A 141313-nucleotide genomic window follows, 5' to 3' on the forward strand; every position below is an offset into this window, starting at 1 on the left:
AAATCCTTGCAATTGATATCGCGCCTTCTCAAAGCGCTTCACAGAATGTATTGTAAAGTGTTGTGACAGTATATTTTGTAGGCGAAATGCGGCAGCCAATTGAGCATAGGAGTGTCCCACAAACAGTGGTGGATTGAGTGACCAAATTATTATCATTTTTTTGAAAGGATTGATATCCCCGGGAAAAAAAGCGATCTGCCAATCGACTCACAACCGGTTCCTACTTTCTACAGGAGTCCACAAGCTCCAGAATCAGAGATGGGAGAGTTAGTGATGAAGCCAGGCCGACGAATGACTTTTATAAATGACAGAGCCGAGCGGAGGTTGAGCTTTCTGAATAAACTTTTCTACTTCTTTTCTTACGATCTCGAGAGCTAATCTGATGAAGTGACTTCAAAGTTCTCGATAAACGGCACTTAAAAAATCCCAGCGTAACAGATGCACGAACACGCATCTATTTCTGGAGACAAAGCGTGAGACACGGGGAAATCTGAGAAAATTCCATTGGAAATCAGATTAACATTTTTAGCATTCAGAGACAGATGGAAAAAAATATATAACGTGACACAAATCTTCCCTTGTTAATAGGTTGGAAGGCGAGAGTTTAAAATGAAACCCGTTTTGCAATTGGTACTCTACGTTTCTCACAATTCTCCAGTTTTTAATTTGCAACTGGAAGGTTATTTTTATTACTTATTATTTTTATTATTCTGGCATTCTGGCAAGCCAACGCCCTCAACGGGTAGGGTGGCGCTAGCTAGACAGGCAGCAGGAAACCTTGCTAGATGGCAATATCAATGGCAATCCATGCTGTTTCAGCGGGTTAGAATCAAAACAGTTAGCCCAAGCCTTTCCTCTTGCCAACCCGCACCCTCGTAAAGTAAGCTCCTCCTGATAGCTTGTCACTCCACAGGAAAAGGTCTCAGTGACGAGTGCGGCAAGCGAGGACGTATGCGTAATACCATAAATCAATGCAGCCGGGATATTGAGTGTATGATGACTTGAGTGGTCGTGACGAGTTATGCCAGGGTCGAGTTGTCAGGAGTTGACTGTAATAGGGATCTTATGTAGATAAGATTTATCTCCCTGTGCCTGTTATGTTCTTTTCCCCCCCACCTTTGTTTTGCATCATTAAAGCCACTTTAACTCATCATCCCCTGTCCTTTACCCCATTTTTTCCTTTGCCTTCCTTGCCTTGTTCCCCCCCACCCGTCCGCCCCCTCTCTGTTAGCCCTTGAAAGCCTCTCCCTCTCAACATGGCCCAGTTCTGACTCACTTTCTTTTCTCCGTAGATGCTGCCGGACCCGCTGAGCGTTCCCAGCTCTCTCTGTTTTTGTTTACAGATTTCCAGCATCTGCGGCATCTTGTGTTTTGTTCTTATTTCGATGTGTCCGGTCTAACTTCAAATGAATCAGGTAGGTGCGGAGCTCTCTGGGGGAGAGAGAGTGCAAATTGTGTCACAAACACGGGGAAAATTCCCACACCGAAACTGGTGCTGCACAAATTGGTGTGTTATTATAATAATAATAATAATCCTTGCATTTGATACAGCACCTTATCACGTCGTTGCGAGCTCGCAAAGCGCCTTGCAGAATATACAGTAAAGTGACTGTACATTTTGTAGTGCGGTTTGGAAAAACACAAGGGATGTGATTTCCACGCGTGGGTCAGAGCAACGAAAACGCCTCCCGCCCCGGAAATGTCTGAGAGCACTTTACAGCAGTTACCGTGAAGTGTAGTGACTGCGTTCTCTGCAGCCTTAAATCTACAGGATATCGATAGAGCCTTCGGAGAGCCTGAAAGGCTAAAAAAAAGGTAAAAAAAATAAAATAAAATGAAAAGAATTCCGGCTTTTTATCTTTGTGGTGTTAGTTATTGTGCACAACTAAACATGAGAGGTGGATTTCCAAGGTTAGACGCTGACTTGAAAAGGGATGAGGGGGCGGGTGGGGGCTGGGGAGCAATGGTAAGTTTGCTTTTTACAGTTTGTGTGGTCGAGTTGACAGCATTTCCTAGAAATCGCATTAACTTCAGTCTTGACAAGGCTTCCGCTTTGATGATATCAGTTCCGAGCCTCTGGGTTTGAAGAGTGCAGACATAATGGTATCACGCCCTTCATCAGAGGGCTTTGTCAGATGGATGATTGAACCATCGATCGGGGTGAAACTTACTACGAACGAAGGGGAGGGGGAGGACATGCATTCCAGGTACCAAGAATAAAAGACCTTCCAGCAACTCCGATTGACACGTTATTGCTGTCCAGGTACTTTCCACCCCCGACCCCGTCGCCTTTGTCAATTCAAACGTACATTCCACATGAGCTCACGGCTTGAAACCCACCCGTCCGTCCATCATCTGTATTTTAAGAACGTTTCCATCTCGTGGGATCACAGATTACAGATCATCGAATAAAATGACTGTCTCTCCATTCCCTGACGTAATTCCCCAAACAGTCACGTTGACTCCAGGCGCTTTATTTCGGGGACATTTTTGTTCGCGGGTGATTGTAACGGAGTCAGACATCTCAACAAACCGACGGGGAAAATAACTTGTATCCTTCTGTTCCCTTTCCTTAACAACTTTCACTATGACGCTGCAGATTGAAGCCTGATCTTTCAATCACTAATCTGTAGAGCTGCAAAGTGATAGATTTAAGCACTAATCCCTCCCCCACCACCCCCCTCCCCACCCGCCCAGCACATTATTGTGAAGTCCTGTAACTCAATGGTTAGATCGCTCGCCTCGCAAGCGAGAGGACTTGGGTTCAATTCCCAGGCTGGGCAAAACATTGGGCAAGTTTCCTTACTCCATGCACACACCTCTGTTTACCCAGCAGTGGGTAGGAACCCGATTGTTAGTCGATTGGCGGACTCAGGGGGTAATAATCTATTCCAAAAAATAATAATAATTATTTGGTTACATGATCCACGGCTGCTGTGCACAACTGGCTGCTGCATTTCGCCCACAAAGTATACGGTCAATTCACTTTGCAGTATATTCCATGAAACGTGTGAATAAGGCCCTATATCAAATGCGAGGATTATTATTATTATTATGATTATTATTATTTTATTGGAGAGTGTAAACTCAAGCCCTGTATTCAAAGTCCTGACACAGGGTTTGAACCCACAGCAACAATACACAGCACCTTTCACTCGGGAGGACGTCCCAAGGCGTTGGACAGTCAGGGATTTGGGGATCAGGAGGGGTGGAGGGCAGGGAAGGTGGCGGAAGGAGAGTGACCAAAGGCACGGTCGAAGAGGAGGGTCTTGAGACTAGCTTTGAAAGAGGCGAGGGAGCAAGCGAGGCGAAGGGACTGTGGGATGGAGCTCCAAAGAGTGAATGAAAACGAGAATGATTTGAATGAAGAAGCCCCTTTGGGTCATTGGATCTCATCCCTTACCATACACTCACTCCGTCATCTTCCTGTCACGGCTCAGTACTGTTTCTGGCTCAGAGGCGATAGGGCTATCAACTGAGCCAGGCAGGTACTCAGTGACGGAGGAGGTTGGGTAGAGATTGGAGGACATCAGAAAGCACAGAATTTAACGCAACCCACAGTCTCTGATCTGTTCCTCAACTCACACCAACACCGCCCAATGTTAGGGTATCTCTCTCTCTCTTAGGGTATCATCCCTCTCTCCTCTGCATTTCCTTGCATGTATCTTGTGCCTTGGTTAAATGCCACCCTTACTCCCCCGTACCACATTTCCTAGCTATCTGCTACCGGCAGAATTAGCATTTTACAATTTCGCATCTGGTGTTCATCAATGATCCATTGTGGGAGATCCAGGAGACATGACCCATTGAATACACATTTTATAATAAATAATAACAATCGTTGCATTTGACACAGCGCCTTATCACGTCGTTGAGACATCTCAAATCCCTTCACAGAATATCTTGCCAGAATACAATTGGCTGCTGAGTTTCGCCCACAAAACGTGGATTCCTGTAGCTCAGTGGTTAGAGCACTCGCTTTGCAAGTGAGAGGCCTGAGTTCAATTCCAGGCAGAGGGCGAAACCTTGGGCAAGTTTCCTTACTCCACACAGAGCCTAATAATAATCCCTCCAAAACCAAAAACAATAATAAATTGGTCATTTTCAATCTACGACTGTTTGTGGGACATTGCTGTGCGCAATTGGCTGCCGCGTTCGCCCACAAATATACAATCAATTTACTTTACAGTGTGTTCTGTGAAGTGCTTTGGGACGTCCTCCCGACGTGAGAAGCGCTATATCAAACGCAAGGATAAAAAAAACACACACAGCCAATCCACTTAACAACATGTGGTGTGAAGGACTTTTGAGATGTCTCGACGACTTGATAAGGCGCTATATCAAAAGCAAGAATTATTATTATTATTATTATTATGCAACGACTGGGATTTATATAACGCCCTTCACCCAGGACAGAGTCTCGGAGTGCTAGAATAATTCTAAACTGGTGTAGAGCTCAGTTTGCCCTGGACGATGGGAAATCCTAATGGGGAAACCCACGAGGAAATTCCTCGTTTCGAACCCACAGACTCGATGGTGACATTGCTGTCGTAGAGAGACACGTACACAGACTCTTCCCAGAGTAAGCTCTGACCATTGACGTTCAGTGATTCTCCGAGGAGCAGTGGTCAGACACAGCACTGCTGAATGGTAGTCACACTATCTGTAGGGATATCATTAATTCAGAGTGTCACCACCTGCAATCTGATAACCAAACTCTTGCCCTTTTTAACAGAGTTTTGCTTTATTGCACAATTTCATCATGTGCTCAAGCAGCTATTTGTTATCAAGGTTCATCAAATTTGTGGCCATTTTAGTCGCAGAGGAAGGTTTAATTTATCACTTGAATTCAAGATCCTCTCGGTGAGCTTTTAAACTCCGCACAATATTTCTGCTCCCATCCTTTTGCGATCTTCACAATCATAAAAAGAGTCATTAGATTTGATGCAGCGCCTTAGCAAGTCATTGAGACGTCTCAAAGCGCTTCACAGGACACAATGTCAAGTGGAGTGACTGTGGATTTTTTTTTTTGCGCGTGGGCAAACGCGGCAGCCAGTTGCACGCAGCAACGTCCTACAAACAGCCATGGAGTGAGTGACTGATTTCACTTTATCTTCTCCACTCAATCCTCCAGTCTTCCTGCTCTGTCCTCCCGCTCATTCCTCCCTCCCTCTCACCCGACATCGGTGATTAGGCCTTCAGCCACTGTGACCTTTGGCTCTGTGAAATTCAACCTCCAAACCCCTTCGCCTTGCTCCTTCTCTCCCTCCCTACAAATCCCTCTTAAAAAGGTAGCACATGGCTATTTTCTAGATCAATGCCCTCCTTTCTCTCGGGAATCACTGCTTTCTTTGGAAAGCGCAATAACATAAGAACGTAAGAATTTCCCAGGCGAAGGAAGACCAAGGTCCATCCAACTCGCCCTCCTCCATCGTTTGATGTCCCAACCTGAATACTACATCCCGAGATATTATCTCCCAACAGAAATCTATTTAGTTTGTTCTTGAATAAATCAACACTTTCTATTTGCACTCCTCGGGGATCCTGTTCCTCTGATTCTAATGTTCAGTACAAGATAAAACAGCTTATCGAGCACTTTCAGACATTCATCTTACGTGAAATCTGCCATGAAAGCACAGGATTTATAATATAATAATCTCCACATTTGTTATATCGCCTTCTCACACCGTCAAAACGTCTCAATGCACTTCACAGGATTCATACTGCAAAGTGTGGTGACTGTGTATTTGCAGGAGACTGTGGCAGTCAATTTTTGCGCACAGCAGTGTCCCACAAACAGCCACAAGGTGAGTGACCAATTTTATTTGGGGGATTGTTGGCCGGGAGACTGGGAGAGAGAGAGAGAAACTCCCTTCTCTTTACAAATAGTGCCAAGGGATGGTTAACATCCACCTGAACAGGGGGACAGGACCTCGGCTTCACGTCTTATTCAAAGGACGGCACCTCGGACGATGCTAACCTCACGTGAAGTTGGATCCCAAAACCTTCTGCCTCACGTAAAGTGCAAATCATATAACAATATAACAATCTCTGCATTTGATAAAGCGCCTTTTCACGTTGCTGAAACATCTGGAATCTGTCCACCCCTCTCTCTCCCCCTCCGCCCGTCCCTTAAAGCCTCCCTTACGACCAACCTTTTTGACTTTGAGTTACCTTAGCGCCAACCCACCCACCCCCCACCCACCGCCCCCACCACCTCCTCGGCTTCATCCCCCCCCAAGTCAAGCTGTGTGAAAGCTCTTTGAGACGTTCTCTTGACGTGAAAGGCACTGCGCGAAGCTAAATTGAGAAATCGCTGTGGTTTGGTTTCATGCTGTCATTTTTGGAGAGGCCAGAAGAGGTCAGTTTGCTACAAAAAAAGGAAGCATTTGTTGCCAGTCAATACAGTGGTTGGCATTAAATCTTTGATAATAATAATAATCCTTGCATTTGAATACAGCGCCTTATCACGTCGTTGAGACGTCTCAAAGCGCTTCACAGGATACACTGTAAAGTGGAGGTATTTTTAAAGGATTATTACCCCCAGAAGGCCAATCCACTAGCAACCGGGTTCCTAATTATTGCTGGGTAAACAGAAGCGGGTGGAGTAAGGATCAAGGAAACTTGCCGAAGGTTTCGCCCGGCCCAGGAATCGAACCCGGGTCCTCTCGCTTGCGAGGCGAGCTCTCTAACCAATACGCTCTGCGGACTCCACTGTAAGGAAATCGTGGTGAGCGAAATGGCTGCAAATGCAAAGTCACTACACCCTGCAGTTAAAAAAAAATCCCTTGAAAAAATCCCGCGGGCAGCCATGGAGTGCGCGACGAATTTTTTTTGGGGGGCCGGGAATTGTCCGCCAGGAGAGAGAAAAATAAACTCCTTACTCTTTTCGGATTTTTAACGTCCGCCTGAAAGCCATTCAGAGGCTCGAACTTAGTCTGACATCTCTTCTGAAGGACAGAATCTTGATCATGCAATGTTGCCTCTCACACCCCCCCACCTCTGCACCGGAGGGTCAGCCCGTGAGCTCAAAGTCTCCGACACGATCGGTGGGTGTGCTGTCAATGGATTGATAACCCCCCACCCCCACTCCCTCGCTCAGCTTTTGGTGACTAACAACAAGAGCTTCTGTAGAAAGGTGCTGTGTGCGTGCATTTATTCCTTGAACAGCTTTGCCACACACATTCTGGCCCGCTTGCTGTTCTCGCTTTCAGTTGCAGCTCAAAAAACACACGGCTTATCTGCCTTCTTTCCACTTCTATGAAATCACTCGATTGCAAAGGAAACGTTTGCAGGCTCTGGGTTCTGTGCACAACCTAGTCGGACAAGGTGCGGGCGGAATCCATTATTTCGCGCCGACTTGCATTTAAATAGCGGCGCTTCACCCGGATAGCGTCTCGGAGCGCTTTATGGCGGTGTGGTTCGACTCTGAGCCGGAAAGAGAGGAGGGGTGGGGGGGGGTGATCGAAGGCACGGTCAAAGAGACATGCCGCTTCAGTGGTCAGGAACTCACGTTAGTAAAAGACCTTTGGAGTCATGATGATAGTCTTATTTGTTCACACCTTTATTTGCTTTAAGAATCATAAGAATTTTCAGGCGAAAGAAGACCGAGGTCCATCCAGTTCGCCTCCCAGCAGCCTGGCCCTCGCGTGACATGTCGTGTCCCAAACCACCGTATACACCGTACCCCGAGATGTTACTTCCTTACAAGAATCTATCTAATTTGTTCTTGAAAGAATCGACCCTTTTCTGCTTCCACCGTCTCCCTTGGGAGCCCGTACTATACGTTTTACTACATAGAAACAGGAGGAGGCCATTCAGCCCCTCGAGCCTGTTCCGCCATTCTATAAGGTCATGGCTAATCTGCAGCTCAACCCCTTTACCCGCCCTTGCCCCGTATACTACTCGCTCACTGAAGTAGCGTTTCCGCAGATTAGTTCTGAATTTTCCCCCATTGAATAGCAGGCCGTGTCCTCTGGTTCTGCTATTCAGTACAAAGTAATACAGCTTATAATCTATAATAAATTATCCAGTAGTCCCTTTAAGTGATCTAGCCACTACAAAGAGCCAAGGAGACAGATACAGTTGAAGGCTTGCAGACACAGTTGTATGACAAGTATTGTATCCTCGGGGACACCAAAGAAGCCTGTTTCCTGGATGTAAGCGCTGTCGAAATTCACAAACTGAATGTCCTTCTGCAGGTAGAGTTTGTTGGTTTTCTTTAAGCTTCGAACGAAGGTGTACTTAGCGGCTGTACTGGAGGCTTCCCAGGTGCAGAGAGTCTGAAAGTGCATGTCAAGGTGAGGGTTGTCCTGGAGCAAAGAGAAAGACACCAATTGTATCAATAATAATCTTTGCATTCGATGCAACGCCTTATCACATCGTCGCGACGTCTCAAAGCGCTTCTGCCGAGACTGCGCGAGTTCGAAGTGAGCAATCAATTTGTCTGGTGGATTGTTGGCTGGGAAATCCCTTCTCTTCAATCCATAACGCGTGATATTTTTATAGTTCCATCAACTAAAGGAAAAGCGGTATCTTAAACACAATGAATAAAACTAGCCTCATCTTTCCAATGATCTCATTGCGCCTGAGGATTTCTCGATATTACGTCCCTGCACTAAACGTTCGCTAAGAATCAAGTGCAGATTAATTCCAAAAGCCAAGTAAGTGAAGAATATTAATGGAGTATTGATTAAATGCTCCTTTACGTTACTGAAGCCAGGAGCTGATGATCATTGATTCATTTAAATCCACACCGATAATTAATCATGATGGTTCATAGTACTTTTGGAAAGATATTTCAATCCATTGCACTTGATACAGAGCCTTATCACACCGCCAGACAGCTTCGCAGTATTTTTTGCATGGAAGAGTGTCGGACTTTGTGTCTGCAGCCGATGCGCGCATCACAACACAGTGTGAATCCCGTCACGTATTGATTAGAGAGCTCGCCTTGCAAGCGAGGGGACCCGGGTTCGATTCCTGGGCCGAGCGAAACCTTAGGCTACTTTCCTTGCTCCTTACTCCACACTCCTCTGTTTACAAAGCAGTAAGTAGGAACCCGGTTGCTAGTAGATCTTCTGGGGTTAATAAACCCTTCTAAAAAACAATTGGGTCACTCAATCCACGACTGTTTGTGGGGACGGTGCTGTGCCGCGTTTCGCCCACAAAGCACACAGTCGATTCACTTTACAGTATGTCCTGTGAAGCGCTTTGAGACGTCTCGAAGACGTGATAAGGCGCTATGTTAAATGCAAGGATTATTATCTTTTCTGACTATTACAAACAAAAGTGAGTGACCAATTTTATCTGGGGGATTGTTGGCCCTGGAAACTGGGAGAGAGAGCGAGAGAGACCGAGATCATTTCCAATGACTTCAGCTAGAAAGGGTATAACCTGTTAAATGGATGACTTCGGAAAGAAAGGTGACTTTGGTAAAAAAAAATTCTCTCCGACCTCTTTCGAGAGTGGTCAAGTGGTCGGAGGGACAGGGGTGGTAAGGGGGGGGGGATAAAAAAAAAGAGATTAATTAGCGTTTTCTCTGCTATCGAGTGCAATGCATAAGCAAAGCATCTGCTAATTATTTCATCTGAAACAGAGATGGGACGATAAGGTGAGGTTTCAGGGCTGTAGACTGTTGGGTTTTGAATGAGCAATTGAATCCCACTCATTAATTGGAGACATCTGATGCATTCAAAGAAAACTGCATGCAGTAATTGTGATGTCAAGGACTTCTGAGGATATTACCATTGACAATTATTAGAATACATTTCTCCACAATCAGCAGGGTATTTTGTTGCTTAACAGGGCAGCCTATTTTTTTTTCCCTGAGCGGATTTGTGCATTGAACTCAGAGACACGATCAATAATATGTTCAATAAACGTTATAATGCATCAATAACATAACATAATACATCAACTATAATATAATATATCAGTATAATATATTAAGATGTAATATAATATCAATGCTGAGATAGTATGCCAGTGATAAATAATGACAATAATAATTTGGTCACTCAATCCACCGCTGTTTGGGGGACACTGCTGTGTGCAATTGGCTGCCGTGTCTCGCCCACCAAATACACAGTCACTCCACTTCACCGTACATTCGGTGCAGCGCTTCGAGACATCTCAACAACGTGATAAGGTGATAGATCAAAGGATTATTATTATTATTATAACCAATCGGGCGATTTTGTGAATAAGAGTTCAGCGTTTCAGATTAAATACTTCCAGTCTGGAACTGCCTTCCTCACTCCCTTCGTCTCGTTCCCTCCCTTCCCATTTTCAGAAGACCCTTCTTTTCGACGGCGCCTTTGGTCACCTTCCCACCCCCCCCCCACCACCTCCCACTCCCCATGGCTCGGCCCCGGGATCTGTTACTGTAAAGCGCTCTGAGACGCCGTCCGGCTTGGAGGGCGCTATATGAATCCAAGTTGTTGTTGATGTGAGCTGCTGTAAAGTGGAGTGACTGTATCATTTGTCGGTGAAAACAGTGGCCAAGTCATGCACAGAAATGTCCTGCTATGAATTGAGTATCCAATTTTAACAGGGGATTGGGGTTGGGGTGGGGGTGGTGTGGGGGTGGGGGTGGGTGGGGAAGAGGGGGATTGTAGGCCAAGACACCAGGAGAGAGAAACTCCCTTTACTTGATAACAGCTTCTGACCTTAGCTCAGTCAATTCCATCCGCACAGACTACAAAATTCCCTTGACATAGCTTCGAATAAAATCATTGACTCAAAAGCAATTAAGAGACTCCGTAAGCTTTTATTTTTTTCCGACTGATGACATTTGGATGTGCTCGTTTCTCCACAGCCAACCCCCCACCCCCACACTCCCATCACAACCCCGCTGGTACTTGATTCCATCTCATCACTTCGCTCTTGACGTTATTTTAGTTTGTGAGGCTGAACGTGAAAGGATTGCAAACTGCGGTGTCTGTCTATCTGATGCACACATCAAGACTGTAGCAAACACTGACTGCAATTGATGAAATCAACTCCTAATACTTTGAGTTGATGAACACGGTGAGAGGGACACCCAATACAAATGCAATCACCTTCCACCATCCTGACAGTCGCCTTCACAAGTCACACGCCAAACTATACACTGTGTCCCGAGATATTATTTCCCAACAGAAATCTATCTAAATTGTTCTTAAAGGAATTGGCACTTTCTGCTTCAACCGTCGCCCGAGGGAACCTGTTCCATAAATTTACAATTACTATTTGCTCACCAAAGCAGCGTTTCCAACTTGGTCCATCAACATGTCCCAACTGTGTGACCCAGAAAACTAAGAGCTAGGAAGGTCCCAATTGGGTTATAAGGTTGACTTTATAGTTTTCCGTAGAAAGATTAAACTTGACCCCAATCGCAGTAACTTTTAAAAAGAGTTCTGTCAGTCATTTTATATCTGCTGTTGCTCATTAATTTGCGATCACTTTTGATACGGGTTGAGATTAACAACATCTGTGATGCAAATCAAGAGTTTCATTTCACAGCTATTTTCAGCTGAAAGTTGGTCCAACTGCTGATGGGTAGAAAAGTACCTGTCTTGGTCATTAACTGAGAATTGCAAGGAACGCTTTGATGAATAGAGATTCTTTAACAGCAGCTAACGCACAAAAACGAATGCGGATGATCAAAGGAACGTGCGATCTTACTTTCGTTGCATCTCTTCCGTCCACCAATACCAGGTCTTCCAAGTACCAAACCTCCTGCCTTCGGCATTTTTCCCTCAGTCCATTTGCGGGGACTTTCAGATACACAATCATCACCTCCTCATCCCTGGTGACTGATTTGGAGAGAGATGCCACAATAATGAAAAGCAGTTTGTAAAACAATTGCAAAATGCAGTTTTATTCTAAAAATAAAAACACATAATATTAAGCGTGTAAGGAGAAGATTTCTTAGACGAAAAATCCCGTGGCAAATCCTGCGGTTAGAGCTCTCGCCTCGCAAGCGAGAGGACCTGGATTCGATTCCCGGGTGGGGCGAAATGTCCGGCAAGTTTCCTTACTCCACTCGCCTGCTTACCGAGCAGTTAAATAGGAACCCGGTTGCTAGTGGATTGGCAGATCGCTTTCCGGGGGTAATAATCCTTTCCAAAAAAAATAAATAAATGAATAAAAATGGCAATAATGACTCGTTCACTCAATCCACGACTGTTTGTGGGGACGCTGCTGTGCGCAATTGGCTGCCGCATTTCGCCCACAACATACACAGTCAATTCGCTTCACAGTGTTTCCTGCGAAGCGCTTTGAGACGTCTCAAAGACTTGCTGAGACGTCACATCAAATGCAAGGGTTGTTATTAAATGATTATAAAAGATGCTGGCTTATTTTGCTGTATCATCGATTACCTGCGATGCACAGGCAGTGTTCTTCATTCTCTTCGGAAGTCCTCACTTGCATGACGTGAACTAGCTTCTCCCCCTTCGGAGCGAAGACTTTCTCTTGCAACATTGCCTTCCGTACGGATGCCATAGTCGCCGCGAACGAGTGCCTCGACACCCGCCCCGCCCTGCGCTCCACACGTCCACAAGAAGAATTATTTCGCCATTTTCGCCCAGAGTCCGAGCTTAGACGCTGTATTTACTGCAACCTGACAGCTTCTGTGACGGCTTTGCGCGTCGGCTGAAAATCAACAACAGAATAAAATGTAACAGAAACTGGGCTGCGCTATAAAGTGATGGGACCCATTAACGATCCATTAAATCCGGGGCAAACGCAGTCACGAGACTGAGAGACACTCGGTCGCAGGAGGAATCGGTAACCTGAGAGTTTGCATCAATTGTCAGACAGCAACCAGCCACCGGAACCAGCAGGGCTCAAAGCTACAAAGAAATGACTGATGGAAGGCAAAACTACCTTAACCTGATTCCACAGCGCATCATGCACTCAAGAGGCTGCAAACCCCATCTAAATCAATCCCAAGCATTTTTTTTTCAACTCCGAGCACTTAATGCACAGGCACAGTGGAAACTGACGTGATTTAGCAGCGCGTTTTGAGAAAAATACCCTCCACTAGAATTTCCTGGAAATTGGTGCAGGCAGACGAACGATACAATGCCACTACTACGACGACGACTGATCCTTGCATTTGACGTAGCGCCTTATCACGTTGTTGAGACGTCTCAAAGCGCTTCACAGAACATGCGGTAAAGTGGATCGACCGTGTATTTGCGGGCGAAACCCGGCAGCCAATTACGCACAGCAGCGTCCCCACAAACAGTCGTGGATTGGGTGATATTTTTTTCTCTGTGGAAGATTTATTATCCCCGGAAAGCAATCCGTCAATTGACTATCAACCAGGATCCTACTTATTGCTAGGTAAACGGGTTTAAGGTTTGGACCCGCCCGGGAATCGAACCCCAGGCAGATCCAAATCTTGCGAGGCGAGATAGCTGACCACCACGCTACCGGCCTCCACTAATTCACAGATATGTACGCAGCCCTTTAACACAAAACCCTGTAGAAACGGGAAGTGGGAAGGGTGGAGAAGAGACCGAAGAGAGGGAGGAGAGTAATTCGGAGGCACTTTGCGCCAACCAATCTACATCTGAACCGAAATACCATAGTCACCTATACCTGTCATATAGCTCCATTAACAAGACATACCATTCAAGGCGAATGGGGCCAGTTGTATTGGACAACTTTTAAATCTGTTGAAGGACTGGCTCCAGATCTGTTCCATTTTCTTAGCAATTTCAGAGAGTCCAGAATTTGGCAACTTCTTAATTAACAGCCTTACTTTTGAAGCTGTGTTTTTTTCCCCACCTGAAAGTTTCTTTCAACACCCATTTTTCCGGAGCTGAAATAACGGGCATAAGGTGTCAGAAAGCTTCCCAGAGACGGGTTCGGAGGCCAAGCAATTGTCGGGCAGGAGAGGAGAAATTTAGGCGCGGTCAAAGAGAGACTTAGATCGGTCTTTAAAGGCAGGATTTAAAGACAGATAGAGAGGGGGGGGGGGGGGGTAGGCATTAAGCTGTTTAAAATGCACTTAGAGAAATCCCCAAAAGACTTCACTGTCTCTTGAGCTGTTCAAGAACTTGGCAGCTCACCCAAGAGTTTTGCTGGTTTCTTTTCGTCCTCAATAATTTAGCATTTAGTTTAAATAACAAAACAGTCTTCAAAGGTGGGGGGGGGGCGGGGGGGAGCAGGCTAACATCTGCTAGCCGACCGGATGAGCTCAACTTTGAATTCTTTGGAAGCACACGTTCCTGAGAAAACATTGCCAAACAGATTGCAGCAGCAAAGAGATATTATACGCCTTGTGTTAATTACACACATGGACTCATTGGGGCCTTTTCCAAACTAGGCGAATGGTCTAAGGTATTTATTTACGAACTGACTTTTTGTCGAGTGGTTAAGGCACGCGAAGGGGCCCTTTCTTTGTGAAGAATTTTACTTGCCCCCTCCGCGCGCACAAACACACACGCACACGCCCTCCCTCTCGAAACTGGTGTCACTAACTCCGCAGCCAGGTGGACACTTATACAGCAATCTGCCCTTGTCCCGTTTCCAGTTCATGAGGTATCTGGAGAAGACAGGTTTGCAGGGTTATGGGGAGAAAGCTGGTGAGTGGGGTTAATAAAAGTCAGTTGCTCTGTCAAAGAGCGGGCACACACTCGATGGGCCGAATGGCCTCCTTCTGTGCCGTAACATCCTATGATTTTATGATCTATGATTCTATGAGCCCTTCAATCAGTGAATGAATGTCGGCCGAAAACGTACTAACCATTTACTTTAAGTTCGTCAACAGCATTCTGCAAACCACACAGATTCCACTCACTCAGCAAAGTTAGATGTAATTGACATTAACTCTTGCCATTTCAAAGCCACACACTTAATTAACTGTTTCCAAAGGTAAAGGATTTCTTTAAACCACATTAACCCTGAAACAAATAACCGAGACTCTCAACGACGTGATAACGTGCTATATCAAACACAAGGATTATTATTATTAATTGAAGTCTATGCAGCATGTTTTAGGTCGGGAGGACGTCTCAAAGGGCTTCAACACAGCTGACTGGGAACCGCTGAAATAAAGTAGAATTATTGGCACGTAAAGCCTCAAAGCGCTTTGGGGAGACGATAGAGATAGAAAGGAGATTAATAATAATCCTCTCATTTGATATATTGTCTTATCATGTCTTTGAGATGTCTCAAACGTTTCACAGAATATATTGTGAAGTGAATTGACTGAACGCTGCTGTGCACATTTGGCTGCGGCATTTCGCCCACAAATGTACGGTCAATTCACATTACAGTCTGTTCTGTGAAGCGCTTTGAGACGTCGAGAAAACGTGAAAAGCGCTATATCAAATACAAGGATTATTATTATTATTATATTATATTTTATGGGCGAAATGTGACAGCCAATTGTGAACAGCAGTGTCCCACAAACAGATTGATTGAGAATTTTTTTTTCTTGGAGAGATTATTATCCCCGGATACGCCAAACAACTAAAAACCGGGTCCCCGCTTACTGCGAGGTAAACAGAGGCGTGTGGAGTAAGAAAAATTGGATAAGGTTTCGCCCTGTCCGGGAATCAAACCCAGGTCTTCTCAATTGTTAGGCGATGCTTTAAGCTCTACACTCCGGGACTTCACAAGTCAACGGTTTGGGTTAAAACAGGTAGTCAATGGGGATTTTTCTTTTAAAAGGATCTTGAAAGCTTAAGAGTCGAGGCGTTTTAGGAGAGAATTCATTTCTCTGATCTAACTCATCTGAGAATCAATATTCTTTACAACCCCTTTATTAATCTCTACGGATCGAATGGCTTCACAATGCTTTTGCTCAGAACCTGAGGCTGAATTTGACTGACCCACAATTTTGGGGGTTATCCAAATCCTACACAAACGCCTGTTAAAAGGTTAATCTAAACCTTTCACATCGTCACCTCCAAGTGCTTCACAGGATTTACTGTAAAGTGTAGTGAGTGTGGCTTTCGTGGGCTCTTTCCCCATTCCCTGGAATTATTTCACTGCTCAGGTGTTTATCCAGTTCCCTTTAGAATGATTGTATTGCTACAGCCTCAATAATAATAATAATCCTGGCATTTGATATAGCGCCTTATCATGTCTTCGAGATGTCTCAAAGCGCTTCACAGGAAATACTATGTATTTTGTGGGCGAAACACGGCAGCCAATCGCCCACAGCAGTCTCAAGTGCCCAATTATCAATTGCCAACTGTGGCAATGAATTCCACGCCCCACTTTTCCGTGAGCGAAGAAATTCCTTGCAAACCTCTCCCCCTTTGATCCCTCCACTGACGGCCCTGACCCCCTGCCCTCTCATTACCCCAGGAGACCTATTAACACAAGTAAACCCTGAGCACAAACATTGCTCGTTCGGGAAATCCAGGACTCTTTCATTCTCAGCTCTTTAGTCCAGAATTCCAAGGAGCAAGCTGTGTCAACAGGTCTGCTTTTGGACGAGACGTGCCACATTGAGCACAGTTTGTCTGAAACCTCTGTACTTTACAACACGTGTGAAGCTCACATTTGGGATCGTGAACGGCAACTAACTGCCTGCGTTCGTTTGGTTATTTGGTTATCCGTTTCGCATCTTGAAGACGTTATAAGGCACCATATCAAATGCAAGGATTATTATTATTATTATGCCTGTTTGTGGGACATTGCTTGCTGCGGGCGTGTGTCTGTGTGATTGCGTACCTGCAAAATTCACAGTCACTACACTCTCCAGTCAAATCCTGCCAAGCGCTTTGAGACATTTTGATGACCATGATAGGTTTATTTTTAACAGATTCCGGTTCATTTTTAAACAGATCAACTGCCTCCGTAACTATGTTCGCTCAAATCCTGATGAATCTCGCTCCTTTAAGCGCTATCTTTGGCAATCAAAGGCACTTTGCAAATAAATGCAAGTTCTTCTGCTTGTCGTGTCAATGGCCACTTTGGGAGGCCTCAGTCACTGCCTTTTCTTGGCTGTTCTGGTCCCGATCTGTACAGCTGGTTCCCATTTCTCTGCCGGGATCGATCGGGGGAATCAGGCTCTGCTTTTGCTGTTGGAAACGTGTCAACATAGTAATCTCCTGACATCTTTTTCCTGAACGTTGTATTTAAAAATGTGCAAAACTTTCCACGGCGTTATTTTTTTCAAACCATCACAGTTGGGGTAAGGTACGGGTCGAAAGGCATTGCCCTGACACCTGCAGAGTGTGCCAAGCCGTGCACAGTTACTACACTTGACAGCTATTTGCCCGCGGGTGCTTGGGAGCCGTTAGTGCATTGTAGGCGCCATACAGAATGCATGAAACTCCTGATAAGTCATCACCCCCGAGGGAAAGGAGCTCTGCAACTAGTTACCTGCTGTGGCGAGTTAGGCGTAGGTATCAGGAGTTTACTGTATTTATTAATTTTTGTTCTACTGTTTGTGTTCTCACGGCCTTCAGCATCTCTGCCTCCGCCTTTGGAACTCTATCCCACTTTCCCATCGCCTCCCTCACTCCCTCCTTCAAGGCACAACTAAAGACCCTCCTCTTCGACCTCACCTTCAGTCACCCTCCAACCCCCCCCCCCCTCCCTGTCCTCCTGATCCCAAACCCCTTCCTACTCAGGTCCAAATCCCTGGCTGACAGCGCCTCAGGACGTCCTCCGGCCATGAAAGGCGCCGTGTAAATGTCATTTTTTTTTTGTCGTTCTCCTCCCCGCTTGATTCTTCCAGGGTAGGAAAACGTGCCATTAAGCCAGACTCCCCAAGTAATTGATTTTCTCGTTTTATTGATTGGTTCTAGCACAGTGAAACAATCCACAAATCCATTCATCTTGCTCCATCCAAACAATTTTCTTTGTTCTGGGGGGAGGGGGGGGGGGGGGAAACAGAAAAAAAAGACAATAAAATTAAGACTTTTTGAAACCCGTTTAACAAAATGCTCAACGTAAAGTCTCACCCCCATCCTGACGTGGCGTTTCGAGTCCGTAAAGATGCCAATTAGGGTGAAATGCCCGTGAGATAAAAATGGGCTCCACGCCTGCTTCTGGGCGCATAACACCAAAGGTGACGAGGCAAGGGAACTGAGACGGTATCGCCGAGGACTCGCGTGTTCGGATTGGCCCGACTCCGTCACGCGAAGCTTCTGGACTGGCGTCGGGCGAAAGGCTTCAGAGAGGGAATTACACAAGGGGAGGTCCGTCAATCTGCCCATCAAACGCTACAACAGTTAAACTACAAGAGGGTTAGGAAGATCACACGTGCAAAAGGCACGGAGATTGATTGACCATCGTAAGGCACATCAAAGCGGTGTGTTTTTTCTCCGCCCTTTTCCGCCTCCAAATTCTCGACCCCCGCCCCATCCCCACCCCCGCCCTCTCGAGGTCTGAAATTCCACCCAGTCCTAACCTGCAAGACTCAAGAGTTGGATGAAACGTTCTCAATTTCCGTTTCCATCCGCAGGCCGTGTGTTTTTTGTCCATCAAAAGAGAATTCAGACGGGATTGAGGAAATTTCCCGTGATTCTGGTTGATTGTCAATCTTAAGACCAAAAAAAAGGATCTTGCAGGCTAAGACGAGGTGGAATTTCGGGGGCCTCTCAAGGCACTGGCTTGTACTTGAGATATGATTCCCATTGAACTGACTGCCATCCTGCATCTCGCTGAGAGCAACGAGGAAAGACTGGATAAGATAAACATAGACTCAGAGGGCACTTTACACAGTTCCGTGAGGGATCGGGTAAATCAACCGGGACTCGTGGTTTCAGGTCAATAAGGTTACAGGAGAAGAGAGCATGAGTTTGGGGGATAGGAAGGGTAAATTCAGGACAGACACCAGGAAGCATGGCAAAATAATATTGCTACATAGAGAGCCATCAACAGCTGGAATGGGTCATCACCAGGAAGGGAGGTTGTTGATGGACTGACATGTTTGGGACCCAGCTCAATGGAAGGATGATGGGATCACAGGAGCCTCCAAAGGGACCTTCTTCATCCATAACTTTCTTTGGTTTTTTTTAATATATATATATATATATATAAAAATGGCTTGTAGACAAAGTTAGGAATGGTGGGATTTGGACAGCGATTCTCACCATCACAAACAAACTAAAACCGGGACCGTTCTGGGGAAAGTTACGATGCATTTGAGTCTCCTCATCACTTAGCGGACGAGCGCAAGAAAAAAAAACACACATCCGATCTGTTGAAATATTAAAGGGCTTGCAAGCCATAAAGGCCTTCCGGCTTAGACTCTTTGTCTTTTACGGGAATGAATGACATGGAATGTCTGATTCTTAGCGCTCGACAGAAGCAGAACTCCCTTGATTTCCATTAGGTTTGTGATGTTCTTTGATGTTTAACCTGACAGGCCACAGTGGGACAGTAATCATACACATGCACCCGCACTTACACACACACACACACACACACACACACCGCTCAACTTAGGCGCTTCTCCCACTTGCCTTCCTGGCTGTCTCACAGAGAAATTGGGGCCTAATTAAAAAAAAAACACAATCTGGGTATCATTACTGAACTCTCAGCGAGTTTAATTTATGGCAACTAAATTCTGCTGCAGTTTTCGATTAAAAAACAGCTCTCTTTTGCTTCGCATCTGGGGATGTTTGGCTATGTTTTCAGGCTGCCCGGGGTCTGACGGAGAGAGAGAAAGAGCAAGAGACAGAGAGAAAGAACATGGTGAAGCCNTTTTTTTTGTGCAACAAGGAGATCCAATGTACAACGGTGATAGGCTTCCCCCAGAAGTATACCAGACGTACTTTTCCCACAAAATTATCTGCGCGCACACGCATGCAAACGTACATGTATACATACACACCCGCTCACATACATACATACACATGCACACATACATATCAACGCACAAAGGACATACCTACCTAGACATATGTACAAATGCACACGTATATCAACATTCATATTCACATCCAGACAAACACAGACATCCATCAAACAAGCAAACACGCACGCATACCAACACGCACACACATGCACACACTGACACGCATCCATTCAAAGTTTGGGGTTTTGTCCTCACGTCTAAGTCATTGAGACGGAAAGAATGAAGCAAGTTCCCCCCCCCTCCCCACACTCCAAATACTCAGGGCTGCCATTTCTCTCGAGCACACAAACCAAATGTTCCAATTGTTCTTACGGAAAGACCGTTGTTTGGGTATAAGGTGATATAAAGAGGGACTGGTTCAATGAGATTATCCAGGGATATCGTATCGGAGAGGGCGCGGGTGGGAACAGTGAACAGTAGATCAAGGATTTCACAATGCTCAAAGCAAACGAGATGAGATGAATTGTTCTGTCGGATGATCCTGGGAAGAGACGGGGAGTAAAGCAGGAATAACGTGGAGGAAGGCGAAGGCTCAATCAATCAACTTCTGTCAACCCACACCGCCTCTTGAACTCCTGCCCTCGCTCGTGAATCCACTTGTTAGCGACTGGGGGAGAGACAAAGGCAAGAGTCAGCCAGGTGACAAGAGTCTCACCTTGATACAGTACAATAATAATGATAAATAACAAGTCTTGCATTTGACACAGCACCTTATCATGACTTCGAGACGTCTCAAAGCACTTTAGTGAATGGACTGTATATTTTGTGGGAGAAACACGGCAGCCAATTGCGCACAGCAGTGTCCCCACAAACAGTCGTGGTTTGAAGTGACCAATTATTATTTATTATCATTCATCTTTTTGAAGGAATTATTACCCCCGGAAAAGTGATCCGCCAATCGACTAACAACCGGGTTCCTACTTCCTGCTGGGTAAACAGAGGTGTGTGGAGAAAGGAAACTTGCCCAACGGGAATGGAACCCAGGTCCTCTCGCTTGCGAGGCGAGCCCTCTAACCAGTGACTTACAGGACTCCAAGCTACAGAACGTTAACATTCTCACGAAATGCAATTGAAACGCGCCCTCAGCACATACAGAGAGCACTCAATGTATTAATTAAACTAATTACTGACCAGTTCCTTTGTTTTTGCAACCGCCGTTTTGATTAAAGTTGCAAATTCCCCCTGCGCCCCCGCCCCCCCCCCCCCCCCCCCGCACAGTCTCCATCTTCGGTCGCTTCCCCTGCAGCCCACCCACTTCCGCGCCCCCACCCCCCGCCCAAACCGAACAAAGGATTGGTTGCAAACAGGAGTAAATGCTATGACGGAGATTCTTACCCCATTTGCTTCCCACTAATACTGGACATGCTGCGTGCCTTGTCCTGTAATCACCTTCCCCACTCCTTAAGAGGTTGTACCAGAATACTGCCGTACCCTGTAGACACAAAGACATCACACCCCTTACATCAACAACTTGCAGGATAGCATTGCAGAGCCGGGGTGGGGGCGGGGGTGAGGTCAAGATAGGCACTGGTTGAAGAGAAGGAAGGGCAAGGAAGAGGGATAGAGGAAGAGTGTTCCAGTGTTTCAGGGCGTAGTGGCTGAAAGTGCATCACATCGCATCCCTCCGCCATGAAGTGCAAACCACCAAACAGATTTTGTTGGGGGTCAAGCCGGGTGTCGGACACGTAGGGAGGGGGTGGGTGGGGGGGAACCCATCACCGTGTTGCTTAAGAGTCTCCAAACCCAAACTGAGAATTCCAGGTCTCCACATGGAAATCTCTCCAGAAATCGATGGTTGGGACGGAACACGTACTCCCCTCACTCTAGTCAGTAAGAAAAAAAAACACACACGGTTACCTTTTTGGGATATACAGCAGCACCGAAGTCAGGAAATACTGTAGCTCCACCTGCTTGCACATCGCTCATCTGTTGTAAAGCAATTGCAAACACCTTGACGTCAGTACAGAGTCAGACTGGCTGCCTCGACTCCTTTCATGTTATAAATGAACCACAGGTGGATCCAAGGGGGATCCCAGCACAAATCCGCTACCACGTTAAACATCAACAGCTGACGATCGAGAAGCACGGACACCTGGCGTGAGATGGGGGGGGGGTTTGGTGACTCAGAGGTCGGACAGGCCACAAGCTCAGGATTACCTCAGTCTCAGCCACACAGCCCACTGAGACTGAACTAATCCTGAGCTCCTGAACTGCGACTAACTACTCTAATCCTAATCTCCTTGTGTTTCTCCTTTTATATTGTCAATCTTGCAATGTGCAACCAATTCCCTACATCTAATCAGACACAGGACAGGAATCCAGAACTCTCTCCCCCTCTCCAAAAGGCTGTGGATTACGGCTGGATCCATTAAAATTTTCTAGACTGAGGTGGAGAGATGTCTGTCAGGTCAGGGTATGAAGGGATATGGGGCAAAGGCGGGTAATTGGAGTTGAGGTACAGATCAGCCGTGATCTAATAGAATGAAATGAACCAGGTGAAACGATCACTGGGTCTTCAGAGTCGAAGCGGCACTCAACCGGAGAGCTTAGTACATCGAGCACGAAGCCACGAGAGGAACAGACAGGCGTGAAGAGAGACAACACCTGGACACAGCAGACATCACACAAGCCAGCAGAAGGTTAACCCTGAACGAGCGCAACTGCTGCTCTGAAAATGCAGGAAAGAGCCTTGAATCATGACAACCCCTTGCGACGAGCTCCCCTTCACCCAATTGTTCCTGATCATCTTCGTGATTAAATCTAATCGTTTCGCCCACAAAATACACAGTCACTCCACTTTACAGTACGTATTCCGTGAAGCACTCGGTGATGTGATAAGGCACTATGTCAAATGCAAGGATTATTAATCAAGGCTCTCTTCATCAAGTACCAATTTGCAGCAAGTTTCTTGCGTGTGCGCGCGTGAGTGTTTTTTTTCAAGAAGCTCTCGATCTTATTTACGGACTGTAAACCACTCCTTTTTTTTTCCAGATTTGCAACGACAACAACAAAATGACATTTGTTTAGTGCCTTTCACATCGAGAAGGACGTCCCAAGGCACTGGACAATCAGTGTTTCGCGGGGAAAGGAAAAAGGGGAAAAAATTTTCGTTCATTTCTTTGTGAAAATAAAAAGGAACGCTTCGCAAGCCTCGGGAGGAAGTGAGCACAGACACGTTTGAGAAGCCTTTACGGATCTCTGGAGTTGCGAAATTGTCGGCCGTATTTCTATTTTTGATAAGAGAAGATAAGAGAGAAAGTGTTTCCTCCGGTGGGGTGGGTCGGTAGCCAGAGGACACAAATTTAAGATAATTGGCAAAAGAACCAGAGGGGAGACGAAGAGATTTATTTATTTATTTTTATTTTTTATTTTTTTTTACCCGGAGAGTTGTTACGATCATTGCCCGAAAGGTTGGTGGAAGCGGATTCGAAAGGGAATTGGATGGGTGCTTGAAAAGGAAAAAAATGTGCGGGGCTGTGGGATAAGAGCGGGGTGGGGGTGGGGGGGTGCGGAGGGGGACTGGTTGGTTAGCTCTTCCAAAGAGCCGGCAACGGGCAAGATGGGCCGAATGGCCTCCTTCTGTGCTGTAAGGCTCTACGTCACTGTAAACATTCAGGACGTGAGAAATGACTACAGCTGGGGCCGATAAAACAGTCTTTATCTCGCAAGGTAGCAGAAACTGCAGCAAAGGCATAATAGACCTAGGTTTCGAAAGCTTGTGGGAGGAGAAGGGAGCTCACTGAAAGATAAATGTCAGCTGGCATCTGAGAACGGTAGGCGTGCATCTGTCTGACTCTTAAGTCATTTGCACACCGTCTTTTCCCATCCGGATTATTTCTGCCACCCCCACCCGCTTCCCTCCCTCCCTCCTTCCTTTCACACGTATCCTTTCACCAGAACCACCATTAATCAATAATGATTGTGTGCACGTGTGGGAGAGGGCAAAGAAGTGCGCATTAGATCGTATGTCGACACCCACTTTGCTCTTGGCTCAGCGAGTAGATGGCGCTATCGCCTTCCGGCCAGAAGATTGCGGGTTCAAGCCCCCATTTTGAACGAACATGGCTAGGCTGGCGCTCCAGTGTAGGATTGTGGGATCGCTGCACTGTCAGAGAGGTACTCTTGCGGTTGAGATGATAAACCAGTCGCCCCTGACACTATCTGAAAAGAGAAGGAAACTTCTCCCAGTGTCCTGTTCCACCAACCTTCCAGTTAATTCATCTCCTTTGGCTGTTTGCAGGACCTTAGTGTGTCCACGTTAACCTCCAAATATCCGGTCACTACATCCAACCGCAAGTACTTGTAGAACCACGTTATTAGTATATAATAATAATAACCCTCGCGTTTGATAGAGCACCATATCACGCTGTTGAGAATTATTGAGCTATATCCATCAAGAATTATTATTGACATCTCACTCAGGAAAGTTCGGATCGCTGCTGCTAGATGGCACTCAGGACACGGTAAATGAGCACGTTCTGTTGTCAATTGGGATAGTGTGGCCATTTCTTCCCCCAAGATCAGGAGATAAAGTGTGTTGTGTTGTGTGGGATGGAAAGGACGAGCCTGGAAGAGACTGAATTGGTAGAGGAAAGGGTCAGGCTGCAAAGGGATTTGAGGTTTGTTATAAGGACCTTAAAATCTTTTGGGTATTTTATTATTATAATAATAATAATCATCATCATCCTTGCATTTGTTACAGGGCTTTATTGAGACATCTCAGAGCTCGTCACAGAATATACTGCAAAGTGAATGGAATGCACATTTTGTGGGTGAAACACGGCAGCTAATTACGCACAGCGGTGTCCCACAAGCAGTCGCGGAATGAGTGACCAAATATTATTATTATTTTTTTGACGGGATCATTACCCCCGGAAGAATGATCTGCCAGTCGACTAACAACCGAGTGCCTACTTGCTGCTAGGAAAACAGAGGCGCGTGGAGTGAGGGAACTTGCCTAACGTCTCGCCTTGTCCGAGAATGGAACTCGGGTCCTCTCGCCTGCGAGGCGAGTGGTTTAACCAATACACTGCAGGACTCCACCCTGGCACATGTACTTACGTAGATTAAAAAAGTAGCAAGCCGATTCCCGGTGCCTAATTCTCTGAAAGCATCGGGTTCCTCTTTCTATAAAACGAAATGAGAATGAATAGACAAACAGAGAGAGAGAGAGCGACACACACCATTACTTACATAGATCAGAAAGGTAGCTAGTCTGTTCCCATCCGTCTGAAGAACGCTGTCAAAAGGACGCTGCAACAGATTTTGTTTAGAAAGCAATTTATCGCAGATGAATTTCATTCCGGTTAGTGTTTTAAACCCCTCCTCCACCCACACCTCCACTAACACTATCGACCCATTTCCCCTTTCCCTCAGGGAGAAGGTGGAAGCAGATAATGTCAATTCAGTCAAATGCAATTAGATTTCTCTTAGAAAATAATATTTGGGGAATACAATATACGAGTAATTTGAGACACGACGTACAGTGAGTGTGATATGTTTGGAAGGACTAGACAACTTTGATCTAAGGTTCCTGAAGCTTTCCACTGTGTCGGTAGATGAATCCATACTAAATTAATTGCCATCAACATCTCCATTGATGTAGCTTGTGACTACCAAGGGTGGGAGAAGGCAAATGAGATGGACATTGGCCTTTTAGGATTTTGCACCTCGTGAATCGTGCCAGAGGGCAAACAGGTCCTGAAATTTAACCCAGCGAGATCTGAATACCAGAGGGAATTGTCTGAAAGATTCCCAGAGAGTTTAATGTTATAAAGTAAACAAAAAGTCTTGTTATTCAGAGGAGAGCTCTCAGCTCAATCAACGTTTCCCTTGCAATTCACCCCCTAATGGGTTTCGCTGTGTGTAAACACAGCCCAGTTGTGTTTACACACATCTATCTGTGGAAAAAGTGGGCGAGATTGGCTTATATGCCCAAGCCCTTCACTTAAGATCTTTTTAGAGTTAATTATTAATTACATCCGACTTCCTAATCGAACATTTGAGGCACTGTTTTAAATATATATATATATATATACATATATATAAATAAAAGTTGTCAGCAGCCACCACTACTTACTCGAGAGAAATCAAAATGTGGCTCATATTGTCCTCCAACCCCGTAGTTCGCTACCTGTGGGGAAGAAACAGTCTGGTGAGTACCGTCACAGCTGAGGCTTACTGACCGTTCACCTACCCTTAATGATAATAATAATAATCCTTGCATCTGCTGGATGTTTCAAAGCGCTTCGCAGAATATACTGTAAAGCGATTGACTGCTTATTTTGTGAGCGAAATCTAGCTGCCAATCGCACACAGCGGTGTCCCACAAACAGTCATGGATCGAGCGACCAAATTATGACTTATTACCCAAAAAAAGATTATTATTTATTACCCCCGGAAAAGCGATCCGCCAATCAACTCACAACCAGGTTTCTTACTTACAACTGGTCAAACAGAGGCGTGTGGAATGAGGAAACTTGTCTAAGGTCTCGCTCCTCCCGGGAATCGAACCCAGGTCCGCTCGCTTGCGAGGCGAGCTCGCCAACCGCTGAGCTTACAGACCTCTGGAAGCAGCCTGGACTGCGAGCTATAAGCCCCCGATGCGGGGCTCGAACCCACAAGCTTGTGACTGACCGAGACGGAGTGATCGAGCCGGGTAAGATTACCTGGAGTAACTCCGCTGTTTCGACGTCTAAGCCGGTGATGTCCGCTATCCTCTGGTTGATTCGGACTATGACAGGATCCTCAGCGTCGTCCAGCCAAGCGCTTTGGGTCATAGAGAGACGGGACAGAGAGGAGGAGGAGGAGGGGGAAAAAAAAACACAACACAACGACTCTGAGAGGAGCTGTGCCCGGGAGCTGAGCCGAGCCGAGCCCTCGAAGCTGAGAAAGGAACAGATAATCATTCGACCCCAACCCTCCCGCGGGGGGGAAGGCATGCTGGTAATAGCAACAGTGCATGCCCAGCGCTCAGTGGGTTGTCCCGAGACTACAAAGCCGGACCCCGCAGACACTGATGGTTTCCTTAGCGATCCCACACCACGCTCGCTCTGCCCTCAACACGGCTCAAGAGCAATTCCTGATTGTCGGCAACGCTAGTGGATAAACCTCTGGCAGCGCGTGCACACACACACACACACACAGAGACACGCGCACAGCGACACGCGCACACATAGACAACAACAACAACAACAACAAGATTCCATTTATAAAGCGCCTTTCACGTCAGGAGGACGTCCCAAGGCGCTGCACAGTTGGGTCATGACCCGAGCATTGGGGGGAAATGGTCAGGGTGAGGGGAGGGAAGGGAGGGAGCGAGGAGGGGGAAGAGAGTCGAGAGGGGAGCTGAAGGCTCGGTCAAAGAGAAACGCACACAACGCACACACAGAGACATGCACACACAGAAACACGCACACACACACAGAGACACGCACACACACAAACCACACGTACATACTTATTGGTGACAGACTCACACGCTACGATGCAGTGTCTCACACACACACACACAAATAGACTGGTACAGCACAGTGTCTCTCACACACACGCCCGCGCACAATGCACAAACAAACTCGCTGACTTAACGCTTTGCGACAGAAACCATCAATCCCTGTGGCCCAACTTTATGCTCCTTCCGGTGCCTTGAGAAAGCTCAGAACACTGGCCAGCCAGACAGACATGGCAGATCAGGAAAGAGGAGGCAGGGGGTGAGGTGGGGGGCGGTGTGGTGGGGGTGGGGGGTGTGGAGAGAGGGTTGGTCACTGGATCGAGAGACACTTATTTCAGCAGCACTAGCATCAGCACGGGATAAACTTCACCTCGCCTGGTCACCACCTCGGACCTGTTCGCTATGGTCTGCCAACGATAGCAGCTTCTGTGTGAGACCAGACACCAATCTCCTCTTTGTCTATACAGAGAGGTTTGCTCGGACATCGATCGTATGTTACACAGTAAACTCCTGATTACTCGACCCTGACTTAACGTGTCACTAACACAGCTGGTCAGACTCCAGCAGTTACCCCAACGCACACCCTGGGCTCCCCGTGAGCCTTGGCTCTGGCCCAACCTGCACCTAATAGTTTCCGGGATTAGGTAAACAGGCTGCGTCCCTCTTGATCGATCCATTATAAAAATTATAACAATCTCTCTCTGGAATTTCCATGTGTGGGTGGGATGCACGGAACTCTCAGTTGGGTTTGGAGACTCTTAAAAGCTCGGTGATGGGTTTTCACACGTGTCAGACACCCGGCTGACCAAAAAAAAAGAAAAACATTTGTCACTGATACTTCAGTCAATGACCCGGCTGTATCTACATATTGTACGAATGCCTAACTCACTCCTCCAGATAACTCATCACTGACCTTGGAGTGGCAAGGTATCAGGAATTTACTGTAATAACGTAATCGCTTAAGCAGGATCTTAAAATTAACAATAATAATAATCGTTGCATTCGATACCGAGCTGTCCGAAGGCTGTCTCAAATCAACCCACCACTCGATTCTTGGAAAACATTGGCCAGGGACCAGTCGTACAATAACGCCCCTTTAAGGGCGGAACAGCCCCTTAAGTGGATCCCTGGGAGTGCTGTCGAAGCTTTTAACTGGAAGGAAGCCCCCCCCCCAAAAAAATATTGGCCTCAAGTTCCAGATTAAATGAAACCCAAGGGAAGCTTTATTCGGAATCAAGGCGTGCGTTGAGTGTGTGAGCTACCAGAGGGCGCTGTGCACTGTGTTTCTGAAGGACAAGGGGCGGAACCAAATCCATTCGCACCCAAATGGGATCTTGAACTTTCCAGGGTTACGTGTTTGGCCAATTGCCATATGACTGCAGGCGGGCCCCAGCTTGCCTACAAATGCATTGGTTAGAGTCCTCGCCTCGCAAGCCAGAGGACCCGGTTCGATTCCCCAGGCGGGGCGAAACTTTTAGGCGAGTTTCCTTACTCCGCACACCTCCGTTTAGTAAGCAGTAAGTCGGAATCCGGTTGTCAGTCGATTGGCGGATCGCTTTTCCGGGGGTAATAATCTCTTCCAAGTAAATAAATAAATGAATTAATAAATAAATAACCGAAATAATAATGAATTTGGTCACTCAATCCGCGACTGTTTAGGGGACGCTGCTGTGTGCAATTGGCTGCCGCGTTTCGCCCACAAATTATACAGTCACTCCACTTTTCCAGTTTATCCTGTGAAGCGCTTTGAGACGTCTCGAAGACGTGATAAGGCGCTATATCAAATGCAAGGATTATTATTGTTAATTCTCAATTTCTGCATGTAGGTGACAGATATATATGTAACTAAGGTAACATGTAAGTAGGTTAACAAGAAGGACAGTTGAGGCCAGGACACACAACTCATTTAAGACAGAGCTGTGATGGGAGGATGAGTGTCCTGGAAGGATGAGAACAAACAGGAAAAAAAGGATCTTCTTCATCCAAACATCTCCTGTGATCTCGTGCTGTGAGGCTGAGTACCGAATGCAGCAAAGGATCATTCATTCCTCTTTCATCAGCACTTTGGCTCCTCAAAGTCATGAAATACTTAACGAGAGCAAAAAGGAATCACTCTGCGTGGAACACAAATCCAGAGCTTTAACCAGCTTTGCATTGCCATCTGCTGTTGATAATTGTCAGCCACATTATTCCTCTGCGAATGACAGGCCGATCTTGTTACTATAAGCCCTGGGTTAGTGCGGCTCCTGTATATAGATGTGATGTGGAACCCATGCTATCGTAGAAGTGCTGGTTGCCCGGCTTCCTGTACATAGTACGTAGTGCCCCTCCAGGCTGATGTCCCAATGCGGTTTGGTGGTCAAATTCTGTGGCGGAGAGGAAGGGCGGTTGGGGGGGAATAAGACACTCTACAGCTGACAAAGTGCTTCCTGAATGCTGCTGAAACAAATGCTATTGGGGGTAGAGTGGGGGTGGGGAGTTGAAGAGTTATCCCCAACTGGAGAGGGGAAAGGAAATAGCCCAGAGTATGAGAATGGAAGGCACCCATGCAGCACTGTGTGGGGGCAGGAGGGGAGGGGACAGGGAGGAGGGGGTGGGGGGGCAGAGAGAGAGAGTGGGGTGGGGAGACCCGCAAGCCATTCCCCTGCTGTCAGACTCCTCAGGAAGTAGAGGCACCAATCACCATTGGCTCCGCTAGGAGGAGCTTACCTTTGAGACACTCTGTAATGGGCAACTACTAGAACGCCTGTTTTAGGGTCACGCACTGTTGCTCTGGCAAGCTGCGTTGGAAAAACAACATGGCATGAATCTCAGGGTAAAGCGGGCACCCACCCACACGCACCCACACGCACCCACACGCACACAGTGGCACCAAGCAGAGATGCCCAGGTTTTGATTGGTCGATTTGATTGGACAGAGAGAGAAGGTAGCCTTCACCTTCAGGCCACAGAAGTCAATCAAAACCTTTAATTAAAACCTCCTCCTCCTCCTACTATGGTTGCCACAAGCAATCAGCTTACCTCTGACTGATTCTATAACTTGCTGTTTCTAAAACCCCAGTGACTGAGTTCTTAACTGTTGCTCTTGCCAACTGTGAGATTGAAAGGTTCAGAAGTTAAGTTCTCTTCGTCTGCCAAAGCGGACGCATGAGCAAAAATACATCCGCGTAGATGATTGACTGACTAACTGACTGACAGCCCTTCCCTCTTTTCCCCGAAATTCCACCTAGTCTTAGCCAGTAAGACAGTTTCTCAAGACCCTCCTCGTTGACCGCGCCTAAGGACACCCTCTTACTCCCACCCTCCCTATCCTCCACCCCCCAATCCCCCAGTTGGGGGGAAAACCCTGGGACTGTCCTTCCGTCATGAAAGTCGCCATATAAATGTAATTTGTAGTCATTATTGTTCTAGTTGTTGTTTCGTAACCCAACCTCCAACAAACTAAGGCCAAGCAGGTTCGACTGCAATAGAGGAGCAGTGAGGAGCAGGAAACCTTCTTTACAATTCCTCTACAGCTCCTTCGCCAATTTCCCCAGGGGCTTTAGAGAATTCTCAGCTGCAACCACCCCGTCCCTCCACCCCCACATCGCTCTCCACAAATAAACAACACTAACAACAACAGTAACATCTGGTGCAGCAGATTTTTCACGTCGGGAGGACAGTCCCTTCGCCTCGCTCCTTCCCTCGACTCCTTCGAGGCGTACATCTCAAGACCCTCCTCTTCGACCGCGTCTTTGGTCACCCTCCTACCCTCACCCTCCCTGCCCTCCAACACACCGCCCACCCCACGCCCCGATCTCAAGCCCCAGCTCGGGTCCAAATCCCTGACTGTCCAGCGCCTTGGGACGTCCTCCCGACGTGAAAGACGGTGTGTAACTGTCATGTGTTGTTGTCGTCATCGTCTCAAAGTGTTTCATAGGATATACCGTTAAGGTGGAGGGGCTGCGTATGTGTTGTATGTGCGCACAGCGACCTCCCCCCCAAAACAGCCGTGAAGTGATCGACCGATGTTTATCTGAAGGAACAAACGGTTCCTTAAGCCCTTATGGGCTTTTGCAGCCCACTTCCTAGGAATATCTAAGGGGTCATTTTACCAGTGGAAGTCAGAAGGAGTTTAAATGCTTAACTGATACCTGAAAAGACCCGGGGCAGTTTTTGGGAACATAATTTGGGGGCTGGTTCCGTCAACTTAAATCCCAATTTCCTCCTAAATTTTCTCCACATCTCCTTTAATCCCTTCGCTTTCCATCTCCCCTTTTTTTTAAAACAACATCCCGATTGATTCCCGCAAACGACAAGGTCCGGGGAGGTTAGTAGCAGTGCTGCACTTGCTCTCTCTGATACAAAGGGTTAAGGTAGGGAGGTTGGGAAGGTTTCTCACTCACCCTGGGTTTCGCCAGCTGTTTGATCTTCTGGATTTCCTCGTCTGATAACACATCGTAGTACCGCACAATGTGAGGACTGTCCCACTCGTCTTCCTCCTTGAACGGTTTGAAGGTTAGGCGAGGGTGCTGGTTGGTGTGATAACGACAGAACAGCCTTTTCTGTCTACGGATGGTCTGTGCAAAGCGAGACAGCGATACCACTATATTAACAACGATAACTGAGAGTCCAGTTAGAGCGGTGGTGGTTAGAGCTCTCGCCTCACAAGCGAGTGAGCCTGAGTTCGATTCCCCGGCAGGGCAAAACCTCAGGCAAATCTCCTTACTCCACCCGCCTCTGTTTACCTTGCAGTAAGTAGGAACCCGGTTAGTAGTTCGATTGGCGGATTGCTTTCCGGGGAAAATAATCCCTCCCAAAAAAATGTGGGAGCTCAATCCACGACTATTTGTGGGGACGCTGCTGTGCGCAGTGGGCTGCCGCGTTTCACGCGCAAGATGCAGTGAATCCATTTTACAGCCATATCCTGTGAAGGGCTTTGAGACGTCTCAAAGACGCGATGAGGCGCTGTGTCAAACGCACGGATTATTGTTGTTACTGTTAATATTATCATAGCAACGTCTTGCACAGATGGGAGCTGTCCAGAGCATTATTTGGGCAGGTTGGGCCGGGTGTCTACACGTGCGGAAACCCATCCACCGTCGCTTACGAGTCTCCAAACCAAACTGAGAATTCCACGCATTCCACCTACATGTGGAAATCCCAGCGATAAGATTGTTGGAATGGAATGCACTCTCTCTCTCTCTCCTTTCTCTCTCTCTCTCTCTCTCCCGGGAGGATCGGATCCAGGAAGCATTAGGCGCAGGTTGGCGGAACATTGTAGAGCATCCTGCCTCAGGCGCTTACCATTTTAATTCCCTCTCCCCTGCACAGAGCCTGGTATGCATCCCTCTCGAACACGTAGTTTGCAGGCTGGATGGACACCCTGTCTTCGGAGGCAACTTCCCCCTCCGGCTCCTGGTGATTCTTGTCCCGCTTTTGGCTCTCTTCCAACAGCACGCTCTCGAAGTACTGCAGGTTGGTCTTTGCTCTTTCGTGTGTCGGATCTGCTCGGGAGGGGGCGAAAGGCAGAAAAGACTTGTAACAAAAGCCGTGTTATTTTCACACTCGCGCCCGCCCGCACGCTCTCCTCAAAGTGTTCCGCACTCAGGACGGAACCGGAATCGGCGGTGGGGCAGAGAACGAGAAGAAAAAGGGGGTTGCGGTGGGGTGTTCGGATTAATAATCTCTCGCCTCCTTCAAGGTCCGTCTCAAGACTTCCTCGTCAGCGTCTTTGGTCATTCTCCCCCCCACCACCACCACAGCCCACCCCCCCCCAACCCCCCACTTGCCCTCCAACCCTCTCGACTCCAGCCCCGCAGCTCGGATGCAAAAGGTGTTATGTAAATGCAATTTATTGCTGTTATTGACGTGGTTAATCAGGCCTCTCGGTGAGCGCGTGCCTTTTAAATGGAAACACGGATTTAAATTGAGGTGCAGTCAGGAAAGCCAACAGCATTAGGCACTCTTTGCTGAGTTTCCAATTGGAAGAGTAACCTCGCACGCTGCCGGTTAGCAATTAATAACACTCCCAGCCGCTGGTTTGGTAATTATTGAATGAATTTAAGAGGAGAGTGTGCGTGCCGGGTCAAAGGGTGAAAAAAAAAACAACTACAATCTTAAACTGCAGTTCCAAATTCCTGGATCATTCCAGTCTGGCCAGGAGCCCGTCACAGCATTCCGCCGTCAGAAATCCATCCTCTCCAAGGATAATGTTGGCAGACGTTACTGCCAGGAAATGGGAGTTCGATCAGAAAACCAGCTGCCAGTGATTCAATGAAGAAAAACTGCGTGTTTTCGATACGCCACTCTGACTTGGTGACTTCTCCCGTCGAGGCTCTCTTCAGTAAATATAGCGAGTGACTGCGTCAGACGCGGAGCGGATAACACAACGACCGGTGACATCTACCGACGGCCTTCGCGACAGGTGGACGTCCCGAGGCGCTGGACAGTCTGAGATTCGGAACCCGAGCTTGTGGGGAGGGGGTTTGGGATCGGGAGGGGTGGAGGAAAATAAAAATAAATGGGTGACTCAATCCGCGACTGTTCGTGGGGAGACCCTCCGTGCGCAATTGGCTGGCGGTTTTGCCCACAGAATATGCGGTCAATTCACTTTATGGTATATTCTGTGAGACATCTCAATGAGGCGCTGTATCAAACACAAAGATTATTATTAGTAGTAGTGTTGATCTACAGCACTGAAAATCCCCTTTAGTCTTCATTGGACTGTAATGTTCACCTCTTAATATCTTAGCATTATTGTTATTATTATTATTAGTGGTGGTGGATCCAGTTTAAACGATGACATAGAGTAACCGGGTCGTACAGGTTAGGCTGGGTTCTCACCGATGGCGATCAGACGTTTTGTGAGCTCTACAGCCCGGCCGTAGTCTCCCATCTTGTACACGGAGTAGCTGAGATAGTCCAGGATTTCACCTTTGAACACTGTGGACTCCTCCCCCTGGTCCAGCTGCTTGATGGCCTGTTGCATCCACAGCGCCGTGTGGTAGTAATCGCTTTCCCCGTACGCCGTCTTGCCCAGTTCGAAGCAATCGTCCACGGTGAGAGACGTCCTGTACTTCACGCCTGTCAGGGAGAGGATACCAGACAATCCGGGTTTACATTTGAAAACTGGGAGGATGTCTCAAGGCCTTCACAATTGTGTGTGTGTTTGTGGGTGGGTGTCTGTGTGGGTGGGTGGGTGGGTGTCTGTGTGGGTGGGTGGAGTGTTGTACTGTGGTTTATCGAGCACGTACCTGGCAGGTTGCCCCTGGAGATGCTGTCGGAATCCAGTTTGTACGTGTCCTGAAGACGCATCAAGGCCAGAGCTGCTCCGCTTTCATCCTCATCCGTCGGGAATCTCTGCCTCTGAAGTGAGAGGTTAGCGATGAATCCTATGTGGGGGAAAAAAAAAAGAACCATAAGCTTCCTTCCTGGCGGGTGTTAAATTGAGGTCTAGTGGGTGGAGTCAGGCTCCGCCACCGTTAAACGCTCTGAGACGCAACCCTGTGTGGAGAGCGCTAAATAAGTGCACGGTGTGTGTTCTTGTTGTTCTCTTCGGTGGTGGTGACTCATAGGAACAGGAGGAGGCCATTCAGCCCCTCGAGCCTGTTCCACCATTCTATTGGATCATGGTTGATCTGTACCTCAACTCCAATTACCCTCCTTTCCCCTGTATCCCTTGATACCCCGACCTCACAAACATGTATCCACCTCAGTCTAGAAAATGTGAATGGAACCAGCCATAATCCACGGCCTTTTGGGGGAGGAAGGGATAGAGAGAAAGAGAGCTCAGAGATTTCCACTAGACTTGGGGGTGGGAGAGTGGCTGAAGGCACGGTCGAAGAGGAAGGTCTTTGGACGGGAATTGAAGGAGGCAAGAATCTGACGCAGGATTGAATTGCTATAATCATCTCCCGCAGAGATTTGGTGGTGGTTCACCTGCACCGACCTGGTCCTCTCACTCACCATCTGACGTGTCCTGCAGCACCAGGCTCTCTAACTGTTGCCACTCCATGTTGAGTCGCTTCATGAGCTTATACGCGTTGACCGGATGGCCCAGATACCCTTCCGGGTCGGAGGTGGAGACCTGGGTCAGCTCGTCGAGCTTTTCAGCCCAGCTGGAACGATGGCAAAAAATGGGGGCTTCCGTTAAACTCGCAGAGCATCAATCCTACCAAGGAGGCCGGTCACTCTTCACAATAATAATCATTATCGTCATCATCGTAATCCTTGCATTTGGGAGAGCACAGTTTCACATCGTGAGGATGTCTCAAAGTGCTTGGCAGGATATATTACGAAGGGCAGTGGTCTGTGTAGTTTGTAGCCGAACACAGCAGCCAATTTTGCACAAACCGCAAAGTAATAATAATAATATTATTATTATTATAAACAGCAAAGTCCCACAAACAGCCACGAAGCAAATGATTGTCGGCCAGGACAGGGCGGTGGGGGGCTGGGGGCGGAGAGGGGGAGACAGTAACTCTCTTCTTTTTTCCAATAGTGACACAGGCTCTTTCGCGTCCACTTGGAACAGACAGAGGGGTTCCTTGGGTCAATGTCTCATTGAAAGGACAGCACCTCTGACAATACAGGGCTCCCCCAGTACTGCACTGAAATGTCAGCCTAAACTATGAACTCAACCCGCCTCAGTGGGCCTTAAACCCACAACCTTCTGACTCAAGAGGCGAGAGGGCTAGCTACTGAGCCCGGCTGAGACACAGATAGGTAACAAGAGTTTCAGTACCAATCATCCCGCAGACATCCTTTCACGGTAAGATTTTTTCTTAAAACAGATTACCAGTCCTTACTTTTTAATTGTAGTTAGTTTGGTCTCTTCTGCTTTGATGTATTCTTTCAGAGATTGGAGCAGGTCTTTCTCTGTGTAAATGAGGTCTGTCATCTGACCTGAGAGAAACAGGGAAATGTTTAGACACAGGGGATCAAAGAAGCTGTTGGAGAGATAACGCACAGACCCACAAAACAACCACAAGGCGAATGATGACAACAGAATCTGGCATTCACACGGCTCCCATCACACAGGGTAGCGCCCCAGAGGGCTTGGGAGTGGCTGAGCACGACTCCGAGCTGGGAGGTGGGTGACCGTAGGCACGGTCGAAGAGGAAGGCGGAGGGGGACAGGGGACGAGTGTTGCGGAGTTTCGGGGCTTGGTGACTGAGAGGACGCAAGGATAACGGTCACGTTATTATTATTATTGCTGAAGACGGGCAAATACTATCTAACGTGAATGTGTAGACTCACGCTGAAGCCATTTGGCACCCACCGACATCACACAAGGTGTCGTGAAGCAAACGAACGCTTGATCTGGAGGATTGTCGGTTGGCACGGGTGCGGGGAGGGGAATGTGGGTCATATGTAGGAGCAAAAAATATTCCACGAGAGAGAGAGAGAGAGAGAGAGAGAGAAAATTGGTTCACTTTCCATAAGTTTCGATGTAAATGCCAGAGGATTCTGGGCCAGAGCAAAAGAAAACAGCAACCCAAATGTTTCGCGATATCTAAAAAAACACAGGGAAGTTCTCCGTCGGGAATAATAAACCTTGAATTCGCGGAACAGGCCAAGCTGTTCCAGCCTGTTCCAACTCTCCACTTACATGCCTGGCACTGAGGGGAAAACATTTCCACTCTGGGAAAAATAATAAGCCGACGGCATCCAGAAGGAGAAAAGGAAAAAAAAACACACACACACGATGCAGCTCAAATGCTTCTGTAAAGTCCTAACTTCGTAAATCCATTCACTCCCCGGCACCTCCCCTACCTCTCCGACCTCCTCACTTCCCTCAGTCCACCACCCATCACCTCCGCTCGAGCGGTGAAGGCCTCCTTCCTGTCCCTCGTACCCTCTGACCCACCGAGTTTACCCGTAATTGGCTGCCGTGTCTCGCCCACGAAATACGCAGTCAATTCACTTTACGGCGCAGCCCGTGAAGGGCTTTGAGACGTCTTGACCACATAAGACGCTGTATCAAATGCAGGGCTTGCTGTAATTATAGCTCTGTTTTGGCTGGCAAGACAAATTGCCAGGCAGATGCGCTTTTGTGAGCATGTGATAATTATCGCATTTTATACTAATCCTTGCATTTGGTAGAGCGCATCAACGCACTTCACTGGGTATACTGCAAAGCGGAGTGACTGTGTGTATCTTCGGGCGAACACAGCAGCCAGTTTGCGCACAGTGCCTGAACTGGCAGATGGGGGGGGAGAGGTTTAACATCTCACTTGAAGCTAATCCCCAATCAGACTGACACGCAGATCTTACCTATGGACGTGAAGAATTCAGCTTGTGTGTACCACGTACAGCACCAGGTTACCAGCAGGAGATAAAGTGCCCAGTATTCCATGTTCACAGACAGTGGATGCGACCTAAGGGACCAAAAATAAGTCGGTCAGTCGTAGTCAGTCAATAGCTCGCTCTCGCCCAAGGACAATGTAAAAACAAGTGCTGTGTTTATGTGTGTGTGTGTATGTCTGTCTGCGGTTAGCAGGTTATGTGGTTGTATGTGTGTTTGTGCGCGTGAAGTAGTGGGTATTGTGAGTTGAGAATAAAAGTACTACTTGATACATCAATGTTGTGGATTGAGAAACATTAGAGTGGGTGTACTTGTAAGCGTGTGCGTGTGTGCGTGTGTATGTGTGTGTGTTGCTGTCTACGTGTATGTGTGTGTGTGTGAGAGGGAGAGAGGGAGTTTGGCAGGTTTTAATGTTGGATAGCAAACGCCAGTAAGATTTAGAGTCGTGTAACTAAGTCTCATAAATTTAATACTTATGATTTTAGTAAGGGTGGAAACTGTGATTCACCACAAATATTATTGAAACGCCAAAATCTTTTCCAGTGAATTTTGGCCCATTAAAACATTCAACATACATTATCCACCCACACACAATATAGACGCCCCCCATAAACCTCAGAAAGCGAGTGAAGTTTACCAGTTTCAACTTTAATGATTGAACACCGGGTTATTGGGTTATTCTTGAAATAATGGTCACAGAACAAAGCAACACTGATTTGCCTAAACTGACATGATTTATACCGTTGTTTTCGGATCAGATGCAGCAGAAGAGGTTTTTTTTTGTAAACTGTCTTCTGTATTTCGCCCAGAAAATACACAGTCAATTCACCGTGCGGTAGACCCTGTGAAGTGCTTTGAGACGTCACGAAGACGTGATAAAATGCGAGGTGATAACCTGCACCAAATGCGAGGTGATAACCTTACCAACAAGTTATCTTTTCACCAGAACTTGTACAAGACGAGTGGACAAGACCTGGCGGATAAGAATCTAACTCGACGTCTCTCTCTGCCGGTAGAAAGAAAGAGCTTCGTCAAGTCAGAACGCTTCAAGAATCTTCGGGAGCAATTACTGCCTGTTGTAATGATTGCTTTTTAACGGCAATAGCAGCAGCCTGTTGCACATCTGGTCTCACAAACAACCAGTGGAGTGGTTGATTGATTAATCTCGAAGGTTGTTGGCCAGGAAACTCCCTTCTCTTTTCGAATAGCGCTGTGAGGTTTTTTAATGTCCACCTGAGACGGAACCTGTGTTTAACGTCTCATCTGTAACAGCATCTCTCCACCCCCTCCAGCACCCCCACCGCACTGCTCTGGAGCATCAGGCAACGAGATCAAATCCCATGGGCTGGAGTCTGATAAGGAGAACGTGTTCCGAAGGGGGAAGGGAAGGAAGGCTAGATTTACGATCGGAGATTGTAGCAATGTCCGGTGCTAACGTTAGCCACAACTTGGCCGTCTGCAGGCATAAGTCGGCCAAGTCCATCATCACTCACGTACGAATGTGCTTTCGGATAAACACAGAAGATAGCCACCATATGGTCCAAGCTTCTGAGACTGGAGATGAGACGTTGCCAATAGATTTAAGAAGGAACCGGACAGATGCTTGGCAAGACAAAGTGAATAAAAACAATACAGTTGGTGTTGTTCAGATACTGGCACCAGGCAATGATTTCTCTCGACTGAGACGTGTCTAAAAACACGGGGCGAAAGGAGTGGGGGGCGGCGGGGGGGGGCTATTCATAGAATCCTACAGCACAGAAGGAGGCCATTCGGCCCATCGTGCGTGTGCCAGTTCTTTGAAAGAGCTATCCAACTAGTCCCACTCCTTCGCTCTTACCCCGTAACCCTACAAATGTTTCTTTTGCGAGTACCTATCCAATTCCCTTTTGAAAGCTACTTTCAAAATCTGCTTCCACCACCCCTTCGTAACAACTCTCTGGGTAAAAAGAAATCTCCTCACCTCCCTTCTGGTTCTTTTGGCAATTCTCTTAAATCTGGGTCCTCTGGTTTACCGACCCACTTGCCCGAAGAAACAGTTCCTCCTTATTTACTCTATCGAAACCCCTCATAATCTTGAACACTTCCACCAAATCTCCCTCCAACCTTCTCTGCTCTAAGGAGAACAATCCCAGCCTCTCTGATCTCTCCACATAAACTTCCTTGAAAGGAAAAAAAAAAGGACGGTTTAGGAATCTGTGGTAACCGCAGCGAAATGCAATTGAACTTTTTTTTCAGTGCTAAATATACTTTGATGGTTTTCAAACCATGGCCATTTCCTGCCACAAGTCTGAGGCTATCACTGGGGCGAGACAGAATTTGTCTTATTTCCTTTCCCAACCTGACATTTCTGATGCTGGCAAGAAAGCAAAGGAGATTGAACTATTTTGTTCGTGTTGCTTAACAATTTCCACCCTGCCCATCATGTGCCTCCAGTGGTCATAATAATAATCCTCACATTCGATACAGCGTCTATCAGGTCAGAGGGGGACATCTCAAAGGCACTTACTATATACGTGTAATCTGTAACAACCATGCAGTCCCGTAGTGTAGCGTTGGAACGCTCGCCTCGTAAGCGAGAGGATCCGGGTTCGATTCCCGGGCGGGGCGAAACCTTAGGCAAGTTTCCTTATTCCACACGCCTCTGTTTTCTTCGCAGTAAATAGGAACCCAGTTCTTAGTCAATTGGCGCATCACTTTCCGGGGGTAATAACCCCTCGAAAAAAAAATATTAACGGTTGATATTTGCCGGGTGCACACACAAGGCAGGACGGACGCCTGGTTTGCCCTCAAACCCCCCCGTTTGCTGGAATAGAATGTCTCAGGATGTCTCCCACATCTTTTACTGGCGACTGTAAATTCAGAAATCTGGTCTGCGCCTGCGGGCAGCCTCTGACGTAGCCGAACGCTAGGAACATGCAGGGAGAGTGGGGGGGAGGTGGGGGGGAAGTGGGGGGGGGAGGAATGGGAGGGAAGGGAGAGTGGGAGGAGGGGGAGGTGGGGGGGAATGGGAGGGAAGGGAGAGTGGGGTAGAGGAACAGGGTGGAAAGATTTCTCACGGTGCTACGTGCTTGGAATCCGATCTCCATAAAAACAGAGCAGGAGTTCAGCTCTGAGTAAAGTTACACCGGTGAAAGTTTTCACCATTGAGTTGTGTAAAAGGAGACTGTGAGGGCCGAGTGAGCACCAGACGTACATCATTTCCTGGCAGTGTTGCTTTGTGTAGAGTTACAGATTTCCATATCTACACATGACCTCAGAGGATTTATTTTCAACCTTACTTTCAGTATCCAACGCTGAAATGAATGCATTTGTTGTTCTGCCGAATCGGGGGTTTAGATTAAATCAACAAGAACTTACCAAATACAACAAAGAAGAATAAAATCTTAGGGGCTTTTTAAGGCCAATATAGAGACCAATGTGGTGAAATCCCACCTGGGTCTAGATTTATGCTACACAGGATTTTAGGGAATCCAGAGTTCGTCAAAAACTCGAACACGGCTTTAATTGCAAAGCTTTTTTTCCCCCTGTAAATTCCTTTCAAGAACTGCAGAAAAAAACAGCTCCAAAGTTAAGACGGAATTCAACAGTTTGCTAAATTGATAAGAATAATAATCCTTGCATTCGATATAGCGCCTATTTATGTCGTCGGGACGTCGCAAAGCGCTTCACAGGATACGCTGTAAAGTGGATTGACTTGTGCATTTTGTGGGCGAAACCTGGCAGACAGTTTGCACACAGCGGCGTTCCTCAGACAGCCATGGAATGAGTGACCAATTTTATTTGGGGGAAGGTTGGCCAGGACACCGGGAGAAACTCCCTGCCCTTTTCGAACAGCGCCTCGGGATCTTTAATGTCCACCTGAACAGGCAGACGGAGAGTGAGGTTTAATGTCTCACCTGAAGGACGGCGGCGTCTCTGACAATGCAACAACCCCCACCCCCGACCCCCAACCCCTACACTGGAGCGTCAGTTTAGATTGTGTGATTCCAGGTCCCAACACGGGGCTTGAACCCACAACCTTATGACTCAGGAGGCGAGCGTGATATCACTGCTGACACAACAACATCCAATTCTGGATGCTCCGAAATGCTACATAAAAATAGAGTCCGTTAAGACCCGGGTGGAATTTCTCTCCCAACCCCCCTCCCTCTCCGCCATCTGGTCTATAATAGAGTTACAAGATACATAGCACATGTAGAAAGGTTTGGAGAATTATATAGTGAACTGTAGCCAGTAATGGAAGGGAGATGGACACACACACACACCCACACACTCACACACACAGTCACTCAACACACATAAATATGGCTTTTACAAAGCTTTTAGTCTCAGTGAGAAGTCAGGATGTGTTTGCCTAGGCTTGGATTCCGTTAAGCTTGTGACCTATGGTATGTTCCTCTTTCTTGAAATGGAAACTTGGGACCTCAGCCAAATTTCCATTGGAAAACAAGAGATTCTAGCTGTTTGGATCTGATGTCAAGGCATGTGCTGAACCCTGATATAACTCTCACTGGCTTCGCTCTAGTTTTTGGCAAGGAGTGTGGGGGCGGGGAGGGAGAAGATGGGTATTTGCGCTTTGCTCCCAATGGCAGTGATCAGAAATGAAATGGAAGTCGTCGTGTCACACGATCACCAGCATCAAACGATGCATCCAATGCGGTACGTTAATAAAATAATAAATTAGTTCCACCATCTCAGACCCGTTTCACCATGACGTGCCAATAATAATAATAATAATAATAATCCTCGCATTTGATACGGTCATATCTTCGAGACGTCTCAAAGCGCTTCACAGAACACACTGTAAAGCGAACTGACTGTAAATGCCTGCGGGCCAGTGAAGAAAACCTCCACTAATCTCACTCAGTAGTTTTCCAACTCGCAACTCATAAAAAGAATTGGGGGGAGGGGGGAGATTTGAACCCAGATTTGAATCCAAAAAGCAATCAATAGGACCATGAGGTAAAGCAGGACAATTCAGCAGTACTTCAGATGCAGTACACATTAAGGACACATTAAGAAACCAGTAATGATAAGGATGCAAAGTACGGAACAGGTAGTTTGTCACATCTCCAGACTACATGCTGTTTGCAGCATCATTGACGCAATGCCAACTTCCACTGTTCAACAGCGTCTCAAAATACCAACCACTGACTTTTTTTTAATCCTCCCTCGTTTTCTTAGAGGATTCAAGTGCGCGTCCCATCAAAGCCAATTTCCCTTCAGACTCTTAATGCTTTGAATTTCATTTAATCATATGCGTTTTATTGTGGCTTTTGGTTGAGTTATAGATATTCCTGAGCCAAAGCAATCCAACCTGGAATTTAACTACAAATACTCAATGATGAGAAGAATTTATTTTATACACATCTGTCATTTCGGATCCTCTGCAATTTAATGTCCCAACTCGTCTCGTAAATGGTTGGTCAATGCGTCTCATTATCAAGGGTAGTCCAACTGGAGGCCCCGGGGGCCAATTTCATCTGCACCCTCCCTCCACCATTTAAACTGACCAACCCCCCCCTTCATAACCCATAAATTTTGTTATGTTTCTGGAAGGGAAACATAAATATATTGCTTTTGTGGCCCGCGGAAACACAAAAATATCGCTTTCTCAAATAGGGCATCCGGCCTTCGGAAGCCAAAAGGTTGGATCAACCGGAGATTCAAGGATGAATATATTCTTCTGATCCACTTCACTGCTACTCAACTTTCCACTTCTCGCTCGACTCCTTTTAGTGATCCTCAGCTAACTTTGCGAGACTCCCACTCCTTCCTAGCCCTTGGCTCAGGCTCCAGAGGCAATACACAGGAGAGCAATAAGGCTGATCCCCAGTGTAAAGAGGGATGAGCTGTGAGGGATGACGAGATAAGCCAGGGCTCTTCAACCTTCTAAGCAAAACACTGAGAAGTTGATCCTACAGATGTGCAGAAAATACTGAAAAGGATAGAGAGAGAAACCATGGCCAATACTTTCAGATACGACAAAAGTCCTGTAGCGTATTGGTTAGAACACTCGCCTCGGAAGCAAAAGGTCCCGCGCAGGGTGAAACCTTAGGTAAATTTCTTCACTCCACATACCTCTGTTTATCTTGCAGTAAGTAGGAACCCGGTCGTTAGTCGATTGGCAGATCGCTTTCCGGGCCTAACAATCCCTTCAAAACAAACAAACAACTAAATCAGTAAATAATTTGGTCACTCAATCCACAAACATTTGTGGGACGCTGCCGTCCACAATTGGCTGCTGTGTTTCACCCACAAAACACATAGTCAATTCACTTTACAATATATCCTGTGAAGCACCTTGACACGTCCTTCCGACGTGGAAAGGCGCTATAACAAATGTGAGGACTATTATTATTAATAACAATAATTCCAAAGCCCACTTTCAAGAGAGCTGCCGTGCTATGTAGGATACTCTATCAGTGAGCAAAGGTGAATGGAATCAATAAGCCAGGGAGACACAATGAGGCCGCTGATTAAGTAGGTCAGTAGTCAGGAATGAAGGTCGAGGAGGAATATTTCAAAGGGAGACAAGGAAACTAAAATGAGATCAGAGTTTTAAAGGATAAAAGAACTCTTTGGCCTATGCTACTGTCTTCCCAATTTGGCACATCCAGCTGTTTTTTAATGCGTCTGCTATCCTGGCTTCAAACACCTTCCCACTAACCAAATCCAGCTGTTGGGTTTCTCTCTGTGTAAAGAAATACTTCCTAAAGTCTATCCTGAAGTTACCGTTCCCACTCAGAACTTGAGTCCTTCTGGCCTGCTGTCTTAATATAATAATGATGCGTTTGATATACTGCCTTATCACGTCGTTCAGGTTCAGATGTCTCAAAGCGCTTCACGGGGTATATTGTAAAGTGAATTGATTGTGTAATTCGTGGGCGAAACATGGCAGTCAATTGCACACCACAGCGTTCCACAAACAATCTTTTTAAAAATCTAATAACAGGTTATATGATCTGACCCTTCCAGAATAGCCACTTACAGTTCCTCCTCTCATTGTAGGATCAAGTTTTTTTCTTGAACAAAAGCTCTTTCTATATCCATGTGATATGGGTTTCTGGAGACAGCTATGTCATGGAAATGGAGTGACTGTGTATTTGTAGGCGATGTTGTGTTTTGTGCAAAGAAAAATGCCTTTCTGGCAATGCTCAGTGAAACCAGTGAGCAGACGGGAGTCTAATCAAGTCCAATCTGCTCATTGGGTAAGACAGGACTGTTCATCATCAGACAACCAGTGTTTAGTGCCCTTTGGGTGAACCTGATTCTCTTGCCCACGGACGCTTGGTGAATTGCATCTGATTGTGCGAAGAGACAGAAATAAGAGAGTGAATAGGAGACATTCTCTTTTTATGCAGGATGTTCTACCAATATCTGAAAAGGAAAAACATAAAAGGGTGTGTCCCTCCCTTGCCGCCTTCAAAGCCCGTCTCAATTCTTCGACCGCCCCTTTGGTCACCCTTCTACCCCAACCCTCCCTGCCCTCCCAACCCCCAGCTTGGGTCCAAATCTCTGACTGCCCAGCGGCTTGGCGCATCCCCCAACGTGAAAGGCGCTACACAAATGTAATTTGTTGTTGTGGTTGTTTTGATGAGGGAGGGAGGGGAGGGTTGACATGATCTGAAGTGTTTCATTGGTAAAATATTGTCGAAACAGTTAAAGCGTTCTGAGATGCCAACCCGTGTGAAGGGCGCTATATAAATTAAAGTGGTTGTTGTTGGTACATTAAGGCGTTCCGCCCACAAAATACACAAGCAATCCATTTTACAGTATATATTCGGTGAAGCGCTTTGAATCATCTCAACGACGTGATAAGGCACTATATCAAATGGAAGGATTATTATTATTAATACAGGCGAGGTTGAACGGTGTTCGACAAATGCCATACTTAACACAGGACAACTTGTCGACAACACTTGATCTGAATCGCTGATTGCGTTCACCTTTCCTGGGAATCTCACACTGTGTAATGGCAGCTCAGTAGACTTGGCTCTGCAAACCTGTTCCAACACTCGCAGGCTGCCTCTATTAGCTCATCAGTTCAATCCACACATACAATGTCGTTACACGTCAACCCTCAACGTGTTCTAAATTACAGGGAACCCCGCTGGTTTTTTTTTTTGCTTGCTACGCACATGTTCTTACCTAAGCTTGCTCTTTCTACAGTGCAGTCCTGTAGCGAAGTGATGAGAGCGCTCACCTCGGACCCGGGTTCGATTTCCAGGCGGGGCAAAGCCTTAGGCAAGTTTCCTCTGCACCGCACGCCTCTGTTTGCCCAGCAGTAAGTAGGAACCTGGCTGTTAGGTGTTTCGTTCGCAAAATATACAGTCAATCAACTTTACAGTAGATTCTGTGAAGCGCTTTACGAAATCTCAACCACACGATAAGGCACTATATCAAATGCAAGGATTATTATTATATTATTATTATATTCTACCCCACTCCCACTTTTCCCCTCTCCTCGCTGTCCACCCTCAGCTAACTTAAGCTCTACCGCACATGTGGCACCATCAATGCTTTGCCACTTTACGTCTCTAACCTCTGGAACTCCCTCCGTCCATCGCGCACCCACCAGCCCCCACCTCCCAAAAGACTACCTCTTCAACCAGGCCTATGTTCTCCTGGATTGACGGGCAATTAGCCCGCACGTCCGAATCCTGTCCTCCACCCTCCCTGCTGCTCTTTGAATCGTTATTCTACACGAACCATGCACAACCACAGACCGACTCCCTTTTGCTTTGAGGAGGAAGCTTTTTGTCGTTGTTTAGCTTTTGCAACTGGGAACTGATTACAGATACGTTTGGATTTCTCGAAGACTAGAAAAAGAAGTATCCAAGAACAGCCTGAGGTTACTTATAATGCTAATAATCCTTGCATTTGACATTATTATTGCTGAACATTACATCAGCCTCACTAAAAAAACAACAGATGTGTACTGCACAAGGCAAAACTATTTGTGGTTTCAGTGTCTCAAGGAGAACTTTTCTCACCGCAGGAACTTGGCAAACTCAGGAGTTTGAGTCTGGCTTAAACCCTTTATCAGACGCATTGTTAACAGCGAACACATACCAACAACAACAAATTACAATTGTACAGCGCCTTTCACATCGGGAGGACGTCCGAAGGCGCTGGACAGTCAGGGATTTGAACCCGAGCTGGGGTTTGGGATCAGGAGGGGTGGAGGGTGGGTTAAGGGTAGGAGGGTGACCGAAGGCTCAATCGAAGAAGCGGGTCTAGAGACGGTTGGGAATCGAATTTTATAGGGCTGTCTAGTTTTCTCCTCAGCCCATCCCACTTCCTTCTGCATCTTAGACTGAACAAGATATGTGAGCTGTAAAACGGGAATCCTGGGGTTGTGACCTCAGGGAAACAGACATTCATTTAAGAACCCAGGAAGCGCAATCGGAGAGAATGCTCGGATTCTTGTGACTCGCCGACACGCAATGCAAGCCTGGAAGCCTTTACTCATGACTCACCCTCTTCAAGGGATTGCGTTCACATCCAACTCGGGACAGATGGGATTAGTGCGAGCCTGAGCCTGAGCCGTCCAAATCTGTGCCAAGTCTAGCGCGGGCCTTTTCAGGCAAGATGGCAAAGGATTATTTCCCTGTAACAACTCGCAGGGCAGTGTCTCAGAGTGCTTGACTGTGGTGGAGCATGACGCTGAGTCAGGGAGCCGGGGGGTGTGGGCGGGGGGGGTGTGGGGGTGGAGACAGGTGAGGAGAAAGGCCGAAAAGAAAGTTCTTCAGGCACGACCTGAAGATGGGGAAGGAGGGGGCAAGGCCCATGGACTGAGGGAGAGAGTTTCAGGCGCAGTGGCTGAATTTTGTCCGATAAAGATTAACCCTTTCACGGCAGAGGAAAACCAGTCGCCCACTTCCTGCCTGTTCGCGGGGACGTCGCCGAGAACGACGGTCACCGCATTGCGCAAAAAAATGGTTGCGGCGTTCGCCTACATAAACACTACACTGCAAGCGCGCTGGGACGCTACTCTGTGCCAGGAGTTGCGAGACAAGTTCTTGTTCTTGTTTTACACTTAGAATAAGAACAACAAATTACACTTGTACAGCGGCGTTCACGTCAGGAGGACATCCCAAGGTGCTGAGATGTCCTCACGATATAAAATGTTGCGGTGTGGAGGGGGGGGGGGGGGGCGGGGAGGGATCTGGAGTCTAACCAGATGGAATCTAACAGGAGGTTTGGCTTGGAGACTCATGGATTGATTTACGGTCAAATCCTGGGACTCACTTCGAGACGTCCTCCCCACGTGAAATGTCAAGGATTATTTTCTATTATTATTTACTGGAAGACGCGTGCCCGGAATGCTGCCAATCGACCCAACGAGCGCGAGTTTTGCAGCCGTCTCCGAACACAAAACTCAGAGAAAGCACAAAATAAGAAGCAGTTACACCCAACGTACGCTCTGGGCTCCCCCTCGAGCCTCGGCCGCTTGCCAACCTGCGCCTAATACTGTCCGGAATTAGTTAAGCAGAACGCATCCCTCCAGGGTGAGAGAGAGCGCATTCCATTCCAACAAATATCTCTGGAATTTCCATGTGTAGGTGGGATGCATGGAATTCTCAGTGTGATTTGGACGCTCTCAAGCAACGGTGATGGGTCAGACGTGAGTCAGACAACCGGCTGACCCCGCCCCCCCCCAACCCAAAAAAAATTGCTCCAACCACAGCTTCTGGGGTGGGGTGGGATGGGGTGGTCATTATTTTGGGTGTAGTCCTGTAGCTCAGTGGTTAGAGCACTCGCCTCGCGAGCGAGAGCACCCGAGTTCGATTCCCAGGCGGAGCAAAATCATAGGCAAGTTTCCTCACTCCACGCACACACCTCACACGCCAGTAAGTAACGCCCCCGGTTATTAGTCGATTGGCAGATCGCTTTTCCGGGGGTAATAATCCTTCGAAATAATAAATAATAATTTGATCACTCAATCCGCGAGTTTAAGGGACGCCGCTGCGCGCAATTGGCTGCCGCGCTTGGTCCACAAAATACACAGTCAATTCACTTTACGGTATATTCTGTGAAGCGCTTTGAGACGTCTCAATAGCGTGATAAGGCGCTGCATCAAAGGCAAGGATAATTACATATTATTGTTATTAAAACTCTACTCTACCAGAACCACAGCACTCAGCTGGTAAAAGAGCCTGTAATCGTTGCGGACGTGCTTTTGATTTGCTCCCAGGAGCTCGGCGCCTCTGGTCAGGATCTGTAGCGAGCAGAGGTACTCTCTCTCTCTCTCTCTCTCTCGCGCGCGGAGAAGTTCATCTGGTTGGAGACGGACCGGCAACATGCGTGTAAGAAGCTTGCATCTCTGCAAAGTCGGTTACATGTATTCCACTCCAAAAACAACGCCCACCCAAGTAACGGTGGGCTACGTGACAGCAGAGGGTGGCACATTGTGTAGCGCTAACAAGCAGATAACAGTACACCTTGCGTTCGATACATCCCCTTATCACGTCGTCGCTAGGACTCGAAGCGTTTTAACAGGATGCACTGTAAAGTGAAACGACTGCGCATTTTGTGTGTGAAATGTTTCAGATCATCCCTCCAGTTAAACACACGCACACAGCAATCTGAACCATAAGCCTTTGAGGACTTGCTGTCGATTTCACCATTCAGCAATTAATCTAAACATTAAAACATTAAACCAAACGGTTAAACACGCTTCTTTCCCCCCCCACCCCACCCCACCCCCCACCACCGCGGGACACTGCTGCCCTTTGCAGTATATTTCCGCGCAGCTTCGAGACGTCTCAACGACGCGATATCAAACACAAGGATCATTATTATTATTATTATTATTAGAAAGTCTTGGACAGGTTACTGTTTCAATTGCATGTTGATGTGAATAACAAGTCTAAGACACAAGCCGAGGGGGAATTGGTTTGCTAAATTATCGAATTTACAGCTTAAATCTCCCCTCTCCTCCTCCTCCTCCTCAGACACACAGAGATGGACAAAACACAAGTCAATAATATATAAATTTCATCCACAATGCGGCTGATCAAAGGGGAGACCCCAATACACTGTTGCACTGCAGTGTTACATAACAAGACACCAACATGAATGCTGAAGCCTGGCTTCAAAAAGACCTCCCAGCTTCAATTACATTGTTGGATATCTAAGAAAAGGAGAGAAATAAAATAAAATGCAGATTTTTCCTCTTACAAGCACCACACACACCCCCAGGGGGGGAGAAAATCTCACTCCTGGCTGGTATTTTTAACCTGATTTCCTTACACTCTGAGCAGCCCAGAGCCAAGCTCTCAGCAATCAGGAGCCAAGAATGCCATTGCTTTCTCTGTCTCTCATGTTTCCTACCCAAACAACAGCCCAAAAGACAATCTGCAACCCATGTCTAACCCCCCAACCAATCCCCCCCCCCCCAACAAATCACAGCACTAGACATCTCTGTGTATGTGTGTGTCTCTCTCTATCTCACCTCCAGCAAAACAGCTTGTGAACAGATCACTCCTCCTCTCCTCTCTCTCTCTCTCTCTCTGTGTGTGTGTCTCTCTCCTCTTGTGCTTTTCTCTGCCCAGTCCCTTTCCCTGGGAATCCAGCTTCTATGAGCAAATCTCTCCCTCGACTGCCACGTAGTGATTACCTCCCAAATCTCACATTTCACCTAAGAGGAGAAATTCAAATTGCAAGCCAAATCCTAGCTGGCTGGGTATCTAACCACCCCCTCTCTCTTTGCTCTAAAACTAACCACCCAGTCAGCCAGGTGTAAGCAGTGTGTTTTATATATATATACATAATGCATAACATAACTTATAATTAATGGACTATAAGTGGGTTCTGATTTACAATGCCCTTCACATTAAAACTGTGCACTTGGTTTCCTTTGCAATTTTATTCTCTCTCCATCTCTCTCTCTCTCTCCCCCCACCCCATCCCCCAAATCAAGCATTGGACCTCAACCCTCAATTATCTTTTGACTTCATTCACAAGGAAAAAAAACTCACTCCAAACTATTTCCTGCAAGAAGGAAGGGAGGGAGGGAGATAAAAGATATATAATGCATAATTGCATATATAATGCAATCAAACATGAAATGTGATTCATTTTTCTTCTCTTCTCTTAAAATAATCATTTTCATTCTCCTCCCCACCAAAAACTAGAGGAACCACCCCCCACCCACCACTCTCCCCCACCACACACACACACACACACACACACAGCCAAAGAAATCCTTGAATCTTAACCATGAATTAACTTTTCTGAGTTAATATTGCAAAAAACAAATAAATGAACATAATTATTATTTGGGGAGCTCTCTCTTGTGTAACATGCTGCCCCCTCAGGTTTGCTCTCAGCTCCAGAGTGTCTTGTTCAAGGGGTGTTGGAATGAAAGTGGTCATTTTTATTTGGTTGCTTACGGTACTATCCACTTACAGTCTATTTAAAACCTGACCCAGACTTCGTGCACATGTTAAACTGGGATTTGCTGAATTAGAATGTACTATTTCCTTATCTCAACTTCCTTATTCTTTTACTAATCATTTTGAGTCATCAGCCCCTGACTCAGTCTTTTTTGCCCCTGAGTCAGAAACTTTCAAGACTCACACACATACACACACACACATTGTCTTTGAACTCGCTGATAATGATAATAATAATAGTAATAATGATAATAATAATAATAATAATAATAAACAAAAACTGGGAGCGCTCAGCGGGTCAGGCGACATCTATGGAGAAAGGAAAGTGAGTCAACGTTTCGGGTCCACGACCCTTCGTCAGATTGGAAATCTTGATTGTTCAGATTTCCAGCATCTGCAGGATTTTGCGTTTGGATAATAATAATGGTTGCATTTATACAGCGCCTTTTCGTGTCGTTAATCTCAAAGCGCTTCATGGGATACACTGTCAATTGGATTGAATGTGCATTATTTTGTGGGCGAAATGCGGTAGCCAATTGCGTACAGCAGCGTTCCACAAACACTCGTGGGTGGAGTGACTACATTGTTTATTTTTGAAGGATTATATTCCCCAGAAAGCGATCTGCCATCGACTAACAACCATGTTCCTACTTACTGTTAGGTAAACAGAGGCGTGTGGAGTAAGGAAACTTGCCTAAGGTTTCGCCTGGCCCGGGAATTGAACCCGGGTCCTCTCGCTTGCAAGATGTTTTACTGAGCTACTTTGAAGGCGTGTCCAAGCTCCCGGAAGCACACAGATTAGAATCGCATTGATGTATGTTGAACGTGCCTTGTAGAAAAGAATATTGATGTCCCTTTGAATGAAATCTGATTGGAATTATATTGAAATTCCAAAGGATAACATTGTACAAGATGATTGATCCTCGGATTAGTATCATGCTGTTCTTTCCCCTCAGTTGAGTACGGACAATTTCGATGCAGTCGGCCATCCCGAAGGAAGTCACAGATCAGCACAGTCAGTCACTGAGTTTGGCAGCAGCGAGCAGACTGTGAGGCTTGTTAGTGTGGGAGGTCAAGGCGGACTGTGGAAAAGGCAACACTGTTTTGGGAATGGAATTGAGGGAGCTTCCCTCTGAACTTGGCCGAGTGCTGTAATGATAATAATAATCCACGCATTTGATACAGCGCCTTATCACGTCGTCGCGACGTCTCTCAACGCGCTTCACAGAGTACAGTGTAAAGCGAATTGACTGTATCCTTTTTGAGCGAAAAGAGGGAGTACAAGATCTGGAGATGCTCCATTTTCATCAACGCCGTCACCAATGACCCCAATGAAGCCCAATCTGCCTCTCAGAGTGTCACACTATACTTTTTTTTAACCTTTTCACGGGTCTGAGTCACAAGGTTGGGGCTTCAAACCCCCTGAAATCACAGCGCAGTGGTAAATTGTACCTAAACTGTCTGTGAAGGAGCAGGCTGGCCCCATAAACCACAGTGATGGGTTTCTGCAACAGACATCAGGCCATAGAACTGTTAAAAAAAAAGTAACGTGTGAACCTTCTGACGCAAAGACTGATACGCATGGGTTAACAGGACCAAACCTTGACAAATGATGCTTAGCGTTCAGGCTTTCCTCAGGTAAGTAACAAATGGTTCTATTGCCAAATTCTGCACAAGATTCAGCGTGCCACGGGGAACGTTGTGCAGGCACAAATGCGGAGTATTCGAAAACCAGTCCAGGCATTTGAGGCATCTGTGCTACATTCCAACGTCTTATCCACAGCAGCTTTTAGAGAGGTTTGGTACCAGCCAGAACTCTGAGCTCTGAACCCTACTCATTGACCTTCGCTGTAAAGGGTGCATGTGAGAACACGTTTAGGTATCCTCACCCACAACAACTTGCATTTAGATAGCACCCCTCATGCAGGGTAGCATCCCAGCGTGCTTGATAGTGTAAAGTGGATTGACTGTGTATTTTGTCAGCAAAACATAGCAGCTAATTCTACCAGGCGGCGTCCCACAAACAGTCGTGGATTGAGTGACCACATTTTTACTTTGAGGGATTATTACCCCCAGAAAGTGATCTGCCAGTCGTGTGGAGGAAGGAAACTTGCCCAATGTTTCGCCCTACCCAGAAATTAAACCCAGTTCCTCTCGCTTGCGAGGCGAGTGTGCTAACCAGTGTGCTGCAGGAACTAACTTGCCCTTCAATACCTTTCCTACTAATTCACTCCACCAGTCATTATTGCAGAATCTGGTCTAATTTTTTCCTTGTTTCCTCGGGATGCTGTGGCCACTGAATGTACCAGCTCCAAAGCTGTGACATAGTGGCTCCGTAATCAGGAACCTGATCATCTTTATGCTTGTCCACCTTTCCGTTTCGTTGATTTTAGCTGATCGTTTTTACCTCAAATTAAAACTAAGGTTTTTTTTCTTCCCCCGAGCACAGACTCACCCGGACTAGTGCGATTGTTCGACCGGACACTTCTTGACGGCAACGAGGGCCACTTCCGGCCCAAGGGTTGGCCACCACTGCACTAGGGTGAGGGAATTTTGCAACACGGGAGAAAAGCCATTCCGTTTAAGCGCCTCAGGATGATACCTGGCTTGAAGACACTCTACAAATGCAAGTTGCTGTTGTGGGTGTCACTGCTCTGAAGCGGGTAGCAGTTTCGACCCACTCTGCTAACCCTCCCGAGCAAACTCCGACACACCCATCGGGGTACCTACCCAGTCCCACTGCTCCAATCAATCTCTCTGTGTTCCTGCAAACCATAAGCATCAAATTTGGGTCTTCTCTTCACCTGGAGCTCATTGAGACACTGTCACTTGGCTTTGTACAATGTCGCCCTCTGCCGTACTGAGCGGGTAACATCCATCGACAAGAGGAGTGGATCAGCCGAAAATTGAGCGCTGCCATAATTTCATCTCAAGCGAGTTCAATCGCCGAACGGTTGAAACTGCATCGAGCGCAATGGTTCTCAGGCTCAGTCGCAAAAGGGTGTGCGCTCGGTTTTGGGATCCCGACTGAGGGTTGCTTCAATTGCAACGGAAGGGTTTCAATTCCTGGCTCAGTGGTTAGAGCACTCGCCTGGCAAGTGAGAGGACCTGGGTTTGATTCCCGGCCAAGGGGGGAAACCTTGGCCAATTTTTTCTTGTTTCTCACCCTGGGTCTCCGTTAACCTGCAAAATCAAAAGGAAAGCTAGGAAAAAAAACCTACTCGCCAAATTCATATCATCAGAGTGAGTACAGCTGTTCAGCTCGGCCCTCTCTCTATCCTCTATTGTTCCCGAACAGCGGGTTCGCGGGTAGCTTCTAATGGGAGTGCGGGACATAAAACGTCCATAAATCTATCAACAGTTTTTTTTTGTGTTGCCGATGGATTCCGAAAAAAAAGGTCCTCGGGTTTGCAATTTATTGCTTTGAACGTTCAAGAAAAACTTGGCTAAAAGTGGCACAGAAAAGATACGTGAGAGACGAAGAAAATACGCTGTTTACTCAGACAGGGCGAAGGGAAGAACCATTAAACCGGTAAAAGGAGAAACTGAAATTGAATTAACAATAACAACAATAATCCTTGCATTTGTTAGAGCACCTTATCACGTCGTTGACACAATGTAAAGTGCAGCGGCGGTGTATTTTGTGGGCGAACGATGAGCAAATCGCTGGAGGAAATTAGGTTTGTGACCTTTAGTTCCCTTATCCTCTCTGCCCCACCATCGGCGGCTGCACTTTCAGCCACTAAACCTCGAAGCTCTCACCCCCAATCCCTCTGCCTTGTGCCCTTCCTTCCCCTCTTTTAGATCATAACTATTGGTTAGACCATGCTATTGGTCACCTCCTCTCTCCCCCCGGCTCAGGGTCAGGCTCCCCTACGGTTAAGCGCTCTGAGAGTATGCTGTGTCCGGGATGAAGGGCGCTGCATAAATCCAAGATGTTGTTGTTGTTGTTCATCATCAAATCACGATAGAGTGTGTGGCAGGGAATCCACGCAGCTAATCCAGTCGAGAAGATCTCATCTTTTAGCAACTGCAACAGAGACACAAGGCACCAGAGCAGTTCATTCAAATCTGTATCTTTCAGGTCTTTTCTGAAGTGAGCACGGGGGGGAAGTGCGATTTCTAGATAGTTGATGTGGTTTTACTACCAGGAAGTGTTCAGTTCAAAAGTGATTGCTTCAGTCCAAGGCAGCAAGAAGCTGCCAGTCAGGCAGACACAGACCGACCGACAGACGGACAGAAGGGGAGACGATGATGAGAACTTTAGTGAGTCGTGTCTTACTACTTCTACTTACGTGCACCTTCACGAAAGGTAAGGGAATGATATCATTGCAATGGTGCAACTCTTCAATGTGTTATATGATGCTCTTCCAGCTGACCTGGGGCTTGATCAATGCATTGGTCAATCATCAGCAAAGCTCCAAAGTATTGCAAACCTCCCCCAAGCCATTTCTCTGGTGACAGACACGTGGAGAGACTCTTTGAAAGGTACGATGGGCCGAATGGCCTCCGTCTGTGCTGTACGGTTCTATGATTCTATGGGCAGAATCTTAAAATTAGAGCTAGGCCGTTTTGCAGTGAAATCAGGAAGCATTTTTTGCGCAAAGGGTAGTGGAAATCGAGAACTCTTCTCCCTCCCTCAAATTTTCAACACCGAGTTGGATAGATGTTTGTTAATAATGATAAATAATAATAATTTACTCTGTAGCTCAGTCGTTTGAGCGCTCGCGGGGAATCGACCTCTGCTTTGGGCAGTAGCAATTTCTTTCAAACTGCACACTTTCTGCCCACAGGAAGTAACCATTAGTCTCGCTTGCTTTGGTGGATGTTACAGATCGCACGCAGTGACTGAACTTAATAATGATAATAATAATCCTTGCATTTGATACAGCGCCTTATCACGTCGTTGAGACGTCTCAAAGAGCTTTGCAGAATATACTGTAAAGTGAACTGGCTCTATATTTTTGTGGGCGAAATGTGGCAGCCAATTATGCACAGCAGTGTCCCACAAACAGTCGTGGATTCTTTCCCCACAAACACTCGTGGACTTCACAGTGTATTCTGCTGAGCTCTTTGAGACGTCCTCCCGATATGAAAGGCGCTGTATTAAATGCAACAACAGTAACTTGCATTTACATAGCGCCTCTCATACAAGGAGCGTCCCAGAGTGCTTGGCTTGGATTATTGGTGCTCGATGTCAATCGATGGACACTGATGTCACCCTCATCTGTAGCATCTCCACACTCCTAGATACCATCAGTCTTGGGTTAAGTGTCAGTGTAATTATAAAACTAAATTAGATGAGTGGAGGAAAGAAATTCCTCTGAGATGTTTTTGTTCTTACAGAAACCCCTGTTGCCGTTTATGTCTTGGTGGGTAGAGACCAAATTGTCCTCAATGGATCAGATATTGCCCCAGAAGGCACCGTTGTCTGGGAATGGACCCAAGACTGGGGGCAAAACATCACCAAAGCGTTGGCTGAAATGACAGCACATCAAAATCACTGGAGAGTAAAATGGTTACAGGAGGATACGGCAAAGGAATGGCGTCAGATAAATAAGTCGCTGGGTCTGACCATGGAAAATCCCGAATTTGAGACCTCGGGATTATTTACCTGCAGACAGACGGAGCCTCAGAACAGAACACTGAGTCAATACCAAGTATTTACCGTCAAAGGTGAGCTGGAACAACAAAGACTTGCACTTGTACTATATAGCCCCTTCACAAGGGGCAGCGTCTCAGAGCTCCTCAGCGTGCTGGAGCCTGACAAGGTTTGAGACCGAGACAGTTGCTGCCTTCAGCCTTCATGGTGAGATAACGCACCGATTCATAGTTGGGGTAGCGGAATTCATTTGCCATAGCATCTCTCGTGTCAGTAAGATGCCTCGAAGCGCTTCACGGGATCTACTGTAAGATGTAACGACTGTAATAATCACTTGATCGTGTTTCCGGTCACCATCCCCCTCTCTCCCCCCCCCGCCCCCCGGCTCGCTGTCAGACTCTGCCACTGTGAAGCGGTCCGGGACACTACCTTGCTTGAAGGGCCCCATATAAGTACAAGTTGTTGTTGTTGTTGTAATGAAAGTTAATCCAATTGCTGACGAGATAAATATTGAAGGGTTTATCTTTTGACAGTGTTTATCTTTCTGTTGGCTTATGTGTGCACTGTTTGGCTCAATCTTTCAATGTCCTTGCAGTTGACCAAAAGGAGAGGTGTCAATCAATGGACGCTGAGGTCACCCTCAGCTGTAGCATCTCCAGACTCCCAGATGGTGTCAGGCTTCAGTGGAAACACAGAGAATCTGCACAGAACAGCAGCAGCAACGACACTGATCAGCTCCAGATCAACAACATGCTCTATCTGATGATTAAAGCCAATGACAGTGATCAATACACATGTGCAGTGCAGGATGGTGAAGAGATAGTGCTCACATCTGATACCAAACAATATATCAGGCTAAGTAAGTACAAATTTACTTTGCTGACAATTATAATAATAATACGTAAAATAACAGTCCTTGACATTTGATAGGGCATCTTTCATGCCAGGAGGAACCTCAATGCACTTTACTGTGACTGTGTATTTTGTGGGTGAACTCGGCAGCCAATTTTGCGCACAGCAATGTCCCGCAAAGCTACGAAGAGAATAGCCAATTTTATCTGGGGGATCATTGGCCTGAACAGCAGGAGAGAGAAATTCCCTGTTCTTTTTGAATAGCGCCACGAGATCTTTAAAGTCCATCTAAAGAGGCAGACGGGACCTTGGTTTAACATCTCATCTGAAGGACGGCATCTCCGGCAATGCACTGTATTCGGTGTTTCAGCCTACACTCAAGTATATCATGTTAGTCCATGCTTTTGCTACAGCTCCTACAATGCTGTTGAACATGGTTTGGCAGAGGAGGAAGAGGTGAGGAAATATAACCGCTTCCGCTTTCACAGAACTTTGTGCCCAGATGGTATCTATCACATCAAAAGTCACATAATTCAGGCCGCAGCAACCGATATCATAAGAACATAAGAATTTGCTGGTGAAAGAAGACAACGGTCCATCCAGTTTGCCTTCCACCAGCCTGGCAGTCGCTTGATATGTCGTGCCCCCAAACACTGTATACCGAGATATTATTTTCTAGCAGAAAGCTCTGTTTAATTTGATCTTGAAACAAATTGCATTTTCTGCTTCCACCGTTTGTCTCCCTAGGGAGCCTGTTCCATAAGTTTAGTGCCCTCTCACTGAAGCAATGTTCCCGCAGATTTGTTCTGAACTTACCTCCTTCAGTTGTAGGCCGTGTCCTCTGGTTCTACTGTTCAGTACAAGATAAAATAGCTCATCGCGGTCTACATTATCTATTCCCTTCAGAATCTTAAAGACCACATTGACAGCCGGTTCCTCCCACCTTGACTCTGATTCATTTGTTCCCAATGTCTCTTGTGTTTCTCTTCTCAAGATGGATCTGTTGAGGGATGCACACATTACTGGCCTGTCACTGATCAGCATGCAATGGTCCTGGGCTGTGAAAGTAGCTCCAGGGGCCGTTTTTCCACCTGGCATTGGACACCGCAAAGCGCTCCAAATGGATACGAGGAAATAGCGTCCTGCCCCGAAGAAGGACAAACAAAGCCACCCATTCCGGGGTTTCAAGATCGGATCCTTGTGACCTGTGATAACAGCACCAGCTTTACTCTGCAGATTTCGCCTGTACACTTTCGAGACGCCGGACTTTACACATGCGATGTGAACAGTGTCACAGAGTCCTCTGTTAGGCTGGCAACCATCAAAGGTATGAATTGAAATGCAGAGGATGGAGGAATTCCCCTGTTATCGTTATGATTATTATTATTACTATTATTTAATAATAATAGCGGTAAGTAGGAACCCGGTTGTTGGTCGATTGACGGATTGCTTTCCTGGGGGATAATAATTCCCCCAACATTGGTATATTCTGTGAAGCGATCATCTCATTTGTTGTTTCAGTGACGGTGAATCCGTCTCCCACTCTCTCCGCGGGAGAGAGCGCACAGCTGACGTGTGCTGTATCCGGTGTCACTGGAGGAGCCAGGCCGGTGTGGATGGACCGCGTTNAAAATAATATATTGGAGGGGAAATTGTTGAATGGGTCACGTGAAGGAGATGTCAGTGTGTCCTTGCTGGTCAAGAACATCGGGGAATACAACAGGGATTGGGCCTGCGTATTGTTGAATGGAACCATACCTCTGGCTGTTATCCGTTATCGCTTTCAGATTGAAGGTAAGGGTTCCCTTTCTTGGAAGCTTAGAGAGAGCTTAGAGAGAGTTGAGAAAGACTTTTATCAGCGTCCCAGCCTGAACTGCGTCGTGTCCATCGGTACATTTTCCCAACCGTTATCTTTTGTCCCAATATTCCTAAACGGTGCTTCGCTCGACAGGCAGAGTTAGCAAGCTTAACATTTAAATCAAGTTTAACATTTAAAGAGTCGATCGATTGGCAGATTAATAATCCCGTCAAAAAAATACAATAACACTTTGGTCACTCAATCCACGACTGTTTGCGGGGACGCTGCTGTGGGCAATTGGCTGCCGCGTTTCGCCCACAAAATGCACAGTCAATTCACTTTACAGAATATTCTGCGAAGCGCTTTGAGACATGATAAGGCGCTATGTCAAATGCATGGATTAGTACTGTTACGATCAAGGTAGGAAAAAGTTAAAGAGATTGCAATTAAGCCTTCTGATTTTTTTTCCGACAGAAAATGTCACACCCGGTATAATTTTTCTTTCCTTGGGTCTCGTTCATATTTTCTGCACCATATTGACAATCATGTGCTACGTGCAGAAGGTCAACACATCAGGTGAGAGACATGAGTGCCTGCAACCCCTTAATTTCTCCCCAGCCCATTTCCATTGGGAATTAATGGAAATTTCTGTAGCTCCCTGGGCCAGATAGAAACCCACTCGCCTAAGTTTAAGTCGGTCTTGAACAGTGCTCTGGTTAGTTAGAATAAGACCATGTGAAATTCATGCTCTTGCTTAGAAATATGGTTTAGGTGAACCTCTCACTAATGTCACCACTGTGTTAAGCGCACAGGGACGTAACTGTTAAATATACTGTTGGGTGGCGCTGTTGAAAAACGCGACACCAACAAATTACATTTACACAGCGCCTTTCACGTCGGGACAATCGGAAATTTCGACCCGAGCTGGGGGTAGGAATCAGGAGGGGAAGAGGGTAGGGAGGGTAGGGGTTGAAGTGACTTTATCTGTCAGTCAACGTGACAGCTGCAAAATACCGGTGAAGTTGCAAAATATTAGGATCTATTTTGCGCTGTTTATCGATAGGATTTCTTATAATTAAGATGCTCCTGTGCGCAAATTGGCTCCTGCGTTCACCTACAAAATACACAGTCACTCCACTTTGCAATATCCGTGAGGCACTTTGAGAAGTCCTCCTGACGTGAAAGGCGCTGTGTCAGATGAAAAGATTCATTGAGCTCTTAAATTATTATTGATCTCTTAAATGTTTTACGGAATTATGAATGCCGTTCAACTAATTCTTCACAGATCGTGGAGATCAAAGTGGACTTCACTTCAACGACATAGCACTGGAGTCAACCACTGGGTAGGGTGATTATTCATGAATCAAGTTTCCAAACGTTAACCAATTTTTACTCAGAGGCAAATGAACTGTATGTCACATGTGTACGTACATAAGTGTATTGGGATACTGGTGTGAAGCTCCAGTGGTTGAGTGCTGGCAGAGGCTCAGTGGGCCGAATGGCCTCCTTCTGTGCTGTAGTTTCTATGACTGTATCATGTGTCAGTCCGGCTCAGCGGTAGCACACGTGCCTCTGAGGCAGAAGGTTGTGGGTTCGAGCCCCCACGTCGGGACTTGGAATCGCACTGTCTCAACTGACGCTCCAATGCAGTGCTGGGGTGGGGGTGGGGGGGGGTTGTTGCAATGTCGGAGGTGTCGTCCTTCGGATGAGACATGACACCGTGAACCCATCTAGCTGTTCAGGAGGACGTTAAAGATCCCACGGCGCTATTCAAAAAGAGAAGGGAGTGTCTCTCTCCGGGTTTCTTGGCCAACAATCCCCCAAATAAATTTAGTCACTCACTCCATGGCTGTTTGTGGGGCACTGCTGTGTGCCAAATGGCTGCTGTATTTCCTGCAAAATACATAGGCACTGCACGTTACAGAATAACCTGTGAAGCGCTTTGAGGCATCTCGACGGTGTGTGAAGGGGCTATATCAGATGCAAGGATTATTAGTATAAGAAATGTGCCTAATTTGTGCTTCTCATGTTCGCTCACAGAGTTCAAGAGCATCGGAGGAATTTGAGCTGTCAGGAACCTAACCAAATGTAATCAAGTGAAAATAACCCAGAGAAGCCATGTCGATCAAAGGGATGAGGTTTATACCAAGAAGATGCTCTTTCCCCCAAAATGAAGATGTTGTCATTTATCGATTTCTATCTTGCAAGATAGAAAATAAACGCTTTAATCCAGGGTTGGGGAAAAAAATATGCTTGTTCAAAGGTAAAATAACAGCATGAAATAAACATAATGCTTACAATTAGACTTCTGTCTCTGAATATTAATATCTCTGGTCAAAAATGAATTATAATAATAATAATTATAATAATAATCCTTGCATTTGATATAGTGCGTTATCACGTCGTTGAGATGTCTCAAAGCGCTTCACAGAATATACTGTAAAGTGTAGTGACTGTGTATTTTGTGGGTGAAACGCAGCAGCCAATTGCGCACATGCTATATCAAATGCAAGGATTATGATTATTAGTATTATTATTATTATCATAGCTTTAAAATAAGGGTAGCAAAAGAGATTTTATTTGCCAAAAGTTGATAGGGATGTGAAGGAAGCCACGAGGTGTGGGACAATACCTAGGGATACAATACATGGTTTGGGGCACGACATGTGCAAGCGATTGCCAGGATGGTGAAAGGAGAACTTGATTGACCTTGGTCTCTTTTGGCCCAGCAAATTCTTATGTTCTAACAACGACCTTCTAAATGGTTTCAAAAAAGAACTTGACAAGTTCCTATAAAAGTCAGTGGATTCAGGGTTATCAGAAAATGGGATGGACTTCTTTTTTCTGAAGAACTGGCAGGTCATGTAAACTAACCAGAACAGGAACTGCAAGACATTGTATCTAGGGAAATGGCGATCTTCATCAAAGCCAAAATACCGGCCAACGGCGGGACCAGGAACTTAGCTGCAAAAAGATTATTTTCTTGTTGTTTAAAGAAAAAATAGACAAGTTCCTGTGATTTAAAAGTAGTCATCTCGATGAGATAGGGAGACTGATCCGCTGTAACTTTTAGGAAGTTGGGTGAATCGTTTCAATAGTCGTGGATTCAGTGGCGAAATTATGAGTATTTTTCTTTTTCGAGGGATTATTATCCCTGGAAAAGCGATCCGCCAATCAACTAGCAGCTGGGTTCCTACTTACTGCGAGGTAAACAGAGGCGTGCGGAATAAGGAAACTTGCCCAACATGTCGCCCTGCCGGGAATCAAACCCAGGTTTCTCGCTTGCGGTTATTGAGTCAGTTTCAGTTTATGGGAAGTGAAATGAGCTAAAAATACGAAGCACTCATTTATAACAGCTGCAGATGACAAGTTAGTACTCACAATTGCGATTTAAGTGCGTGAACGGATCATCATTCAAAGTTTGAAAGAGACGGAGAGATAAACGAGTAGGAGAGGTATTAAAGGGCAGGGCATTGGGATTGAAAGATCTGTTGAGAACGAATATACTAATGGAACTGGCTCAAAGGCCTACCAGCTTCCTATTCTTCTCGTTCTCCCAAGTGTTAATACCAAAACATGACAATAAAGGCTTCATTTGTTGTATTTATTAATAACTCCTGCTGTTTTTTTTTGCATTTCTTTCCTCTTAATTTGACAGAGGAGGAGAATACAAAAACAACTACTTGCATTTATAAAGTGCCCTTCACAGGGTGTAGGTTAAACTCCAGCGATAATAAACAAACCCAAGCTCTGAAAGGTCCTGAGAGTTGTGGAGTCCTGGGGTGTATTGGTTAGATCACTCACCTCGCAAGCGAGAGGACCATGGTTTGATTCCCGGGTGGGGCGAAACTTTAGGCAAGTTTCCTTACTCCACTTGCTTCTGTTTACCTAGCAGTAAGTAGGAATCCGGTGGTTAGTCGAAGGTGGATCTCCTACCGAGGGTCCCTTCAAAAATATATATTTAAAATTATTTCGTTGCTCAATCTACGACTGTATGTGGGACACTGCTGTGTGCAATTGGCTGCCGTGCTTTGCCCACAAAATACGCAGTCAATCCACTTTACAGTATATTCTGAGAAGCCCTGGGAGACAACTCGAAGATGTGATAAGGCGCTATATCAAATGCAAGGATTATTATTATTATTGGATAAATGTTTTGCGAGCTGTGATATTGCATCAAATTCTTTGCATGTTGCTTCAAAGAAACAAAAGAATCTGTTCTTTTGTGGTTTCCCTCTACTGTTTATTGACGTAATCATACAGGAACGAAATGACAAAACAAAGGTTACCAACTTCTCCGCGTTGCAGTATCACCTAATGTTAACACTATCAATAATAATACTTAAAACATTTTCCTTTGATTCGAGATTAATTTCACTGAAGCCAAGAAAAAGCCATTGGTTTATGACATTAAATAGCATTCATTTCAACTTGAGAGTATGTGAAGTGACCAGTGTCACTGGTGGCTTTAAGTTTCTGTGGGGAAACACTGGGTTTAATCTTGACCTCAAATCCTCTTGAGTGTGTAAACAAACTCAACTGGACTAACAATAAAAGCAACCAGAAGGTCGTCTTACCCACAAGCACAGTCACTATGTCTTACATTAAATGTTGTGAAGCTCTTTGAGACGTCACAACGACACGATAAGGCTTTGGATCAAAATGCTTGTAGAATTATTTAGAGCTTCCCTCCCGGTCCGCCCCCCCCCACCCAGGCCCTTTCCTATGATTTGTTTTGGCTAAGCTTGTTATATCGGCAGTAGCTGAAATTATCTATGATGATGTTTGCCATTTGCAAGTTGTGTTTGTGCTTGGAAACTGTGCTGCAATTATTCTGGTCATAGAACTATTGTGTAATGGATAGATTTCAGGCAATCGGGTTCCTGAGCTATATTGCTAAACAAGCAAGCTAAAGCGGTTTTAGCTGGTTAGACTCCAGCAGTTACACCAACCCATACTCTGGGGTCCCCAAGCCTTGGCTCTTGTCAACCTGCGCCTAACACTTCCCGGAATTAGGTAAGCAGGATGCATCCGTCCAGGGAGAAAGAGAGAGAGAGAGAGAGTATTCCATTCCCAACAATCTATCTCTGGAATTTCCATGTGTAGGTGAGATGCGTGGAATCTTCAGTTTGGTTTGGATACTCGTAAGCAATGGTGATGGGTTTCTGCATGTGTCAGACATCCGACTGACCAAAAAAATATATATCTTCAGAAGTCATACTCTGGCTCTGGTCAGGCTGAACCAAGAGTAATGGGTACAGTTCTGGTTGCTGCGACAGGATTGGACTCCTCAGATCTCAGAGGTAGAAGAGCATACAAGACGATGCCCAGTGTTAGAGGAATGAGTATTGAGCAAAGGTGAGACAACCTCGGGCTCTTCAGTCTTGAGAGAAGATGAATTAGAGGGGACCTTATAGAGGTGTATTCTAAATGGGATTGAAACAGAAACAATATACAGAACAATATTTTAGGATACACCAGGACAGTAAAGCAAGAGGACATGGGCTTAGAATTGCAAAGGGCAATTTCAGGTCAGACACCAAAATTTCCCTCGATCGACTAGAATAGGATGCCAGGAAGGGTGGATGAGGTGGTTGAGATGAGGATTCCGGATTCAGTTAGAAAAAAAACACAGGATGGTCAGAAGGGTTTTCTAGAGGGATAACACCAGATGGGCCAAAGGGCCTTCTTCATGATTTCAATTCCCGTGGCTGCCATGTTCCAGATACCCTTTCTCCAGCCTCATGTCAATCCTGAGTTCCATTTGTTACACTTGCATAAATAACACAAGGCTCCTCGTCTGAAGTACCGAAGTTCTGGTGGAAAGGAATCAATCATTAAAGAGTGAAATATCATTGCATTTCAATGTCAAGTAAGACTTGTTGCCACTTATTAATATTTCGGGGAAAATAGTCCACACTGACATTTCCTTGGACTATGTTGGGGTAAAATTTGCGGTATTCCTTGAAACATCCCTTAACATATTTAAGGAATGATTTGAGTAAAAATACCCAGTTGCATCCTTCCAACTAACTAGTTTGCTCCTCTCAATGCTGAGAAAGCAATATTAAACAGAACAAAATAGAACAAATACCCGCAAACGTTACTCATACATTTTAAAAATGATATACTTACAGCACTGGGCTCTTCACTGTTGAATCGCTTCTTGCTGTTGGAACCTGTGACAAGTACAAACATCCTGATTAGAGGTTCACACTGGTGTGTCTGACTGAGAACTTAAGCAACCCATCTTACTAGAGAAATGGACTTGGACAACCAAGACATTGAGATGGGCCAGACATTACCTGACCAGCTCCAATGGGCTGAATGGGCACCTTTCTGATATGTTGTAAATGTTTATGCCTGCAAACTATATGGCAGTGTTTTACCCCATAATAGTCCCAAGTGTTCACCTGATTTAACTTGAAAGGTGACAGATGCATAGTGGATCTCTTCACTCTTCATTTCTGCTGGGTTATGAGTTTCAGCATTCGCTGCAAAAAAGTAACATAAAGCATCAAGTTCACATCTTGGTGTCTACAGAGTTAATAACGAATCATGGCTCTATTTCCTGTAAGTGACAGTTTTCATTTCCTCCACTACTTCTGCTTAAACTTCCCTGTGGTTTGAAACGATCAAACTGCTTCACTCTTACAAGATGATTTGGCTTGGTTTAGGGATCGCTTTTTTCTAAACATTATTCACAAGGAGCTGAGCTTCTCTTGATAAGGTTCACTTCACCAATGGCCTTTGTTTCATTCCAATCAGGAACGAGTTGTACAACCCCTTTGGTTGGCCAACAAAATAAATTTTCAACAAAATAAATAGTTTCTTGATTGAATATTTCTTGATTCATGGCGTAACTCTGCTATTTTGTTAGTTCTATGATTATTTTGTTGGCTCACCAAAAGGGTGGTCCACCACTGACTTAGTCATTTCGCTGAATAAATGAACTGGATATTGGTCCAAGTCCGTAGAGGCATGGACCGAGTTCACACCCTGTTTTATTGAAAATTCTTGAAACATCTCACAGCACATTTCCATTCTCTTCAAACCACTTGGTTAAAGCCAACTGAAATGCAACTAAAGTCCATTAAAATTTTCAAGACTGAGGTGGATATATTTATGTTAGGTCAGGGTATCAAGTGATGTGGGTCAAAGGCAAGTAATTGGAGTTGAGGTCCAGATCAGCCATCTAATAGAATGGTGGAACAGGCTGAAGGGGCTAAATGGCCAAACCCTGCTCCTTCTAAGTCCAAACTGATTTACTCTTGACAGTTTGTATTTCACCACCCTTTGACAAAGCTTCCTGAAACAATATACCTTCAAATGAAAGGATTGGCTTTCATTTTTTTTTGAAGAATTTGATCATGAGTTGGGTCATCATCTCTACCACTAAGACAACAATGGATGTCCTGATCTCAGACATGTCACAGGAGCAAAGAAGCTAAGTGATAAGGTGAGGACGCCTCCTTCTTTCCAACCAAAGTTTCCCCTTCCTCAGTCCCTGGTCGGTACACACAGTATAAAGCCACTTAATACCTGATGGCTTGGGTTCTCGTTGACTGAGAGTTGCGTATTCGTCAAAGTTGCTTGAATTTGTTGCACTTTTAGATGCTGGGAGGGGAAGAAAAAAATCCTATTATAAAGTTATATTTTCAAATGTTAAAATGGGTCCCTGACTATTTTCTACAAATCGTGCTGCTGTTACGTTGACGAACATAGACTGTGGTCGGCTAAAAGTCACCTTGTACATATTGGACATTTGAGTAAAGTAATGATCCATCGTCCAGGTATTCTCCTTGCTGTTGAACCTCCTGCCTTTTGTTTGCCGAACCTTTAGATAGAAACAGAGAGAGCCTGAGTTAAACGTACTTTTGTCCTACTGATCCTCATGGATTGAAACAGACAACAATACAGTACAGATTTACACTGATACAGCGGCTTTTTACGACTTTTTTTGTCATATTTCAGGGTGTGCCATTTTCTCGGGCGGTGAGGGGGTCGGGCGGTGTCAGGGCTTCTTCCAACTCCAATGTTTCCACCCACAAACTTGACGGTATATTCTGTGAAGCGCTCTGAGATGCCGTAGGGCGTGGAGGGCGCCAAATAAATCCGAGTTGTTGTTGTTATTGTTGTTGTAGATGGCATACAAATGTGGAACTCTATCTGATTTGTAGAGTCTTAAGCATGGAAATGGATTTCCGCGTGTGTCAAACCCCAAAAAGAGTCATTTTGTGAACCTCATGCATTTAAGCATATAAATGGAATCTTGTTGTTGACGTTGTTGTTAAGCATCAACCGGTCTGTCACAACATTGGACTCCAATGAAAAGAATTTAAATGATTACGTTCTTTAAAATATTAATATGTGCTTAGTATGCTCCATCGTCAAATGATGATGTATCCCTTACTCCTAATATCTCATCAAAGATCTAAGTTACGCAACTTACCCGAAGCCTTGAGCTTTATTACAACCAGAACCACCGATACCAGTAAAATAAAGAAGAGGACCATCAGAACGCTAACATAAAGGAAGATACTGATATTTGAAGAGCCTTTATTTTCTGTTGGAGAAATAAACATGCATGTGAGAACAATCCTGGCTCGTCAGTTAAACTCCAGTCCCTTCTCCGAGGCAAATTCCTGGGCATAATGTTTTTTTAAATGATTTTAATCAAATAATCTGACTTGTGTATGACTCCACTCTAAACAGTGACGAGTTAGAGAATGTTGACCTGTTGATCTGCTAAACAAGTTCCGTCTGTGTAACGCTGATGTGATAATTACCACCGACAAACGTTAGCACATCACATGCTACATTTTCCTCTCCAGAAACACTCACCACTGGGCTCCAGATAATAGGGGATTATGACCCTGGGGCTGTTTTGATGAAACAGAACACATGTCCAGGTCCCCCCATCAGCTCCCTGAACACTCAGGCTCAATGATTTCTCTTCCTGAATCTCTGCCTTCAGTGTTTTTTCTGTAATGAATGTTTTGCTGTCATTTCCCATCCAGACCAGTCTGACTGTCTCAGTGACTTCAGAGACGGAACAGATCAGGTTAGTACTCACTCCGCCAGTCCCTGTGTCAACTGTGACTGTGGGAAGAAGAACATGAGTCAGATCCTAAACCAGGGCTTTGCCATTGAAACCACTGTCAGGGTCTGGCTCATACCTTTCACTGTTATTAGCTTCACAGTCGCATACGAAAGTGTACCAACAAAGCACGTGTAGGTTCCTGCATCTTCAAACATCACCGGGACAATGTGCATCGTAAAGTCTTTACCATTGAAGAGCGTAGTAGCTGGTCTCAATCTCTCCCCAAAGTGCGTCCTGTTTATTTTATATTCTGATCTTTATGAACAGAAGCTATTTGTATTTCTGGATAATCAGAATAAACTGGTTTCCACCTCCAGGTAAATTGATTTCCAGTTTGACTAAATTTGCAAATTAGGTGCAGTTCACTGTGATTTGTGTTTGACCGATAAATTGTAGATCTAACATAACTATCTGTAAAATAAATGAAGAGAATGTTAGGTTTTTAACAGTGTTTAACTGTTTTACACCAACAAATGTCAATATCCAGTATCTCTCGTACAATATTCAGTCACACAGAGGTTTAGACTTACATGTGTAGACCTCAAAATCCATGTCAGCCGTGAGAACAGTGGAGCCATTGTCCTGCACTTCACACATATATTTCTGTTTGCCGTCCCCTCTAACGTGTCTGACTATCAGATACAGTGTGTTGTTCATCAGGAGCTGCTCTGTGCTGTTCCCGCTGTTGTGCTGTGTGGACTCTCTGTGTTTCCACTGAAGACTGACGCCATCTGGGAGTCTGGAGATGCTGCAGCTCAGGTGACATCATTGTCTGAGTAAACAGGATATCTGTTCCTTTCAACTGTGAACAAAAGCCAAAAACATTGGATGGATCACGGTTTTCACTCTACATGACCATTAGCTCCTGCTCTCAATTTCAGTTTGATTTCTGCAACCAAGTTTTATTTTTGGGGTTTGCCGGGAGTCTGACTCACACAGAAACCCATCACCGTGTCTGACACTATTCAAACCATCCTATATATATAACAATAAGTAATCCTGGCATTTGATCATGTCATTGAGCAGTTTCAAAGGAATCTCAGAATACACTGTCATGTGTATTGACTGTATATTTTGTGGAAGAAGCCTTTTTTTAATCACAAAACATACTATATATACATATTCTACCTACATAGAGATTTTCCCTGCAGTAGGAATGCAATGTGCACCCTCTCCCTGGAGGGATACACTGTAATCCCTAATTCTGTGGGTTTTGGGTGCAGGGTGACAAGAGCTAAGTCTTACGGACTCCAGAGTGTTGATTGGGTCCTTCTGGAGCTTCACCAGCTAAACCTGCCTTGACCTTCCTCACAATTGGTGTCTCCTACTCTCTCCACGGCCTCCAAAGATCTCCTCCAGCATATACTTATCCATTTCTTTTGGAGGTGTAATTGACCCAATGCCGTGTGATTTACTGGGCGTCTGTTACCCACGTTCACTGCTCTGTGGGAAAGGGAACAATTCTCCTGATCTCCAGACCCGCTTTGTGTTTTAGTCGTGAACAATGAAGTCTGAAGGGTCGGGCAATCTGTGTGTTCACTCACTCGGAGCCACAATATGAAATACATTTTTATTGCACCTTTTCTGTCCTGATCCCCAACTGTTCTTCGCTTCGGGACTGAAAGGCAATTTACAAATGTCATTTTGTTGTAGTTGTTGTTCTCTCGCTGGTTAGACTCACCTTTGACTCCAACAGCTTCGTACTGATTCAGAGTTTTATTGTTCTCGGGCTGTGTGAGCAGGAACCATCCCGCACATTCATATCTAAGATTTGTAACTTGCACATTAAAGGTATTGCTTTCCTGTTGTATCTCTAAGTAACACACATCGTCGTATGTATTGCTCCGGCTTAGTTCCCACTGCTGATTCTTTTGAGTGAAAGTCATCAGGGTTTTGTCAGTGCTTTCCTCAGAATGAGGTTTCCATCTCCACATGACTGGTCCGTTTCCCTGGACGTCTGATCCAATCAACTTGAAGTTGCCTTTTCGATCTAAAAAATAAGTACGATTTGTACTTCCTGCAAAAAGAAAAATACAATAGATACAAAACATGAAATAACTGCATGTCACAGGAGAAAAATAATTATCATCTCTGTCCTTTTCTGAGGTGTTGTTATTTTTCATTCCTTCAGCACCTCCTGTCCTGTCATCGTCCATGTCTGGTTATGACCTAACACCAACATAGTCCGGCCTCGCCTCATTTTACAAGTTGTTTTGGTGCCAAATGATATTTTTTTTGTGTCATCTTAAATATTATCCCGACTTTCTGATGTCATTAATGTGGAGTCCTGTAGCTCAGTGGTTAGAGGACTCGCCTTGCAAGCGAGTCACCTGGGTTCAATTCCGGGTAGGGTGAATCTTGGGCAAGTTTCCTTACTCCACACAGAGCCTAATAATAATCCTCTCCAAAACAAAACAATAATAAATCGGTCATTTTCAATCTACGACTGTTGGGCACATCTGTGTGTAATTGGCTGCGCCTTTCGCCCACAAATATACGGTCAATTCACTTTACAGCATATTCTGTGAAGCGCTTTGAGACATCTGGAATATGTGAAAAGCACCTTATCAAATGTAAGGATTATTATTATTATTATTATTATTATTATTAATGCACTTGACTTTAAGCAGCAATTAATGGAGACGGACATGGTCACAGGTACAAGTTTATCATATTTCTAATGACCAGCTAGTCACTACCTTCCTTGGTATGGAGGTAAAACAGTGGCTCTTGTGGCAGAAGAGACCTTGGTTTAATGTCTCCTTTGAAGGACGTCAACTGTGATAATGCAGTGCTAACTGAATATCACACTGACTCACTCAGGCACTGTGTTTAGCAGAGAAGCAAGCTTCTAGATCAACAAGTACTTGCATTTATATAGCGTCTTTCACAGCTGCAGCTTCTCATAGAGCTTAATAATGACGGTTCCTGACTCTGAGATGGAGGAAACATAAGCACGGTCGGAGAGGAAGTAGGGGAAAAGGTGGTCTGATTGAGGGAGAGAGTTCCAATCCTTCGGGGCACAGTGGCTGAAAGCTAAAAGCATCCAGATGTGCCTCACTTGTCCTAACAAAGCTCGTGTCCTCTTTTCCCCACTGTGTGAGGTGTTCACAGAAGTTGACGTTTTAACACATCACAAATTTATTTACAAAATCCTCCATTTCAAAATTTAAAAAGACGATGTATTTGGTGCGAGTGAAAGAATGTCAGTAACGCTACCAACAATAGAGACAGGAAGAGAGACACAGAGATGGAGAAAGATATTGAGCTGTGGCAGCACAACTAAAACGGACAGAGTCAGCCGGGGCTCAGAGTCTCTCCCATCAGAGGTTGTGGAGAATTCTCCGCCAACGGTTTACAGTCCCGGGATAACCTGCCCTTTGAAAGCCGGCAAGAAAAACGATTAAAATTATTTCAGTTCGAATTATTTTCATGCATCCTGGAAAATAAAACCTAAATGGGGTAGAGGAGGAAAGAGATCAAGGGGTATACACATACACAATTCACTAAAAGTAGCAACGCAGATTAATAAGGCCATAAAAAGGCAAACCAGGCATTGGGGTTTATCTCTAGAGGGATAGAAATGAAAAGCAGAGAAGTTATAGTAAACTTCTACAGTACTTTGGTTGGACCAGACTTAGAATACTGTGTGCAGTTCTGGTCCGCACATTATAGAAGGGATGTAGAGGCACTGGAGAGGGTGCAAAGGAGATTCACAAGGATGGTCCCAGAACTGAGAGGTTATACCTATCAGGAAAGGCTGAATATACTTAGACTCTTTTCTCTTGAGAAGAGGAGGGTAAGGGGTGACCTGATAGAGGTCTTTAAAACGATGAAAAGTTTTGATAGGGTGGACATAGGGAAGATGTTTCCACTTGTGGGGGAAGACCAAAACCAGGGGCCATCAATATAAAATAGTCACAAATATATCAAATAGGGAAGGTAGAAGAAATTTCTTCACACAGAGAGTAGTGGGAATGTTGATAATGCTATCGCAAGGAGTTGTTGGGGCAAATAGCACAGATGTATTTAAGGGGAAGCTGGAGAGGTACATGAGGGAGAAAGGAATAGAAGGTTTTGCTTGAAGGCTTAGTTGAGGAACGACAGGAGGAGGCTCATGTGGAGCATAAACACCGGCTTAGACCAGTTGGGCCGAACGACCTGTTTCTGTGCTGTATATTCTAATGTATTTGGTCCATTTCCTGTTCTTGAGTTGCTTGTCATTGAACAGCAAAGCTTCCACCCGCTGGGTACAAAACACTGGAGTAACCAGGGTGTAGCAATCCATTATATTAACGGGAATAACACCTGAACAGCAAACTCAGTGATCAGGAGTGACTGTACCAGCGATCAGCCCACAGGACCCACCTCACAAGATCACAGCCCTCGACTTTAGCTCCTTCTGAACCTGACTGATACTTTCTACCAAACAGGACTGCGATGGTTAGAGACAGACACTTACCTTGTGGGCAAACACAGGGCAGCAGAACCACAAGGAAGCTGAACGCCAGAGCACCCAGCATTTTGACCAAGAGCGTCTCCGCTCAATATCTCTCTCCGATTCTCTGGATGTCTCCGCCTTTGGCGGATGTACTCGGAGCTGCATAAGGTGTCAGAATGACGCAGGTTTCCCGGATACATTTCTGTTGCTAACGGGGAAAATGGGGAACCTCACAGGCTAAAATAGCATTCACTCAGCCCCACAGCCCATTCTGTGTGAGCAGAAGTCACCTGATCTTCAGACAGTGAAATGAGTGCAGGCGGATTAATAATTGGGGAGACACCCACCTCAGAGCTCATGTGTGCAAACGCATGAACGCAGTGGAAAGAATTGATAAAATTCCAACCAGAAGGACAACAGGGAAGCCGAGATCTATTTGGAAATGTTCCCGCCTGGCAGTGAGCCTGACTATGTGGTTACGTCTTTTCTACACACCACAAAGAGGAGAGTTTTAGAGTTTCGAGATAGCAAATAAAACCATCGTCAAATTTCTGTCTCTCACCTCTCACTGTTGTCGGTGCTATTCTAGAGTTTCCCCCGGTATTCTGGCCAACAATCCCCCAAATCAAATTGGTTATCGGTATCATGGTGTTTTGGGGTCGAAACTCTGCGCCTTTGCCCCCCTACCATCACACAGTCACTACACTTCACGGTAAATCTTGGGAAGCGCTTTGGGACGTCCTCCTGATGTATAAAAAGCGCTGCAGCAAACGTAAGGATTATTATTGGCATTGATTACACGGCTCTCTGCTTGTCGAGCTCCACCTGTATAAAGTGAAACAGAAACACTCACCACTGGGCTCCAGATAATAGGGGATTGCGACCCTGGGGCTGTTTTGATGAAACAGAACACATGTCCAGGTCCCCCCATCAGCTCCCTGAACACTCAGGCTCAATGATTTCTCTTCCTGACTCTCTGCCTTCAGTGTTTTTTCTGTAATGAATGTTTTGCTGTCATTTCCCATCCAGACCAGTCTGACTGTCTCAGTGACTTCAGAGACCGAGCAGATCAGGTTAGTACTCGCTCCGCCAGTCCCTGTGTCAACTGTGACTGTGGGAAGAAGAACATGAGTCAGATCCTAAACCAGGGCATTACCATTGAAACCACTGTCAGGGTCTGGCTCATACCTTTCACTGTTATTAGCTTCACAGTCGCATACGAACGTGTACCAGCAACGCACGTGTAGGTTCCTGCATCTTCAAACATCACCGGGACAATGTGCATCGTAAAGTCTTTACCATTGAAGAGCGTAGTAGCTGGTCTCAATCTCTCTCCAAAGTGTGTCCTGATTATGTTTATATTCTGATCTTTATAACCAGAAGCTATTTGTGTTTCTGGATCATAAGAATGAACTGGTTTCCACTTCCAGGTAAATTTATATCCAGGATAATTATATTTGCAAATTAGGTGCAGTTCACTGTGATTTGTGTTTGACCGATAAATTGTATATCTATCAAATTCATCTGTAAAATAAATGAAGAGAGTGTTAACTTTTTAACAGTGTTTAACTGTTTTACACCAACAAATGTCAATATCCAGTATCTCTCGTACAATATCCAGTCACACAGAGGTTTAGACTTACATGTGTTGACCTCAAAATCCATGTCAGCCGCGAGAACAGTGGAGCCATTGTCCTGCACTTCACACATATATTTCTGTTTGCCGTCCCCTCTAACGTGTCTGACTATCAGATACAGTGTATTGTTGATCAGGAGCTGCTCTGTGCTGTTCCCGCTGTTGTGCTGTGTGGACTCTCTGTGTTTCCACTGAAGACTGACGCCATCTGGGAGTCTGGAGATGCTGCAGCTCAGTGTGACATCAGTGCCTGAGTGAACATAATGTTCCTCCTTTTCAACTGTGAACAAAAGCCACAAACATTGGATGGATCACGGTTTTCACTCTACATGACCATTAGCTCCTGCTCTCAATTTCAGTTTGATTTCTGCAAACAAGTTTTATTTTTGGGGTTTGCCGGGAGTCTGACTCACACAGAAACCCATCACCGTGTCTGACACTATTCAAACCATCCTATATATATAACAATAAGTAATCCTGGCATTTGATATTGCACTTGATCATGTCATTGAGACATTTCCAAGATCTCAGAATACACTGTCATGTGAATTGACTGTATATTTTGTGGGAGAAACATTTTTTTAGCCACAAAACATACTCTATATTCTACCGAGATAGAGATTTCCCCCATAGTTGGAAGGCAATGTGCTCCCTCTCACTGGAGGAACACACTGCCATCCCTAATTCTGGTGAATTTTGGACGCAGGTATCAAGAGCTAAATCTTACTCCAGAGTGTTGATTGCTGGAGTTTGACCAGCTAAACCTGCCCAGATCTTCCTCACGATCGGTCTCTCCTACCCTCTCCGTGGGCTCCAATCCTCTCCTCCAGCAGATACTTATCCAGTTTCCATTTGGATGCGTAATTGACCGATCGCCGCGTGATGTACTGGGAGTCTGTTACCCACATTCACTGCTCTGTGGGAAAGGGAACAATTCTCCTGCGCTCGAGATCCGTTTTGAGTTTTAGTGGTGAACAGTGAGGTCTGATGAGTTGGGTGCTCTGTGTGTTCACTCACTTGGAGCCACAATATTTGTTATTGTACCTTTTCTGTCCTGATCCCCAACTGTTCAGCGCTTTGGGACTGAAAGGCAATTTATAAATGTAATTTTTTTGTTATTCTCTCACTCGTTAGACTCACCTTTGACTCCAAAAGCTTCGTACTGATTCAGAGTTTTGTTATCCTCGGGCTGTGTGAGCAGGAACAATCCTGCACATTCATATCTAAGATTTGTAACTTTCACACTTAAGATATTGCTTTCCTGTTGTATCATTTGGTTAAACACATCGTTGTATATATTGCTCCGGCGTACTTCCCACCGCTGATCCCTTCGAGTGAAAGTCACCAGGGTTATCTCAGTGTTTTCCTCAGAATGAGGTTTCCATCTCCACACAACAGGTCCGTTTCCCGGGACCTCTGATCCAATCAACTTGAAGTTGCCTTTTCGATCTAAAAAATAAGTTCGATTTCTATTTCCTGCGAAAAGATAAAGGCAATATATACAAAACATGAAATTACTGCATATCACAGGAGAAAATAATTATCATCTCTGTCCTTTTCTGACATGTTCTTAATTTCCATTCCTTCAGCACCTCCTGTCCTCATGTTATCCATGTCTGGTTATGACCTACACCAACATAGACAGGCCTCGCCTCATTTTGCAGGTTGTTTTGCCAAGTAATATTATTTTTCCTTTCTGTGCAATCTTAAATATCATCCTGACTGTCTGTTGTCATTAATGCACTTGACTTTAAGCAGCAGTTAATGGAGACGGACACGGTCACAGGTACAAGTTCATCGTACGTTTAATGACCAGCTAGTCACTACCCTCCTTGGCTTGGTTAAACAGGGACTCTTGTGGCAGAAGAGATATTGGTTTAATGTCTCCTTTGAAGCACGTCAACTGTGACAATGCAGTGCTAACTGAGTGTCACACTGGCTCACTGAGGCACCATGTTTAGCAGAGAAGGAAGCTTCTACATTATACTTGTACTTATATAGCGCCTTTCACATTGGGGAAGCTTCTCACAGGGCTTAACAATGGTGAATCCTGACTCTGAGACGGAGGGAGGGAGGAGAAAACCTAAGCACGTTTGGAAAAAAGAGTCTTCAGTAATGATTTAAAAGAGAGGAAGTAGAGAGTTCCAATCCTTCAGGGCACAGTGGCTGAAAATTAAAAGCATCCAGATGTGCCTCACTTGTCCTAACAAAGCTCGTGTCCTCTTTTCCCCACTGTGTGAGGTGTTCACAGAAGTTGACGTTTTAACAAAGTCACAAATTTATTTCCAAAATCCTCCATTTAAAAACTTAAAAAGAGGATATATTTGGTGCGAGTGAAAGAAAGTCAGTAACGCTGCCAACAATAGAGACAGGAAGTGAGGCACAGACATGGAGAAAGAACTCGAGGTTTGACGATGCACAAATTAAAAGGACAGAGTCAGTCGGTGCTCAGAGTGTCGGCCATCGTCAGGGGTTGTGGAGAATTCTACGCCACCGGTTTACAATCCCGGGACAACCTGCCTTCGAAAACCGGCAAGAAAACCGACTAAGATTGTTTTAGTTGGAAACATTTGGTCCGTTTCCTGTTCTTGAATTGCTTGTCATTGAACAGCAAAGCTTCCACCCGCTGGGTACAAAACACTGGAGAAACCAGGGTGTCGCAATCCATTATATTAACGGGAATAACCCCTGAACAAGAAAAAATCAGTGATCAGGAGTGATTGTACCAGCGATCAGCCCACAGGACCCACCTCACAAGATCCCACCCCTCGACTTTAGCTCCTTCTGAACCTGACTGATACTTTCTACCAAACAGGACTGCGATGGTTAGAGACAGACACTTACCTTGTGGGCAAACACAGGGCAGCAGAACCACAAGGAAGCTGAACGCCAGAGCACCCAGCATTTTGACCAAGAGCGTCTCCGCTCAATATCTCTCTCCAACTCTCTCGATGTCTCTGCGTTTGGCAGATGTTTACTGCGCTGTACAATGTGTCACAATGACGCAGGTTTCCTGGATTCACTTCTGTTGCTGACCTCACAGCTAAAATAGCATTCACTCTCGCCTCAGCCCCACAGCCCACTCTGTACCAGCAGAAGTGCGGCAGCTTAGCGTTAGGTGTTGAAACTGTCTGCAATGTGTCGTTCAGTTGAAACTGGAAGATATCTGTACAACAGCAGTTTCTACACACGACTGTGCCCACAATTTCTCTTGGAGAGAATCTCCGCCGAGTTTCCACAATCCACCCAAGGAGGAAAAATTCTTTCTTTCGCTTCACGGCTGATTTGGGGAACTCGCTGCCTGCAAATTGGCCGCTGCCTTTCCCGTTGCTTCTCTGCAACATCCTGCCGAGTGCTTTGAGATGTGTGTCATTGTGGTCGCAAAGTTAAGCGCGAGGGTTATTTCACAGCGTCGGCCTGGCTCAGTGGTAGCACTCTCGCCTCCGGTGTCTCTCCAGGTGTCCTGGCCAACAATCTCCCCCCAGTAAAATTGAACTCTCGCTCCCCCGCATTTTGAGCTCAAAAACACACAGTCACTCCACGTTACAGTGTACTCTGTCGAGCACTTTGAGACGTCTCAACAACATGATACCCACAGCCCACAGCATTATGACTCAGAGGCGAGAGCGCTACCACTGAGCCAGGCTGACGCTGTGAAATAACCCTCGCGCTTAACATTGCTGCCACATCTCGAAACATATGGCAGGATGTTGCAGAGAAGTGTATTTAATGGGAAAGGCAGCGGCCAATTTGCAGGCAGCGAGTTCCCGAAATCAGCCGTGAAGCGAAAGAAAGAATTTTTCCTCCTTGGGTGGATTGTGGAAACTCGGCGGAGGTTCTCTCCAAGAGAAATGGTATCAAATGCGATGATTTCCCGGGTCTGCTCATGTCAGAGCTTCTGAAAGGAGGAAAGTTGTGACGTGTCGTGTCTGATCTTATCTCTGTGTGTGCTCTGAACGAAAGTTAGCAGATATGCGATCAGGTTGTAAAAAAAGCTTTATTGATCATTTAGCGAAACTGGTGTATTAATACACCGAAAGCCAAACGGCGGTTACACAGAGAATAATCTGAACGGGAGCAGAATGTCCAGGGAAGGGAACAGCCTGTGGAACGCAAAGGTGGAAGCCCGATCTCCTACACTGATGGTAAGAGGTGTCAGCCCGGCTCAGCTGGTAGCACTCTGGCCTCCGAGTCAGAGGGTTGTGGGTTCAAGCCCAATGTCGCTGTGTGGCCAGTGATTCAGAGATCCCCCTCGCTACAGGGTGCCCCCATCTCACCACAGGGTGTCCGTCACTTGGAATAATAACGGGGGAGACACCCACCTCGGGGCTCGAGAGCGAAAACGGATGAACGCAGGGGAAAGGATTTGCAAAACTCCGACCGGAAGGGGAGCAGGAAAACTGCGATCTATTTGGAAAGATTCCCGACTGGACTGATCCAGGCTTGAGAGATGCCATCTTCAGAGCAGGGCCAGGGTTGGGAGCCTGGAACATGATCTTCACTCAGCCTCTGGTATCCCTCCTATTGTCTCACCCGAGTTACTGCTCTTTGGCGCCTGACAACAGAAAGATAGAGACACACAGAGAGAGCAACATGTTGTATGGGGCCGTCATACCTCCAATAGTTTAATCGTGGATTGAAAACAGTGAATAAATGGAAGGTTTGGGCACAAAGTAACCAGATGGGGAATTAACCGGATGGAACAACCTGAACGCATTTCCAATTACTATGTATTTTATTGACAGTCACTGCACTTAAGGTAAATCCAGTGAAGCATCTTGAGACGTGACATGATGAAGCACTCTATCGAATTACTATTAAAAATACAATTGTGTGGAGTGGTGCACATCAATTTTATTTGATACGTCACAACAACCTGATTAGGTGGTATCAAACCAAGAATTATTGTTATGATTATTATTATCATTGCAAACGAAATGACAAGGAAAGATTACCCGGCTCATTAAAGTCATGACAATCGTGTTTACTTTACCTGTTCTGTCTGCACAAATGCTCAACGAATCCAATAAGCACACACAGCTTCGCCAGTAAACAGCTAAAAACTGTGATGTAAAGAATCTTCTCCGGAGGGGCTTCTGATTTCCTTTTCAAGAGGTCTATAGGAAATTTCAGGCAGAGGCGGGTCACTACTTGAGTTATAGATTATAACACAGAAAAGCTACCAAACCACTCGATGCTCTATCACATTTGCTTCTCAACTCGTGAAGTTTCACCCGACACAAAACTGAGCAATGGGACAAAGGCGTCTCCCTTTTCTGGAGAGACTCTGTGGGTTTGAGGAAGGGAGGAGTTAAAGGGAGAAGCGGGAGGTGCTCACACAAGGGTAGGCGACAACAGGTTAAGAAGGAACAAGCTTTGTTGAAGCACCTTCTGAGTTCAAAACGCCTCAAATTCCTGTCAAGTCCCGGGATACGCTTCTCAAGGTCGTCATTCCCACCAGTAAGATCCCACAAGCGACAATGAGGTGAAGGAACAATTATCCTGGAGGGTTGTTGGCCAGAGACATGGTAGGGGCAGGAGCAGAGTTGCCTTTGCTATGTATCTAACCCAGGTTGTGCCCCAACAGGGAATGGGCAATCGGTGCCCAAGCAAGAAAATTGGTCAGTTCACCTATAATGAGATGCTTGGTCTCGCGGAGCACTCCCAAGGAGCATAGAGAAGATCTCCAGGGTGACAGTGAGCTGACTGTGTAGTTATGGCTTTTCTACACTGTACAAAGAGAAGAATTGAGAGTTTCTCAGTGGCAATAAAAACCCATCAAACTTCTATCTCTCACCTTGCACTGTAATTGGTATTCCAGGGGTTTCCCCCCGGTGTCCAGTCCAACAATCCCACAAATCAAATTGTTTATCGGTTTCATGGCTGTTTGGGGGTCTACACTGTGCGCCTTTGCTCGCCTACCAACACACAGTCACTACGCTTCACGGTAAATCTTGGGAAGAACGCGCTTTGAGACGTTTTCCTGATATATTAAAAAGCGCTGCAGCAAACGTAAGGATTATTATTGGTATTGATTACACGGCTCTCTGCTTGTCGAGGTCCACGAGTATAAAGCTGTTGGTTGTGATGTGTGTGAAACAGAAACACTCACCACTGGGCTCCAGATAATAGGGGATTACGACCCTGGGGCTGTTTTGATGAAACAGAACACACGTCCAGGTCCCCCTATCAGCTCCCTGAACACTCAGGCTCAATGATTTCTCTTCCTGACTCTCTACCTTCAGTGTTTTTTCTGTAATGAATGTTTTGCTGTCATTTCCCATCCAGACCAGTCTGACTGTCTCAGTGACTTCAGAGACGGAACAGGTCAGGTTACTACTCGCTCCGCCAGTCCCTGTGTCAACTGTGACTGTGGGAAGAAGAACATGAGTCAGATCCTAAACCAGGGCACTACCATCGAAACCACTGTCAGGGTCTGGCTCATACCTTTCACTGTTATTAGCTCCACAGTCACATACAAAATTGTACCAACAAAGCACGTGTAGGTTCCTGCATCTTCAAACATCACCGGGACAATGTGCATCGTAAAGTCTTTACCGTTGAAGAGTGTAGTAGCTGGTTTCAATCTCTCCCCAAAGTGCGTCCTGTTTATGTTTATACTCTGACCTTTACGACCAGAAGCTATTTGGGTTTCTGGATATTGAGAATGAACTGATTTCCACCTCCAGGAAAATTTAACTTCATTTCCAGGATAATTATATTTGCAAATTAGGTGCAGTTCACTGCGATTTGTGCTTGACCGATAAAGTCTTTGTGTAACATACTCATCTGCAAAATAAAAAAGAGGGTGTGAGTTTTTTAACGTTGTTTAACTGTTTTACGCTAGGAAATGTCAATATCTAGTACAATATCTCGTCACACAGAGGTTTAGACTTACATGTGTAGACCTCAAAATCCATGTTCCCCGTGAGAACAGTGGAGCCATTGTCCTGCACTTCACACATATATTTCTGTTTGTCGTCCTCTCTAACGTGTCTGACTATCAGATACAGTGTGTTGTTGATCAGGAGCTGCTCTGTGCTGTTCCCGCTGTTGTGCTGTGTGGACTCTCTGTGTTTCCACTGAAGACTGACGCCATGTGGGAGTCTGGAGATGCTGCAGCTCAGTGTGACATCATTGTCTGAGTAAACAGGATATCGCTCCTTTTCAACTGTGAACAAAAGCCACAAACATTGGATGGATCACGGTTTTCACTCTACATGACCATTAGCTCCTGCTCTCAATTTCAGTTTGATTTCTGCAAACAAGTTTTATTTTTGGGGTTTGCCGGGAGTCTGACTCACACAGAAACCCATCACCGTGTCTGACACTGTTCAAACCATCCTATATATATAACCATAAATAATCCTGGCATTTGATATTGCACTTGATCACGTCATTGAGACGTTTCAAAGGCATCTCAGAATGCACTGTCATGTGAATTGACTATATTTTGTGGGAGAAATATTATTTTATCCCCAAAACTATGCTACTTACATAGAGATTTCCCCGTAGTTGGAATGCGATGTGCCCCTCTCCCTGGAGGGACACACTGTGATTCTTATTTCTGGTGAGGTTTGGTGCAGGGTGACAAGAGCTAAGTCTTACGAACTCCAGAGTGTTGATTGGGTCCTGCTGGAGCTTCACCAGCTAAACCCGCTCAGACCTCCCTCACGATCGATGTCTCGTACCCTATCTGTGGCCTCCAATCCTTTCCTCTGGCAGAAGCTTATCCAGTTCCCCTTGGGAGGGGTAAATGAGCCAGTGCCGTGTGATTTACTGGGAATCTGTTACCCACGTTCACTGCTCTGTGGGAAAGGGAACAATTCTCCAGACCCGCTTTAAGGTTTAATCGTGAACATTGAGGTCTGATGTGTCGGGTGCTCTGTGTATTCACTCACTCGCAGCCACAGTAGAAAAATACAGTTGTTGTACCTTTACTCTCGCTGGTTAGACTCACCTTTGACTCCAAAAACTTCGTGCTGATACAAGGTGTGATTATTCTCGGGCTGTGTGAGCAGAAACAATCCTGCAAGTTTATATTTGAGGGAAGAAAATATCAAACTAGGGCTGTCAGATTCGTTTTTTATCATATAGTCACGCTTATCTGTACTATAAAAGTCACTGTAGTATGTTTGGCCCCAGTTTGCTTCCCACCACTGATCCCTTCGAGTGAAAGTCACCAGGGTTTTCTCAGTGTTTTCCTCAGAATGAGGTTTCCACCTCCACGCAACTGGCCCGTTTCCCTGGACCTCTAATCCAATCATCTTGAAGCTGCCATCTTTATCTAAAAAATAAGTACGATTTGTACTTCCTGCGAAGAGAAAAAGACAATGTATACAAAACATGAAATAACTGCATATCACAGGAGAAAATAATTATCAACTCTGCCCTTTTCTGACGTGTTCTTATTTTCCATTCCTTTAGCGTCTCCTGTCCTGTCATCATCCATGTCGGGTTATGACCTCACACCAACATAGATAGGCCTCGCCTCACTTTGCAAGTTGTTTTGGTGCCAAATGATATTATTTTTCCTTTCTGTGCAATCTTAAATACCATCCTGACTTTCTGTTGCCATTAATGCACTTGACTGTAAGCAGCAGTTAATGGAGATGGACACGGTCACAAGTATAAGTTCACCATATGTCTAATGACCAGCTAGTCACTACTTCGACAGAGCTTAACATGGCAAATCCTGAATCCGAGATGGAGTGAGGGAGGAGGGAATTTAAGCACGGTCGGAGAGGAAGCACTTCAGACATTTTCTAAAAGAGAGGAAGTAAGGGCCAAGGTGTTCGGATTGAGGAAGAGGGTTCCAAACCTTCGGGGCACAGTGACTGAAAGCTAAAAGTTTCCAGATGTGCCTCACTTGTCCTAACAAAGCTCGTGTCCTCTTTCCCCACCGTGTGAGGTGTTCACAGAAGTTGACGATTTAACGAAGTCACAAATTTATTTACAAAATCCTCCATTTCAAAACTTAAAAAGGGGATGTATTTGGTGCGAGTGAAGGAAAGTCAGTAACGCTACCAATAATAGAGACAGGAAGTGAGGCACAGAGATGGAGAAAGATATTGAGATTTGACCGCAGCACAAATTAAAAGGACAGAGTCAGTCGGTGCTCAGAGTGTCGGCCATCATCAGGGTTTGTGGAAAATTCTCTGCCAACGGTTTACAATCCCGGGACAACCTGCCCTTCGAAAACCGGCAAGAAAACCGACTAAGATTGTTTTAGTTGGAAACATTTGGTCCGTTTCCTGTTCTTGAGTATCTTGTCATTGAACAGCAAAGCTTCCACCCGCTGGGTACAAAACACTGGAGAAACCAGGGTGTCGCAATCCATTATATTAACGAGAATAACACCTGAACAGCAAACTCAGTGATCAGGAGTGACTGTACCAGCGATCAGCCCACAGGACCCACCTCACAAGATCCCACCCCTCGACTTTAGCTCCTTCTGAACCTGACTGACACTTTCTACCAAACAGGACTGCGACGGTGAGAGAAAGACACTTACCTTGTGGGCAAACACAGGGCAGCAGAACCACAAGGAAACTGAACGCCAGAGCACCCAGCATTTTGACCAAGAGCGTCTCCGCTCAATATCTCTCCCCGACTCTCTCAATGTCTCTACCTTTGACGAATGTACACTGCGCTGTACAACGTGTCACAATGACGCAGGTTTCCTGGATTCACTTCTGTTGCTTACGGGGAACTTGGGGAAAATGTGGAACCTCACAGGTTAAAATAGCATTCACTCTCGCCTCAGCCCCACAGCCCATTCTGTGCCAGCAGAAGTGCGGCAGCTTAGAGTTAGGTGTTGAAACTGGTTGCAGTGTGTCGTTGAGTTGAAACAGGAAGAAATCTGTATGACGGCATCTTCTACACAGTCACTCCATGTTACAGTGTACCCTGTCGAGCGCTTTGAGACGTCTCAACAACATGATACGGGGCTGTATCAAATGCGATGATTTCCCGGGTCTGCTCATGTCAGAGCTTCTGAAAGGAGGAAAGTTGTGACGTGTCGTGTCTGATCTTATCTCTGTGTGTGCTCTGAGCGAAAGTTAGCAGATATGCGATCAGGTTGTAAAAAAAGCTTTATTGATCATTTAACGAAACTGGTGTATCAATACACCGAAAGCCAAACGGCGGTTACACAGAGAATAATCTGAACGGGAGCAGAATGTCCAGGGAAGGGAACAGCCTGTGGAACGCAAAGGTGGAAGCCCGATCTCCTACACTGATGGTAAGAGGTGTCAGCCCGGCTCAGCTGGTAGCACTCTGGCCTCCGAGTCAGAGGGTTGTGGGTTCAAGCCCAAGGTCGCTGTGTGTGGCCAGTGATTCAGAGATCCCCCTCGCTACAAGGTGCCCCCATCTCACCACAGGGTTTGAGGAAGGGCCAAGTTAAAGGAGAAGCAGGACTTGGCCTCGCTGAGCGCACACAAGGAACAGAGAGAAGATCTCCAGTCACAGTGAGCCTGACTGCGTAGCTATGGCTTTTCTACACTGTACAAAGAAGAGAATTGAGAGTTTCTCAGTCGCAAATAAAACACCCTCAAACTTCTGTCTCTCACCTCGCACTGCTGTTGTGGTATTCCAGGGGTTTACAATCCCACAAATCAAATTGATTATCGGTTTCGTGGCTGTTTTGGGGTCTACACTGTGCGCCTTTGCTCGCCTACCAACACACAGTCACTACACTTTGCGGTAAATCTTGGGAAGTACTTTGGGATGTTCCGATATATAAAAGGTGCTGCTTATTATTATATTAGTATTATTAATAATAATCCTTGCAATTGTACAGTAGGGCCATATTGAAACGTCTCAAAACACTTCACAGGATATACTGTAAAGTGTAGTAACTGTATATTTTGTGGGCGGAAGATGGCAGCCGATTGTGCAGAGCAGTGTCTCACAAACACTCGTGGATCGGGTGACCAATTTATTATCATAATTTTCTTTGAAGGGATTATTACCTCCGGAAAAGCGATCCACCAATCAACTAACAATCGGGTGTCCTGTTTACTGTTAGGTAAACAGAGACGTGTGTGTGGAGTAAAGAAATTTGGTTAAGGTTTAGACCTGCCCGGGAATCGAACCTGGGTCCTCTCTCTCTTGTGAGGCAAGTGCTCTAACCACCACGCTAGAGAATAAAGATGGATGAAGAAGGTCCTTTAGCACATCTGATCTCATCCCTCCAGGATACTCAACCTAGTGTCCCATCCCATCACAAAATCCAGTTGATATTTCAAATGAGTCTCAGATTCCTGGCCCCAACCAACCTTCAAGGCAACTCTGGGCCAGTTATCGATTACCCTCGAAGAATAGAAACACTTCCGGGTGTCTGTTCTGAAATTGCCCCTTCGCAACTCCAAACCAGCGTCGTCTTGTTCTGCTGCGTTGGTGCATCTTAAAGTATTGATCTTGGTTTCCTTTTTCAATCCCATTTGAAATGTTACACACCTCTATCAGGTCCTCTATGACATGTCTCAACACTGCTATGCTCATGGCTCATTCCTCTGGCACTGGGACCATGTTCTTCCTTCTTTGGACTTAGGGTTAGGTTAGGGCAGGTCCTACAAGTATGACATCTCGGCCACTCAACACAACTGATTTAGCAGTAGCCCAGCATCCTTGTTTTTGCCTTTTTGTTTAATGTTGTCTCACATTGTTTTCACACAGAGAGCAATGAGTCAACTCTTTCGGTTTCCTCCTTGGTGAGTTTTCTCCCATCCAAGGAGAGCTTGTGTTTCCTATTCTTGCTGTCTATGTAGAGTAGTTTGCGCTCAACTGTATTAAACTTAATTTGCCAGTTACCAGCCCAAGTGTATGCCTTACTAAGCTCTCTTTGTAAGATGTTTGCTGACTCTTCTGATTCCACATATGTCTCAGTCAATGCACGGTTGACCTAAAAGACTGACTGGAGTGCATTCAACTGATGTGGCAGTGTCCATCTGTGGAGAGACCATACTCAAGGCAAGCTTGAAGCTGGAGCTAACACAGCAAATACATGGCAACCCTCTTCCTGTCACGCTGGGAGCAAGAAACTCAATTACATTCTATCTCATATATCTCATTACATTCTACATCTCAGCTCACACTCTACGCTTCCCCCCTACACAAAAGGGTACAGTAAATCCTGTGAAGCACTTGAGACGTCCTCCCAATGTGAAAGCCATTGCATTAAATGTAAGAACATAAAAATATAGGAATTTGCTGGGCGAAAGAAGACCAAAGTCCATCCAATTCACCTTCCACCATCCTGGCAGTCGCTTGCACATGTCCTCCCAAACTGTATACTGTATCCCCAGATATTATTTCCTCACAAAAATCGATCTAATTTGTTCTTGAAGGAATCGACTCTTTCTGCTTTCAGCGTCTCCCTCGCGAGCCTGTTCCATCAGATTACCACTCGCTCACTGAAATAGTGCTTCTGCTGATTTGTTCTAAATCGATGCCCCTTCAATCGCAGGCCATGCCCTCTGGTTCTACTGTTCAGTACAAGGTTAAACAGCTCATCATGTAAAGATTATTACTATTGTTATTATTGCTGTGTCCATAATTAAATATATATATCTGTCCTTTTCTCCTGTTGCTGTGTGCAAATTGGCTGTCGATTTTGCCCACAAAACACACCATCAGACCAATTGCCACATATCCTGTGAAGTGCTTTGATGCTTTGCTATATCAAATGCAAGGATTATTATCATTTATTATAATTGTTTATGCCCAGTTACAGAGATTTATATGTTACAGAAACAGGCCGTTCTGCCCAACTAGCCCGTAACTAGTGTCTATATTCCCTACGATGTCCCACCCCTCTTGCCCCCCTCTCTATTACCCCTCTTGGCTTTAATCATAGCTTAAACCACAGCTTCCGGCAACTGTTTCTCACATTCTCGCCGCATTGTTTGTTAGAAGTTCTTCCTAAGCTTATTTGATCTGCTGCTACGTAACAGCAACTTACATTTATGTAGCGCCCTTCACGCAGGTGGGTTCTCGGAGCGAGCACTTAACAGTGGTGAAACATGTCGAATGTTACTCGGTCGACTGACTGGAGCCATTGTTCAGTGGTGAGATCAAAGCAGTTCAGTTCAGTGACGTTTCCTGATTGAATCGTTCTGGAGATCTTTTGTGCCTTCCATTTGTTCGTCTTCACTGGTTTCTGTTCTGAACAATTTGCGGTTTCCTGTGTTTGTGTTAGAGGTTGCGGCTGGTTTCGGGGGACGTTCCCTTTACAGCTCGCTTTCTATATGATATTCACTGGTTCACCATTGAGGCCTCGTCTCTGAGGATTTAAATAGCGCTGTTTTGAAGTGATTGAAACAGTTTGACATACATCCACCTTATAGAATAATGGTCAACCGTGGGCCTCACTGGCTCGAGTCGGGTCGTTGGCGGAAGTTGCTGTTTGTGTCAAATAACTCACTCGCTTGCCGGCTGTTGCTCTTTGCAAACTGCCTGCCGTGTTCGCGCTTACAAAATACAAAAGTAAAACCCTCTGAAGCGCTTTGAGACGTCCTCCGATGTTAAAGGCCCAGAATCAAATCCAAGGATCCAAGGTAAGGATCATATATTCCAAATGATTTATTGTACGGTAAAAGAATGGTTAATTTAACAAGAGCATTGCAAAAAACAACCAACTTATTTGAAACGCCTCACCCCACCCCCCCATGCCCCCTCGCCTCAGAAACTCTTTACTCTTTCTTCAGATGAGTTTCCCAACATCTTATGGAGAGTCCAGAGAACGACACCAGCAGCAACATTGATTGCTCACATTTAGAATAATAAAACAAAGTTCCTGTACAGTATTTACAAGGAATAATAATAATAAACCACTCATAGCATTTGGAGGGAAGAAGGTTGAAAATTCCTACTGTCGATGAACTTTACACACAATTTTAAAAAAATTAACTGGAATACTTTATGAGAAGGCGTTTTTATGTTCCATGTATAAACGCTATTTTTTTTGTTCACATGAATACTCTACTTTTACAAATTGCAGGTGTCGACACATCTAATATGACAAATATATATGGAAATATTTACATACATATATACACACTCAGACATATTTTACAGGTTTTAAAAACTTATGGGGTTAAATTCCTTATGTAGCATTTAATAATAATAATCCTTGCATTGGATATAGTCCTTTATCACGTCTTGAGATGTCTCACAATGCTTCACAGAATATACTGTATTTTGTGGGCACAACGCGGCAGCCAATTGCGCACATTAGTGTCCATTAAACAGTCGTGGAATGATTGACCATTTTTTTTTCAGGGATTATTATCCCCAGAAAAGCGATCTGTCAATCGACTAACAACCGGGTTACTACTTACTGTTGGTAAGCAGAGGCGGAGGGAGAAAGGTAACTTACCTAAGGTTTCACCCTACTCAGGAATCAAACCCAGGTCCTCTTGCTTGCAAGGCGAACGCTCTAACCACTGAGCTACAGCGCTTCAGAACATTTCAAGATATCAAGCATTGGGAGAATTGCTGAATTCAGTCCTGACTTAGAAACTATTTTTTTCTGTAGCTCTTGGGAAAGAAACCAACAGGAATAAAAACAGCTTTGAAATTAAGGCAGTGCTGAAGACCCATTGAAATTTTCTTACTTCGGGCCTTTGAACTGCCATAAGTCTAGGGTGATGCTACAGTGCAGTGATGGGGGGGTGGGGGGGGGGGTTGGGGGCGGTTTGCGGGGACGGGTGGGTGCACGGGGGCTGCATTGTCGGAAGATACTGCCTTTTGGTTGAGATGTTAAAAAACTAAATGGCGCTATTCGAAAAGAGAAGGGAGTTCCTCTCAGTGTTCTGACCAACAATCCCCCGAATAAAATTGGTCACTCGCTTCATGGCTGTTTGTGGGGTCACTGCTGTGTGCAAGTTGGCTGTCGCGTTCGCCCACAGAACACACGTTCACCGCACCGTACTGTAAATCCTGTGAAAGTGCTTTGGGGTGTCCTCCGGCCCAAGCTGAGAGCTCCACACATCCCAACTACACGTGGAGATCTCGGGGATAGATTATTGGAATGGAATGTGCTCTCTCTCTCTCTCTCTCTGTCTCTCTCTCTCTGTCTCCCCTTCCCTGGAGGGATGCATCCTGCTTACTCAGTTCCGTAAAGCATTAGGCGCATTAGGTTGGCAAGAGCCGAGGCATGAGGGAGAGCCCGGAGCGCGGGTGCGTTGGGTTAACTGCTGGAGTCTGACCAGCTAAAACCGCAGGGCTCGCCATTGCTATCGCTGTGCGGTGAGCTTTCCCGCTGCTTCGAGGTCAGACTGTTACTGTTAAGCGCTCCGGCGTGAAGTGGCCGATGTAAACGCGAGCTGTTGTTGCTGTTGCTTGTCCAGCTGGGACCACCGCCCCAACCCGTTAGGGCCTCGGCTCGCAGGGTTAAGCAAGTCTCATAGCTGGACAGCGCCGCATGCTGGTGGCGAGCGGGTTTGACACTATAACTTGGTGCTGTCTTGCTGTGGGTCATTTTTTCTCTGGATGGCACTGGCCAGCTCCTGCAGCAGCTTGTTCTGGTTACTTGCGTTGCTGAGGGAGAACTTCTTCACCTGAGGCCCTGGCGCAGCGCCCGGCAGCGCCACCTCCTGCTGCCTCGACAGCGTGACGTTGATGTCCTGCACCTCCTCGTACACCGGCTCGGGACTGTTGTCCTCCTCCCTCTCCTGACGGGCTTCAAACTCGTGTTGGGCTTTCATCGGCTAAAACAGGAAGGGAAGGAGTCTGAACTTGCGGTTCGTGTAACCACACCGGCAGCTAGTAATAATAGTAATAATAATAATAAGGCGTGATAAGGCGCTGTATCAAATGCAAGGGTTATTATTATATTAGTATTATTAATATCACCTTATTTGAGACGTCACCTCTTTGAGACGTCTCAAAGCGCTTCACAGAATACGCTGTAAGGTGAATGGGCTGTGTATTTTGTGGGCAGCCAATTGCGCACAGCAGCGTCCCCACGAGTGGATTGACTGACCAAATTATTATTTGGGTGTATTATTAGCCCAGGAAAGCGCTCCGCCAATCGACTAACAACCAGGTTCCTACTTACTGCTACGTGAACAGAGGTGTGTGGAGTAAGGAAACGTGCCTAGGGTTTCGCCCTGCCCCGGAAATCGTACCCAGGTCCTCTCGCTTGCGAGGCGTGGGCGCTAACCATTATGTTACAGGACTCCACGAATAGTAAAATAATAATTCTTGTATGTGATACGGCGCCTTTCACGTCAGGATGATGTCTCCAAGCGCTTCCACAGGATTTACCGTAACCCTCTGTGGTGTGACCAGCTATTTGCTAACGGTCAGTCAACTCCTTGACTGCCTTGTTGTCCTTAAAATGTAGGATCGTGCCTCCGGCCCCAGGATATTGACTGCCCCCCCCCCCACTGATGTGTAAACTACAACCCATATCTGGAATTAGACTGCCACCAAGTGGGCAACTACAGACTGGCTCGGCTTTGCCACGGCGTCTCTGTCTGGCAGGAGTTGGGGGAATCAGGAAGTGTCTATTGTGATCACTTTCTGCGGTGGTTGAGGTCTCGATGGGCTGAATGGCCTCTTTCTGCGCTATAGATTCCAGGGTTCCGAGCAAAGGCCAGGAACTTTGTGAGATCCAACTCACCGTTCGGGCGGTGGGGGGGTGGGGGGAGGAGGGTGGGGGTAGGGGTAAAGGTGGCAACCGATGCTTCTTAACAGCACAAATACAAAGGGCAAAAGAGAGCGTAAAAGAGAAAGGCAAATGCAAAACAGTCAAACTTGTGGGGTGTTCTTTTGCTGGAGGACAGAAGCGGAGATTTACTTACAAAGAACATCGAGAGAGTTCTCCGTGTGTGCAGGCGACGCTGTAAGGAAATGGGCACAAAAAGCGGATAAGCACAGCGAGAAGCAGGCACGTACACGCACACAGACTGCACGACCACAACTGTTTGGGCACCTCCCTCGCTTGCGACTGCTCAATGTCGTCAGCGCGAACCTCCTCCACCTGCCCGGAAGTTCCTTAGCAGAGGTTGACTCCCTCATGGCTCCCTCATGCGGTCATTGCTGTATCAGATCACTTGAACGTTCTCCTAGCTCTCTCTCTCGCTCTCTCTCTCTCTCTCTCTCTCTCGTTCACGATCTGGTCTCAATCCTGGACCCTGCTCCTCAATTACTCAGAGTTACGCAGAGCGATGTTGCACGCAAACAGGCCATTCAGCCCAAAGAGTCTACGTTGGTGTCGATACTCCACACAAGCCTCTGTCCCTCCTGCTCCCCTCACCTATTCCCCTCTACTCCCTTCTCCCACGTGTATCCACCACTTTCTCTAAATTACATTGATGCTTTTGCTCAATCGCACGTTCCTGCAGCGAGCTCCACACTCTCACCACCCTCTGCGTGGAGGATTTCCTCCTAAACTCCCCACGCGATCTGCCGCTGACTATCTTATGCTTTACCGCCTCTCGTTTTGGACTCATCATCAAGGAGACACAGCTTATTATTCAATGTCCACCTTATCAAATCCTTTTATACTTTTAAAACATCTCTACCAGGTCCCCTCTCAATTGAACTAGACTCCAGCAACTAATTTTCGGAGGTTCCACATGCGGAGAGTAAAGGCTGAAGTATTGCGTCGTCTGACGCACATGTTCGCACACTGATACACACAAAGCCTAACAAGGAAAGTCCCCTTCGCTGGTCGAAACTCTTGTTTTAACCTTAAAAACAACCCAGCGTCAATCCACAACACCCGCACCACCATCTGCACCTCCTTAATAATAATTGCATTTGATACAGCGCCTTATCACGTCTTCGAGACGTCTCAAAGCGCTGCACAGAATATACTATAAATTGAATTGATCGTATATTGTGTGGGCGAAACGCGGCAGCCAATTGCGCACAGCAGCGTCCCCACAAACAGTCGTGGATTGAGCGACCAATTTATTATTAGCGTTATTATTTTTTTGAAGGAATTATTATCCCGGAAAAAGCCTTCGGCCAATCGACTAACAAGCAGGTTCCTACTAACTGCAAGGTAAGCAGAGGTGCGCGCGTGTGTGTGGAGTAAGGAAACTTGCCCAACATTTTTCCCTGCTGGGAATCGAACCCAGGTTCTCTCACTTGCGGGCGAGTGCGCTACCCACCGAGCTACAGGACTCCACCTTAATGGATGACATTCAGGAAGGATCCCGGTAAACGTACATTATAGAGTGAAACGTGGACAAGAGCGAGATTTTAGCCACATTGAGACAAGAAGGAGCATCGCTGGGATGAGAGAACACTTCCCACTCTTTGTACCGTTGGTTAATTTCCGCTCCCCATCATGTGCACAGAGGGGGTTTGGTTGTCAGAGACCACGATGCGTTGCTGCAGAGAAACTATCTTCTCTGCTGAACAAGAGGGTTGGGGGAGGTGATGTGGGGGGGGACATCTTAAAATGAGAGCCAGGCCATTTAGGAGTGAAATCAGGAGGCAGCTTTTCACCCAAAGGCTAGTGGGAATCGGGAACTCTCTCCCCCAAAAGGCTGTGGGTTATGGCTGGTTCCATTCAAAGTTTCAAGGCTGAGGTGGATAGATATTGGTTAGACCGGGAATCAAGGGATATGGGGCAAAGGCGGGTAATTGGAGTTGAGGTCCAGATCAGCCGTGATCTCATTGAATGGGTGAACAGGCTCGAGGGGGTGAGTGGTTGAGTGGCTGTACCAGGTTTGGTTGGCAGAGACCATGATGGCATTGCTGTCGTCGCCGTGGATGGGGATGAGAGGCATGGTGCCAAATTTCTGCTTAGACATGTCCGAGGAGGAATGGCGTCTCAGGATCGTAGGTCGGAGATCGTCGTGCTGAAAGGAAAGACGGAAGAAACTTGTTCCAAAAACTTTACGGGCTATCGCCCTGCTTGAGACTCCATCGCTCCTGGGGTATCGCGAACGTTTCACAACATGCCCCGCCATCGGCGGTCAGGCCTTTCAGCCTCTTCGCCCCCTATCCTTTGGAACTGCATTCCACAGTCCCTCCGCCATGCCCCCTCCCTTGCCTCCTTCAAGGCCCGGCTCAAGACCCTACTCATCGACGCGTCTTCTGTCACCCTTCTACCCCAACCCACTCTGCCCTCCACCTCCCCTGATCCTAACTCCAGGCTCGGGTCCAAATCCCTGACTATCCAGCGCCTTGGGATGTCCTCCCGACATGAAAAGCGCTGCGTTAATGTCACTTGTAACTTTATTGTGCAGCAACCTCAACTTCTGCACCAGGGTCAAGTGCTGGAGCTTTTACAAGCAAAATATTTCTTGGCTGCATGATGGGCACTATAGAAGTGCAAATTGTTGCTGTTGAGGTTTGTTGACCTGGAACCTCCCTAACTCTCCGACCTGCTGACTCCCAACCCCAACCCACTGTCTGTTGCCTCCGCTCGACTGTGCAAACACAAGTTGTTGTGGTGCTTCTTGTTTAGAGTTTGGGGTTTACTTTTACAAGGTCCCCCACTTCGACGTCACAGACTGAACAACAAAGACGAGGGAGGGAATAGCTTTGTAAGAGAGTCTCCGAGCCTCGCCTTTTAACACGTGGGGGAGATGCCTCACAAGCTGATTCGAGCTTGCTTGCCTCCATCTCTGGAGGGAAGGGTGTGGGGCAACCCAGATTGAGATGTCACCACGGAACGGGTTGACCGCTTACCTGAGCTCGGAGGATACTAGCCGCCCATTCCCACATCTCCGACTGTCCAGAGCAGCACAGGAACCTGCAGCAAGCAAACAACAAGCTGTTGTTGTGGGTGGGCCAGCGAAGAGAGAGGCATTGAAAGCATGAAAGAGCATGGAAAGCAGGGAATGAGACTGTGGTCTCAGCGAGGTGGAGATTCGGCTTTGCTCTTAGAACACGAGGCCGGTGAGACTAACACCGGAGGAGGACTGAAGAGAGTCGGGCGATGAGATCAAAGACCACATTTTAGAAGATGGGGCGGGAGGGTGGGATCGGGGAGGTGGGCGGAGGGAACGTACTTACCACTGCTGCTTTTCAGAGAATAAAGTAAAGCCCCACCTGTCAAGGAGAGACGAGAGAGCATCAGTGCGGCTCAGGGAGAAAACAGGAGATATTTGGAGAGACGGAATCTCCAGTGAATGCGCATTCTGACAACAATAAGCCCACAATGCGTGTATCTCAGAAGAAAGAGGCTATAAACTCCGGGAATTAATCATAATAATCCTTGCATTTGATCCAGCGCCTTTTACATCAGGAGGACGTCCCAAAGAGCTTCACAGGATGTACGGTAAAGTGGAGGGACTGTGTATTTTGGGGGAGAACGCAGCAGCTAATTTGCACACAGCCATGGAGTGAGTGACCGGTTTTATTATAACTGAAGAGGAACGAAGAAACAATTTTTTTTAACCCGCAATAGGCTATCAGGGCCTCACTGAATAAACATTGCTGCTGAGACAGGAGTGCTTGAGGGTGGAGATTCTGGAAGGATGAGATCAAATGGGCAAAGGACCATCTTCATCTGCACCTCTCCTGTGATCACTTGTTACTCTTCCTCAGAGCCTCTCCAACCCGTCAATGTGCTTTGCGGAGGTGGGAATCCCACAGGCCAGATAACATTGGGTCTCTGACGGTTTCCTTACTGCACACACCTCTGTAAGTAGGAACCCGGTTGTTAGTCGATTGGCGGATCGCTTTCCAGTGGGTAATAATCCCTCAAAAGAATAAAAATCGGCCACTCAATCCACGACTGTTTGTGGGGGGACGCTGCTCTGCGCAATTGGCTGCCGCGTTTCGCCCACAAACTATACAGTCAATTCACATTACAGTATATTCTGTGAAGCGCTTTGAGACGTCTCAACGACTTGATAAGGCGCCGTATCAAATCCCAGGATTATTATTATTGTTTTAATTATTATTCTTGTTACGTTTCCCTCTTGCCGCTTCGCCGGCTGTTGCTGCTTTACTCACTGGACCGACGGAGCTTTCAGCTTCTTCTTGATGCCCAGGTAAACCTTCAGCGAGAGGAGAGGCCATTCACGTTCTGGCTTGGAGCTCTGCGAAGGAGAATCCAGCGGGAAGCATGTCATTAGCAGCGACACCGATCGAGGGGATGTGGGCAGGGGGTGAGGTGACGAGTTTCCGTTCCCCTTGGGTTGGCCAGCGTCAGAACAAAAACACCAGCTGCTCCCTTTCTCCTCCCTGACCCAAGAGCGTTGAGGCCAATTGCTTGCACTTACCCCCACACCCCAGAAGAGAAGAGGAAGAGACGTTTATGATATGACACGTTTATCCTTCATCACACGCCCGAACCCCCGAGAGAGTTTACACGACGTACCTTCTTTTCCTTAAAAAGGAGAAGCTTCTGATCCCGTAACACAAAATATCGCTCCTGGAACTTGTTGCTCCCGAGGAGTTTGGGCGGTTCCTCGCGACACTTGAGGACCCCACACTTGGGGATGTCGCTTTTGTTACCTGTTAGAAACAAGCCCACAAAACAAACGGAGGGATCAGGATGCGGTGAAGCGGGAATTAGTGACCACTGGGTACCGTCAAACTCCTTCACTCCTCCAGGTCTTTGGAAGTCACTTGCGCATTGGTTCGTGGCCACCGGAGGGCATTAGTGTGGTTGGTCACTGTAACGCCTCCGTTCAACAATGGCAGCACATTGGTTCATCGGCAGGTCCTGGGAGGGCCGACCAGTCATCGGGAGCAGAGAATCCTCCCTCACTCAGCTCCCGTTATCCCCGCAAGCCAAAGCCCTAACGGGTAGGGTGGTCCGAGCTGGACAAGCAGCGGGAAAGCTGCCCAGACAGGGCTCTCGATGGCAAGCCGTGTGGTTTTAACTGGTTTAGACTCCAGCAGTTACCCCATCGCACACTCTGGGCGCCGATCCCCCCCCCACCCCAAGCCTTGGCTCTCGCCAACCTGCGCCTAATACTGTCTGGAATTAGGTAAGCGGGATGTGTCCCTCCAGGGAGATCGAGAGAGAAAGAGAGAGAGGGAGAGAGAGAGAGAGAGAGAGAGAGCGCATTCCATTCCAACAATCTATCTCTGGGATTTCCATGTGTAGGTGGGATGCAGGGAAATCTCAGTTGGGTTTGGAGACGGTGATGCGTTTCTGTGTGTGTCAGACACCCGGCTGACCCCCCCACGCCCCCACCAAAGAAATATTCAACAAAAACTTACATTCATTTAACGGCCAACATACGAGGTAGTGTCTCCGAGCACTTAACGTTTAGAGCACTAACCATTTCTCAAGACCCGACCAACACTGGGACGTAAATTACAGCAAGATTATCAAGGCTCCTGAACCACACCGGACTTCCTCTACCTTTCTCCTCACGCCTACCCCCCATCCTCCACAATTTTTCTGACCTCCAAACCCACGGAGCCTACTAATAAAGGTCTGCAAACGCAGTTTCTTCCCTGCATCTCAATTAAACTCGTCTCTCTCGTCCGTTCTCTACGCTCGTGCTCCGAATAAAGAGCCTTACCTGAATAAAGGTTGCCTCCTTCCACAGTTGGGAATTTCTTGACTACCAAGTAGGCCGAGCTGGGCTCTGCGAGCTTGCACCACTGGAGAGCTTGCTCCAACACTTTTTCCTTGGGGTGTAGTGGGCGTTCTGCGGAGACGGCAATGCCAAGTTATTGTGGTGCAGGTTTGGGTAAGAGCAGAGAAAGCATTGGGAATGTGAGACTCTGAGCGAGAGATGTGGAGGGGGAGGTCATGGTGGGCGATACCTGGTTCCTCTGAGGTCATGGTGGGCGTTGGAAGGACTGTGTGTTTTGTAGGCCAATGCGGCAGCCAATTTGCGCAAACAAAGTCATGCATTTTGTCCTGCAAACAGCCATGAAGTGAACGACCGATTTTTATCTGGGGGATTGTCGGCTGGGACACTGGGGGAGAGATCGGGGCGTCAGCCTAGGATGTGAGCTCAAAGTCTCCGAGGTGGAGCTTGAACCCACATTCATGGACCCAGAGGCCTACAGTCTGAGGCAAGGCTGACACCTGAAAGTAGGGTTCTGAATTCAGAGAGAAAGAGAGAGCGAGAGAGTGCGAGAGAGAGAGAGAGAGCGCACGAGCACGACACAGAGATCTTTTGGGGGTTGGAGATACAATACTTGCAACATTTCGCAAAGAGATTCAGAAACTGACCGAGTTCTCCGTTCTCAATGGCTTCGAAAGTGACCCACATCTCCTTCTCTCCAGCGTGTATGTTCCTCATGTCTAGCACCTGGTTTGTCAGTTCCTCTGAGGTCATGGTGGGCGATACCTGGCGTTTAGTGTTAGAAAGTGCGGTTAATAATCCTTGCATTCGATGCAGTGCCTTATCGCGTCTTCGAGGCGTCTCAAAGCGCTTCACAGATTATACTGCAAAATGAATCGACTGTGTATTTTGCGGGCGAAACCCGGCAGCCAATTGCGCACAGCAGCGTCCCCGCAAACAGTCGTGGATTGAGTGACCAAATTATTATAATATTTTTAAAAAGGGGACTATTACCCCCGGAAAAACAATCCGTCAATCGACTAACAACCGGGTTCCTTCTTACCGCCGGGCAAACAGAGGCGTGTGAGTGGAGTAAGGGAACCTGCCTAAGGTTTCGCCCCTTCCGGGAATCGAACCCGGGTCCTCTTGCGAGAGCGAGAGCTCTAACCACTGAGCTACGGCACTGAACCCACACAACAGGCCTGCTGTCCTGTTGTCTCGGGCGTGACACCTGAAACGCTGGCTCTGTGACTTGCTGGACACGGGCTAAGCTCACCTTGAGCGTAATGCAGCAGTCTGACATCTTCCTCTCAATGTACACCTCCATTATCAGGTCCCCGGCCTGCGAAAGCTGGAAGCCAAACACGGACACTCAGATCGGGTCAGTTCGCACACGTGAGAGGGGGTTATTCTCTCTCTCTCTCTTTTCCCCACCATCTCTCTCTGTCTCTCTCTCTCTCTTTCTCTCTCTCTGTATGTTAACCTCCCTCTCTGCAAAGTAACCACTCTCTCCTACGTGTTCAACACCAACTGTGTACGAAAAACACAACGGGGTCTAGAATGCGACATCTCCCAATCTCCCAGTAAGCGAAGACCCTCAAACCCCCACAACTCCCCCTCCACCCCCCCACCAACACACACATAACACCCACTTACTTCCCACCCCCTCCCCCCCCCAGTCTGATAATACACGTGGTCCTGCCTTCAATGCCCTTGAAGAGTGAAAGAAATCAGCGGGAAAGCTTTCTAGACAGGCGCTCTCTCTCAATGGCAAGCTATATGGTTTTAACGGGTTAGACTCCAGCTATCTATCTCTGGGATGTCTATGTGTAGGTGGGAGACGTGGAATTCTCAGTTGGGTTTGGAGACTCTTAAGCAACGGTGATGGGTTTCCATGTGTGTCAGACGCTCGACTGAGCAACATATAATCTATTGTAATGTCCTCCGTCAATGGCTACCGACTCTCAAGTGCCTCAGCTCGGCGGAAAATCCCTGCTGTCCACCCACCTGCACGTCTTTCCATGTAGTGATCAAACTGTTCTCCAGATCCATCTGTGTCACTTGTTCCTCTTCAATCTGCCGCACATCAAACAGGACCCTCAGTGCAGTCGTGTACAGTCACTCCCTCACCCCATTATAACAACCTGCCTCTCAGCAACTTGGAGATGGGCCTTCGAGACCAGGGAGCTGTTGGTGGGCCTTCCAATGAGCAGCCTGGCTCAGTTATTTGCTTTCACCTCTGGCTCGGAAGGTTGTGGGTTTTTAAACCCAAAGGTCGGGACTGTAAACTTGGGGCTGATATTCCAGTGGGGTGCTGGGGGAAACCCTCCTTTGGATGAGACGTTAAGCCAAGTTTCCGTCTGCACCTTCAGACGGATGTTAAAGATCCCACTGCGCTATTCGAAAAGAGAAGGGAGTTCCTCCCCTGGGACATTGCTGTGCGCAAACTGACTGACCGCTGCCTTTACCGACAAATACAGTCACTACACTTGGCAATGATTAGCTGTGGAGCGCTTTGCGTGGGACCTTTTGATGTTTTAGGGGCTGTGTCCAATGCGAGGAGGAGTTGTTATCTCTTATCACCACCCTTAGTCATGTTCCCTCCAGGAACCATCGCCCCCAAAAAATGAGCGTCGACTCACATCAAACACCTTCACGTAGTTATCGATGAGATCCTCGATCACCTTGACCTCGTGCTCCCCTTTGCCGTCCGTCTGAAACAAGCTGGGAGCGAAGAGCAGCGAGAGGTTCTTCGTGCACATCTGGTTCAGGGATGCACACTTCTGAACCCTAGCGGGGAGGAGGAGGAGGAGGAGGAGGAGGAGAGACGGAAAATTAACACCCTCATCCTCGCAACTCCAGGCTCGACCCATCCGATCTCAAACCCTTCCAGAACACCCGACCCTTACCGTCCTCCCATCACTGCAACAACCATCCTTCCCGGAACCTGCTCCAGACTTCGATTACCCTCACGGGATAAAGACAAACTTCCTGGGACCTCAACTCTAACTATAAACCCGCATGAGGGACACTGCGTCAATGCAACTTGTTCTTGTTGTCGGTGCGTCTGAAAGTATTGTTGTGGGTTTACAGTTACCTGTACAGGTGACCGATTAGGGCAGCGAGAGTTATCCTGTTGACCTTGGGAAGCAGGTTAATGATCTCCTTGTATTGCTTCAGTCGCTGGGGTTTGTGTGGAATCTCTGAAGCGAAAGGGAAGAAGGTTACGCTCACTCTGTCGGGTCTCTCTCGAAGCCCTTTGTGTCTAAACGCCTCTATTTTATTCCCGTTAAACAATAATATTATTATATTATTATTATTATTAATATTATTATTGTTAACCGACATTCTCAGCTTGGTTTGGATACTCTCAAGCACGGCGATGATGAGTTTTCGTGTAAGTCAAGACCCCCGGTTGACCAGAAAATGGTTTGAATCGTTGTGATGCCAGTTGATGTGGATGTGGAGCTCTCTGCTTATTAGTATTATTATTATTATTACGATCCTGTGCGTGGGTGACAAGATTTTACCGGCTGCCTCCTTCCACTGGGGGTGAAGTTCCATCATAAACACCGGATCATCGATCTCTCGGAAAAACCTCTTGAGGACATCGGTGGCGTCCTCGATGAAGTGCTCTCCGGTTCGCAGCCTGACGTTCCTGGCGTCTTTCCGAAACTCGTCCATCAGCAGCTTGATGCGAGACTTTGCCCCGTTCTTCCTGTAAATCCCTTCGTGTCGCAAGCCTGTCACGTACAACACAATCCATTTGAGTCGGGAGGACGTCCCCGGGCGCTGGACAGTCAGGGGTTTGGACCCGAGCTAGGGGTTAGGAGGGTGGGCCGAAGGCCGAGGAGGGCTTTGAGAGACACGCTTTGAAGGAGGCGAGGTTGGAAGACAGGCAAAGGGAATGTGGGATGGAGTTCCACACAACAAGGGCGAGGGGAGGGAGGTTTAGGCTACATCACCCACACGCCACTGTGTTCGCTTGGCGTGGCATCAAAAGACCACCCCCCCATCGACTGGCATCAGACGCCACAGCCCTCGTTTGGAAGCATCCCACCAGCACAAGAAGCTTACGTCGGGTGAAGGAATAATACAACGGTGGGGGGGAGGGCGGTGGTGTGTGGGGGGGGGCAGTGGGAGACTCTGCCATTCTGACTTTGGCCAGTAGAGGGCGATGTCACTGTGGCATTGGCCAGTAGAGGGCGACGTCTACACTGATATTGGCCGGTGGAGAGTTCACGTGAAGGTGTGAGATCCCACCCTGTGCTGTAGATGCTCGACTCCACTCAGGCTCTGCCTGAGGCTGAGATCAGGTCCTCCACGGAGCTCTCGATGGCAAACTGAGCGGCGTCAGCTGGTTAGACTCTAGCAGTTTACTTTAACCCAAACCCACGCTCTGGGGTCCCCCCCACAAGCCTTGGCTCTTGTCAACCTGCGCCTAACACTCTCCGGAATTAGGTGAGCAGGATGCGTCTCTCCGAGAGAGAGAGCGAGAGATAGAGAGCATTCCATTCCAACTATCTATCTCTGGGATTTCCGTGTGAAGATGGGATGTATGGAATTCCCAGACACTCTTAAGCACGTTGCTGGGTTTCCGCTTGCGCGCGGGTTTTCACACAGCGAGTTGTTGGGAGCTCGAACGCGTTGCCTGAAAGGCTGGTGGAAGCCGATTCGATAACAACTTTCAAGAGGGAAGCGGATAGGTATTTTGGGGTGGGGTGGACAAGTTTGCCGGGCTGTGGGGAGAGTGCGGGGGGAGTGGGAAGAGCTGGTAGCTCTTGCGAAGAGCCAACACAAGCACGATGGGCCGAATGGCCTCCTTCTGTGCGGTATAATTCTATGATTCTATGTGTCAGACATCCAGCTGAGCCCCCCACCCCCTTCCAAACCCCAACCCTCCCCCCCAAAAAAACCTCAGCTCCTCGTCTCACCCCCCTCCCCCCCCCACTCCTCCACAGCGAGCTCTTGACCCGTCACCAGTCACGGTTTGTCAGTAGGCCGTCCCCTCAAAGCCCCCCACCCCCCACTGACGCTCACTCACCGTACTGGGTGATGAAAGCTATGCAGCTGTCCACGATGATTGGGATGTCGTTGCGGCTGAGCTGCTGGTCGCACAGCGCGTTTCCCCGGCTCCCCGCGGCGCTCTGGATGTCCCGGCACCAGGCGGTGTAATCCAGCCGGGAGATACCGCGCAGGTACAGCGTTCTACACCGGCAACGACAGTCATTAACGACAACAATCCTCGCATTTGACGCAGAGCCCTCTCGCCGCGACTTCGAGCCGTTCTCAAAGCGCTTCACAGGATATCTATATGTGTGCGCGTGTGTTAAGTGAACGGACCGCGTATTTCGTGGGCGAAAGGCGACAGCCAATTGCGCACGGCAGCGTCCCCACAAAGAGCCGCGGGTTGAAGCGACCAAATTTTTTTTTCAAAGGAATTATTACCCCCGGAAAGCGATCCGCCAATCGATTAACAACCAGGTTCTTACTTACTGTTGGGTAAACAGAGGCGTGTGTGTGTGTGGAGTAAGGAAACTTGCCTATGTTTCGCTCTGCCCGGGAATCGAACCCGGGTCCTTTCGGTTGCGAGTCGAGGGCTCTAACCACTGCGCTACAGGACTCCACCGGTTATTGTGACTATTATAAATTTGCTGTAACGATAATTTTCAGTTAGCTTTACCTTTCTTTTTCGACCAGACGCAACATTTCTTTCTTCTCACTGTTTTCCTGCAGAGTGGTGAAGGCTGTTGTGAGGTGGTAGGGGGGTGGGGGTGGGGGCGGTGGGGGAATGAGGAGAAGGGGTGGGGGGGAAACGATGAAAAGAGAAACTGTAAGAAAGTCCCAATATAGTGGGGGTGGAGGGGTCAAAATTAAACAGCAACGACTACTTAGGTTAGAGACCTAGAGCGCCTGACAGTGGCGGAGCACGACACTGAGCCAGGTGGGGTGGGGGGGGGATGTTCGTTGGGGCGGAGGTGACCGGAAGCGCGGTCGAAGAGGAGGGTGGCACGAGCTGAAGATGGGGGAAGGAGGGGGCGAGGCGGAGGGATAGCGGGAGAGTGTTCCAAAGTTTCCAGAGGGCCGCAGTGGCTGTTCTTTATCTTAAATTGTTTCGAGCCGGAGAGTTGTTACGGTCTGGAATAATGCACTGCCCGAAAAGGTGGGTGGAAGCAGATTCGATAATAATAATAATAATTATGATGATAATAATAATCTTTGGGTTTGATATGGCGCCTCATCACGTCTACGAGACGTCTCAAAGCGCTTCACAGGATACACCGGAGCGTAGAGGCTGTGTATTTTGGAGGAAAAACACGGCAGCCAATTGCGCACAGCAGCGTCTCACGGATTGAGTGACCAAATCATTATCCTTTTAAATTTTTTCTTCTGGAGGGATTTTTACCCTCGGAAAGCGATCCGCCGGTCGACCAACAAGCGGGTCCCAACCTACTGCTGGGTAAACAGCAGGCGTGTTTAATAATAGCTTTGAAAAGGGAATCGGATGGGCACTTGTACCGGAAAAAAATATGCGCGGGGCTACAGGGTAAGAGCAGGGGAGTGGGAGAGACCAGTTGGTAGCTCTTCCAGAGAACCGGCACAGGCACGATGGGCCGAACGGTCAATTCTCTGATTTTACAAGGTCTGTTTCCCCGTGAGACTCACTCAGCTCCTGGAGGCTCTTCAGGTGGACGGTGTCCTCCAGCATTCCCCCCTCGTCGGAGCAGAAAATCAGGTTGGATTTCTTCAGCATGAACCAGCCTTCCTTCCACTGCTCAGGGTTGCTGAACGATCTGTACTGCAGTCTGCCGATTCGATCGAACTCCCTGTCCAGCAGGCTGTGTAAACTGGGGCAGGGGAACCCCTGGGTGTGCGACAGAGAGAATCACAATGTCAGCCAGAGGCAGATGATCGCTGTAACTCGGCCTCTCCTCCTGTTTCCCCACCAGCTTCCTCCAGCGTGTCAACAGGAAAACCAACATAAATCGGGACCGTAACCCTTTAACGTGAATTACGCAAAGTAAGGAGTGACAGGCAAACATTGCGTAACTCGTACAAGATCCGATTCGATCGATAATCTACACCGTGCAAGCGGACTTCAATGCCAGCAGGTAACAACAACAGCAGCAACAACTTGCATTTGTATAGCGCCCCTCACGCAAGATAGCGTCCTAGAGCGCTTATCATGTCTGTGCTGGGGCTCGCTCCCCCCACCGGAGCTCTCTACTCTAACCCCATATTAGGATTAGGGTGACACACAGACACAGTAAGTGCTCATGCGTCGACGGGTGAGACCGTTTCCAGTGTTTCGATGTGACTGACCGGGAAGTGCGGAGTTAGGAGACGATTTGCTTCGTAAAACATGACAAGTGCAAAGAAATTTCAGTCCGTTTTTTGGTCGGAAACTGAATGGGATTGAATACACGATTTAGGCAATGGTATAAATGGCATAAAGACTTACGGCAGCTTTACTGTATGTCTAAACCTCATACAACTCGTATAATAATAATAGTCCTTGGATTTGATGCAGTGCCTTAACACATCTTTGAGACGTCTCAAAGTGCTTCACACAATATACTGTAAGGTGAATTGACTGTATGTTTTTGCGAGTGAAATATCCCTGGCATGTTTTACTGTGCTGTGTAATTTTTCCGGCCGCAGGAGACTGAGCCCTCGCTCAGTCCGCTGGCTCGGTCAGGCTGGCTTGAGGCCGGCAAACCGCCGGGAAGCTGGGAGTTACCTTTGAGATGGAGCTGGTCCATGATTGCAAGGTATCGGGGTTGTCGGTGCCGAACTGGATTAGCTTCTCGGACGACATGAAGATCTCAAACGTGTAGCGGAATCTGGAAACGTAGAATCATATGAATCACGTGCATCACAACAATCATCCTTGCGTTTTGATCTAGCGCCTTATCACGTCGTCGAGACGTCTCAAAGCGCTTCACGGGATACACTGCGACTGTGTGTTTTGTGCGCGAAACCCGGCAGCCAAATGCGCACGGTGACTTCCCACAGACAGTCGTGGATTGAGCGACCAAATTATTATTAGAATCGTGGGATCCTGCAAAGAGCAATCCAGCTAGTCCCACCCACCCCCACCCCTTCCTCTTTCCCCCACTAGCTTTGCAAGTGTTTTCCTTTTCAAGCCCAAGCCCAATTCCTGAGAGAGAAGGGCAGAAGACTGGCTGAGTAAAGGTCCGAGAAGGATTTAAGTGGTATTTAGTAATCAATAAGGGGATGGTACCTGTCTGTGGGACCCGGGCTGGTGACTGACTCCGGCCTGCTCACTCCAAGGCACACGATCTCCCTCATCTCGATCTTTCCAACCGGCTCGCTGCTCTTGTCTGTCTCGTAGAAGAGGAGGAACTTCTGCACGGAGCACCACTGTTTCTGGAACTCTGACGTAGGGAGGAGAGCACACACACACACACACACACACACAGGGAAATCACTGACAGAACGCAGCCGGGGTAACAATAGTAATAGTAATCCTTACATTAGGTACGGAAACCTTTCACGTCAGGAGCATATGTCCCTAAGTGCTTCACAGGATGCACTGTAAAGCGAAGCGACCGGATGTTTGTAGGCGGTCGGTTTGCGGACAGCGACGTCCCCACAAACAGCCGTGGAGTTGTTGGCAGCCCAGCTCGGCACGGGGGCGCGGTGTAAATGCAAGTTGTTGTTGTTGTTGAAGTGACTTAAGTGAATGACCGATTGTATCGCTGGGGGTGGGGTGGTGGTGGGGTGTGGGGGGGGCGGGGGGGGGATTGTTGGCCAGGATAGCGGGAGAGAAACTCTGTTCGCTTTTTCAACAGCGCCCGCGTGTGTGTGAGTGCGCGTGTTTGTGTGTGTGTGGGTGTGTGGGGAGGGGGGTGTGTAGGTGTATATGTGTGTGTGTATGTGTGTGTGTTACGTGTGTGTGTGGGAGGGGGTCTCAGTGTTGACCGATTTACCATCTTTTGACTTCTTGCTGGTGGGCAGCCGTGTCATGGCTGACGTCTTGTGCAGGTAACCGCAGTGCACTCCGGGATACGTGATCTCATTGTAAATGTTCGCGTTGCCGGAGGAGCCGGGATTGGGAAATTCTGCCGGGAACAAGGAAAGGCAAAGGTCACTGTCACGCGCGGTCCCTGGGAATAAAATCAGCAGCTGCGCAGCACTGGGTCACCGGAGACATCGGGAACAAAGGAAGCTCTTTGGTACGTTCGCTCTGAATAATAATAATAATAATAATAATCCTTGCATTTGGTACAGAGCCTTATCACGTCGTTGCTCTTCACAGAATATACTGCAAAGTGCAGTGACTGTGTATTTTGTGGGCGAAACGCGGCAGTCAATTACCCACAGCAGCGTCTTCCCACGAACAGTTGTGGATTGAGCGACCACGACTTTTTTTTTTAAGGGATTATTCTTTTCCCTGGAAAAGCCATCCACCAATTGACTAACGATCGGTTTCCTACCGACTGCTTGGGCACACAGAGGAGTAAGGAAACTTGCGGAAGGTTTTGTCTCGCCCGGGAATCCAAACCAGGTCTTCTCGCTTGCGAGGCGAGGGTTTTTTTTTTAAACCTCCACGCTGCAGGATTCCACAGCCCGGTTCAATCAGTGGGGGAAACAGTCAAGGGGGTTACTGTGCTGGCAACGAACTGATTAAATAAGGCTTAATTATTTTCAAAATGTCCTTTGCACGGAGCGAGGCACATTTTGGCTGCTTTGATGGACTGAGATGCATGTAGCGGAGGCAGAATAAACGCTCCCAGGTTTGTTTCCCAGTGCGTCTACTTCCACTGATCTGTTTCCATTGCATTTTTGCCTTGATGTGGGCACAATCGGGTTTGGCACATCGACAGATCGCCACTAACACACCGGCTCTCAGGAAAGTAATAGCAGAATTTGCTTCAGAAGTTTGTGTGGCCAAAGGCCAAAAAAATTGGAGCTGGCTTCAGCCTCGTAACACGGTTTAAAGCCTTAAATCTTAAGGTAACGGAGAAACAGGGAACATTTCTCAAATAACGTCGTAACTTTACATCAGAGCATAAGAATTTGCTGGAGGAAAGAAGGCACGGGTCCATCCAGTTCACCTTCCACCAACCAGGCAGTCTCATTCAAATGTCCTCCTCCTGGAGGAGCGCTTTCCTGCTTACCCAATTCTGGAAAGTATTAGGGCGTAGGTTGGCAAGAGCCAAAGCTTGGGGTCCTCAGAGTGTGCGTTGGGGTAACTGCCGGAGTCTAACCATCTTAAATCGCACAGCTTGTCTTTGGTACCGCTGTCTGGCAAGCCTTCCCGTTGCTTGTCCAGCTGGGACCACCCTATCCGATAGGGCTTAAACTCGGACTGGATTTGAGAATTTTCCAGAACTCGCACCACGTAAATCCAGGACAAGTTGATGCCCTGGGCTGAGAACTGACAAGGTGAGCCTCGGGGCCCAGTGAACACGAATCGTATTCACCGGGTGAATTTGTTGGTGGCCCAAAAAAGGGGGTGTAGAACGCAGGCGGGGCTAATATATCACGGAACAGCAACCATTTTCCATTTGTACAGACGGATTTCATGACGGACATTTCAAAGCGCTTCGCAAAACCAGCGACATGGCCTTCGTAGTTCCCTGCACACGCACACGGCAGGTTTCCATTAGCAACATCTGCAGCTTGATTTCCTGTAAACTTCCAAACTGGCTCTCTGGCTTGGCTCGTTCCAGGAGGCTGGAGCACATCAGGCTAGATGTGATCGGGGGGGCAAGGGAGCGGTGGTGGGGGGGGGAATCGTTTTTGACGCCGTTTTCTGCTGCGTGCAGGAAGTGATGTCGGCGGTCATCTGGTGACCTGGAAGACGGTTGAGTAGCGATCGAGCTGCCCCGTTAGGCGGGTGGGAATCTTATGCACCCGCCTAAGAACTGCGTTGTAAGAGGGGTTAGGAACGCAGGAGCGTAGTCATTCTGTAAGATCTCGGCTGTTCTGTACCTCAACCCCAATTACCCGTCCTTGCACATTATCCCTTGATACCCTTTTCTACTGCATGTCCCTATTTTGTGTGTTTCCGATGCTTATACATTGTATTTGGAGTCCGTAGGGTTTGACAAGTACCTGAGTTCCTTGTGGCCAAGTGGTCCAACCCCGGCTGTTGGGTGGGGTTCTGTAGTGGCAGATAAAATATGTTGCTGCCATCGGGTTCCAATCCCATACTCTCTGCTTCGGAGAAGATGTGCATCACTGCCTGGAGGAGACTAGGGCCACTTACAGCTGTGCAAAGAGCCTGTGTGTGTGTGTGGGGTGGGGGTGGGGGGGGGGGAACAAACTATAAAAATCAACAAGCTGATAATAATAATCGTCTTAATAATCCTTGCATTTGATACAGCACCGTATCACGTCGTTGAGATATCTCGAAGTGCTTCACGGAACATCCCTCCCTTAAAGAGTAGTGACTGTGTATTTTGTGGGCGAGACGTGGCAGCCAATTGAGGACAGCAGTGTCCCACAAACTGTTATGGACTGAGCGACCAAATTATTATTATTTATTGCTTTGTTTTCTTGAAGGGATTATTGCCTCCGGAAAAGCCATCCACCAATCAACTAATGACCTGGTTCCTACTGACTGCTCGGTAGACAGAGGCGTGTGGAGTAAGGAAACTTGACTAAGATTTCGCCCCGCCCGGGAATCGAACCGTGGTGGAGGGCTTACGAGGCGAGGCAGGACTCCACGGTTAAGAACTAAAGGACTTTCCTCAGTCAAGTCAACCCGTGGCTTGATAAGCAAGTCACTACACAGACGAGATTAGATGTTGTTACCTTAAGCAGCTCCTCCTGCATCGTGAACCTGGGATGAGGTTGCCTGTAGATGCCAACTCGGTATTTCATTGTGATGAATGTTCGACGTCTCTCTGCTGTAGCATCTGTATCCAACTCTTCCCCCGGAGTCAACCGCGCTCCCCAGAACCTATTGGCTTTCTCATTGCCCAACTCGATGAACAGCTACAGGAGAGGGAGATGGGACACCAAATATATAGCACGTGCCACTCAGGTCTTCAGATGGGCTACTTCCGTTTCGCACCTTATTTCAGTTTGACCCACTGACCCTACGGCTACAGACATAAGATAATAATACTAATAATAATCCTTACATTTGACTTAGCGCCTGACCACGCTGTTGAGATGTCTCAAAGCGCTTCACGGGAATACGGTAAAGTGGATTGATTGTGGGTGGTACTCTGTGGGTGAAACGCAGCAGCAAATCACGCACAGCGGTCGTGGATGGAACTCGTTCAGTTTTTTTGAGGGATTATTACCCCCGGAAAGGGATCGGATGAAGAGGCCCCTTCGGCCCATCTGACCGGCTCGTCCCGGCCTCAAGCGCCTTTCCCGGCAACAACCTGCCTGGAAACTGGCCCACGCTTGCGTTCGATTACTTTAACGGGCAGAGAGAGAGTCGTCTTCTCTTGCACTGGGACACGGATGGGGATGAGCGAGCTAACCTGCACGATTTCGTTGGTCCACACGCTCGTGTCCAGCTTCAGACTCTGCACTTTGGAAACGGTCGTGCCCAAACCACGGTGCTCACCTGTGGACAAATGCAGTCGCACTCAGTACGATGATAAAACTAATCCTTCCGTTTCACACAGTGCTTTATCACATCCTCAAAGCCTTACCGAGACTCGTGGGCTTCACATTATGTGACGTGAAGTGGATTGACTGCCTATTTTGTGGGCGAAACGCGGCAGCCAATTGCGCACAGCAGCGTCCCACGCATACAGTCGTGGATTGAGTTCAATTTTTTTGAAAGCGATCCCGCCATTCGACTAACAACCCGGGTTCCTACTCACGGATGGGTAAACGGAGGCGCGCGCGTGTGTGTGTGTGTGGAGGAAGGAAATTTGCCTAAGGTTTCATCCCGCCTGGGACTCGAACCCGGGTCCTCTGGCTCATGAACCGAGCGCTTTAACCACTGAGCTACAGGACCCCACTTGCATTAAGCGCTCCGCGCGAAGGACGCCAAACAAATGCAACCTGTTGTTGTCTCCAACCTCAGCGGTGAATCATTTCTCAGGTCAATGATTCCGTGGCCGCTCTCTCAACGCTGAGAAGTCTGCGTCCCAGTTACCTGCGCACTTTTTGCAGATGACCACACACAGGTTAATGGAGGCCCAGTCGGGGTTCAGGGCTCTGCAGTCCGCGCACGTCTTGTTGAACTTGTTGGACCAAATCTTCTCGGCCACCTCGTAATCGGAGAGGGTCTCGGCGATGGAGTCTTGGAGCGCTCCCACCCATTCCTTCTTCTCTCGTTCGGACTCCGCTGTGAAACTGCAGCCATCACCAACAAGGGGGTGGGGTTCAGTTGGGGTGGGGGGAGGGGGGTTCAATAGATATACAGTGAACCTCACGTAAGTCATATCCGTTGGGACACGACATTGAATAAGACATGCAAAGCATGAGTTATAAATATAAATAATAGGAATGTGGAACTTCTAGACTATTATACGATTTACACAGATCAGACTTAAACGAGTTTTACTGTATCGATAATCCTCGCGTTCATTACAACGCCTCATCGCTCTGTCCTAACGCCTCCAAGCGCTTCACGCTGTTAGGTATGTATAGAATGGCCGGTTTGCATGCGCTTGGTCCATTTAATGATCGCCTGAAGGACGGCACCTCCGAAAACGCAGAGCTCACACCACCCCACCGCCCCACCCTCCCCGCAGCGCTGCCCTGGTCTGGAGTGTCAGCTTTGACTGTGAGCTCAAAGTCCCGACGGGGAACTTAAACCCACAACCTTCTTCGCAACGGTCGTTTCGAGCCCTGAGGTACTATTCGTTCCTTTTCGTAGGAGCTCTGCATGAAATGCATTCTAATAGCAACAGGTTTCCTTTGATACTGTCGTCCTCTGAAGGTTTTTTTTTAATTACCTGCTATCCCCAGCCCTTGCTCAAAGTATTGCTGGCAGCTCAACTGCCAAACCATCTTGGTTTGCTCACAACAGCGCAATCTGTGCCAAGCCTCAGAGCAGAACTGAGAGGGTGGGGAGGTGTCAGTACCAGTGACCTGCCTCCACCTAACTGTGCAAAGCACCGACAATAATAATCCTTGCCTTTGACTCAGCGCCTCATCACGTCTTCGAGACGTCTCAAAGCGCTTCACGGGATTTACTGTGCGGCGAATCGAACCGTGCGTATTCCGCGGGCGAAAATAGAGGCCGGGAACCGGGCCAAGGCAAACCCATTCACCTGAAGGTTTTAAAAGGAGTGACCAGTTCAAAGTTCTTGCGGTTCCCGTCTCGGATCGTGATGCCCTGTACCTCGATGGTCGTGATCCCGATTCCGGTTTTGAAGCTCTGCGAAGCGAAAGCAAAAGGTCGTTGGGGGACGCGAGCGATATCTCAGGCCGTTTCTAACGGAAGTAACGGCAGCGTCTCCGAATCGCGGCAAAGTTTCTCGGGAAGTCAGGCTAAACCGCGATGTTCAGCTTGTTGTGTCTGCGCTGCCACCTCCCCCCCACCCCCCACCCCCCCACACACCGGCCCCCGGCCAGAGCAGACATTATCATTATTAATATTTATTTGAAAGTTGCCATTTTTTGGCGTTAAATGTTTGTTAATAATAATAAATAATAATAATCCTTGCATTTGTCGTTACGCGTCTCATCCGGAGGACGGGGTCTCCGACATCGCAGCGCCCCCCACTCCCCCCCCCTGAAGTTTATTGACGTCTCAGCCGAGGTCACGAGCTCCAAATCCCGACGCGGGGCTCGAACCCACCATCTGACTCAGAGGCCAGAGCGCTACCGACTGTGGGCGAAACGCGGCAGCCGATCACTCACAGCAGTGTCCCGCAAGCAGTCGTGGTTCGAGTGACCAATTTATAACGATTATTATTCATGTCTTTGAAGGAATTATTACCCCCCAGAAAAGCGCCTACTCACCGCTGGGTAAACGGAGGGGTGGGGAGCGAGGAAACCTTTCCCAGAGTTTCGCCCTGGGCCGGGAAATCCTCTCGCTCGCGAGAGCTACAGGACTGGACAACGATATTCACTGCCTGTGACCTCGCAAACCTTACCCCCACCCCCCCAACGTTTGCTCACCTGCTCGTTCTTGTGCAGCCAGAGGACATCTGTGCTGAGGGCCGCATACACCTTGGACTTGGACCCCTTCAGCTCCAGGTACCCGCACTTCTGGCAGAAGGTCACTGAGCCGACACGACGCCAGGACGAGAAGTGATAGTTCTTCACCGCGCTCTGCAGGTGGGCGCACCATTCGTTTCTCTGGGCTGAAACACACACCAAAAAAAGAAATATTTTCTTTCCCCTCTCTCTCGGTCTCTGCCTCTCTCTCTCTGTCTTTCTCTCGAGTTCAGGAGCGAGGTCGAGGGCCGATGGGATCCATCGGTGTAGAATCGTAAAGGGATTTAATAATAATCCTCGCATTTGATACGGCCCCGTCGAGATGTCCCAAAGCGCTTCATGGGATGTACTGCAAAGAGAACCGACTGTGTGTTTCGTGGGCAAAACACGGTAGCAAATTGCGCACGGGGGTGTGCTGAGGGTTGAGTCACCTAAGTTTTTTGGGACGGGATTATTACCTCTGGAAAGCGATCCGGTAATCGACCAACAACCAGGCAAGCCGAGGCACGTGTGCGGAGTGAGGGAACTCGCCTAAGCTTTTGCCCCGTCCGGGTGGAATCGAACCCCGCTATCCACTACCGGAAGGGAACAGTCCCACAAATTTGACAGGCTGAGTGGCGAGCTATCGTGGAGGTCTGGAGGGTTTGTCACTCCCCAGACGGCAGCGCAGTCAGATACCAGTGGAAGAATTTAAAAGGCAAATTTGTGAATACTCGGTCAACGGTTCGTCGAGGGATATGGAGAGCGAGAGCGGCGAGAGTGGGATTGAGTTGTGGGTCAGCCACGTTATTGGAAAGCAGCGGGACCGGCTCGATGGGCTGAATGGCCTCCTCCTGTTCCTACGTGTGGTGGAGTTGAGGGGGAAGGGAGGGGAAAGGAGGGAGTTTCTCCTGGCCAAGAATCCTCTAAAAGCATCGACCGTTAGCTTGAAGGGGAATGTTATGGGCGCGGACGACTGGGCTTCTCATCGCCGCAGAATAATGCCAGCGCCTTTTCGGGTCTTCGGAACGTCTCTCGAAGCGCCTCTCAAAGCAAAGTGACTGTGCGTTTCGTTCGCTGAATCAGGGAGCAAGCACTACAACAACATGGCACAGGCTTCAATTCCTCTCCACCCCCACCGCCCACCCCCCCACCCCACACACACCCACACACACACACATTGGTAGCCAGCTCCAATCGAGACTCTACCCTGTCCGAAGGGCGCCATATAAACGCAACTTGTCGTCGTGTCTCAACACAAACCAGCGTCTTGTTTTGAAAGGAGAGAGACCCCGTTCCCTGCCCGCACTCACTCTCACTATCGGCCCGAAATGTAAATATTCTGTGGCTGGTGACGACTTCAAACTTGTTCTCTCTGGCTGTTCTTGCCATCTGGATGACACTCAATGGGATCACGCCTTTAGGATAGGGGTCCTGGGAAAGAGAAGGAGAAATAAGTGCGCAGTCACATTGGCCTGTGCGGCCTTTGGAGAGAGTTACTTCACAGAGCGCACGTAAAGGCCGGCTTTCTGCTGAACAAATGCGGCTGTGAATCAGGACCGAGCCACGACAGTATCGCAATTGGCATGATTCCAAACGTTAATCACAAACTTATCCTTCCGTCCGTCCGTCCGGCCGTCAGGGAGTCTTATCATCTGGTCGGAAGGTCTGTGGGCTTCACAGGATTGGCTGTGAAGTGCAGTGACTGTGTGTGTGTGTGTGTGTGTGTGTGTGTGTGCGTGTGTGTGTTTCACTGTGTTTACTCGGTCTCTTTTGATATTTGTCTTCAAAAAACACCGTAATCATCCTCGCGTTCGGAGTCCTGCGCCTTTCACGCTTGACAGCACGAGCACCAATTTGTCAGGACTGCCGCAGTGTAAGCGAACCAGTGAACCCAGGGGTAATAAGACGGTGCCTTCAATCCGTATTCAGAGATGCTTAATGCACAAAATAACACAGGCGAACCAACAACTACAGCTGGCGTTTACCCAATGCCCTTCACTCGGGGCAGCGTCTCGGAGCTGACGCTAAGCCGGGGGGGGGGGGTGGGGGTGGGGGAAGGAAGAGGTGACCATAAGCACGGTTGAAGAGCAAGGTCTTAAGGCATGATCTCGAAGGAGGGGGGGAGTGGGGGGAAGGCGGAGGGATTGAGGGAGCGAGTTCCAAAGGTTCAGTACGACAACCTCCATCCTGTGGGTGCTGGTTGCGACCATCTCACCTTCTCACTGTTGAAATACATCAAACATTTTCCGTCGAATTTGATGTAGCGCCTCTGGAACACGTAATTTCTAGGCCGGAAAAAGGAAAAATCGAGAGCTGTAATTAGCGTTAATAATAATAATCCTTGCATGTGGTTATTAAGGGCCTTATCATGTCTTCGAGACGTCTCAAAGCGCTTCACAGAATGTACTGTAAAGTCAAGCGAGCGAAACGGGGCGACGTCCCACAAACAGGCGCAGATTGAGTGACCAAATTATTATTATTTAAGTCCTATTATTTAAATGACTCACAACTGGGTTCCTAGTTATTGCTGGATAAACAGAGGCATGTGTGGGTGTGTGTGTGAGTGTGTGTGGAGTTAGGAAACTTGCCTCAAGTTTCGCCCTGACATGCCCGGGAATCGAACCCGGGTCCTCTCGCTTGCGAGGCGAGTGCTCCAACCACTGAGCTTACAGGCCTCTACGCGATGGCTTATAAATGTCGTCACTGATCTTTTTGGATATGATAGTAACGGCTCTCACCCCTGTGGAGAGAGTTTCTCCAGCCAGTCGTGCTTGACGTTGGCTAGTTCGGGCACAGCGTGGAAGCTTGCGTAAGGCGATATCGTTAAGTCCTCGTCGATGTCTTCTTCCACGCAGCAGCGCTGGGGTTGAGGAGGCCTGGCATCGACGTGGTCGGTTTGAGCCTCTCCCACCGTTGCGTAGCCCATGGCGATGCTGTCTTCAACCCACGGCTGCTGGGGCGGCGGGAGGCTGACCCGTTCGCCTTCCCCCTCAGGGCTCTGCCTACATGAAGCACATCAAAACCCAGACCACCGCGAGATGTTCATTTGTGATCAACATTGAAGCATTTCAATTCCCCCCTTCCCTTCCCCCCCACCCCACCCCCCACCTCACCCCTTTCCAACACAGGAGGCCTCAAAATTCTACCTCCTCTTAGCAACATAGGAACAGGAGGAGGCCATTCAGCCCCTCGAGCCTGTTCCGCCATTCCGCATGGCTGATCTGTACCTCAACTCCATTTACCCGCCTTTGCCCCATATCCCTTGATGCTCTGTCTGAGGGAACTTAGCCTGAATGATGTTTGCCTACAAACAACAACAACAACAAGATTACATTTGTATAGCGCCTTTTCACGTCGGAAGGATATCCCAAGGCACTGCCACTCAAACCACACCCAGGTATGATCTGATGGTTTGGATGCTTTACTGATGTTGGGTAGAAATATCTGGGTTCGATTCCCAGGAGGGTGAAACCTTGGACAAGTTTCCTTACTCCACACACCTGATAATAATCCCTCAAAAAAAAATAAAAAATTGGTCATTTCAAACCACGACTGCTTGTGGGACGCTGATGTGCGCAATTGGCTGCGGCTTTTCGCCCATAAATATACCGTCAATTCGGCTTACAGTCTATTCTGTGAAGCGCTTTGAGACGTCGAGAAGACGTGAAAAGCGCTGTATCAAATGCAAGAATTATTATTATTACTGTAAAGTAAATTGACTGTATACTTGTGGACGAAACGCGGCAGCCAATTGCGCACAGCAGCGTCCCCACAAACAGCCGTGGATTAAAGTGACCAATTTATTATTGCTTTTTTTATTGAGGGATTATTATTCGGCGTGTGGACTGAGGAAACTTGCCCAAGTTTTCACCCTGCTGTGGGTCCAGAAGAAACATATGACCCTACAAATGGTATTGAACAACCGCAGACGTTAAGCAAAATGTGCTAAAGTAGAAATATGAAACCACAAAGGAAAGAATTTCCTGTTAAGTCATCACAGACAGAGAGCAGGCATCCTCTCGCTGGCAGTCGCTCTGCCTGAAAGAGAAACTCGGTTCTGGCCTTGACACAGCCGATTGAAAGGGGAAGAAATTAAACTTTGTGCCTACGTGAGAGGCAAGGGAATCGAGGGGATTGGGAGGGATTGTGGAGTAGTTGGGCTGAATGGCCTGTTTCTAGCGCTGCAAAGCTCTATGTTATTTCGTTCTCTTTGTGTGCAATTTGGGGAGTTTTTAAACCGCAGCCTTAACTTAAGTTAAGGAGTGTGTGACCAACGTGAAGTTCACTGACGGGACACAGGAACAGACAGATTAACAGGCAATAGAGACGGGCTATAAGGCAATGGCCAGACTGTAGTCTGTGCCTCTCCAAACGTACCGAAAGGCTTTTTCCTTTCCTTGCTCTTCCTTCGTTGGACCAGGCTCCTTGTAATCTGCCGTTTGCCCTGAATCTTGCGTATCGTCCTTTAGAAACAAAACAAAGACATCAACGAGGGTTGTTTCTCTCTCTCTCTCTCTCTCTCTCTCTCTCTGTCTCTTCTTTCAGGCCAGCGCCCTAAATTTCATAGAGACTCTCTCAAAAGCCACCCGAGATGGATGGATACATGATACGCCAACGGAGATGAGAGTCGAGATTAAGAGAGAGAGAGCGAGAGAGAGAGAGGAGGAGAAACAGAGAGTATGGTCCTGTCTCCATGACAAGGTCAGCCCATAACACAAAATACAATGTCAATTCACTTTACAGTATATCCTGTGAAGAGCTTTGTGATGTCTCGAAGGCGTGATAAGTCGCTGTGTTACTCATGCGATAAAATTCTGCTGTTCATTTCAACATATAATAAATCTTACGGGCTCTCCACTTACTACTGAGAGACAACGGAAAGCTCGTTGAAATTAGCTCGAATGATCCAGGTATTTATTGAGGTCAGCGATTAATGAGCTTATCATTAAAGTTGTGGATGTGACTGTGAATGCACTGACGTACTCTCCAAAGAGAGTCATTGGAGGGATAAGGGCCTGTGTCCTGAAAGAGTCTCAACTGTTAAGGATATTTTGCCTGCAAAATATACAGTCACGACACTATTATTCCTAATAATTACAATCTATAAACTCCTACCTTGTGCTGAGAGCTTTCAATGAATCCTTCGTAAAGCAGGTTGATCGAATCCTCCAGCTGATCTGAAGACACGAGTAAAATGCAAAGGATCAAAATAAAAATAATAATAGTTAATTAAAGGCCATGACACCAAGAGTTACAAAGCAGGCTGGAGTAAACCAGGCAGATAAGCGTCGGGTATCAGAAGAAAAACATAGTATGTTTTATTCGCTGAAGGCAACTGAGACCTAACAAAAAAAAATTGGATTTTCATCTAATGTCTTTACCGACTGTGTGTCCTATTTACCAATTTTTAAGTCACTTATTGCTCATTTATCTACAATACTTTACATCTGATATCAGCCACGTCCGAAGTGCATATCCATGCAGATGCCAGCCTGGCTCACTGAGTTTACGCTGTTGACGTGAGTCAGATGGTCGTGGGTTCAAGACCCATATTGGGGACTTTGAGCTCGCAGTGTGGAACATAGGAACAGGAGGAGGCCATTCAGCCCCTCGAGCCTGTTTCTCCATTCTATTAGATCACGGCTGATCTGTACCTCAACTCCAATTACCCGCCTTTGCCCCATATCCCTTGACACCCTGACCTGACAAATGTCCACCTACTTCAGTCTTGACAATTTTCGGGAGAGAGTTCCAGATTTCCACTACCCTTTGTGTGAAAAAATGCTTCCGGATTTCACTCCTAAATGGCCTCGCTCTAATTTTAAGATGACGTCCCCACTTGTTCCGGATTCACCCCCCACCAGAAGAAATAGTTTTCTTTGCCGTCACCTTATCGAATCCCTTTACTATTTTAAACGCCTCAAACGGATCACCCCTCAACCTTCTAAGTCCAATGCAATTCAGACAGAGTTTATGCAAATTGTCCTCCTAATAGAACTTTTCAAGAGTTCTAGATTTGCACGATCCGTTAAGCGTACAAATATGTATATATATATTATATAAAGTGGTCAGGTAACCACCCTGGTTCCCACGGGAAAGCCTCACCTGGATATTCCTCCTCTGATGCCTGGCCTGGCAGTCGAGGCAGCCCCAGATTATATCTGTCCGTCAAACAGAAAGAAAAGTGATGGATCTTGTTTTTCAAAGTGGGGGCAGGTGTGGACACGCAGACATGCCAAAGAGCTTTCAGATTGGAACCAGCTGCTCAATATTATACACCCCCACCCCCATCCCCCCACCCCCCCATCCGCTCCTCTTCCCGCCCTGTTCAGGTGTGTAGTAGAAGTCAGGGGATGTCAATATTGACAGCTTGTAGTTATACGGTTCTCTTCATGGACAGTCTGGGATTTGGACCTGAGCTGGGAGTTGGGATCAGGAGTGGCGGAGGGCAAGTGGGGGGTTGGGGGATGGGGTGTGGAGGCACAGGAGGGTGACCGCAGACACTGTTGAAGAGGAGGATCTTGAGCCGCGTCTTGAAGGAGGAGAGGGAAGGGGGCGAGGTGAAGGGACTGTGGATTGAGTTCCAAAGGGTGGGGGGGGGGGGTGCAGAGTGGCTGAAGTCACGCCCGGCGATGGTGGGGTAGCGGCGGGCGGGTGACGAGAAGCAAACCGGAACCCGCTGTGCGGAGAGAGCACGGACAGGCGCGAAACAAAGCAAGAGGCGCCCCGCCCGCCCTGGTTGCCTGTTCTGTTCGCTCGCTAACCCCCTTGACTGACCCATTAGCGCCTTGGGACGTCCTCCCGACGTGAAAGGCGCTCTATAAATGGAATCTTGTTGTCGTTGTTGTATTACCTTTTCTTCTGCTGATGTGGGCCCGTGTCAGGCCTGGTCAGTGTCGGGGGTTGGGGAACCGGCCTGGTCTTGGTCGTCTCGAAGGTGTCAGTGCAAAGCGACTGCCTCCTCTCCGAGGAGGAGGAGGAAACCTTGGCCGTAGTGTAGAGCTCGTTGGCGACCATCTCCCCCATGAACGCGCTGCCGTGGGAGGGCATGAGCGGGAGGGAGTGGAACGACGGGGACGGCAGAGGAGGCCTCTCGTGGGCGCTGGCCGTGAGCGTGGAGAAGCTGGAGAGGGCGGGCAGGGAGCGGGAGCCGGGACCGGGCTGCTCGCACTCGCCTCCGCGCATGTTCCCCTCACCTCCAGCCCGCCCTCGGCTGAGCCTCGGGGGGATGGGGGGCACTCCGCTGGGGTCCTCGCTGCCCGTGGGAGGGATCCTTTCTCCGAGAGGCGAGGGGTCCCCCGCAGCGCTCGGTTCGGGCCAGTCCGCCCCTCCGCTGGCCAGGAAACCGTGGGAAGCCTCGGGATATTCCGGGAGGCGCTCCGACACCGGCTTGGGCGCCGGGTGCTGCTTGATCAGCAGAGTGCGGGGTTTGGGAACCGGCCTGACCGGCGGAGGTTCCGCCTCGCCCTCGGCCTCCGCGGGCGAGTCGTTGCCGGAGACCACTGGGCGGACCCTCCCCTCGCCGGCGGCTCCGGTCCTGTCCGGCTCTGGCCTGGTGTCGGCCGCGAGGGCCCCGGGGGCTTGGTCGCCCACGGGCGCGCCCGATTTCTGCGCCAGTTTCAGGATGCGCTTGCGGTGCCCGGTGGCCGTGATCCCGATGTGGAGGAGGATTTGGCTGTCGAAGCGAGCGGAGTCCTTGGAGGAGTAGAATCCGTGCTGCACAAAGTTCTCCCGGTATCTCTCCAAGTGGATGCTGGAGAGCCAGGCTCCGATGTCATGCTCCGTCTCGCCCGAGGACGGCATGGTCACTCTCGGTCAAGGCAGAGGCCCAGACGCGGCCATCAGTGGGTCAAGCCCACCATCTGGAACGAAGGGGCGACCATCAGATGGTCGGTCAGCAACCGCAGCGCTCACCGACCCACACATACGCACTCGCACACTCAGAAACACACACATACACACTTACACACACACACTCACACTCACACAAACACACTCACATACTCACGCACACACACACACACACACCCACATACTCATACACTCATACGCACACGCAGACACACTCACACACACACACACACACTATGTTTTTTACCCACAGCCACATCCATGAAGTAAATCAACAGTCGTGAAATGAACGGCTAATTTTACCCAGGGTCAGAGGGAGGGGAATCGTTGGTTAGGAAACCACGAGAAACTCCCTTCTCTTTTCAGAAAGCGCCCTGGGATCTTTTAACGTCCACGCGAACAGCCGCAGACAGATGACAATAATAATAATAATAATAATAATAATAATCCTTGCATTTGATATAGCGCTTTTCACGTCGGGAGGACGTCCCAAAGCGCTTCACAGAACACACTGCAAAGTGAATTGACTGTATATTTGTGGGTGAACAATGCAGCACGTTACCCCCCACACCCCACCCCCCAGCTCTGCACTGGTGTATACGCCTGGACTCTGAGCTGAAAGCCTTGACGTTAGGGCTTGAAGCTTCCTTCAAGGCCGGTCTCAAGCCCTTCTTCTTCGATCGTGCCTTCGGTCATCCTTGCTCCCCACCCGCCCCCCCCCCTGCCCTGCCCGACCCTCTTGCCGTCCATCCCCTCTTGATTCCAACCCCCAGCTCTGTCCTTCACTGTCCAGCGCCTTGGGACGTCCTCCCGATGCGAAAGTTGCGACGTACACGCAATTTGTTCTTCTGACTCGAGGGGGGGGGTGGTGGGGGTGAGTTTTAAACCGACATCTAAAAGAAACTAACAGCTCTCTCTCTCTCTTTCTGCCTCTCTGACGCTACACCACATACGTGAGCCACAAACACACATCACAGACATACCAGATACACATGACTAACATCCACCAGCTCCCTCTCTCTCTCTCTTTCTCACGCACATACACGTGTCCAAACAAACTCGAGTTTAAAAACTTTCCGTTCTCGGGACGTTCGCAGAGTANTTTTTTCTTGCTTCGTGTGGCAATTCGAGCCTATTCCACCATTTTATAAGATAGCCACGGTGTTAATCGTCAATTCCATGGGTCAATAAGAGTGGAGCACTACACTCGGATGGAAGCGGATTTACTGCAATCAGCTGTGCAATGCATAGCAAAGAAGCCAGACTTATGTATCTATCAGCAGAGGAATATTCCACCCGGTTCCGCATTTAACTACCGTTCAAATCGGTCTCTCGCTCCACAGCTGTTTGTGGGACGTGACTGTGTACACACTGGCTGCCACATTTGCCCACAAAACATCCAACCGGTCGCTTACCCTGACAGTAAAATCTCTTGAAGCGCACAGAGACATCTCAAACACACACACAGATCAAACGCGAGGATTGTTGTTGTTGTTATTTAGGTGGAATTTCGACCCATGTCCAAAGTTTGGCGACTACTTAAAAACGCAGCCTCTTAATTTTGAATAGATTCTCTTCAAGTACCACAGAGAAACGACTTGAAAGGCGAGACTGAATTCACCACAGGAACTACACAGACGTCCACACCCACCGTACACTTACACACGGACTCATACTCTCTTGTCACACATTCACGTACATCGATAAAATAATACAAAAAAATTTTTTGATGAAAAAAAGATGCGGCCACTCAGTCCATGACTGTTTTGTGGGACACTGCCGCGTGCAATTGGCTGTCGCGTTTCGCCCACAGTCACTTCACTTTGCAGTCTATTCTGTGAAGCGCTTTGAGCCGTCTCGAAGAAGTGATAATATCAAAATGCAAGCATTATTATTAGTATTACTCTTATTACATACAGCAATACTCAACAGCAAAGTGTCCAGTGCTCAAGTCTAGACCTAGTAGGATTCTTTTCGGCCTTGTATCCTTGCTTTTCCAAGAAAAACACAAGTGGGGAAGACGGTTGAAGCTGATAGCTGGCCGGTCTTTGACCTCCTCGGCTCACTATGCTGACTGCCCCCAGGGTCAGATTCTACTGCCAGACTTTGGCTCATTATCGGAAAGAGTTGCTCATTTCTCAAGCTGGGACCCAACCTATAGCCGACATGAACCCACAAAGGGTTGTCTGTCCATTCATCCGTGAACACTGCGGAGGTCTGTTAACCCTGTTAACGCTGACTTGTGTTTCTACAGAAGAGACATGACTCCGATTCCATTTGCAGACTATGGAGGCCTCAAAGACAGAAGTTATTAAGTGATAAAAATAAAATAATAATCCTTGCATTTGATACAGAGCCTTATCACGTCTTCGAGACGTCTCAAAGTGCTTCACAGAATAGACTGTAAAATGAATCGACTGTATATTTTGTGGGCGAAACGTGGCGGTCAATTGCGCACAGCAGCGTCCACCACAAACAGTCGTGGATTGAGTGACCAAATCAGTATTATTTGTTTCCTTTGAAGGGATTATTACAGCCCGGAAAGCGATCCGGCAATTGACTAACATCCGGGTTCCTACTTACTGCTGGGTAAACAGTGACGTGTGGAATAAGCAAACTTGCCTAAGGTTCCGCCCTGACCGGGAATTGAACTCGGGTCCTCTTGCTTCGAGGCGAGCGCTCTAAACACTGCGCTACAGGCCTCCACAGGTAATAGGAGTATTAAAATAACAACCACTGGCACTAACACAGCGCCCTTCACTTCACCCAGAGTAGCGTCTCGGAGCACTGAAAAGTGGCAGAGCTTAGCGCTGAGCTGAGGAGAAACGGGAGGTGTCCATAGGCACCCACCTCCTCTCACGTCCTCCATTCCTAGCAGACAAGCCCTGGTCAGTGTTAGGCCATGTAAGGTCCTCTGAATTCCATGCTTAACATTACTCCTGCGACATCTCGAGCAGAACAAGGGTGCAGTGTGGGAACGTTGCGGAGCAGATAAAGAAAAGAATGTTACTTCTGAACGGTTAGCCTTGGGCTAAGATTCCCCTATCTCTTGTCTCTTCTAAAGGACTGAGCCATGCCTGAGGAACCTTCTTGTCCGGCTGGCTCATTCACCAGTGTCCAATTATCCGAGAGTCGCAGATAGAGACAGTCTTGAGATAGCAACAGCCCAGGGGCAAAATTCTCCTGATACTGTGTCTTGAGCTCCCCAGTGACCGCCCCCCCCCCCCCCCCCCCTTTAGCACACATGCGTGTAGAAATTCTATTAGGGTCTGCGCAGCAATTCAAAATTTACAGTCTTAATTTTGCAGCCGTCTATTTTTTATTCCGTGCCTTTCTTTTCAAGGACTGCAGTAAACTGGAGTTTCGCCCCCGAAATACACGGTCACTGCACTTCACAGTTTATCCTGTGAAGCTTCGAGATGTCTCGACGACGTGATAAGGCGCCACACCAGATGCAAGGATTATTATTATTACTATTTTTAAATTCCTGATAACTCACCCCTGGCTTAATTTGTCACAACCACATCATGTTATCAAAATGTCGGGCGTGTTTATTGATGTATTTATATGAACGCCTGACCCGCAGCTCCTGATAACTTATCACTGAGCCCCTATCTCTCTCTCTCTTTCTTTCTCTCTCTCTCTCTCTCTCTCCCCTCCCCCTTTCTCTCTCCCTCTCTTCCCTCTCGATCCTTCTCTCAGAGAGACAAATTATCAGGGGTTTACTACACTGCTAGACTTGCCTCGTCTCGTTGGGGGTGGGGGGGTGGGGGGTGGTGGTGGTGGGTTGAGCGCTCAAGGAAAAACAATAAGGGAAGTTTGATATAAAAAAAACACTTCCTCCTATCACAGGGGAACGAGAAGACGAGCAGAGTTGAGCCACTTCATATTGAGCTACGTACCACAGATATCCAACTCAGTCTTGAAACTTTAACTTGATGTAGCGCCCGTGGCCTTTTGGGGGAGGGAGAGAGTTCCAGATCTCCACTATTCCCCTTTGCTTCCTGTTTTCAGTTTGAAATGATAATAATTCGGTCACTTCGATCCACGGCTGTTTTCGCCTGCAAATCTACAGTCAATTTATTTGACGGTATATTCTGTGAAGGGCTTTGAGACGTCTCGAAGACGTGATAAGGCGCTGTATGGAATGCGAGGATTATTATTATTAAATGACTTAGCTTTAAATTTAAGATAATCCTCCACCTTGTTCTAGATTTCCCCCACCCACCAGAGGAGATCGTTTCTCTGTGGAGCGGGGTAGGCGGCGAGGATGGTTAAAGCTAAGAAACTAGGGACTCCTTTAAAAAAAACAGTCTGACTCTGTGATGGGAGAACAGTTGGGCGGTTGTTCTGGGGGGTTAAGACCAAATGGGCCAAAAGGGCTTTGTTCATCTGAGCCCATCTTGTGATCTTGTCACCCTTGTGACCTTGAAACGACGTCCAGTCTGCCCGCACAATAAATATCTCTCTTCGAAGAGAGTCGGGAGTTTCTCCCTGTGTTCCAGCCGACGCTCCCCCTGATAGATTGGGGGGGTGGGGGGTCAATAAGTTGTTTGACTCGCGGCTGTTTGTGTGTGGATCTCGCTGGGCCCAAAATGGTCTCTGCCTCCCTGCCCACCAAATACAAGAACAAGAGCGATGGCTCGCAATTTATGCAGTGACCTTCAAGCCGGGCAGAGTCCCCGGAGTGCAAACAGGGTCCAGACAGCCTTTGACAGCAAATGCCTTGCGAGACAATTTCCACACATGTTAAAAGGCGCTAAATAACAAATCCAAGGGTTTACACTCGAAAACGTTGAGAAGTGGGGAGAGAAAAGTGACAATATGATCGTTGCAACTGTTGGCTATCTGAAATAAGTTGTCACACTATGCAGGAAACGTACTGTTTGTTGATCTGATAGACATCTCGACAGAGAATGAGAGTGCAAGGCCTCGACGAGACTTGGACACTGGGCAGGAAGGGAGTAAGCAGATTGCTAATTGCTCACATTAATTATCTGTCTCCCTTCAACACCAACACCCCACCCCCATCCCTCCTCCTCCCTTTTCCTCTCGCTGGGCTTTCAAAGGTTTATATTTCTGCAAAAAAATATATATCCTCTCTTATCGACAGCTCCACGCACAAACACACACACACACACACACACATACAACTTGTTAGAAGCAAACATCACCCGCAAAATGGCATTTAGAATTTCCTTTAAAAAAAATCTGCATTACAAGCTTGAGTGAGGCAGTGAGAAAGAAGTAGGTCCACTTGGGCTAAACTTCCGCCTACGTCTAGATTTAATCTATTTTAATAGTAACAACGGTAATAATAATCCTTTGGTGCAGCATCTTATCGCCTCCTCTTCGACTGCGCCTTTGGTCACCCTCCCACCCCCACCCTCCCCGCCCTCCACACCCCCCCCACTGATCCCAACCCGCAGCTCGGGTCAAAATCCCTGACTGTCCAGCGCCTTGGGACGTCCTCACCGACGTGAAAGACGCTGCGTTAGTATAATGTGCCGTTGTTGTCGGGGAGGACTCGGTGGCTGTCAGGATTTAGCTTGAAATGGAATTTTACGTTTTACTTTCATTTGAATGAAATTTTAATGAAATTTGGCAATTTTGTCGAATTTCTGCCTGGACTTTGAAGCCGTTTTGAACTGCGGTTCTTAAAAGCAACTTGCTGCGATCGAGAATTTGCAGAATAGGAACCTCCAGACGCTCCAGGAACGCTACGTAAGCAGAGAAAATCGAGGACCTGGAGAGATTCTACTGCCCCCTTCTCCATCTCTGCTCCAGGCTGCTGTCAGTGACGTTAGTCGGCTTGTCACCCTTATGGGCCCGGGCTTCATGACGCACTTGTGCTCATTAACGCAAGGGGAAACATTGTGAAACATGTCGCAAAGAATCTCACAGCACAGCAAGGAGGCCGGTCGACTCAATATCAGCCACCTATCTCCTCTATCTATCTATCTATCTATCTATCTATCTATCTATCTATCTATCTATCTATCTATCTATCTATCTATCTATCTATCTATCTATCTATCTATCTATCTATCTATCTATCTATCTATCTATCTATCTATCTATCTATCTATCTATCTATCTATCTATCTATCTATCTATCTATCTATCTATCTATCTATCTATCTATCTATCTATCTATCGATCTATCGATCTATCGATCTATCGATCTATCTCCTCTGCCCTTTCGCCTTTTACATTAATTGTGCTGGAGAGTCAGCAGGGAGCTCAAAGCCCTGGCAAGAAGTTGGGGAGACACAGCAAAAAGAGGTGTAAACAGGGGAGAGGGACGGGGGAGGTGACCGTCAGCACGGTCCAAAAGGAAGGTCCTTGGGCGGGATCTGAAGGTGGTGGGAGCAAGGCGGTGGGATCGAGGGGGATAGTTCCAGAGTTTCGGGACGTAGTGGCTGAAGGAACGGTCACCGATGGTGGAGCGGAGGGACAATTAGGAGGCCGGAGCCAGCCGAGCGGAGGCAGCGGGCGGTGGAGTAGTGGGGGGTGAAAGCAGGTCGGAGAGGTAGGGAGGTGCGAGGGAATGAAGTGAGGGAATTCATTCACCTGTGACGTGGCAACATGGTACATCAAGTGACGGTCTGTTTACTCACTGCTGGAGACGAGAGGGGAGCCCAGGGCATCATTGATCAACTTGTTCGCTCCTCTCATGCTCAGTTTAGTTGATGTACCTCTCTCATTGTTATCTGCTACAAAACTGATGGAAGTTCCTGTCCTGTTCCTGTCCTGTCCACATTACTCACTGAAACGATGAAACAGCATCTAACTCTGACGTAAGGTCAGAGGGTTTCATAAGGAAACATCCTGTTTCACTGTTTCCTGTGATGAAGCCTTCAGAGGGTTTCCTTTACATTCAACGCGAGGTATACGACTGGGCAAGTATTCTGCGGCAGAGCCTGGGGGAGGGGGAGCAGACCATCTCTGCCGGCCCAGGGCAACCGGCAATCAGCCCAACTTGGGCGGACGGACAGATTGACGGTCAGGGAACAGACCGAGGCTGCTGTTTCACACCACGTGGGAACTTTGCCAAGTGCTGCCCTCGCCAGCACTGTAGCGTGGAGTGACTGCGTGTGCGCGAGCCGATTTGCACTCCAACGTCTCCCAACAACGACGACGACCTCAACAACAACAACAACAAGAAAAACGGTCACAAAGTCAGCATCTGGAGAAATTGTTGGGGGGACAGAAAGGCAACTCCCTCCTCTCACTGAGTATTGCCGTGGGGACGTGATGATTCAGTGAAACTGAGTCGGTCAAAACGACAATAGTCTTTGAGCTGCTGACAATTCCTCCCTTGTTCCACTGAAATTCCAAACACAGCCTCCTACGCACTGTGTGCAATCTGCTGAAATCTCACAGCTCAATATCTGCTCAATTAGCTCCTCTTCCCCCTCTTCTCGGTCTCTCTTTTCTCCCACGGACCTCCGAACTTCTGTTGCCTTCCTCCTCCACGATTGTGAGACGCTTTGACTCGCCCAAACTGGCTGCCCGGGTTTCGCCTACAATCCCACGGTCACTACGTTTGATGGCAATCGCCTGTGAAGCGCGTCGAGGTGTTTCGACACAACAGATGCTGCATCAAATGCAACGGTTATTATCATTATTATTATTATTATTATAACTCCTCTCACCCCTCCAGCTCATCTCATGCCCTCCCCTCAATCTGTCTTAAAGACCTACCAGAATTAACCCCCTCCCATCCGCCCTCCGCCCCCACCTCCCCGTCCCCAACGATAGTAACTTCACATCGAGAGATTTATGGTTCCCAAGAGTGCCATCACAACAAAGAAAATCACAGGATACAGCTGTCCCCACATTTACTGCGAACCGAAATATCAATGCATTCCCCCTTCCCCCCCCCCACCACCACCACCCCCTCGCCCCACAAATCAACCCCGTGAGAATTAATTACCCGCTCTTTCTCCAGTCGAGGCTTAATAATAATAATAATAATAATCTTTGTGTTTGATACAGCGCCTTATCACATCGTTAAGACGTCTTCAAGAATATACTGCGAAGTGAATCGACTGTGTATTTTGTGGATGAAATCCGGTAGCCAATTGCGCACAGCAGCGTCCCCACAAACAGTGGTGGATTGAAGTTTGTTTTCTTGAGGGATTATTATCATCAGGCGCGTGGAACAAGGAAACTTTTCGCCCGCCCTGCTGGGAATCGAACCCAGGTCTCCCGCTTGCGAGGCGAGTGCTCTAACCACTGAGCTTCAGGACGCCTGTCTTCACCCTATCTTACCCCGACAGGACAAGAAAATCGGTGCTGTGCTGTGGAGTGGGGGCTGCGTATTGACTGCCGATTGCCATTGAGTCCTTCAACGATGAGCCGAACATATCAACTGTCTGCTCCCTCCGCTCAGCGGGCTCCAGCCTGCTCCAAGTGCCCGGCCCTGCCCGCCCCAACATCAGCGGTCGGGCCTTTCTGCCCCCACCCATTAGAACTCCATCCCACAGTCCCTCCGCCAAGCCCCTCACACCCCCCCCAACCTTGTCTCTTCAATACCTGTCTCAAGACCTTCTTATTCAACCGCACCTTCAGTCACCTTACTAGCTCTACCCTCCCTACCCTCCACCCCTCCTGATCCCAACCCCCAGCTTAGGTGCACATCCTTAACTGTCAGGGGCTTTGCGACGTCCTCCTGACATGAAAAGCGTTTGCGTCAGTGTAATCTGTCAGTTGTTATTGTTGTTGAGTGAGTTCAAAGGCTCCATCTTGGGCTTGAAACCCACGGCCTTCTGACTCAGAGGCGAGAATGCTACCGCCGCACACTCACAGGTACCAGGCGCTTTTTCAAACACAGAGATTGGAGTTATTTATTATTATAATGGTCTGCTCCACTTCCCTCTTCCCTCGCTGGATTTCAGTGAAACAGGAAGTGCAAGATTATGAATGCAAGATTATAAATGCTGGCTCAGGAGTTAAGGGGGTTAACCGTTTCCCCGCCCGCAAATCTCTGCTGCGTCCCATCGCTCCACCGGCTACCCTCTGCCCCCACCTTGGACGCAGCTGTTGTTGAAGTGAAGATAAACAGCTGACAGTACGGGAGGCGGTAGGAAAACTTTGAAGATTCTATGATTCTGCGATCCTGCCGGCAAATACAACCGCTCGTCAAATACCCGACAGAGAAAACCGTGATATCTTTCATTAGAAAAAAGCTCCTGTCCGCTTCGCTGGCTGTTGAAGTTCAAGCAAGCTGAAGGACACCGTTGTTCTGACGCCATTGATTTCCGTAAGGCTGCATTGTTTAAAGCTCACTGAGGTTCCTCCTATATCCCCTGAGTGTTTCGCAGCTTGCTTCCTCTCAGCTGCACACCCAATCCTCCATTTGTTTCCTCTTCATCACCCCAAAAAGAAGAGACTGTAACCCACCGCTCCCCTCACACAGGACGGCGTACACCATCATAATGACAACTTACATCTACATTGCGCCCTTCCCTTAGGGTAATCTCTCGGAGCGCTTTACAAGGGCAGGGGTTGGTCGCTGAGGGAGAGGGGAGGTGGTTGTAGGCAAGTTCAGACAGGTAGGGTGTGAGACATGACTTAAACACAGAGAGAGGAGTGGGGGTGGGGGGGGTGCGAGGGAGGGAGTCCCAAAGGTTAACGGAACAGAGTGGCGGTCAACCTGCGGCCCGGGGGCCGGATGTGGCCCACGGGACCGTCAAGAAGCACCCCCCCTTCCCCCACAAACATTTGCGTGTGTCGAGGCAAGTCGGCGTTTCGATCGAACCTCACCGTTCAGGGAAACTAGTTTTGCGGTTGGCGAAATCCGGATTCTTTTTACCGACTCACTCAGCTATCGCCTGGAGACAGTTACATGGGCTGGGTTCAGGCATATATATAGACACACATATGTGTGTGTGTGTGTGTAATAATCTTTCCATGTGATCCAGCAATTTTTGTGTTGCGACTTGTGTGGATTTGTAGGCAATGCAGCCACCAATTTGCACACAGGGGCCCACACACAGTCAGGATCCCCCGGACAGTACTGGCCAAGCACTTTGAGACATCTCAAAGACATGATAAGGTGCTATGTCAAAGGATCGTTATTCTTATTGTCATTATTAATCTCACCACAAAGAAGCCATGGTGCGTTAGGCCTTAAACTACTTGAACACTTTGATGAATTATCTGCCTGGTTTTGTTTAAAGAAACTTATTGCAAGTATTAACGTCATGGGTGCTCTCGTGGTCGAGCGAAGATTATTCCTGCCTCAAAGGGAAGGGCATTGGGTGCGTCACTCACAGAACCAGCCTGTGAGCAAACCCATTAGCCTCCCCCCCACCCCCACCCTCTCCCACACACTCCCCCCCCCCCCACCCCCAACCTCCAAACAAACAAAGTTTTAAGAGAAAAAGGGAAATGACGAACAAAATTAAAACGTCTTCAACGTCAACCTTCCAAATCTTTGAAGCTTCCTGTTTTTCTGAGTCTATTTCCTCCTAGTCAGAGGATGCCCGCTTTATTCGCAAAACTTCTCAAAGTCCCGCTCCTTTACAAACAAAAAGGAAACGGGGTACAGTGAACAAAGATTATGGCGAGCAGTTTGTTAAGGAACTCGTGGTGCCATGTTGTCCACTGCAGGATTTTGGCCAGTTTGGTTTCGCCACACAGTCAATCCACTTTGCAGCACGTGCTAAGAAGCTCTTTGAGCCGTCTCCATGAAGCGATGAGGCACTATACCAAATGCAAGGCTTATTATTTTCTATTTTGTGAAAGATCGCTTGGCTCTGTTCTTAAGAAGAGAAAGGGCTTTCCCTCCGAGACTCCCGGCCGACAATCCACCCCGGAAAGCATCCGGTTGGTCACCAAAGCACACAGTCGACCCCCTTGGCGGTAAATCCCGTGAAGCGCTTTGCGAAGTCCTCCTGACGCGAAAGGCGTTTCGCCCGCAAAATGCACAGCCACTCCGCTTTTACAGCATGTCATGCGAAGCGCTTTGAGACGGCTCAACAGCGCGACAAGGCGCTGCATCAACTGCGAGGAGTGTTACTACGCGATCAACGTGAGCACCCTGATTCATTTTAATATACCATGCAAGGATTACAACGCTTCCCCACCCCCCACCAGCGCCAGATTGGAGATGTGTGAAGTAAATCCGTGAAGTGGATTGACTTGCCATTTCTCTACAAAGAGGATGCAACAAGCCACAGAGAGAGCTGTGGGGAGGCTTTGGATGAGAAGGTGAAATGAAACCAAACCATCAGAAATACCATCTCGAACCTCAGTGGCAAGTTTCCACTCAGGAGAGATCTGTATCTCCAGAGAGCGCAATCTTTCGACACAGTTATTTTAACACTGCAACCTTTACATTTGTCAGCGGGGAGAGCGGGTGGGGTGGGGTGGGTGGGGGTGGGTGGGGGGAAGGGGAGAAGAAACACAGAGACGTAGAAAAACAATTCAAGCGATGGGATGGAATCAGTGAATGACACTGCTGTATTTTCCCTTCTACAAAATACCTTACCGCACCTTCCCTTTAACACTTCACTGCTCCTTTGCAGGTTTCAGTCTCCCACCGCTCATTGTACGTCGACAGTAATTTGAATCAAACCCACATTTGAAGCGGTGTTGGGTGACTCGGGAGAGGGAAAAAGAAAAAGATTGCGGAACTCCGGGTTAAAGACCCTTAGGCAAGTCTCCTTACTCCGCACGCCACTGTTTACCCAGCAGTAAGTAGGAACCCTGTTGTTAGTCGATTGGCGGATCACTTTCCGGAGCTAATAATCCCATCCCCCCACCCCCCCCCCAACAAAAACATGGTCACTCAATCCACGACTGTTAATGGGACACTCCTGTGTGCAATTGTCTGCCACGTTTGGCCCACGGTCAATCCATTTTACCGTATTTTTGCACATTACAGCGCTTTCAGACCCCTCAACGGCGTGAGAAGGCAAGGAGTAACAGCAGTAGCGGCAGTAATATAAAAATGCCGTCCAACGTCCCCGTAGCGCAAGGCAGATTGTCGCCAGGGTCGGAACTGGGATGCACTGCGGTGAAATAGTTCTGAAAAGACTTCTCCTCCTTCTTCATTTCTCAGGGAAACCCCGTTTGCGCGTGGCTGGAGTGCAGGAACTCTAGGCCATTGTAGATGCAAACGGACCTGTGTCTTGCGGTCAGAGACGGCAGTGAGCGCGGAGGAGGCGATGCGAGCCCCCCCCCCCTCTCAAACACCTCGCAGCTTTCCCTTGCTGCGTATTCACTCCGACCAGCTGCGCTGCATTCCCCGAGCCAAAGCCGCCCGGGACAGATGGAGCTCATTAACAACTTCAAAGGGGTTTATTTTGGAACCCCGCGCCAATTGAACACCGACGATCGATCAGTGAAAGGGTTAAAAGCCGCCTTTGTAACGTGCGTTCCCATACCCCACCTTCCCCCCACCCCTTTGCAAAGTGCACTATAGACATTGCCTTTTCAACCACGTGCATCTTATTACATCTGTTCGAGAATTCCAAGCAATGGGTCTGCGTTGAAAAAAGAATCGATAATAATATAATCTCATCACTCAATCCACGACTGCTCGTGGGACGCCGCTGTGCGCAATTGGCTGCCGCGTTTCGCCCACAAAATACACAGTCACTCCACTTTGCAGTATATTCTGTGAAGCGCTTTGAGACGTCTCTACTACGTGATTATTAGTATTAGTAGTAGTAATAGAGGGGAAACGGATGAGATACATCGTCAGCCTGGCTCAGTTGGTAGCACTCTCACTTCTGAGTCAGAAGGTCGTGGGCTCAAACCCAACGTGGGGACTTTGAGCTCACATTGCCCTTCGGAGGAGACGCTAATAAGACGTCTCAAAGACGTCTGTGCCTGTTCAGGTAGACGTAAAAGATCCCGCGGCGCTATTTGAAAAGGGAAGGGGGTTTCTATCTCCCGGTGTCCTGGTCGAAAATCCCACCCGATAAAACTGACCATTGGCTTCAGGTCTGTTTGTGGGATGTTGCTGTGTGTGCAAATTGTGAGGGGCACAGAGGATTACATTAGTTGACATCACAGGTTCCTCTTGACGCTTCCTAGTTCCAGCCGTTGAGAAGCCAAACTTCCCTTTTCGCTGAACAGCACAAGTGGCGGTGGCCACGCTTCTCAGCTCACTGTCGCTGCACGTTCAAAACCTTCCAGGGTCCGATGTGAGGTGTTTCTTAAAGGGGTTCTATGGAGTTCCTGTGGCTCAGTGGTTAGAGTGCTCACCTCGCAAGCGAGAGGAACCGGGTTCGATTCCCGGGCGGGGCAAAAACCACAGGCTAGTTTCGTTACTCCGCACACACACACACACACACACACGCCTCTGTTTACCGAGCAGTAAGCAGGAACCCGGTGGTTAATCGATTGGCAGATCGTTTTCCGTGGGTGATGATCTCTCTCGAAAAAAAGTAATAATCATCATTTGGTCACTCAATCCACGACTGTTTTGTGGGGCCCAATTGGCCTTCCGCGTGTCGCCCACGAAGCACACACTCTTTACAGTGCATTCTGTGAGGCGCTTTGAGACGTCCGACGACGTGATCAGGCGCTGTATCAAACGCAAGGATTATGACAAGGAGTCTGGTTTGTATTCTGCTCCATCTGCGCTCCACTCGGGAAGTATTCTGCAATGAAGCTGGTCTTTGAACTCCGACGGTCTAGGCTGAACGCTTCAGTGGGGGGTGGGGTCTGGGGGGCACTGGATTGTTAGAGGCGATGCCTTAACAGCACTCCCCCGGCCCCTTCCCCCTTCCCCAAACGCCCCCACAGCACTGTGCTGCAGCATCAGTCTGGACTATGAGTTGACACCTCAGTACGACAACATAATAATCCTTGGATTTGATTCACAGCCATTGGTCATGTCGTTGAGGCGTCTCAAAGCCCTTTCACAGGATATCCTCTAAGAAGCGGATTGACTGTGCATTTTGTGGGTGAAACGCAACTCATGACTTACATCTAACAATTTCTAAGACCGAATTCATGTGTTTTACCCCCAAACCATTTTGCGCCCCATTAAGTTCTAAGCCCAAGACGGTCACACAACAACAACAACAACAACAACAAGATTACACTTGCATAGCGCCTTTCACGTCGGGAGGATGTCCCAAGGAGCTGGGCAGAGGACAGCATTTCAGACCTGAGCTGGGGTTGGGGGTGGGTAAGGGAAGGGAGGGGAAGCGGGGTGGCTGATGGCATGGTCGAAGAGAAGGGTCTTGACAAGCTAAGACTAGGTGGAGTTTCAGACTCTCGTTGTCCAAGCATTTCTAGTCCAGTCCTAGAATAAATTGTGCAGCACACAGTCTCCCTCCTTCCCTCCTTTTCGCTCCATCGGCCCAAACCAACTCCCCGTATAATTAGCCACATCTGGCAGCAATGATTTCAATCCGAACATCAAAAACTGTTGATCGGAATCCATCAACTGCTCCAAATCTTCAGTTACTGCAGAGAATCACGCCAACCAGTCCGCTTTGAAGAATTTTTATTTTAATCCTTTCCTCCCCCAAGTCGTTCCCCCCCTTCCCCCTTCCCCCCCACCACCCACACCCACCCCTTGCCCTCTCTCCCGTCCTTGAGTTGAACTTAGGTTCCTAATTACTATTAGGTAAACAGAGGCGTGTGGAGTAAGCGCAGGTTTCGCCCTTCTTGGGGATCGAACCCGAGTCTTATTGCTTGCGAGTTGAGCGCTCGAACCAATGTGGGAAAGGACTCCAAATGACATTCGTACAGAGCCTTTCACGTCGGGGAGGACGTCTCAAAGCGTTTAACACAAAGGACTGAACAGGAGAGCTGGGGAGAGAGAATTGAAGAGAGTGAGGGTGGGTGGGTGGGGGAGAGAGAATTTGGATGCCTTGACAGAATTCGTAACGTTTTAAAGCGTTGATCTCTGTAAATCCCGAGTTTGGGATTGTTAAATTGCGGTGGCCCCGAAAATAACAGTTCAGCTGTTAGCTGTCAGTCTGGTTAGGCTTCTGTTTACAGATCACCCGCGTCGAGTGAGAGACCGGCCTGAAACATAAACTGCTAACTCTCGCGAGAGGGAGTTGCCGTTTCGGCTTGAAGTTCAGCGCGGAATTTTTGGTGTCAGAATTCTCGCTCTCTTTAGTTTTGAAGCCGGTTCTCTCTCTTCCTCCCAAATCCACCCTTACTTCTTTCAAGCAAACTGCCTCCCAGGATTGAAAGTTATTTTAAGAACGTTTCTGCTTAGTTTTAAGACCAAATTAGAACTCTTTGAGCTTCCCTACCTTGTTCCTTTCTGGTTCGATTAAACAACGTGTTGCCTTATTCCGCCTCTCAGCGCCCCACCACAACACAGTGTTCCTCATGTAGGGGAGAGTCTCAGAGCCCCTGACGGTGGCGGAGACTGATGCAGAATTGGGGAAAGGGTGGGGGGGGTGGGGGGGGGGAAGGGGTTGACCGTAAGGACCGGTTTTCAGGCACGAAACGTCTTCAGGCACGACCTGAATATTTGAGTGTATAGCTCAGCGGTCGGAGCACTCGCCTCGCAAGTGTGAGACCCGGGTCCGATTCCCGACAGGGGGCGAAGCTTCGGGCAAGTTTCCTTACCCCGCACGCCTGATAATAGTCCCTCAAGAAAAAAAAACCGACGAGAAATCGGTCACTTCAATCCACGGCTGTATGTGAGGACGCTGCCGTGCGCAATTGGCTGCCGCGTTGCGCCCACGGATATATTCACTTGACAGTACATTCTGTGAAGCGCTTTGAGACGTCTCGAAGACGTGGAAATCGCTCTATCAAATGCAACTGTTTATAAAATGGGGAAGGAGGAGGCCAGGCGGAGGGATTGAGGGAGAGAGTTCCAGAGTTTCGGGGAGTAGTGGCTGAAAGCCGAGACCACAGATTTTGTGAGTGACTCACACGCATTCCACAGCACCTCAAATTGGGGAACTTTCTTTTTAAAATCCAGTTTGATCTTCATTTTGAATCTGCAGTCCTTCAAACCCCACATTTGCTGCCAGATGGATAACCATGATATCTCAATTTTACCTCCACAGCCACTATACGTTTTAAACCAAATCCGAGGAGGTATATATATATATATATATATATGTATATATATATATAAAACTAATTGAACTCCCACAATTGCTGATGCTTGCAGTTACTGGAGAATTGAGGGCTGTGTTTCTCTGATGAGTGTATCTGTTTTTCAGCATTTTATCGGTCTTGCTTTCAGTTTGATGCTGAACTCAGGGCAAATAATAATAGTGCTACTATGACTACTACTAATAATAATCCTTGCATTAGATACAGCGCCTCATCAAGTCTCGAAGCGCTTCACAAGACATACTCTAAAGTGAATTGACTGTGCGTTTTACGGGTGAAACTTGGCATTGTCTCGCATCGATAATATTATTAAGTGCATAAATATATGTAAATAAATGCGGCCGGCGTATTGACAACACGATGACTTGAGTGGTCGTGACAGGTTAAGCCAGCGTCGAGTTATCAGGAGTTCACTGCATGTGTACTTTTGTCAAATATGTGTCCAGTTTCCTCTCAAAAAAACTATTATTAGATCCATCCGCGGTTTTGGATGCATCCAGATCAACACTGTCCGCTGAGAGGTTATTGCACACGAAGGGTGTTATTTCGATGCAAGACGTTGCTGTAAAAGCAAGGTCCCAACCGTTTGGCGATCAGATCGGTCTTAAATTGATGCCCTTTAAGGGTCAATGGTAACAGTTTCTCTTCTTATTGAGCTTATTATAGATCGCTGGCATTGCCGGATTACTGGTAACAAACGGATTGGGGGCACACGGTGTCCTTGTCAATGAAAGAACAGAGGAACGAACACACATTCCATCTCAGCTCTTCACACTCTGTGCCTCGCAGCAGCTCTGATCTCTGGTGGCTGAAGGACAGCCCTGGCAACTTAGTCCCACAAATAAACCCTGCAGATCACGTCTTCTTTAATAATAACCCTGACGTTCGATACAGCGCCTTATCACGCCTTCCAGGCGTCTCAGGGCGCTTCACGGGATACGCTCTGAAGTGAACCGACTGTGTATTTTTGTGGGCGGCAGCCAATAGCAATTTCCCACGAACAGTCGTTGGTTGAGTGACCAAATTATTCCCCAATAGCTCAACTGCAAACAGGGGGAAGGCGATAGATATGTCTGGGAATCAAATTCCCCCCTCCTTTTTCCCCCCCGACATTTTTCTTGTAGGCGATTGATACGCAGCAACAGGCTTGTGCTTGGTTTATCAGTAGCTGCTTGTCGCGACCGAGTTCTGCTTCTGACCCCAAGGTGATGATGATAGTAATTAATTAATAATAATATTAATAATAATCCTCGCGTTGGGTATCGCGTCCCATTGTGTCAACAGGACGTCTCAAAGCGGATCCTCCGAACTGCCATGACTGTGTGTTCGTGGCAGTGCAATTGCACGCAGTGATGTCCCCACAAACAGTCAATGTTTTCTCTCCGCAGGAATTGTCATCCAGGACACACACACAGAGAGAGAGAGACAGAGAGAGAGAGAGAGAGAAACTCCCTTCTCTCATCCAAAAGCACGACATAAAATCCCCTTGAACGGGAAAGACACTTGAACAGGAACCTGGGTTTAACGTCTCATGTAAAGGAAGGACAGAAGACAGCAATGAACAAGGGATCGGATGGGTGGGCGGCTGGAGAGGGTGGGGGGGGGGGGGGGGGTGGGTTTAATCTATAACTTTCTACCAAACTCAGCTGCAGGCAACAGTCAAGTGAGCGAGTCACGGTCCTGACCAGACACTTAACAACTAATTTCACCCCCACTGTGAGCGCTCAGTGAGCCTTTGCCACGAGCAACAAGCAGTCAAGTGTCCTTGTAACTTCCACATTTACTCCGAAGTGTTGGTTACATTTCAGATCCACATCAATTGGGGGCGGGTGGGGAAAAAAAAACATATCCTCCCTCCCCCCACCAGCTCACTTTTACCCTTTACCCTTTTGTCCGTTTTCTCTGAAGTTTTGGCACGAAACACACACAGGCAAACTTTTCCGCAACTTTTTGGAAGTTCTCTCTCCAAAAAAAGTTTGTGAGGGCTTACCTTTTCTTCTCCCTTTCTCGCTCTCTCTCTCTCTCTCTCTCTCTCTCTCTCTCACACGCACACGCACCCAAGATTGCCTGTTCCTCCTTTTCTTCTGCTTGTGTTTTCTCTTTTTCCTCCCCCTCTCCCACTCTTTGCTTCAAGGCATTCTCTCTCTCTCTCTCTCTCTTCTCTCTCTCTCTTTCGCTCCTCTCTCTCTCTCTCTCTTTCTCTCTCCGGCTCTCTCTTTAAGTTCTGAGCACAAAACACGCTCGTGTGTTTGACCAGCCTTCAAAGGGGGTGTGGTGTGTGTGCGTGTGTCTGACCGAATTGTAAGCAACAAAAACCTAATCGCTGCAGGAGGGAAGCCACAAATTTCTCCAAGAGAAAAACTGAGTTATACTACCCCTATTTTAATATTTTTATACGTTTAAAAACAGTGCACCCGCACCCCGATTTAACTGTCCTGTAGCGTTGTGGTTGGAGAGCTCACAGAGGACCCGGTTTTTGGATTCCCGGGCAGGGTAAAACCTTAGGCAAGATCGCGTACTCCCTCCACGCACTCTTTACCCAGTAGTGAGCAGGGACCCGGTTGTTAGTCGATTGGCGGATCGCTCTCCGGGAGTAATAATCCCTCTTAAAAAAAAATAATAATGCGGTCACTCAGTCCACGGCTGTTTGTGGGGACGCTGCTGTGCGCAATTGGCTGCCGCGGTTCTCCCACAAAATACACGGTCAATTCACTTTCACGGTATATTCCGTGAAGGGCTTTGTGACATCTCAGCGACGGGGTGAGGCGCTGTGTCAAATGTAAGGATTATTATTATTACTATTGTTGTTATTGTCTTCAACCCATAGGATGATGCGGGGAATCAAATCCACACAAAGCGCTCTTTCATTACAATGCTCTCTGTGTTTGATATAGCGCCGTGTCACACCACCATCTACACTTTGCGAGATTTTACTGAGGAGTGTCGTGACCGTGTAGTGTGTCTGTTGGCAAAGCAGTATTCCTCTCTCTTCTCCCGCTCTCCCCCCCCCTCCTCACCCCCCACCCCAACCAAACCACCGATAAAACAGTTCCTCCCGTTCACAGCAGCTGTTTGTGGGGGACGTCGCTGTGCGCAAAAATCGGCTGCCTACAAAAATACACAGTCACTAGACTTTGCAGTAAAATCCCGTGAAGCGCTTTGAGACGTCTTTCTGGTGCGCGAGTCGGAATGATTGCGATGACATGCAGTCAGTTTCAAGCCCCGTGATGCTGTTTTGGTGACCAGGTGCCACATCCTTTTGTATACTGTGGGGGAATGGAATCGGGGCTATTAAGGGTGTTTCCGTTGCCATTTCTTTCTCTCCCTCTCCCTCTCCCTCTCCCTCTCCCTCACTCTCCTGCCAAGTCGCTGCTTAGATGCAGAAGGTCTTTCTTACGCAGATGTCTGTCATTGGCAAAGGGGTTGGGTGGGGGTTGCGGGGAGAGGGAGAGAGAGAGAGAGAGAGAGGGGGAGTGAGGGGGTGGGTGGAGGCTGTGAGCTCAATCGCGTTTGCAGCAAACAACTGGACAGGTCTCAGATGTCACGTTGTCCTAAGGAAACAGGATCTTTCTGGAAAAACAAAAGATTAGCAGGAGGCCTGGCTCCCCGCCAGACTCCGCTGGGAAAGATTCAAAGCCTTGCACGTGTGGAAACAAAGTAGTGAAGTGTGGAATCGCAGCTTTGCACGACCGTTGAGAGACATAAAATGGCGTGTACTGGACCATCGCTACTCGGCAACTCGCACCGGGCAGTAGCGCTCACGATAGGGTTAATCCCGATTGCGTCCATTCGAAACAACAACAACAACAACAACGTGCATTTATATAGCAGCCCTCAGGCAGGAGAGAGTCCCAGAGCGCTTGAAGCGAATGGCGCTCTCATTTAATAATAATAATAATATAATAATAATTCAATATTTCTGGGGCTAATAATCGCTTCCAAAAAAAATGAATAATAGCAATTTGATCGGCCGCCGCGTTCCGCCCACACAAAAAAAACACCCGGTCGATTTACTTTACAGCGTATCCTGCGAAGGAGCGCTTTTGAGGCGTCTCGACGAAGTGATCCGGTGAAGAGGAGGGGCAGAAGCGACAACAATATTTACCGTAAAATAGTTATCCAGACCTTTCGAAGAGGTTTCGTTTTGACTGCCGCGCGCAAAAAGGCCGGCTCGTGACTGACCTGCGGACGGGCTCGAGGCGGGAGGAACGGCCGAATGAGAAGGCTACGTTCAGTGAGCGACTGCGGGTATCAAAACCGCACCTCACTTGGCATTGGGGGGCGGGTGGGAAGAGAGAGAGAGAGAGAGACCCCTTGTGTTCTCCGAGCGAGTCATAAGGCAATCAGAAAACAGAAACACTCCATAAAACTGAAATCGAAATCCGCAGCACAGCGAGAGGCCGTGTGTGTCCTGTTGTGCCTGTGTGGGCTGATTTAAGAGCGATCCTTTCAGTTGTCATTTCCCCGGCCGAACCCCCCCCCCCCCACACACACACATATGGACGTGGAGTCCTGTAGCTCAGTGGTTAGAGCACTCGCTTTGCAAGTGAGAGACCTGAGTTCAATTCCAGGCAGAGGGCGAAACCTTGGCCAAGTTTCCTTACTCCACACAGAGCCTAATAATAGTCCCTCCAAAACCAAAAACAATAATAAATTGGTCATTTTCAATCTACGACTGTTTGTGGGACATTGCTGTGCGCAATTGGCTGCCGCGTTCGCCCACAAATATACAGTCAATTCACTTTACAGTCTATTCTGTGAAGCGCTTTGGGACGTCCTCCCGACGTGAAAATGCTATATCAAATGCAAGGATTATTATTATTATTATTATTATATATATACGCACTGTTGTCAGCTCCATTTTTTTGAGCTATTTCTCTAGTTCCCTTTTTGAAAAAAACTGGGACAGATTGGGTCTCGACCGCGGCTCCCGGCACATCATCATAATAACTATCCTCGCGCTTTCGATACAGCGTCTCACCACGTCTTCGAGGTGCCGCAAAGTGCTTCGCGGGATACACTGCACAGTGGAGCGACTGTGCACTGTGTGAGCGAGACAGTAAAGCAGCTTCTGAAGGAGGGCGATGGGATAAAACCTTGGCATCGCCTGCTTTTTGTTTTGGAAGTGAACTTGTAACAATTCAGCAACCAATATTTCATCCCGAGCCAAGACAGTTTCTTCGGCTTCGGGTGCCCTTCGACCGAGCAGCGGGTGTGTAATGAGCAACGGCTCTTCTCCACACGCGTGGTTCAGTGCCGAAGGCCGGAGCTTAATTAACAGGACACGAAACAGAGACAACACCGAGTATTTCTCTTGGTACGTCCGTCTGTCGGCAAACTCGGAGAAACCATGAAGTCCTCCGACGTGTCAGGGAAGGAGCTCATGTGCTGTCTCCCCCCAAAATATTGTTCTCTAAAAGAAATCCGACTGATTTGTGATCGTATGAGGTGAGACTGGTGAT

The 141313-nt window shown here is 47.5% G+C and overlaps 7 protein-coding genes across 15 annotated transcripts; 1 reads left to right on the top strand and 6 right to left on the bottom strand.

Annotated features, from left to right (window-relative positions):
* Positions 1-7540: 7540 nt before the first annotated feature.
* On the bottom strand, positions 7541-13094 carry exoc1l (exocyst complex component 1 like). The gene is made up of 3 exons (XM_007901976.2): positions 12366-13094; positions 11668-11798; positions 7541-8312 (listed from the first exon to the last, which is right to left on the bottom strand). The coding sequence occupies exons 1-3, from the start codon at positions 12487-12489 to the stop codon at positions 8058-8060; spliced, it is 510 nt and encodes a 169-aa protein (XP_007900167.1). The 5' UTR covers positions 12490-13094; the 3' UTR covers positions 7541-8057.
* A 6134-nt stretch (positions 13095-19228) lies between these two features.
* On the bottom strand, positions 19229-50261 carry p4ha2 (procollagen-proline, 2-oxoglutarate 4-dioxygenase (proline 4-hydroxylase), alpha polypeptide 2). Of its 8 annotated transcripts, XM_042339879.1 has the most exons (16): positions 50020-50260; positions 37529-37632; positions 36061-36157; positions 35219-35370; positions 34507-34644; positions 34097-34336; positions 32558-32757; positions 31657-31830; positions 29982-30052; positions 26491-26590; positions 25902-25955; positions 25016-25075; positions 24884-24949; positions 21680-21748; positions 21158-21254; positions 19229-20429 (listed from the first exon to the last, which is right to left on the bottom strand). In XM_042339879.1, the coding sequence occupies exons 2-16, from the start codon at positions 37608-37610 to the stop codon at positions 20359-20361; spliced, it is 1671 nt and encodes a 556-aa protein (XP_042195813.1). In that variant the 5' UTR covers positions 37611-37632; positions 50020-50260; the 3' UTR covers positions 19229-20358. The 8 variants fall into 8 exon arrangements, with proteins under 8 accessions (XP_042195813.1, XP_042195805.1, XP_042195811.1 ...); XM_042339871.1 differs by lacking the exon at positions 25016-25075 and having other exon boundaries at positions 50020-50259; XM_042339877.1 differs by lacking the exon at positions 24884-24949 and having other exon boundaries at positions 50020-50259.
* A 4009-nt stretch (positions 50262-54270) lies between these two features.
* LOC103184117 lies at positions 54271-61519 on the top strand. The gene is made up of 9 exons (XM_007901974.2): positions 54271-54494; positions 55145-55274; positions 56309-56638; positions 57160-57423; positions 58411-58743; positions 58938-59210; positions 59689-59790; positions 60500-60557; positions 61255-61519. Exons 2-9 carry the CDS (start codon positions 55214-55216, stop codon positions 61304-61306), a joined length of 1473 nt encoding a protein of 490 aa, XP_007900165.2. The 5' UTR covers positions 54271-54494; positions 55145-55213; the 3' UTR covers positions 61307-61519.
* A 3181-nt stretch (positions 61520-64700) lies between these two features.
* Positions 64701-68914, bottom strand: LOC103184171. Its single transcript, XM_007902041.2, has 8 exons — positions 68848-68914; positions 68059-68316; positions 67667-67780; positions 66962-67051; positions 66757-66831; positions 65628-65708; positions 65350-65393; positions 64701-65030 (listed from the first exon to the last, which is right to left on the bottom strand). Exons 1-8 carry the CDS (start codon positions 68912-68914, stop codon positions 64962-64964), a joined length of 798 nt encoding a protein of 265 aa, XP_007900232.2. The 3' UTR covers positions 64701-64961.
* LOC121850055 lies at positions 68396-77299 on the bottom strand. Its single transcript, XM_042340089.1, has 8 exons — positions 77239-77299; positions 75535-75603; positions 74402-74674; positions 73947-74282; positions 73612-73869; positions 69999-70334; positions 68848-69119; positions 68396-68728 (listed from the first exon to the last, which is right to left on the bottom strand). Exons 1-7 carry the CDS (start codon positions 77297-77299, stop codon positions 69073-69075), a joined length of 1380 nt encoding a protein of 459 aa, XP_042196023.1. The 3' UTR covers positions 68396-68728; positions 68848-69072.
* Positions 77300-81036: 3737 nt separating this feature from the next.
* LOC103184170 lies at positions 81037-83969 on the bottom strand. Its single transcript, XM_007902040.2, has 5 exons — positions 83909-83969; positions 82355-82708; positions 81293-81565; positions 81121-81183; positions 81037-81077 (listed from the first exon to the last, which is right to left on the bottom strand). Exons 1-5 carry the CDS (start codon positions 83967-83969, stop codon positions 81037-81039), a joined length of 792 nt encoding a protein of 263 aa, XP_007900231.1.
* Positions 83970-89295: 5326 nt separating this feature from the next.
* arap3 (ArfGAP with RhoGAP domain, ankyrin repeat and PH domain 3) lies at positions 89296-118959 on the bottom strand. Of its 2 annotated transcripts, XM_042339951.1 has the most exons (33): positions 118792-118959; positions 118044-118099; positions 117054-117115; positions 116316-116401; positions 114677-114940; positions 114154-114223; positions 113249-113369; positions 111918-112102; positions 111065-111171; positions 109942-110141; positions 109316-109401; positions 108633-108815; positions 107931-108099; positions 105800-105931; positions 105091-105244; positions 104587-104689; positions 103512-103710; positions 102529-102592; positions 101890-102053; positions 100376-100588; positions 99943-100048; positions 99488-99635; positions 98853-98921; positions 98122-98196; positions 97514-97631; positions 96852-96980; positions 95693-95829; positions 95326-95411; positions 94381-94416; positions 94054-94117; positions 93082-93218; positions 91206-91244; positions 89296-90107 (listed from the first exon to the last, which is right to left on the bottom strand). In XM_042339951.1, exons 1-33 carry the CDS (start codon positions 118953-118955, stop codon positions 90101-90103), a joined length of 3933 nt encoding a protein of 1310 aa, XP_042195885.1. In that variant the 5' UTR covers positions 118956-118959; the 3' UTR covers positions 89296-90100. The 2 variants fall into 2 exon arrangements, with proteins under 2 accessions (XP_042195885.1, XP_042195886.1); XM_042339952.1 differs by lacking the exon at positions 91206-91244.
* Between the last annotated feature and the right edge of the window lie 22354 nt (positions 118960-141313).

The sequence above is a fragment of the Callorhinchus milii genome, unplaced genomic scaffold (genome assembly GCF_018977255.1).
Source record: "Callorhinchus milii isolate IMCB2004 unplaced genomic scaffold, IMCB_Cmil_1.0 Scaffold13, whole genome shotgun sequence".
Lineage (NCBI taxonomy): Eukaryota > Metazoa > Chordata > Chondrichthyes > Chimaeriformes > Callorhinchidae > Callorhinchus > Callorhinchus milii.

Excerpts from the sequence above, each read along its gene's own strand:
- arap3 (XM_042339951.1), bottom strand. The coding sequence starts at position 118,955 with ATGGTCGCCAACGAGCTCTACACTACGGCCAAGGTTTCCTCCTCCTCC. Across the intron at positions 102,593-103,511 it reads GAAGAGCCTCCAGGAGCTGA|CCTTCACCACTCTGCAGGAA; the intron begins GTGAGTCTCACG and ends ACCTCACAACAG. Across the intron at positions 100,049-100,375 it reads CCAGTGGAAGGAGGCAGCCG|AGATTCCACACAAACCCCAG; the intron begins GTAAAATCTTGT and ends CTTTCGCTTCAG.
- LOC103184171 (XM_007902041.2), bottom strand. The coding sequence starts at position 68,914 with ATGTGTGAAGTGCAGGACAATGGCTCCACTGTTCTCACGGCTGACATG. Across the intron at positions 66,832-66,961 it reads AAATGTCCAATATGTACAAG|CATCTAAAAGTGCAACAAAT; the intron begins GTGACTTTTAGC and ends TTCCCCTCCCAG. Across the intron at positions 65,394-65,627 it reads CACCTTTCAAGTTAAATCAG|GTTCCAACAGCAAGAAGCGA; the intron begins GTGAACACTTGG and ends TACTTGTCACAG.
- p4ha2 (XM_042339879.1), bottom strand. The coding sequence starts at position 37,610 with ATGGAATACTGGGCACTTTATCTCCTGCTGGTAACCTGGTGCTGTACG. Across the intron at positions 26,591-29,981 it reads CATTACAGAGTGTCTCAAAG|CGCTTGGCTGGACGACGCTG; the intron begins GTAAGCTCCTCC and ends TATGACCCAAAG. Across the intron at positions 25,956-26,490 it reads AAACAGCGGAGTTACTCCAG|GTAGCGAACTACGGGGTTGG; the intron begins GTAATCTTACCC and ends TCTTCCCCACAG.
- LOC121850055 (XM_042340089.1), bottom strand. The coding sequence starts at position 77,299 with ATGCTGGGTGCTCTGGCGTTCAGCTTCCTTGTGGTTCTGCTGCCCTGT. Across the intron at positions 74,283-74,401 it reads GGATTTTGAGGTCAACACAT|ATGAATTTGATAGATATACA; the intron begins GTAAGTCTAAAC and ends TTTATTTTACAG. Across the intron at positions 73,870-73,946 it reads GAAGCTAATAACAGTGAAAG|TCACAGTTGACACAGGGACT; the intron begins GTATGAGCCAGA and ends TTCTTCCCACAG.
- LOC103184170 (XM_007902040.2), bottom strand. The coding sequence starts at position 83,969 with ATGCTGGGTGCTCTGGCGTTCAGTTTCCTTGTGGTTCTGCTGCCCTGT. Across the intron at positions 82,709-83,908 it reads GCCCTGTGTTTGCCCACAAG|GAAGTACAAATCGTACTTAT; the intron begins GTAAGTGTCTTT and ends TTCTCTTCGCAG. Across the intron at positions 81,184-81,292 it reads GGATTTTGAGGTCTACACAT|ATGAGTATGTTACACAAAGA; the intron begins GTAAGTCTAAAC and ends TTTATTTTGCAG.
- exoc1l (XM_007901976.2), bottom strand. The coding sequence starts at position 12,489 with ATGGCATCCGTACGGAAGGCAATGTTGCAAGAGAAAGTCTTCGCTCCG. Across the intron at positions 11,799-12,365 it reads ACACTGCCTGTGCATCGCAG|TCACCAGGGATGAGGAGGTG; the intron begins GTAATCGATGAT and ends TCTCCAAATCAG. Across the intron at positions 8,313-11,667 it reads ACGGAAGAGATGCAACGAAA|GACAACCCTCACCTTGACAT; the intron begins GTAAGATCGCAC and ends TCTTTGCTCCAG.